The sequence below is a fragment of the Rousettus aegyptiacus genome, unplaced genomic scaffold (genome assembly GCF_014176215.1).
Source record: "Rousettus aegyptiacus isolate mRouAeg1 unplaced genomic scaffold, mRouAeg1.p scaffold_m13_p_14, whole genome shotgun sequence".
NCBI classification, from domain to species: domain Eukaryota; kingdom Metazoa; phylum Chordata; class Mammalia; order Chiroptera; family Pteropodidae; genus Rousettus; species Rousettus aegyptiacus.
The window spans coordinates 27023370-27166783 of NW_023416289.1; the positions used below are offsets into that span (position 1 = coordinate 27023370).

Below are 143414 nucleotides of genomic sequence, written 5' to 3' on the forward strand. Positions count from 1 at the left end.
CACTAAAGTGGTGGGCTTAGATGATGGCCTAGCGTCTTTTAATTGTGTGTCACGGAGGGCATCATAGCAGCGCTGGACGCCGCGCTCTAGTTGTGAAAAGGAAGCCTCCCTAGACAGAAGACATGGAGAGGAGAGACAGCGGACACACGCAGGGCCGGGCACCCCCGGGGGCTCTCGTGCCTCTGGTGCCCCAGCTGCCGGCCCCATGCAGACAGGTCATGGTAATGTCCCGGGATCGCCAGAGAAGCGGTGGTCCACGGTTGGAGCCTGTTTCCGGAGCTCAGCCTCTTACCGTCCGTGCCCCTCCCGTGTAGAGAGTTTACTTTCCTTTCAAGTTACAGCCCTGCCGCTGACCACTCTGCCTACGCATCCTGTTTTAACCGTACTCTGATTCGTGTGGCTGACTGACAAGTGTTACAGTTAACTTCTCATTAAAATTACGTACAATTCTTATGGAAGATGTGATGTTTAGAAGCCAACTTAACTTCGGGGGGAAGCAACTCACACCAGCAATAATCCAGCCGAAGATGAATTAAAACCCAGTTCTGAAGCGCTCATTGAGTTCTGGGTTGTCATACTGTGAGCCGACTCATGTCCCTTCTGTAGGAATGGCTTATCTGTCCTGAGTGTACACCCAGCCTCTATAACTGGTATTGGTCATTCTCCCCCAGCAGGATGAAGTGGCTCATTATTATTTGAAGTTATTAAAATGTCCCCTGTGAGTCAGATTGAGCAGCCGCTCAAGAGCAAGGCTCTGATCTGGGAATGCTTTTCACAGGAATCTGGAACAAGAGGCTGGGAAAGAACGCTGTGGCTGGGACATCACCCTGCTTCCACATCTTTTAAACCGTCTGTGTGTGTAGACGAGAAGTTTTCCCCTCAACTATTAGGGGTTTCTAAATGACTAAGTTGCTAAAGTATATATTTCATCAAGCCCAGAATACGTTGTGTCTCTCTCAGAAGTGATGAGACAAATTAAATCCAGTGAGACATTCCGGTGTCTTGGTGTGTACGGTGTAGTGATACTACACGCACTTGAGTGGCTGTCCACTGTAGTACACCTGGGATTTTTAATTCAGCTGCGTGGTAGCCAGCAAAGGGCCCCGTTATTACCCTGCATGTGAGTATGCTGTATGTTCGAAAGGCGAAAGCTAGCATTGTTTGAAAGGGAACCAGCATAACTCCATACCAACTAACAACTCTGTGTTTATGACAGATATAGCCTCCCAATTTTGCTTAAGCTGATGAGTACACCCGGTTGCAGACAGAAGAGCGAAACTCAGGAAGGAACAGAATATGTAGCGAGTAGATGCCAGCCTGGAATTCAGAACTATCTGCATTAGGTCCCTGCAGTGAATAACGGGCTCGTGGATAGATCAGATCATTGAGTAAATCCAGCATTTTCTAGGATTCCAGGTGAATGGTGAGCTTATCCATGTTACCTGTTCTTGAGATTTTGAAGTCAACATTTAGTATTTTGTGCTGCAACGTTTGGTTTTTGGGTAAGTTTCATAGGCTGTTTCTCTGGCTTTAGGTCATTTACACCTATAACTTTGCCCACTAACCTCTGTTTTGGGAGTACAAGCTTAGTGATTCTCCTTCATTACCATTTGATATATTTTTTTTTTTATTACAATTGACGTTCAATATTATATCAGTTTCAGGTGGCACTTGATATGTCTTTATGGGTGATCCAAACTGATGTGAATGCCGAGGTGTTGTTAGAAGTATATTACGGGGTAATTTTTCTTTCTTGTGTCAATTAGTACTAACAGGACGTGGAAGTTCTGTCACAGGGAAGAATGTAGTGAGGTTTACGTGGCCGGTATGTTGTTTGTCCAAAAGCTGAGAGAGTGCAGCACCACCGTGGGTTCCATTCGGGATCAAAAACGGCCCTTTCATCGTCCTCTCCGTGTAGCCGTCGCCAGCTGCCTGAGTGGCTCAGAGCAGCGTCTGCTTCCATTTCTCAGGGCAGTCACGGCCTGATGTGTGTGTGGGTGATGTGAGCAGGAACTTCGTAATCAGCAAATACATCATTTTGGTCTTTTTCTTGGTGAGAAAGCTCACAGGCTGCTTGACTTGAGCCGGGCAACCAGACCAGTTACAAGGCTGAGATTGCCGTCAAAGTCAGGTGCTTTGAACTAACCGAATCCACGAGTGAGTTTGGTATTGTACGGCTATCAGCTAACTCACATGAATCAATGATAGTTAGTTGTGCCAGCGTGGCTATGTCCGTCTGAAGGTTTGTTCCGTCCGTTAGGGGAGACCGAAGACCCAAGGCTTTCCCGTCTCTTTCTGGCCCAAGAAAGAAAATGATCTTGTGGGCCGACCATTTCCATCTTATTCCTACCTTTTGGAGAAAAAAATTGTTTGAAAAATGAATTTTACCTCATAGCCTCGTTTCACCTTGTTGTGATGTTTGTTCTTTCAAGGAATGAACAAATGAACTAGTGAACAAACGCTTGGTCCCCTTTTTTGATCTTTTTCTCTTTTTCCTTACCTCCTGCCCCACAAGAAAGGAAAGGGTATGTTGTTTTAGTTAGTGAGTGGGAGTTTCTTTAATGGGATTTAAATTGTAAATTTCTCGGTCATTCTGCATTCCGTTTCAGACAGGGTCATGCCTCCCACTGTACACTGATCATGATTAGGGATAATTTGCTGGTCTTTCCTTGGAAACAACTGGAAGTAAGCTCTTAAATCATTGTATTTTCATTAAAGGAAATTACCCAATCCTGGCTGCTGTGGTATTTGTGAAGTATTTTGTTTTGACTCTCTGATTTCACGCTAATATCATCTAAGATATTTTCATCTTTTTATAAATATTTCTAGGAGACTCCCATTTAAGTGCTTGCTCTTAGTCTTATCATTTATTAGGAAATCATTTAATGTTTGTTTTCTAACAAGTAAAATATTACAATAGTTTTGTTTATTCTACTTGTCAAACCAATAAAATATGTGTTTGTGCATTTGAAGAGTTTCCACATAGACGTTTTGCCCATTTGGGAACCGGATAAACCTCGACCGTATATTTCTGTTTTGTTGTGTTTTTTTTTTTTTTTTTTTTTTTTACATAGAAGTTTTTGTTTTGTTTTGTTTCTTTAATTATCTAAACCTGTCCAGAGTGTGTTTTGGTTTATGTTATTGGCCATCTTCCTGGTTTTCTGTGTCGGAGGTCACCCGGGGATTAACGGACTGGGTCTGGTGAACCTGACCTTGGGTTTCCCACCTGTTCTTCAGAGAAAGCAAGTCTCTTCACATGTTTTCTGAGTATTTGGGGATTCTCTGTATGATTTAAGAAAAAATTACTGCTTCGCTTTAATAAAAAGATTGAAAGTCTTGTGAGTAAGATGTGGATTTACTTCCTTATCTGAGAATTGACACTCCGTGCCCTGTTTTCATCCGTGGGGCCTGGCTCTGGACTCGGGGTGCCATCGGTCTTTGTGTCTGTCTTTGCATGGGCAACCACCTTTTTATTGCTGCTTAAATCGCTTCTGAGATCTGAGGGGCCGGCTTTGTGCTCCTGCTCATTTTATCACTTGCAGCCTAAAGCAGTGAACTCCTGTGTTTCTTAACTCTCCAGCAGATACCTGCCCTTCACAGCCAAGGTCAGCAAGTGGGTCCTCCTAGGGGGTGATGCAGTGACATGAAATATGTTGTAGTTTTGAAAGGGTATAATGTAACTTTGCAACGAATCACATTCACTTTCCAGGAAGACAGTCCCTATTTTCTGTGGCTGAAAGTGCTCCCTGCTGCAGCCAGGCCAGTCCTCCCAGTGAGAGAAGCAGACTCCAGTGGAGCACGTGGTACCAGTGGTAGGCTCGTAACCTGGAGCGTATCCGTGGGTGTTGGGACCAGTGACTCAGCAGAATCCCCCGTGGCCGCCCTTGGGGTGCTCCCGCGGGCTGCTCACTTCAGCGCCTCCTCCGGCTTCCCCACGTCGCCTCTCCTCCCTCTCCCGGTCATTGTTTCTCCTTTGGCTTAGCCTTTGGCACGATTCCTTTTTAAGACGTTCATAGTAGCTAAGACATAGGGCTTGCTGGAGACCCGGCCCCCTTCTGAGCTCTTTACAGACACTTGGCACTCTGACAGCCCTTAAGTCCTTCCACTGTGCAGTGCAGCTAGAGAACTGGCACCGGCTTCAGAGTCTGCCCAGGGCCTCAACACTGTTGCATGCGGGTGCTCACCCTGTACCCCTACAGCCTGCCTGCTTGCCGAGCTCAGTCACTGGTACTTGGGCGTAAACTGGAATGGCAGACAGAGAGGATGGTGGATATTGTGGAGAAATAGAAGGGAAAAATCTGGATGAACTCTTAATCCTTGGAGCATTAAAACAAAAACAGCAAAGTGATGAAATGATTAAAAACTTGGGTACAGAAGCCACACAGCCTGTGTTTTTGTCTGGTTGGAGCCCACTAGTGTAGAGAGATGTGTGCTACTGGCTGAAGTTCCCCTAAAATATAGACGTGTCTGTCGAGGACTGCCACTGAGAGCGATCCCGAAGAGCTCAGTAGGAAAGCCATCACTCCCACCATGTCCTTGGATTTAGATGCATAACCAAGACTTGGCTGCACACATATACCTTGTATTTTTCTGTTAACTACTCTTCTTTACAGCTATAATGGGACTTTTATTAAAAGCTAAAAATCACCAGTGCCCAGGAAAAATAAACCAAAGACTGGTCCAACCTAAGATCTGGAGCAACCTAAAATTTGTTTTCAAAGAAATAAAAATGTAAAAGTTCACCCATATTTACAACTAAGAAGAAAGCATGCCCTTTGTTTAATAAATACAGCCAACAACTTAAAATATGCTTTAGTCCTCTACCATGACCAGTTAAGAGCACAGAGGGGTGAGGCTGTGGGAAGGTCAAGGAGATGGAGAAGCCGTGGGAGGCGGCACAGAGGGTCATAGCCCAGGGGGCCGCCTTGGTCTAGCCTGTAGCCCAGGGGTCTAGCCTGATTCTCCCGTGGAGGCCGTGCTAACGGTGATAGGGCGTCACCGTACCAGGTTATTCTCGGTCACTACCGGCCACCAAACAACTTTTTTAACACTAACCCCCTAATCTCTTCTGGAAACAAAGTTTACTTTGAAATTCTATAGGTCACGGTGACTTTAACATGGTTTGCATTCTAGAAATTCGTTTTGGAAATTGGGAGGTGTCTGTCTGCATGGCCTGGATGACACCCTCAGGTGGGCGGCTTGCCTCACTGCTCGAGACATCAGCTTGTTTAAGAGCCCGTGGTTGAAGGTTGCACTGTAAACCCACATTTACCCTGACTTGGGAGTCTCGTTCTCCTGAAACCAAATCTATTTCAGTGTCTTGGTCCCGTTAGTCCTAATGACGACAGTATATAATAAGAATCAAAGGAAAAATAAAATTCACTGGGGAAAAAAAAATAGCATAAATGGGCGGACAGTTCTTCCACATGTGGGCTCACTCTTCCAGCAGCCGTAGCCACAGCAAGATATCCTTGCAGGGCCTGGCCAGAGCGTCACTCGAGCGCAGGCCTGCCCTGGACCGGATGGAATGAAGTCGTGGCCCAGAACTTGGGCATAAGCCAGCAGTCCGGCTCCTCAGAGCTGACCTCCTGGCCCACTTAGCAGGTCACCCACTGGGTCTTTGAACACCCGCTGACGCCGATACCCCTGAGCAGGTTTGAGGCTGATTGAGCAAGAAGGGATGGGCCAGGCCCTTCCCCCTTTTCACGGAAATGATGAGCTCTCCGAGTCGGTGGTGCCAGAGCAATAAAACCTGGGGGGTGGGGGAGGGTGGGGGTGTAAGCTCTAGATGCTGTGTGTGCTCGCTGCGACGGCGGTGGTTTGGAAAATATTGTGAAAGAACGAAGTGGCTACCATGAGTCTGCACATTCATATGGTTCATATTTGACTTGGAATACCTCAAAACCAAACCCTTTAATTTCCTTCGAGTAAAAGTGCTACATTGAGTAAAATGTCCCATCCTACTGAAGTGGGAGCAGCGGCGAGGACGATGATGTCAAGGGTGGAAGCCGGAGCCAGGGCCGTGCTGGAGCTTGGGGCCGGGCGTGGGCTCAGAGGTGGACGTGTGACTTACACAAATTGTACATGTTCAGCTCTATGGGGTTTTGCATATTTACACATCCATGTCAATGCATAGAGCATTTCCAGCACCCCAGGGTTTCTGAACTCCCCTCCCTGTCACCTAAGGGTGACTGGTACCTGGCTTCTCTTATACATCAGTTTCTCACCCTTAGCACTGTGGACATCTGGGGCCAATAACTCTATGTGGTGGCGGTTGTCCTGTGCATTGTAGAATGTTAGCAGCATCCTGGCCTTGACCCACCGGATGCCAGTAGCACTCCCTGTCCAGATGTGACAACCGAAAATGACTCCATACAGTGCCAAATGTCCCCTGAGAGACAAAATCACCGCTGGTTGAGAACCACTGCTATAGATTGTTTTGACTCTGAAACTGTCTATAAAAGGCATCATACAATACGCAGTCTTCATGTCTTTCAGTATTATTTTTTCTGCAGTTCACTCACATGGTGGTTTGTCTCAGTACATCCTTTTTCATTTCTGAGTAATATTCCATTATATGAATTGATAACGGTATTGATGCCTTCTATTCCTAATGAACAGTCTGTCATTTCCAGTCGGGGCTGTTATGAATAAAACCATGAAGGTTCTGCTTGTCTTTTGGGGCATATGGACGCTTGTTTCTGTTGGGCGCACACACGGGAGGTGAAGGGCAGGTCCAAGGGTAGGCGTACGAGTAGCATCAGTAGACACTGTCACGCAGTTTTCCAAAGCAGCTGTACCAGCTTCCGCTCCCCCCAGCCAGTGGGGAGGATGCCGGTCATGGGGCTCCGGTCAGGATTTTAAATGTGCTGCAGGATGAATGTGGCCCTTTGGATGTTCCAGAAGTGGCTCTGTGTTGAAATTCACGGTGGGAGTATTCAAGCTCACAGAAGTAAATCCAGAGTTTGCCAGTTTTAATAATACAGTGTATCCGCTAATGAATTATTCTCAAAATGATAAACTCATAGTTTAGATACCTATAAAACACTTTTCTTCCTGGTTACCATTTATGGAATGCTCACCAAGTAATCAAATGCCAGACTAAACAGGTGACATTGAGTCTTTTCACAGCATCTTCCTATTCCTCACCAGAATCTTAGGAGAGGGGTGGGATTATAAAAGCTTAACTAGTGGTGGTTTGCATAGTCACCACGTTTTACCCACCATGACATAACTCCTCTCTCCCCTAATTACCTCTGTGAGATGGCCAGAAACTGCTGTCCACATTTTCTGGAGCAAGTTCGCCTGAGTGACAGATGCCTCAGTGCAGGAATCCTGATCCTAGTCTCCGGACCCCGCCCTATGGCTTGCCACCTCCTCACCCTCTGCCCACCAGGAGGGCCACCCAGCCCACCTTGCGTGGGGCCTAAAGCTTCACTGGAGGGGCTAACCGCTGATTTATCACCCAGCTCCCCCTTTCATTTCAGTCATGTGTTTGGGAAGCCCAGGGCAGAAAAACTGGAAAGCAAATACCCTCACTCACAGCATCGCTGGGGGTTGTCCCCGTAGATTTTATTTAATTATTTTCAATCTTCCTATCTGTGTATTCTAATTTTTCTACAATGGTAGAAATTTTCTACTTTCTAAATTTAGAAACATATTCTTCTTTCTCTCTCCCCATTGGGTATTGCCAGCCCAGGGTAGCGGCTGGAGCCCCTCTTGCCCCCCACCCAGGGTTCCGAGTTCTTTAGGGCCCACCGTTTGGCCTTGTTGCAACCCAAGGAAGGGGCTTATCTGGATTCCAGTAATCGGGGTACACATCTGCCAAGCCTAGTCCCTCTTGTAATTCAAGCGCTGGTGTGAGATTGAGAACAAATGTGAGATTTGGTTGCATACACCCCAAACGCAAGTATCTAGTTTAATTCCACTTTTAAAATGCAGAGAGCGCAGGCCACCCCAGCATTGTGCGCCATTCCATCGGGATGAGTTCAGCACAGACAGATTCTAAACCTAAGGATTAAATTCTACTTTAAATACGTATGGGATTTCAACTTCTGGGAAAATATGCCTGGGAAAAATGTCTGGGGTTTCATCAAACACTTGGAAAATAATCTGAAAACATTTTTCCAAACCCTGAATGATTCCAGCCTGAATCCTAATTGATACTTAATAACTATGTATTCAGGGACTTTCTCAGTTTCTTTTTATTCCTGTAAACGGCTAAGGAGACCTCTGCGCTGAGAGATTTTACCAGTGCAAGTGGGGATCACCAGTGATACTATCTGGCCAGTTTCTCCCCACCATTTCAAAACAGCCTTTTCTTACAGAAATACTTGCCCCAAGTCCACTATTAACCTTTCTCAGAATCAGATCTTGGGTCGATTTCAAACATATTTATTCATCATGAACCTGTTATTGAGTGAGCATCAGCTCAGGGCCAGGTTTTGCTTGTAGTTGCAGGGAGATCCATAACGAAAGGAGGTGAGAATTTTTACAACTGCAGTCGAGTTCACTGTAGTGGGAGAAAGCAGGACCCAGGTACAGGAATAATACGGTGAGTGCTTGAGTTACAGAACGTCCAAAATGAAACATACAAATCATGCGCAACTTTTGTTAGATTCATACCTGAGAATTTCACTTGGGGAGAACAATTGTAACAGGTATTATTTGTAAATTTTCAGTTATCGATTGTTAATTTCTAGTATCTAGAAACATGATTGATTTTTGTATGTTGACCTTGTATCCTGAGACCTTGCCAAACTCATTATTTCTGTAAGCTTCTTTTATAGATTCCTTAAGATTTTCTACATAGGCAATGATAGATGCAAACAGGGACAGTTCAATTTCTTCTTTTCCAATCCAAATGTCTATAATTTATTTCTCTCGCAACATTTCACTAGCTGGGTCTTCCAATAAAATGTGGCAGAGGAATGGTAAGAATGTATATACTTGCCTTGTTTCTGATCCTAAGGGAAAGTTTTTCACCATGAAATAAAATGCAGACTGTAGGCTTTTTATTGATGTTCTTTACCAAATTAAGGAACTTTTACTCTCAGGTTTTTGAGTTTTAACATGAATGGATGTTGACTTTTGACAAATGTTTTTCTGCAACAATTTATATGATCATGTTTTTTTTTCCTCTTTAGTCTATTAATATGATAGATTATGTTGACTGATTTTTTAAAATATTCCCCCAGCCTTGCATTCCTGGGAAAAACTCCATTAGTCATGGTACAGTATAGTTTTTATATATTGCTGTATTCAGTTTGTTGACACTGATTGACACTTTGGTGTCTGTGTTTATGATGTACACTGGTCTGTATGCATTTCTTGTACCATCTTCATGTGGTTTGGGTCTCAGAATAATACTGACCTCGTGAAATGAATGGTAAGTATCCCCTTATCTTTTATTTTCAGAGAAATGCTGTGTAGGATTGGTGTTATTTCTTCTTAAATGTGTGGGAGAATTCACCAGTAAAACCATTTTGGCCTGAGGTTTTTTTTTTTTTTTTTTTTTTTTTTTATGGTTAACTGTAAGTTCAATTTCTTTAGATAAAGAGCTGTAGGGTAATCTGTTTCATCTTGCATGAGTTTTAGTCATCTGTGGCTTTTTGAGAATAGTTCTGATTCATCTAAGTTGTTGAATTTATGTACATAGAGGTACTCAAAATGTTCTGTCTTTATCCTTTGAATGTCTGTGTGGGCTGTCTCTGGTGATAGCACCCTTTTATTCCGGATATCCTGTCAGTCTTGCTAGAGGTTTGTCAAATTTTGTCTTTTTAAAATACCAGCTTCATTGGTTTCATCTATTTTCTCCACTTTTCTATTTTCAGTGTCATTGATTTTTGCCTTTCCTCTTAATTATTCCCTTCCTTCTGCTTGCTTTGGGTTTATTTTGCTCTTATTTTTTCAGTTTCTTAAGGCGGGAGCTAAAATTGTGGCTTAAGATTTAATTGGGGAGACCTTTATTTTTTTCTATTTTTTTTTAAGTGCTATATAAATTTCCCTCGGAGCATGGCATTGGCTGTATCTCACCAAAGTTGGTACTTTGTATTTTCATGTTTTATTCAAAACATTTTCCAATATCTCTTGAGATTTTCTTGCATGTGCAGCCCAGAGGTGAGCCTAGGAGTTCACATGCCACTTCATGGGGCCACCTCCTTCAGCTTGTCCCCTTCCCCATCTCCCCTAACAGGGGATCTCCTTACCCCTTCAGCGGCTAGAGAGTAGGGTCTTGGTTCCCTGACCTGCCATGTACTTCCTGCCACTCTCAGCCTCCACGACCAAGTGGCAGAGGACAGAATGAGGGAAAAGCTACACAGGGACCTCTATATTCTTGGGACCACAGTTTTTCTGATCAGAGAGGAGCCTTCTCACCTTGGAGTTTCAGGTGCCTGCTGGACTACCTCCCTGCTGCCGGCTGCCTGGGGCCAGCACAGGAGGCCCTAGTGAAAAAAGAAAACAGAACAAAGGGAAAATAACCCAGGGCGTTTCCGACTTTCTCTCTGACTCTTCAGTCGAGGAACCTCCCTTTGGTTTGCTTGGTCCAGACACCGAGGGGGTTCCCTTGAAGCTCTCTCTGCCTGGATTGGTGCGCACGCTGTTCGTGCCGGCTCCCTGTGAGCTCCGGCCTGAAGGTACTGGCGGGCAGGAGACGCGTGGGCGGGCCCTCCTCACCTCCACACCCCTACCCCAGGGGTGCTTCGACTTCTGGTTCCTACCTGTCTGTCTGCCTCCATGTGCTTCTCAGAGGTCCAGAAGTTGCTCCCTGTGTGCTTTAGGGGTTGTAGCTGCGTTTAGTGGGAGAGCCAGGAAGGACAGTGCTCATCCATCTTGAGGACCCAAACCACCACGGTTTTATTTTTGACAACAGTAACCTGTGGGAGCCAGTGGCAGCTGAGGATGGTGTGGATCTCAGCTCATCCTGGCATCTCAGGGACCCAGGAAGTCAATCACATTTAAACCGAGAAAGGCATTTTCCTTTACAATAGTATAAGTTTTGACTTTGACTTCGGTTTTCCTGGGCACACACGTGTCCCTCAGCTCGACTCCACATTTTGCACATGGAGCTGAATTTTGCTCTGCTCTTCACCAGAAAGGTAGAGAAGGTCAGAGTGGAAAGGTCCTTAGGGCGCCTCCAAGTGCTGTCATGTTACAAATGGAGAAACTGAGTTTCAAGGAGGAAAAGTGTGGAAGAGCTGAGAGTCCCACACTCTCCTGCCTCCCAGGGCTGTGCTGTCTGGCACTAGGCAGCGCTGTGGGTGAACTCAGGCTGGCCTGGAGGACGCTGCAAGGGGTGCCTGGGGTCTCGGCCAATGGCTAACAGAGCGTGACTTATCTAGGGAGCGAATGTGGTTGGGTCAAGTGCACGTAGCCCAGAATCTACATTTTAAACGTGGGCACCATTTCTTAAACCCTGACCGTTATACACTTCCAGTTCCTAAGCTCTTCATAAATCTCTCATTTACCGCCGCAGCAGCCCTATCAGATAGGTCATGCGTACTGTCCTCATTTACAGGTGAAAAGAGTGAGGCCCAGAGGAGAGAGGTGACTTTTCCAAGGGCACACGGCAAGGAAGTGCTATGGTCAGGATTCGAACCCAGACCCGTCTTGATGGTGTGTCCTAGGCAGGATGAATTAAAAAATAAAATTCTGAAGACACATCTTCCAAGTGAACACAGTGGGGCTAGCTTACCTTTCAATGATGCACTTCCAGAATTTCAGTCTTCTGCTGATCACACTTTTCCAGTGAATAATGAGCAGATCAGCCACTGTGTCAGCAAACGCTCTTCACAGAGACCTCATTAACAGGCTAAGCAGTCAGTGCTCTCTCAGATGACTCTAATTCATTGGTGGGAAATGTTAGCAAAGAACACTTGAAAAGTTTGTACTTTTATGGTGTTGTGTTTTGATGAAGAATTCTGGGAAGCCAGAGACGTCTTTCTGCGTAGAGAGCTGCCATTTCCCTGCCAAAGTTGGCGCCTTCTGCAGATGGAGCAAGATCACGTCACTCCGAGGGACTTTATGACCTTGTCTTCCACTGACCCATCCCAGCCTCTGTCAGCAAGACTGAGTCAGAGGTCCGAATTCTCACTTCTTCCTTAGGGCTTGTGAGAAGATGGAATCTCCCCAACTCTCCATCATTTTGATTAATCTGAGAAACAGGCCACAGTGGGGCGGGGGTGGGGGGGTGGTTGGGCGGCGGAGGGCGGGGAGGGCTACCCCCGGAATCCCATTCAGGCCTGGGTGCGCACCAAAAGCACTTCATCTCTGTCTGTTGCTGGCACTCTTGCACAGCTGCAAGAGGTAGCTTTTGTGGCTATTCTTAGTTATTAAATAGGTAGCAGCGCACTTCTGACCGCCCTCAGTTCTCAATGAGAACAGACCATTCAGCTACTGGTGTAGACTGTATTACAGGTATGGACGGTCCTTCTGCTCCAAGTTCCCAGGATGCCTTGGTTTTTCAAGTCACCTGACAATGCCTTAGAGGTTGGGGGAAAGGTGCTGGCTTGCAAATGCTCAGGCGATCCCTCTCTCTGTCAAGTGTTTTTATTTCCCTCCCTCATGTCTCCCTCCCTTCTTTCTTTTTTTTCCCCCGCTCTTCCCTACTTCTCACGTTTTTTTCATTTTCCCATTTTGCACATTTCCCCCTTAAGTAGTACATGCTCTTTCTAAACATTTTTGTTAAGCATGGAACGGGGGGGGGGGGGGGGGGCGGGCCCGGAGTGCAGCGGTGGGGGGGACAAACCTCCATAATCTCATCATTCACGTTCGTGGATATTTCTTTTGGGCCTTTTTATGTTCCTTTTTTTCTTTACATATTTAAGATTGTACCCTTGATATAATGCTGTTTACCCTAGTTTTTACTTATATCTACAGGCCACGGAAAATAGCATCCCTTCTAGTGGTTGTTCTAAGGATTTTGATGTGAATTTTTTAACTTCCCAAACTACTTAGAGTTAATCATAAGTTCAGGAATATAAAGGACCCTTGCGACAATGTATTTCCATTTACTCCTCCCCATGCTTAATGGTATTATAAATATCATTTGTATGTAATTGTAAATCCAGCAACTTGGTGTTATAATATTTGCTTTAAACAATCCAATTTATCAATTTGTTCTTTTATGGAGTTTATTTTTCACATTGTATCTAAGAAATCATTGCCTGTCCAAGGTTACAAAGAGTTTCTCTTATCTTTTCTTCTTTAAGTTTTATATTTTACATTTAGGTCTATGATTTGATTGAGTCGATTTTTGTATTAGGTTCGAGATATAGATCAAAGTTGATTTTTTGCATATGAGTATCTAGTTCTTCCAGCACCTTTTGTTGAAGATACTGTCCTTTCTCTATCAAATTTGCTTTTGTACCTTGCAAAAACAATTGACCATATATGTGTCGGTATTTTTCTAGACTCTCTATTCTGTTTTATTCGTCTATTTTTTCCCTTTTGGTACAAACACCACACTGTCTTGCTTACTGTTTTATAATAACAATCTTGAACAGGAATGTAAACCTTTTAACTTTTTTTTTGAAGTTGTTTTGACTATTTTATATTTTTTGAGTTTCCATGTATATTTTAGGATCTGCTGATTAATTTCTACCAAAAAAAAAAAAAAGATTGCTGGGATTTTGATTGGAATTGCATTTAATATATAGATCAATTTGGAGAGATCCTCAAATTCTGGTCCACAAACACAGTGTATTTCTCCATTTACTTAGGTCTTTAATTTCTCTTAGCAACATTTGTAGTTTTCAATGCATAGGTCTTGCTCATCTTTCGTCAGATTTAAGCCTAAGTATTTCACATTTTGTATATTATTATAAATGATATTTTAAAAATATCACTTTGAATTTTTTTTAGTATATAGAAACACAATTGATTTTTGTATATTGATCTATCTTGCGATCTTGCTATGCTTAGTTATTAGTTCTAGGAACTTTTTTTCTTTTTGTTTTTGTTTTTTGTATATTCTGTAAGATTTTCTATATAGGTGATCATGTCTGCAAAGAGTTCTACTTCTCCCTTTCCAGTCTGGATGCCTTCTACTCCTTTTTCTTGCCTTACTGCACTAGCTAGCACCTGTATTACAAGTAGTTGTGGTGAAGTGGCTATGGTAATCTGGTTCCAGATATTAGGTGAAAGTATTCAGTCTGTCACCACTAATTATGATGTTAGATGTAAACCTTTTAAGATATATAAGTACTCTTTATTATGCAGTTTCCTTGTATTCCTATTTTGCTGAGAGTGTTTATCATGATTGGATGTTGAATTTTGTTAAATGTTGAATCCATTGAAATGATTATCTGGTTTTTCTTTTTTTAGTCTGTTGATATCATGAATTATGTCAATTTCAACAAACTCTTTAACTTGGAATGATTTTAGATTTCACAAAAAAAGTTGTGAAGATAGTACAAAGAGTTCTCATATACTCATTGGATTATAATCCAATGGGACATAACTTTTTTTGTTTATATTTTTCCTGCTTTGGTCATTGGAAGTCTTTCAAGTTTCTCCTGTGTCCCTTGGACTTGCCCCTATCCTTTAAAAAACATTTCCATGATGCTGCAATATGCTCTAAGCTCATCTTGTATTTTCCCTGTCCCAGCCATAGAACCAACCATCGCTCCAAGGAATGGTTCCTTTTATTGGTAGGTAGTATATGGAAACCAAGCTCTGGGTGCTAGAAGAGCTCTTTTTCTATATTGCTGGATTCGACTTGCTAATATTCGTTAAAGATTTTCACACCAATTCTTGTGAGAGATTATGATCTGTAGTATTTTTTTTTCTTGTAATGCCTGTGTCTGGTTTTGGTATCAAGGTAACGCTGGCTTCATAAATGAGTTGAAAAGTGTTCCTTTGTCTTGTATCTTCTGAAAGAGTTAGTATTAGAATTGATATTATACCAGTGAGCCACATGAGCCATGAGTTGTTTTGTTTCACTTTGTTTTGTTTTTATAGGAAGGGTTTTAACTACAAACTCAATCGCCTTAACAGCTATGAGACTGTTAAAGTTATTGGCTTCTTCTTAAGTGAGCTTAGGTAGTTTGGTCTTTCAAGGAATTCATCCATCTCATCTATGCAATTAAATTTATTGGCATAAAATTGTTCACATTATTCTCTTATTATCCATTTAATGTTTTCAGGATCTGTAGTAATATTCTGTCTGTCTTTCTTTATATTGATCTGTCTTTTTACTTCTTATCTTTATTAGTCTGGATAGAAATGTGTCAACTTTATTGAGATTTTTCAAAGAACTAGCTTTTAACTTTAGTGATTTTCTCTTTTATAATTTTGTTTTCAAGTTCATGAATTTCTGCTTTTATCTTTATTATTTTCTGTCTTTTTCCAATTCTAGATTTAACTTGCTCTTTTTCTGGTTTCATAAGGTAGAAACTTAGATAATTGATTAAGAGCTTTATTTTTTTAAATATAAGCATTTAATGCTATTAATTTCTAGGTGCTGCTTTGCTTATATCTCACAAATTTTGATATGTTATATTTTAATTTTCATGCAGTTAAAATACTTTGTATTTTTCTTTATCATTTTTTCATTGACCCGTGGATTATTTAGAAGTATGTTGTTTAATGTCCAAGTATTCAGAGATTTTTCTGATATTTTTCTTTTATTGATTTTTTTGTTTTTAGTTTAATTCCATTGTGGCCAGAGAATGTATTTTGTAAGATTTCAATATTTTAAAATCTGTCGAGAATACAGTCTTTGACTCAGATTATAATCTCTCTTAGTAAATATTTTATATACTTAGAATGTATATCTGCTGTGCTTGGGTGGATTGTTCTATAAATGTTGATTAGATTGGTTAGTTGGTAACTAAGCTGTCTATAACCTTACTGATTTTTTGTCTACTTGTTCCATTAACTAGTGAAAAAGGAGTACTGAAATTTCTAATCGTGATTTATATTTGCCTATTTTTTTTTCAGTTCTACAAGTTTTTGATTTATGTATTTTAAAGCTCTATTATTAGGCACACACATATTTAGGAATTTTACATATTCTTGATGAATTGGCCTTTTTATCATTATAAGTTCCTCTTTATCTTTGGAAATATTTCTTGTTCTCCAGTCTTACTTTTTTTGATACCGACGTCATCAATATAGCTTTCTTTTGATTAGTGTGTGTTGGATGGCATACATTTTTCCATTCCTTTATTTTTAACCTATCTATATCTTTGTATCTAAGATGGTTGGAGCTTGCTTTTTTATACAATCTGACAAGCTGTGCATTTTAATTGGAGTATTTAGACCATTTACGTTTAATATAAATATCAATATAGCTGGGTTAAAACCTACCATTTTGCTATTGGTTTTCAATTTTTCTTATTTCTTAGTTATTGTTTCCCATTTTTCTTGTCTTCTTTTAGATTAATTGCATATCTTGTCTCATTCCAATTTATCTTTACTATTTGCTTGCTGATATTTAAAAAGTAAATATTTCATTAAGGATGTATAGAAAGTAGAGGTTTTCCCTAAAATAATGAGAGCAATCATGAGACAATTGGTTAAGGAAAAAGTCAAGAATAAGAATGTATATTTGGATTTACCTCTAGTTAACGACAGGAAACAGATAGATAAACCTACACCAGAAACTGAGTGTATTTTATTCCCTAATTTCACAATTGTGTTATCTATGATTTAAATCATAAAGGAGTTAAATGGAGAGTTCTGGAAGTTTGGGGGAAATGAGATAATGGGCTAAAAGCTCAGCCATTGGGAATTTCCTGCTCACCTCCACTCCCCTTTCCTGCGGGTCTCCTTTCTTCTCTCATACTAAGCCTCTCTCTGTGGAGCTGCATATCCCATGCTCCAAAATTTCCCCAGCCAAAGTACACCTCCCTTTAGCTAATGTTGTCTGGTTAAGTACAGTTCTTGGGTCAGTTTGAATGTCTCTCCAATATATCGATTTTAGGTAGTAATTTGGGGGACCAACAATGTTCCAGGCACTACATTCAGAGCTTTCCCTCCACTAGTTCATTTACTCCTCTCAACAGCACTGGGAGGTTCACACTATTATTAGCCGCACTTTGCGGCTGATGAAGCTGAGGCTCAGGCTCTTAAGAAAGCTGCCGGAATTCAAGCCTGGGCTATCCAGGCCTCAGAAGCCATGCTCTTACCCCTGAAGCTGCCCCAGGGAGGGCCTGTCATGCCTGGATCTCCTATTTTTGTCTTTTTTTCCCCATGACTGAAATGAATAACATGTTATTTCACAGGGCCTCTGAAGCATCTTCCCCTTCAATGATCAGCCCTGTGCTGGTTCCTGGGAGAAAGAGGGAGGGAGATGTGGTCTCTGTCTTAAGATGCTTGTCATAAAAAGTGGCAATGGAACCATCATAACAGTTAGCTATTGCCACAGTGATACTGAGTAACAAACCTCCCATAACTGACTCCCATGTCTGCAGGTCAACTGGGGGTGGGGGTTGGAGGGGGGTCACCTGATCCGTGCCAGGTGCAGCTGGACTTGCCTCCAAGCTGCAGGTCAGATCTAATTCTGCTCCCCGCACTTTCATTCTGTGCTCAGTCCTCCAAGTATGACCTGGGGTATGTTCTCTTTGTGGCCATGACAGAAGCCCATTGGTCAAAGTAAGTCATATGGCAGAGTTCAAAGTCAGGAGGTGGGAGGTACTCTGACAACTGTGAGGCCATGGCAAGCACCAAGGCCATGGGGGCATATAGCAGTCTTCTAGCAGAGTAAAGAATTGGAATCAGTAATTCAAATTACTTCATTATAATTTGAACGAAAAGTGCAAAAACAGAAAGCAAAAGATGCCGCTAAGGAAGACAGAGACATAAGCAACTACAGCCTGCCAGCATGTCTTCCCAGAGGAGGCAGCATTTGTCTGGGTCTTAAAAGATGGGGTAGAGTTCCCCAGGTGGAGGAGGTGGAGCATGTGCAAAGGCCCAGAGGCACAAAAGGCCTCTGTGGGCTCAGAGGGCAGGAGGAAGTTCGGTGAGGCTGCTGCAGCATTCTGTGGGTGCAGGCAGGGAGTCAGGGGCAGTAGAGGGAGATGACCCCAGAAAGCAGCCAGTAATGAAGCTAATTGAGGTGTTTAATGGAGTGTCTTGGTCAGACTTGAGTTTTCAGATGATAATTCTGGCTGCAAAGTGGAGAATAGAGATGGCATAATAATAATGACTATTATTTATAGGTTTTTAAATATGTGCCTGGCAATTTATATACCTAATCGCATTTGAGCCTCATAACAACCTAACAAAATAGGTATTATTTTTTTAACATGCAAATCAATGCATTTTTATTTATTTAACAATTTTTTCCTTGTTGGCCAAGCTTGAGGAGCTGGAGGCTGGAATGCGTTCACCTGCAGGGAAGGGAAATGGTCAAGAGCAACTCTTGACCCATTTATGTGACATTCCCAAGCAGGCAGAGCGTGGGGTGGAAGAGGCGGATGGGAGGCTCATGAGGGGTGAGGGTTCACCAGGGAGGGACAGGAGATGGCAGAAACTTCTATATTGTGATTGTAATTACGTGGCTGTAGACATTTGTCAGAACTCGTGGGGCTGTGTGTACTTTATTGTATGTTAAGTCCATCTTCTATAAGGTTGATTTAAAAGCACCTCTGAGGCCTCCTGCTGGTGGGATTGGGTCAATGCGGGTGCCGTTAGGCAATGGGAAAGGATCGTATTTTAACAGCACTTAGATGTGCTTTCCTCTTTTGTGTTTTGGGTATGTGACCTCTTACCTTCTCAGCTGAGGCTCTGATGTGCTACAGCGGGACTAGGAATGCTTAGCAGGAGCTAAGCAAGAAAGATGTCAGAGATTAACTTTTAGAATTCTTATTGAGATGATAGTCCAAAAGACAAAGGAGTTTTATAAATTCCTTCAGTCCCCGCTTATGCAACAAGAATCAGGCCTTTTGACCTTGACCTCCAAGCTGATTATCAGCCAGAAGGGAAATAAAACCCAGTGCTTCATGAAAGAGGCGTCCTCTGCTACGCAAGAAGGTGGGAAACCGTTCTCCCCTAGCTCCAGCTAGGTAAGGGGGGACATGAAAAAGAGGTGAGGAGGGTGACATGTCCTGAGCTGCCCCTCTGTGTCTGAACCCTGGAGGTGAGGGAGGGAGGGGAAGGCTGAAAGCAGAAGGGCCGAGAGCCACCCTGCCATGCGATACAGAGGGGAGCTCCCCAAGCGTGGTGGTCCAGCTCCAAGCTGGGAAGCACAGAAGTTCAGTCTGCTGCGGTGGCCTGGTTAGGAGAGAATGGCCAGTGTGAGCCTGAGCTTGCTGTAGGGGGCTGGATGGAGGCCGCTAAAAAGATATGTCCAAGTGCTGACCCCCAGAACCTACGAATGTGACCTTGTCTGAAAAAACAGTCAGAAGATGTGATCAGGTAGCAACTCTCAAGATGAGATCGTCCTGGATTGCCTGGATGGGCCCTAAATGCAATGACAAGCATTCGTATAAGAAGAGAAGGCCGTGTGAGGACAGAGGCAGCGATTGGGGTGCTGTGTCCACAGGGAACTCCTGGAGCCACCAGGAGTTGGCAGAGGCAGGAAAGATTCTCCCCTTGGAGGGAGCGTGACCCTGCCTGACACCTTGATTTTGGACTTCAGGCCTCTAGAAGTAGGGGAAAGTAAATTCCTGTTGTCTTAAGGCCCCAGTGTGGTCATTTGGTACGGCAGCCTTAGGAAACTACTTTTGGCTCGTGTGTCTTATAAAAGGATCTGGGGGTCGGGGTGGGCTCCCCTCCTCCAGCAAAACCAGCAAGGCGGCATCTGGGGAAGGGGAGAACAGAGGAAGACACAGACGTGAGAGGCTCCAGGAGGCACATCTGTGGACTAGGGACCTGAGATGTTTCACATGAACAGAGAAGATGTCAAGCGAGAAACTGGGACTCTGCTTATTGCCAAGCGAAGCACTTCGCTCCATACCACCCCAACCTCCCTCTTATAGAAATCAAACATCGACACCCCTGAGAACATGCGGGTACCAGTAGCTGCCATCCATGGAGATGAGAAATGCCAGGAGGAGGAGGACAGCTCGGGGAGACACTACGGACACATTGGGCTCTGTGCCCAGGGCCTCGGCTACTCTTCGAGTGCAGCCTGGTTAGAGCTCCTGCAGGTGTCTCTGGGCTCTGCGGATGGAGGCAGGACAGCTGCCGCCCACCAGGACGCTGCAGACTCTGACGGTACCGGGGGTGCCAGAACGGCCGCCCAGGTGGAAGGACCCACCTGAAGGGCGTGTGTAGACCCCCGGACCACGCAGAGTCTGAGACTGGCCACTGTCCAATTTGTGCATCTGGAAAGTATTACTTGATTGCTAGAAAAATAATCAAGGCGAATGCAGGGCATTTCTGGTAAAGAGACGCTACAGAGGCGCCTCTTGGAGCCAGATGACTCAGGGCCGCGCCGAGCGCTGTGTGGTCTGCGAGCCCGCAGCTGCCTGGAAGCAGTTCACGCACTGCGTCTGATTCACAGCGGTTTCCCCTTTGAGCTCATGGCCCAGCTCTGCAGCCACCCTGATGCTTTTTTGCAGACACGAGTAGTCATAGGTGCTGTAACAAGTGACTGCAACCTTAGTGGCTTAACGTAAGTTTCTGGAGGTCAGAAGTCTGAAATGTGTCTCACTGGGCTGAAATCAAGGTGTGGGCGGGGCTGGTTCCCTCTGCAAGCTCCAGGAAAGAGTCCATCTCTTGGCCTTTTCCAGCTCCTAAAGCTCGCCCGCGGGGCTTGGCTCGTGGGCCCTTCCTGCGTCTTCAGAGCGCATCGGTCCAGCCTCTGCTCCTGTCACCACACCACCTCTGCCGCTGACTCCCCTGCCGATCTCTTATAAGGACCCTTGTGATCCCATCGAACTCACTGCACAATTCAAGATAATGTCCTCATTTCAAGATCCTTGCCTTAATCACATTGGCAAAGTCCCTTTTATAATGCAAAGTGGGTTAAATAGTGTGCCCCCAAAATTCATGTCCACTTGGATCCTCGGAATGTGACCTCGTTTGGAAATAGGGTCTTTGCCGATATAATCAAGTTGATGTCATACTGGATTAGGGCGGACCCTATTCTAGTCACTGGTATCTTTGTAAGAAGAGGGAAATTTAGGCCCGGACACTGGGGGTAGATGGCCTTGTGAAGACAAAGGCAGAGATGGGATTAATGTGGCCACAAGCCAAGGAGCAGCCACCGAGGTTTGTGAGAGAGGCCTGGGACAGAGGTTTTCCTGGAGCCTTTGGAGGGAGCGAGGCCCTAATTACTCCTTGATTTTGGACTTCTGGCCTTCGGAATGGTGAGAGCATAAGTTTCTGTTGTGTTAAGCCCCCCATTTGTGGTCTTTTGTCACAGCAGCCCTTGGAGACTAACATACCACACAAAGTAAACTTCACAGGGTCCAGGCATTAGGATATAGACATCTTTGGTGACACAAGGTTATGCAGCTGAGCACAGAGACTTAGAGGCGGAGAAACCTTCCTGCCGGGAGGAACTGGAATGCTGGCGGCTGCAGGTGGGGTTTGGAATCCAGGTCCACCGCTTAGCCGTGTGAACCCAGGGAGATTGAGCAGCCCCTCTGGGCCTTCACCAATGAGAGAGGGAGAGAAATAACACACACCCCTACAGGAAGCACGAGGAATGGCTGGAGATCTGCCTGGTCCTCACACATGGTTAAGTTCTTATTCAGTAAGCGTTGAGTGAACAGCAGGAGGGTCACGTGGCCTTGGGGCTGGAGGCCCATTTGGGCCCTTGGAGAAAGGAAACCATTCCGTCTCCCGAGATGACAAAATAAGGGTTGAGCTAAGGTCAGTGCAAATTTCCAATTTCGGGGTGTAGAGGAGACGGCTGCCCCCAGCCTGAGGAAATTGCCACAAAAGTACCACAGATGGGAAGGCCGGAACAACAGAGGTATATTTTCCTCACAGTTCTAGAGGTCGCAAGCCCAAGATCAAAGTGTTAGCAGGGTTGGCTCGTTTGAGGCCTTTCTCCTTGGTTTATAGACAGCCTTTTCGTCCCTGTGTCTTCCCTCTGTGCATGTCTGTGTCTCAATCTTCTCTTCTTATAAGGACACCAGTCAGATTGGATTAGAACCCTCTCCAATGACCTCATGCTACCTTAATCACCTTTTAAAGACCGATCTCCAAATACATTCAGGGGTGCTGGGGGTTAGGAATTAAACTGGAATTTTGAAGAGGAGGGACACAAGTCAGCCCATGATAGAAATACTAAGTATTCCCTGAGATTTTTTCACCAGATGGTGGCTGTTTGGAGGGGAATGTATGGCTTTCAGAACATTCTCTCCTTGACAAGGTCTGTTGTTACATCATGTGATCTGTTAGCCTTTGTTGCGTAACAAAGCATCCAAAATTATAGGGGCTTCAAACAATGATAACATATTGTTCTTGTGTTCACTGACATGGCAATCTGGTGGTACCTCTGTGATCTCGCTGGGGCTCACCTGTGCAGCTGAGGGTGGCTGACAGCCGGACCAGGGCGGAGGGGCCAAAGCTGCTTGCTCATAGCCAGCAGTTGGTGCTGGCTGTCAGCTCAGGTGCCATTGCTTGGCTCCATGCGTCTTCTTGTCCTCCAGCAGGCTGGAGCATCTTGTCTCTGAGTCTAAAAAAGCAAGAGCAGAAACTGCAGACCTCTTTAGTCCTAAGTTTGGCACAGGTGCCCCATCCCTTCTGTCATAGTCTGTTGGCCCAAAGCAAATCATATGGCCAACCCAGGTACAAGGGGCCAGATAAATACCTCTACCTCATCTATGGCCATGCCACCCTGAACAAGCCTGATCCTGTCTGATCTTGGCTGCTAAGCAGGGTCGGGCCTGGTAAGTACTTGGATGGGAGACCACCTAGGAAGACCAGGTGCTGTAGGCGTAAAAAATAAAAAAATAAGGGATTGTAAGCTGACAAGGTCCTTGCAACCTGTGAGGTCAACCAAAGGTTGTCTCACCTTAAAAAAAAAACAATAGACTCCACCTCTTGATGATGAGATGAGCAACAAAGTCATATTCCAAAAGGTGAGGACGCAGGGAGGCAGGACTTATTGGGGGCCATTGTAATGAGTTACCACGTGGTCATTACTTTTTTGAAGAGACATTTTCAGCTTTGGCTTGGATTGAAAGCAAGACCCAGTGAGCAACGGACCCCAGTCATTCAACGGATGACAATGATCCAGAATGCACGCACACAGACAAAATCATTCTTGCATTGCCTCCCGATCAAAGCACTCGCTAAGAGTGGCACATCTCTGGGTCTCATGAATTCACTTCCTCACCCAGCCAATGACACCAGAAGGATTGTCTTCCATCAGGGGCCAGTATTGCCTATTTAACAGGAACATGGAAGCTACCCCATCATTCGGAAATAAGCATCTCAATTTATCTTGGTTTACTCAAGAAGGAAGACAGAGCCCCGGAATGTTCTATGTAAAAGATCGCTGGGTATGGGTATTAATGACTTCAGTTGTTGCCATTGTTGAGCAGTTTCTTGGGCATTGGAGATAATCGTCCAGTCAGTGAACATTTGGTGAGCACCTGCTGTGTGCCCAGGGCTGTGCTGTGAAAGCAAGTAGCTGATTGACCCTTCCCGTTCCTGGTATCTGTTGTTGCACAAGAAACCAACCTGAAATTTAGAACGACAGCAGTGGTTTATTTTGCTCATGTATCAGCTGGATCTAGAGGACCCATTCTGGATGGCGCACTCTCCATCATAACTGCAAGTTGGTGCCGGCTGCTGGCTCCTGTCCACATGGCAGCTGGGGCTTTCTCACTGTGTGGTGGCAGGCTTCCCAGAGCAAGTGTCCCAAGAGGGAGAAGTAGAAGCTGCCAGTTTCTTAAGGCCCAGCACAGCATCACTTCTGCCACATTCTTCGTCATGTAGTTCAGACTCCAGGGAATAGTGTCCTTTCAAAATTCGTGTCCACCTGGAACCTCTCACTATGACCTTATTTGGAAACAGGGTCTTGCAGATGTAAGCAGTTGAGATGTCATACTGAATCAGGGTGGCTCCTAATCCAACATGACTGGTGTCCTTACAAGGAGAGGAAGTAGGCACAGATCAGAAGCTAGAAGAGGCAGCAAGTATCCTCTTCTACAGGCTCCAGAGGGAGCATGGCACTGTTGACACCTTGATTTCAGACTGTGAGAGAACAAATTTCCATTGTGTTAGCCCTGGCCCTGCCCTCTAGTCCATGGTCATTTGTTTGGGCAGCCCTGGGGCACTAACGCCCAGCTTTCCAAACTTTGACAAATTATATTTACTTGATTGTTTTCTGGGTGGGGCTGAGTAGGGAGCCTGTCCCCAGGCAGTAATTATCAGGACAGTATTTATAGAAACAGGAGAGGTAACAACCTGGAGAACCAAGATGGAAGGGATGAGACTAAGAATTCTCACTGTAAAGTGGGTCTGTTATTATTCTAGCTTTACAGATGAAAGGACTGAGGGGCGGAGAGGTCAAGGTACTTGTCTAAGGTCTCAAGCCAGAAGGCAATGGAGCTTGAGATTAAGGCCCAACAGGAGATCTGGAAGCTGAGTGCCGAGGAGACGTGCGAGGGCCCCGCTCCTTCAGGAGTGGAGTGGGTGCTGTGATGCCCTTGCTGGGGGACAAAGGGGAGACCAGTTTCCGTTCTATCTGTACCCCACCTCCCCTGGGCTGGCGTGGAGGGGTCCAGCTCACATAAGGACCCAGCACACACCCTGGGGAACACCGCCACCAGTGGCAGAGACTTGGTCTCCTCCCAGGCTGACAGAAAGGTTTAGAGTCTTCTGGAAATGCCACACCCTGGGTGTGAAATCCAGGGTTCAGCCTCCTCTGGAAAGGCCTGATTGTCACCCTGGAAGAAAACAATCACCGTGGCAGTGTTTTCCAGAAGAGCTGAATTTTCTGAGAAATTCCCAGCCATGGTCCTCGGCGTTCTCTGGCTTGAACATCAGAGGCAGCAGAAACCCTGGTAATGGCAGGAATCCAGGCGTATTTCAGACATGGGTTTGGACTGTTTGGGGTTAATGATTTTAAAGCAGCATGAGCAAAAGAGTTCCTCATGAAATTGTGAAATAGAGTCTCCCCACTTTTGTAAAGATAGAATCATATTTCTATTTTGTTGTTTACCCCGAGGATGAAGAGGTGCCAGATGGATGATTCAAAGGAGTGAAAACTAAGAAACAATAACAACAAAAAAATACCCTTGTTCTAACAGTAGATCTATTTTCATTTTTAAACTAAGGATGTTATCAGGATTAGCTACTAGAAGGAATAAAGACCACACGCCTTTTCTCCCCACCTAAATAGGGACATAAATTTATTTATCTTTTATGTAAAAGAAGTTTGATGTAGGTAGTGGGAGTGATATAGAGACCTACAGTGTCAAGCCACCATTTATGGCTTCGGTTCCCAAGGCACCTCATGGTCCAAGATGGCTGCTGCACTCCAGCCATCATACTCATATTCCAGGCAGGAAGGCAAACCTCCCCTTTCCTTTAGGGGTTAGTTCCTTGAAGCCATACACAACTATTTCGTTCACTTTTCTTTGGCTAAAATGTAGTTCTCTGAACAGGAGAAGCCACAAGGCAGGCTGAGAAGTATCATTTTTTAGCTGACGACAATCTATTCAATTAGAAATCAAGACTCTTCCTGATTTAAGGGAAAAAAAAAGAGATTAGGTATCAGGAGGCAAATTGAGCAATTGTTGCTACTGCTGGGGAATTATGTAGCACTGAGATGGAGAACTGGGAGGTTGATATTGTTGTCCCAAGGTGGCCACAAACCATGTCACCCCAGGTATTGAATATTTGGCAATCTCATCACGTTTTATAAACTTTCCCTTGTCTGAAGAGGAAGGATTTGTAAGCATTCTCGGATATTGATTCTATTTCAAATGCTTCATAAATGCTCCCTCTCAAGTTCTGTGACAGCCAGTTCCCTGAATGTTCTAGCACTTTCCAAACAGGAATTTAATAGGATGCCCCCCTTCTGACCAGCTCATTGCCTTGACAGGTCTCCCTCACTAGCCAAAGCTCACAATTGGAACTTAGGGCTTGAATAGATTCAGAAGGAGAAAATGAGAAAAAGGAGGGACCTGCATCAGACCTATTAGTGATTAATGAACACAGCACAGAAATGTTCAAATCTCAGGTTTTAGAGGGTTCACACTCTCTAAACCTCTTGCTGTGAGATCCTAGGCAATTTATTTATGCACATGAACCTGTTTTCTTCTTGGTTTAATGGGGATGCTACAGATCCCACTTCACAGCATTGGTGTGAGGATGGAATGCAGGATTCATGTCAAGTACTTGACATGGACTATAGATGATGAACTTGGAGTTTCTAGTTCCCTCCTGTGAGCTCGGTGCTCACCTAGGTTCGCAGAGGAAGGGAGATGTTCTGCACGCTATGGGTGACCATCCTTTTTGGTGCCAGAAGCTTCCCCTAAAACATTCATTCCAGCTCCCCACCCCAGGCCACCCTCCCCACAGATGCCTCATGATCTGCCCAAAATGAAAGTCTTTCCTTTTGGGGACTCCCAGTTCTCTCCCTCCAGGTTAAAGTCTGCATTGCTTATCAGGCTTCACCGTACCCCCTCACCTTCCCACTATGATCTCTGCCTGCACGCACCAAGATTCGTGCCTCCAGGCTTTGCACACACTGCCCTCTTCCCAGAGAATATCTGACTTGTCTCCTGTTCCTCCTTCTAGATCCATCTGTCTTGGCCATTTCCCTGCCAGCCCAGCCTCTCTTCCCTCGACTCTGATCACAGAGTCCTGCTGCCCTGGCCACTAGGTGAGCCAGGGCAGTTGATCCTGAGGTCCCATCCCCCAGACACAGGTGTCTTACTTTGGATTCCCCCTCCTCCCCAAAGAAAGTCTGAGATGGGATGTGAGCACAAGTAGTGTTTTGTGGGGAGAGGATCCCAGGAAATACCAAGAGAAAGTGAGACAGGGGCAGGAAGGAGCCAATAACCAGTGGCCGTTGCACCAGCTGCCACTGTGGCCTCTGGAGCACAATCCCCTGGGGTCTCTGGGAGCCTGGGTAGTCCCACCTAAGTGTGAGGGAGCTGGGGTATCTGTCCTCTAGTCCTTATTAAATTATTGGTGGATGCTGCTCTGAGGGATATAATTCCATGTTGACTTTGACCTGGCATAGCGTGCCGTACCCAGAAAAAGCTCTGAGGCAAAGGAGTGCATGTGTTGGCAGTGGGGAGTCAGACTGGCATACACGATGGCCATCGGGCTTGTGGCCTGACCCAGGCCAATCGTGTCTTTCCCTGGGATTTTATTTCTCAATTTTCAGGCAGGTGGGAGGTGTTGGCCTGTTGGGTCACAGAGCTGGGCAGGGTTGAATTGTAGCTGCCAGTGGCCACCTTCTCTGCCTTGTGGAGTAATAGGCAGGAGCCAGGCAGAGCCCAGAGAGGAAGGGGGAGGTCAGGGTAGGAGAAGGAGGGAGATATGACCATCTTGTTTGAGGTCCTGGACCCAGGCGTGCCTGAAACCAGTTCCTCTCCTGGACTTCCCACTTACTGGAGTTGATACATTGCCTCTCTTCCTTCAGTCCAACCTGGTTACATTTCTGTAATGTGCAGAAAAAGAGTCCTGGTTAATGCTGGTCCTGCAGCTTGTCTGTGACACCTCAGTCCAGGCACCCGCCCTTTCCTGGGCTCCTTGGAACCCTCTAGATGCCTCTGTTATTGCACTTAGCACAGAAGACTGTATTGATTATTCACCTGGGGTCCCTCCATTGAAAGCCTTGTCTTATGTCTGCCTTATTCGTCTCTTTTTTTCCAGAATGCCTCATCCAAAGAAAGTCCTCAATAAATGTCATCAAAGAATAAAAAATGAACTCCAGCATTCATTTATTTTTAAAAATCTATTTATATTTTCTGCTTGTATTACTTCTTGTGGGGGACCTCGAGTTAGATAAATTTGCTATTCAATGTTGAATTAAGAATTCCTTTAATTCATACTAAACTACTTCTCTCAAACTTTAAGGGGATGCCCATCATATTCTGGGATTTGGTGTTCACTTTTCCTACATGAGTCATAGTTTTATATAGTTAAATAATCCCACAGCTAAGCTTCGGCTTTCCAAACTCTCCTTGTAAAAAGCCCTACTCTCTTTGGCTGTTTAGACTTTGTCAGTTCTTTCCTATTTTTCTCCTGTGCTTGTCAGTGTACTCCGTGGCATGTAGCAGATGCTCAACAAATATTCAATGGATAGATGAACGAATGCACAGGTATCCCAGGAGAATAGAATGACTCCTGGGTCCCTCTCACCAAACTTAAGGGACCTTGTCTTAGTTTGGGTTCCCAGGAGCAGACAGAGCCTGAGCTGAGGGTTTGAGGGCAGGCAGTATATTGGAGAGCGGCAAGGAAAAGAGAAAAGAGGTGGGTTAGTGATACGGGTTGGGGTAGAGCCTGGTAAAATGTGCATCATTAAGCCAGCCACCAGGTGGCCAACTAGAGAATCCTTCTGGAAAACACCTGCATTGGAAACATCCCAGCTAAGAGCACAAAATCTGAGTTATTTATCCCCTCATCTCTGATAGCCATTGTTAGCTGACGGCCCAGGGCATGTTAAATCCTAAGCATTTGGGGGCCACCATGCTCGTGGGCTGAGTGAGTTCTGACAGCCTAGGAGCAGCCCTCCACAGATGCAGGTATGACTGTTAAAGTCAAGAGTCAGAGTGGTGTGCATGGAAATGGTTGGGGCTTCTACGGACATGAGTGGGACATTGATAGAGTCTGCTTTAGGTAGAGTTCTTACCCCAAGATGCTGTCTCACTGAATCCTGTTTTGTTTTGTTTTTTTCCTTGCTGTATCCAGAGACCCTTGCTGTATCATCCCCACCTGTCTGACCTCTGGGTGTGTCCATGCAGCTCACAGTGCCTCACTGTCACCTTGACGTTGCCTGGCGATGTCCTCTTGGTCTCGTTTGATTGACCAGCGTTAGACATCTGTTCCAAGAGGGCCAATTAGATTCTCTTGTTAAGAAGTTAGAACTGGGAGATGCCTGGGCACAGCCTGAGCTGGTTCCTGAAACAAGGGAGAGGTGAACCCCCATGCTTGTGGGATGGCCATGTCCACAGGTTATGATAGGTGAGGCCTGTCTGTGGAAGGAGAAGGAAGGGACCCCTATACCGAGAGGAGGTAAATACACAGGAAGTACCTCCAGGATGCCTGACACCCTTCCAGGACCAATTCTAGTTCTTTGAGGGTCTTGACTCCACAATAACCCAGTTTTCTATCGAGAAGCCCCCTTCTCTGCTTATACCAACTTGAGTGCATTTCTGTTACTCACAACTTCAGTCCGTCAGGATCTTGTCTCAGATCTTCCCTCCAGCAGGGCCTTCACTTCCCCCAAAGAGTTGCCTGTCAATAGAAGATGCGGGACTCACCCTTGTACACTTCCTCTCCTACAAGTCAAGCGAATCCATCCCACTGAGATGCTGGAGGACCATACGACTGGCACCTGTTAATGCAGAAGTGTCACTATAAATCCTGTCCTTTTGGTTCCTCTTTCTAAGCCATGCACATCACGAAATGGTGCCCCCCTGTCTCCCTGACTCAAACTGTTAGTAGTATTTGATGCTAAATAGAGGCTCCGTGACATTCTACAGCTGCTGGATGGGTGTGTCAGGAACAAACGAGAGGCTGGAACTCCCTGGCCTTGGCTCTTGATGTCTAGTTCGAGAGACTCCAATGAAAATAACTGGTGAAGATGTTGGTGTGAGTTCAAGACCCATCAATCCTACGGCAACCATGCTGAGATAGGAAAGAAAGACCTTGATCTTCGCTTCGAATGATTAAACCTTCATTACTGCCTGGTGTGACCCCACCGTTCTGCACTCACATGTGTGGTCCTCCCATCAGCCCACTTTGGTTCCAAGAGAGCGAGTGGGCAGAGGGGCGGAACGTATTCAGGAAGCCATGGCCAGGCCTGCCTGTTCCTTTTTCTAGGTTGGGCTTCATTATGGTTCTTCAGGAGGACCTTTTCCTTTGTCTCAAACTCTCCATGACTTAACTTCTTCCTGGGTAGCAAACAGGACAATTCACTGGGTTTTCCGAGGATATCAATGGTCAGTCCCCTCCCAGGAAGACTCTTGGGTGCATCTTGGTCTTTTTCCATCCAGGACCTGCCAGGAGCACAAGTTGCCTATGACGTATAGTCTTATTCAAAGTCAAAAGTTAATTTTTGGAAATCGAAGATTACACAATGATGGAAAACATATCAAAATTAAAATTTTCTGTCTCTCTTTTTACTTTGTTGGTTCTATTAACAATAATCTTAACTAGTACTTGCTATGATCCAGGACCTGTTCTAATTAATTTCCATATATTAACCATTTAACATTTTAATGATGGCCCTGAGGGGGAAAGATGCCGCTATTATCACCCTCATTTTACAGATGGGGAGCTGAACATAAGGCTATCAGCTTGGAAAGCTGGGAGCCAGGATTGGAACCCAGACCACTGGTTCCAGACAATGGCACCAAGAAGCAGACTGTGGACTCAGTCTGCCCCTAGGGTGATCCAGCCTGGGAGGCAATTCTAACTCAGACAGGTTGGATCACTTGAACAAAGACACGCAGCTGGTGCTTGGTGGAATTAGGACCACCATCCGTCTAGATGCAAAGATGGTGCTCATGCCACTGGACTAACTTAGCCCCCTGTGAAGGATAAATTGTCTTTACTGAGTGCTTGGTGCCAGACACTGAGCTATTTGTCTGCAAATTCCTTGACATTCACATGTTGAAAAGTGTGCTCCATATCTTCTCTCCTTGACCCTAGGCAGATTCCTTGATGCAACCAAGAGTATTGCAGAGTAATGCTCTATGACTTCCGATGCTAGTCATAAAGGTCATGTACCTTCCTCCTGGTTCTCTTGGGAGACTTGCTCCTGGGAAAGTAAAAAGTCTGGCTGCCCTGAGTCTGCCTTCCCAGAAAGGCCACCTAGAGGCACTTCAGTCGACAGCTCCAGCTGAGCTCCCCGTGTGTGAGTGAACCAGCCTGGATGTCTAGCCCCATTGAGCCTTTGGATGTCTGCAGCCCCTGCCAATACCTGACTACGACCACATGAGAGGCCCCCACGGAGGAACCATCTTGGATTCCTGACCTACAAAATTATGAGCAAAATAGAATGGTTGTTTGAATCCTCTACTTTGGGGATAATTTGTTACGCAGCAGTAGTAACCATAACATCTCATTTGAGAAACGTCAGCCCAAATGGGCTATTAAAGAGAAATGAAATAGTTCCGAAATCCCCGACAGGTTCACACTGCAGCAAACTCAAACTCCCTAATTTCTTCAGGTCACCTGGTTTAGAGGCCAAGGTCATGGGGTCTGGTCCCAGACTGCCCGAGTTGGAGTCCTAACCCCACTATTCAATAACCAAGTGACCCTGGGCAAGTGCTTGTTTCCCTATCTATAAAACAAGGACAACAATAGCCCCTCCTCTCATTCAGTTGGGAGAGATTCATAGGGTGATGCGGGTGAAGGCCTGGGCACAGCACATGACACATGTAAGTGCTTGTTGAAAGTCAGCAAGTAGGGGTGGCCATGGTCAGATGCCAGGCAAGGAAGGCTCAGCAGGGCAGATGAGAAGCAGGAGGGCAGATGAGATCACCAAGAAAGAGGAAAGGAGAAACCGAAGGAGAGGAGGGTGTAAGGGCTTTGAAGGTTCTGTGGTGTGCAGGGTGCTGGGACAGTGGCTGCCAGGTCAGACAGGAGTTGGGAGCTGGGTACCTGAGAGGCATCTGTTAACAATGCAGGTCTTTTCTCTCTTTTTTCTCCCTTTGGGTTTGCTGTTTATCAAAGTGAGGACTGTTGTTTTGGAACAATTCGGTTCACCGCGGAATACTCCAATGCTTAGAACAGAGCCTGGCACATAGTAGGTGCTTAATAAGTATTGAATGAATGAATTTTGAGCTGAGAATGATGCTTCAAAAACTGAGAGAAGCAAGAAAAGTAAAAAAAAAGAAAAAAGAAAAAAGATAGCAGAGAACATCTACATTATTCTTTATCTGCATTTGAGCTATACCAAAATCTTAGTCAAGAGTTTTCTGGCTTTCTGAATCCATGTCCCATGTACCCTTCAAGTCACAGAGGGGTCCTCTTTCTTCACTCAGTTGCTCTCCATCTTTGTTTCCCTGTATACTCTGACCTGTCTGGGTACCCCAGACTCTCAGATCCCTAAAGGAGTTTTATCCCTTAGGGAGTTTTTGCCTATTCATCTGCTGCATAGCACAGAGGCTGGTGCAGAGTGACTCAGTGGGAGTGTGTGGGAGGAGTGAGTGATAAATGAGCTGACTCCAGGGTCTTCATACAGTATAAGGACAGTTTCTTCCTATGTGTGTGGGCACACAGTGAGTCCATACTACGTGACTGAGTGGGGAACCCAGGGAGTCTATTTATCTCCTCCAGCCTCGATTTCTTCACCTTTCAATAAGGGCCTTGGGATTACATATTTCAAAGGCAATTTCTTCTGGCTCTAAATTGATTTGTATATATACCTGCACAGGTTAATTTGCTAAATGCCCACGGGCAAAATGTCTTAAGAGCAAAGTTTGAACCTGTGCTGCCTCTCACTAGCTATAGGACTTGGAACACTCTTCTCTAGGCCTCAGTTGCCCAATCTGTGAAATGGATCATTTCTACCTCACTGGACTCCTGTGAACACGTATTGAAATAATGAAGATAAAGGCACTTAGCCTGGACGGCAGTTTTACTGCCATCATCCAGTGTCATCTCTTAGTCTTCGTTTCTTCATCTGCAAATTGAGAGTAGTGTGTGTGTGTGTGTGTGTGTGTGTGTGTGTGTGTGTGTGTGTGTGTGTGTGTGTGTGTCAGGGTGGCATGAGTGGAGTTTTCTACCCTTGTGTAGACCATGGGAATAAATTTAGCTAGTGTGTATTCTACGCCACAGTTTATGGAGCCCACGCCCGTCCCAATCCCAGGAGGTCGCCTCCTTATTCCCATTTTCCAGCTGAGTCGCAGAGAGATGGGATTTGGTAAATTTGCAAACCCCTATTTGGAAAGTGCTTGGCACCACGCGGGGTGCATAGTAAGCGCTCAAAGGAACTGATATTTTTATGGTCACTGTAAGGAAACTGAGCACGTCCTCTTCTCAAACCTATTCTTAAGATGTGGGTCTTCCTGGCCCTCCTCGTGTTGCCCCCCCAGACACCAGGCGCCCCTGCGTCCCCCGGCTCGGGGCTCACAGGGCGGGACGGGGGCGGGGCCGGAGGGGCGGAGCAGGACCGTGGCCCGCGACTGCGCGGCCCTATCAGCGTTACCGGCCTCTGGGGGGCGTGGCCTCCGGGCTCATAAAGAGGCAGCGCGCTGGCCCGGGAGATCCACTGCTTCCCTCCACTGGAGCATAGTAGGTGCTTGATAAGTGTCCTGTGTTCCTCGACCTTCCCGCTGTGCACACAGCCGCGCTGCCACCACCACCACCACCGCCGCCGCGGGAGAGACGCCGACGACCTGGTGATTGGAGCCCTGCGGAGGTAAGTGTGCCTTGGATTTCTTTACTCTCTGTGAGTTGCAGTCCACTCACTTAATCTCTGAGGAGCTGAAGTAATCAGAGCGAATGCCGACTCTTATGATTTACTGTGGACACCAAGGTGAGCGCGCCTACTGCATCGCAGAGCCAGGCTCAGCTGCATGCAGTTTCACAGAAGGAGAAACTGAGGCTCAGCGAGGGCAAGTCGGTCGCTCAAGACCACAGCCAGGACGGGAGGCAGCCGGCATTCAAAGCTGGTCTGAATTGCAGATCCGCGTTCTTGGAGACCGGGTGCCCTTACCTTCCTTGTGCAATTCGCTAGCATCTGTTGCCTTTCTGTGTATACAGCGGGCATCAATAAATGGAAAGCTGTTGGTGTGGATGTGGCAGGAGTTCGAATGTGTCTACCCACGTGTGGATGGCCAGGTGTGATACTAACAGCCTGTGCATTCTGCTCGCAGTTTCTAGGACCACACCCCTTTATGTTTCATTTTCAACGAAGCTAACTGCAAGGTAGCCTACATCTTCCCGTATTTTAATGAAGACAGTGGGGGTTAGAGAGGTGAAGAGAGTTGTCCAGGCAGAGCTGGGGCTGGAACCCAAGTCTGCCTCTAAAGCTCCAGATGGCTGTGGATGTGTCCAGGTATGGGGCATGTTACAGTTCCTGCAGGTTCAGAAACACATTTCTGGGCACCTTCAGCCAGAGTGGGCATCTATATAAACTTCTTGTGTGGGAAGAATTGTGCTGGGAGCTGAGGGCTTGGCTCTGCAGTCCTGAGTAGATAGGCTTCCCTAGATGGACAGAGCCAGGGCCAGTCCCTTGCCGAGGGCTGGGCTGGTGGACAAGCCAGAAAGGGCTTAGCTGATGCCTGCTGATCAAAGTCTAACTTGAATTGGGCATCTTTTAGCCAAAAGATAAGTTGATACTCTGGTAGTGAGAAGCAGCTGGGGGACTGTGCAAATGCCTAGCTTGCTTTGCACCAAGAATGGGTTTGGTGAGTTTCCACTTTGAGCATTTGGACCCCTTGTTCTGGCAGAATAGGGTGAGCCTACCTTTCCCATCTGGGTCAGGTCATCTAGGATCCAGAGTCTGAAAAGTGAGAGACTAAGGTCTTGCAGAACAAGATGAGGGGCAGAACCCCTTCCCCAAATAGACTGAGAGGGGACCTCCCAGGACTCTTTGTGTTTTGTGCACTTGATTTTCTGCTTCTGCCTCTGATCTGGCTGTTTCCACATGGGGGAAGAGCAGAAGGTGTGGGAGCTGTGTTGCTGGTGTGGCAGATATGAGGTCCTGTGCTATGCACCTTGCTTGCATTATCATCCCTGCAACATACCCAGGCATCAGGCCTCTTAATCCCCATTTCACAGATGAGAAAACCAAGGCTCAAAGAGGTGAAGTGCATGCCCAAGGTGCCCTAACTGGTATGCTATGCTGTCAGCCCCAGGCCTGTCTGGCTGTAGACCCTACACTCTTAACCACTGGGTCCTGCCTCCCTAGACAGTTTTAAGACAGTTTTTAGTCCAACCACTAACTCTACGTCTGGGCCTGACCTTCACACAAGGTGTAGTTTTGTCTGAGAGGGGCTCCAGGTAAAACAGCTGTCAGCAGAGTTGAGCTCAAGCCCCAAGTCTCCAACAATGCTCCATAGGAGGAGAATGAAAAGGGTCATTTTGATTCTTATAGAGTCTCTTAAGATATAGAGATAGGAATGGCGATGATACCATTTGTAATCATACCAGCTGCTGATATTTATCCAGCATTTACTATGGGCCAACCCTGCCCAGTGGATGATCTCACTGACTTCTTTATGAGGTGGGCACTGGCCCGTCCTTTTTACAAGGAGGAAATTGAGACTTGGAATGATGAAGGCATGTATCCAGCATGACACAGCCAGGGCAGGGGGAGCTGCCATCCTGGCTGGGCCCTGCTGCAGAGTCTGGAAGAAGGTGCTCATCTAATGGCAAGCCTCATGACTGTCACAGCAGAGCATGCTGCTAGTCAAGGCTTCTCATACCACATGGGATCTAGGTGCCTGGCCTGCGTTAGGGGTAGGGCTAGAGAGTGGATGCACTGACGAGAGCGCTTGGGCTCCTTTTGCCAACAGGCACTGGTATCCGTGCAGAGAGCCCTGCCTCAGTACCCAGGTCAGTACTGGCTCCCTCGGTACCCAGGTCGGTACTGGCTCCCAAAGTCCCGCTTCTGGACTGGAGAGGAGAGCTGGGTGGATGGGGGAGGGCCTGGAACCTCCGCAGAAGAGCATGGGGCCTCCGAGAGCCCCACATTTCGTTTCTCCCTCAAAGACCCAGAAAAGCTATTTGGGCTTCAGTCAGTTTCGTTTGAAACTTTTCAAGGCAAGACCCCCAACACTGACCTCTTTAGCCTTGAGGGAGCCGAAACATTTCTTTCCTCTGTCACCAGTGTAATTTACTATGTATGGGAGGTGCCTCTGTGTCTGCTTGCTCCCAACCTAGGAGGCTTTTTTTTTTTTTTTTTTTTTTGCAAACTCACTGGTTTTTGATCAGTCCCATATGTGCAAACCCAGCATCATTCAAAGGGGCTGATGGCTTGTCAAGAAAGGAAATTACAACACAAGCATCATTTCATTTCAGCTTCAGTTCATTGTGCTGCATAGATTTTTAGACTTTCATGGAGTGGGGATCCGGAACCCCTCATAAAGTCCTAAAGGGAGCTCACTCTGTTCTGGGACCGGGCAGATCCAGGTGGTGTTTGGTAGGGCCAGCCATCATGCCCTTTTTTCTTTTCTTATTTCCTTGATTAAAAAAAAAAAAAAAAAAGGTTTCATTGTGGCAAAATATGCATACACATAAGATTTACCATTTTAACACCATTTTAAAGTACACAGGTCAGTGGCATTTAGTACATTCACATTGTCGTGCAAACATCACCACTCTCTAATTCCAGAGCATTTTTATCATCCCAAAAGGAGACCCCATAGCCATGATTTAGCAGTCACTCCCCTTTCTCTCCTCCTTAGCCTCTGGCAACTACTAATCTACCTTCTGTCTCTATAGATTTACTATTCTGGTTATTTCATATAAATTGAATCATATCGTATATGGCCTTCTGTGTCTGGCTTCTTTCGCTTAGCATGTTTTCAGGGTCCATGTTATAATGTGTATCTGTGCTTCATTCCTTTTTATGGCTGAGTCATATTCCACTGTACGGTTAGACCACATTTCATTTACCCATTTTTCCAGTGGTAGAAGTTTGTGATATTTCTGCATTTTGGCTATTGTGAACAATGCTGCTATTAACATTTGTGTGCACGTTTTTGTTTAAACACCTGTTTTCAATTGTTTTGAGTCTACACCCAGGAGTGGAATTGCCAGGTCACGTGGTAACTTTATGTTTAACTTATTGAAGAACTGTGTTCTCTTTTCTTGACTTCCTTCTTAAAGAAGCATCAACTCATGTCATCTCGTTCCTGAATGGGTCAAGGCCCTCTGGCACGGGTGTGGGGAAATTTGGCATTCGGGTGTTTTGGGGAGGTATGGACATTCTTCCCAGTGTCACAGCAGCAGCTGGCAGAGAATCCTGTCTGAGACGCTGCCCAGGGGAAACTCTGCTCTATACTTCAGGCTGTGCAATTGTGGGCACTCACAGACAGACACCCCCTCTTCAAGGCTGTCAGGACGGTTTTTTGCGGTCCAGCCCAAGGGAGATATTTCTTCTTTGATTGTCTCAAGTGCTACATCAGCTTAGGCAGAAATCACAGATTTAGCAAAAAAAGAAGAGGATTACACAACTTCTGGACCATCATTGAAAAAACATTATGAATTTTGAAATCCCACATGTTCAACCCAAATTTCTAGATGTGTCCCATTGTGAGTGCAGAATGGCAATATCCTAGCAGGAAAAGAATGGAGCTTCAATTTTGCTTACAGTCAAGTGGTTCTGGAATTGGCCCCACCCTGAAGTTCTTTTAGATTGGTAAAAACCCACCAAGATCTCTCTAGGAGTGGGAGCTGGCATCCAGCTGGCGTTGCTGAGACTGACTTGATAAGAGCCTGAGAGACTGTTCATGTGCAATGGCCAGGACCTGGGAAGCTGCCTGGCACCCTTGGAGAAAGGCAAGAAGTTCCTGTGGCTGGAGTTTAAGGGTCAGGTTCAAGGCAGCGAGTGTCTGCCCTTGGGTGGGGTGAGATGTACTGTTCGGATTCCCTGCTGTGGGCTGCAGGGCATAGTAGTGTAACAAGGTGGCATTTTCACTTGAGAACAGATCACTATGGAGTGAGCAATGTCCCGCAAAGTGTGGAGACTCCATCTTTACTGGTCCCCAAGGTGACTGAGCAGGTGCACGGACCCAGCCGCAAAGCCCACCAATCCAGGAGCTGTTCTTTCAACTCTCTGGCTGACTTCCTCCTGCTCATGGCAAGGTGAACATCTCAGGTGGTGCCTTCTGTCCCTAAGGTCCGCCCCCACCCCCATCTCCCTTTTACAACAAAGAGAGCGCTCTCTACAACAAAGCCTCTGACCGGTATCAGCCGGGAGGTCCTCACTTTGTTTTGTTTTCCTGGTATTTGATTTTGCTCCTGCTTCTCTTCAAGGCAGACTTGATCAGATTCTTCACAAATGGTGGTGGTAGAAAGTTACCTTTGATAAGTAAATTTGTTTGAACCCTCAAAGCAGGTCGACTTGAATAAAAATACAAAATATGTACAGGTAGATGATAGGAAGTTGGACAAGCTTGGGAAGGGGTATGCCAAAGTTTGGAGTTTGGGAAACACTGGATTAAGGTGGGACGTGAGGAGATTCAAGAGGCCATTATAATCTGGAGGAGCGGTTCTCAAAGTAGGGTCCCAGTCAAAATTAGGGGAACTACACCTGCACCTGGGGACTCGATAGAAATGCAGATTCTCAGGGCCTGCCCCAGCCCTTCTGAGTCAAAACCTCTAGGGTTTGGGCCAGCAATCTGTGTTTTAAGGAGACTTCCAGCACTTTCTGTTACAGGCTCAAAAGTGAGACCCCTGCCCTCGAAAGCTGGTGATGACTTGCCCTGGGGCCTGGCACAAACATGGTGGGGGGCTGGCTAGTGGAGGTAGATGTGGAGCTGTGTGGAAGGTTCTGTTTATGGGTCTAGTGTGACCAGAGAGTAGTCGTGTGGCAAGAATGGAGTGGCTTGGAACAAAAATGACCACCTCGGTCCGGAGTCAAGAGGCCCCATTAGAACACGTTGTGGCATATCTAGAAGCCTTTCTTCCGGAAGAATGCTCAGCTCGTTGGCACTCATTGCCCTGGAGCCTGAGCAAGTGTCCCGAGGAGTCCAGCATCTCCCTTCAGAACACATTTAGTGCCCCAGTAAGCCCAGGAGCTGGCAAAGGACATCTATTTATAAGCCTGAAACGTCCCCTCTGAAAGAATGAGTTGTTTCCATGACAACATTTAAAATATATCAGTATATATGTGTATTATCTGCTGCCATCACCACTCTCCCTTCCTGCCCCAAACCAGCTCCCAACACAGCCAGTCTGTTCTCATGGGGAGAAGCACCCGCTGCTGAAAACACTGTTTATTCCCGGGAACCTTCAAGGCCCAGGCTTTACTGGGACTGGAGATATTTTCAGCTTTGGCATCACTGGACAAAGTGCCCTCTCAGAGGTGGGATGAACTGGGCCCTGTCTGGGAGAGTTGCTGTCTGTTCCAAGTGGGAGGCCCCAGCCAGCCACAGGGCTTTATCTGGGCTCCGACTCGTAAGTTCACTTTGAAAAGCTGTCAGAGACCAGGCTCCAGACTTGTCTCAGCTCTGAGACTCCAGGAGGGGTAAGGGTGGGGAACCCTTGAGGATTTTTGCTTGTGTAATGGTGTTCCCCTTGCAGCCACGCATGCTTCTCTTGGTCCATTCTTGAAACAGAAGCCAGAGTGATTTCAAAATTTTGAAAAAATTTTTTAGTTAAGTTTAACATACTGGAGAGGACTGCACATTCATTTGTATACTGGCAGGTGAATTTTCACAAAGTACACATGTGCACGCTAGGGCCCCAGATCAAGCTGCACGGCGTGACCAGCCCCCCTGGGCCCCCTCCTCTTCCCCCTTTCCCCATGGATACTGTTCCTGCCGCCTGGAGTTCCCATTCCTTGAGATCTCGGTGGGACCCCATTGTCCACACCGACCAGAGTTGCCCCTGCTCCAGCCTCTGCTCGATTTCCCCATCCATTCCCGGGGCTGCTTTCCTCAAGCCTTTTGTCTTCATCTAGTTGCTGCTCTGTCTCCTCCCCTTCCCGAGGGTGGACTGTCTTGTTCCATTACATAGCCCAAGGACTCCGTGGCCACCCGAAGGTTTGCCCGGCGATTTTCATCTGCAAAGCAGTGTGGAGATTCCATAGCCTGGCGCTACAGAATTCTTGAGCTCATGTCTTTGAGCTTGGTTCAAAACCAGCAGCCGTGACTCATCCTGGCAAATACCACCCCGTACTGATGAATCGTGCATTTCAGGCAGGAGGCCGGTCCAGGTACTGCCAGCCCTGAAGCGTGGAGCAGAAATTGATCTGGGGTACCTGAATTCACGCAGGAGGACAAGGGGAAGAGACAGTCATTAAACACCTCTAGGTCCCAGGACTCTGCTACTGGGCCCTTTAGAACCAGTAGTTTTGTAACCTTCATGCCCTCACTCCTCCAGTCCTGGGAGAAATTCAGGGCTTCATTGTGCCCCTGGAGAACTGGAGACACTGAGAGGCTGAGGGACCTTTCGGGCAGCTCTACGTGGTGGAGTCACGATTTGAATCCAGGTCTGACCCAACATCCACGCTTTTCCACACCGCCTTCTGGCAGTTCGTGGTGTCTTGTCCTTCGGAGATGGCAATTTTCTGCTGTTTATTTAAGGCTTTGCTGAAAGCTTCGTTCCTAAGGGAACACCCACACATCTATGAGAAAAGAGAGGGAGGACCCCAGGAGTTATGTGCTGGGTATTTTAAGATCATATTAATTTATTATCCAGTCACTTCAGAGTGGCTTCTTTTATATTCTCTCTTGGCTTGCACTGAATGCACCTGGCTTATAGTGCTTTTTTCTGCACTAAGGAGATTGTTTGTTGACTGACTTTTCTTCTCTTTTTGCTTAGAATTTTATGTATTTTCTGTGTAGTATTCAAAAAGTCAAATGTGTTTTAAATATTATACTTGTTCAATTAAGCACCCAGACATATCATCCCATATATCCTATAAGGACAGGAGGAAAGAAGGTGCCTGTGGGGCGGGTGTTTCTCTTAAGCTGAGCGAACTACTGGCCTTCTATCCTTGGTTGTGGGGAACTGGGGTGCCTGTTTCCTCCCCATGCAGCCACAGTCCTGTGGAGAAGAGTTTAAGGATGACCAGTGAGATCCTTTGCCACTCCCACCCCGGGGTGTCTGGTAGTGACCCAGACACTCTTCCGAGAGGTCCTGCCCAGTCCTGGGACCTGCCCGAGACACGGCCTGCCGTGTGTCCTCCTTCCTCCCAGCCGCCACTTCATTCCTGGACTTTCTGGGTGATTTGTGGGTACGCCTCTGATCTGTGCTTGGCCTCACTCACACGTCAAGTTCTCCTTTGTGCTTCTGAGGAAGAACAGAGCCTGGGGCAGCCCGGCCTTTGGGGTTAGCTCCTGTCCTGTGGGCAGGATGTTTCACTGAATGAGTCTGGCTGACATGGGGCCAGAGGTCAGAACTGCCGTGACATTTTGGGGAGCCAGAATGAGCAAGCAGACGGAGTGTAACAGATGCATCGGCACCGTCCACAGGCTTTCGGTGTGACCTCAGACAAGTTGCTTATCTGCTTTGAGCCTCAGTCTCCTCATCTATACCATAGGTCTAATAATCGCAGTGACCCCATCAACCTGTGGAGAAGATGAATGTGAGATGCTGGGAGCAGAGACCCCGGCAGACTATCTGCTGCTTCATCTGTACTCACCACACGTTGGCCAGATTATTGGGGATGACTGTTGAGCAGTGAACCTGTGCTGGGGTTTGCAGTTGAACAAGGCCCAGTGCCAGCCCGTGGTGTGCTGGGGGCAGCTCGTACTGGCTCGTGAGAGCCAATAGTTGAAGTTTCAGAAAGGTTGTGAGCCAGTTAAACAGATCCATCACTAAATGTTAAATCATATAAGCTTACGATTAAGTAAGTCATTTAAAATGAAGGTAATAAATACTCAACACTTACCGCATCCTGATTTTTTACTACACCTTACTATTATCTCTGTTGTTGAGGTTACTGATGTCTGACATATCCATGCGATGGAAAGACCGCATAGTGGTGTGTTAGCTTGAGCCTTCCAGGAGCTCCACGTTCAGCACCGCATGTTGTTTGCTTGAAATTGATCGTGGCGGGAGTATTTATACCCGGGCAGTCGGCAAACACTACAGAAAAGGGTGGTTTTTTGTTTTTGTTTTGTTTTGTTTTGTTTTGTCGAGTGCCAGTTGCTAAACGTTTACCAGCACACCATTTGTTTCGGCCCTCAAGAAGCTCATAGTCCAGCCGACAAGGCAAATAGTATGAACAGGTGCAACACGGGTGGTAAGGTCTAGGACACCCAGGGGCCAGTTCACTCAGCTAAGACCGAGCCCTGGAAGGAGACGGAGTCCCGTGGTGGTCGCGGCACCTGAGCTGGGTCCTCGTCAGTAGCGTGAATCACCTCGTACATTTGTATGGACGGTCCCTGGGCAGATGGTCAGCATTCACGCTCCAGACCTGATTTATGACATCTTGGTATCTGCTTCTCCAGAAGGTGGGGAAAAGTGGCCGTGGCTCGAGGCACATGCTGAGTAAAGTGTGTTTCAAATTTAGGGGAGGGTTAAGCATTAGATATTAAATAGGGTTTTTTAAAAACTCGATTTTGTCTCATGCCTGAGATGGGGCTTTGAAACAATATGGTAAAGAGAGAAGAGTTTTCTTCACTGCATTCCCCATTATTGATGCCAGCTCTCTAAGAGTCCCTTCAGACACCACGTCTGTGGGACACGGAGCAGCGGCATCATTAATTATAATAGTTGACACTTGGTTGTACACTACACAGCTAACATGGTCATGTTATAATACTCACGTTCATTCTCTCCCTCGTTCCTTGCCCCATAGTTCACCCCTGGACGACAACCTGCCTGCCTCTGGCCTAGGCCAGGCACATTAATCTCTGCTCCTCCTGAAGACTCAGCCGAAAAGTCACTGTCCTTCAGAAGCCTCTTGGAGCTTAATCAAGCCCTCAGACCCACTGGTCTTGTTCGCTGGTGAATTGCCAATGTCTGACAAGCCCTATAATTCCCCTCTACCTTAAAGATGTGGACAATGGGGCCCGGAGAAACTACATGCCATGTCCAAGGCCACACAGCTAGTGAGGGGCAGTATCAGGAAGCGAACCCAGGTCTTTGGTCTCCAAGAGCCGAATCTACGTGCAATAACGAAGAAGCCAACATCATGTGAACATGTAAGCATAGTCCTTATATAGCTTTACTGATCTTGGGAGGAGGAGAAGAGCCGCCCATTCATTCCACAAATATTTATTGAACATCAACTTGGCAGACATTGGCTATTCAGCAGTGAATGGGTCCGACAGGTCTGCAGGCATGATTAAGCAGTTGAGTCTTAAGTGAGGAACAGGAATTAATCTGCCCAGCCTGGGCCAGGGGAGGGGGCAGGTTGGGGTCATGGGATGAGCTGTGGGAACAGTGTGTGCGAAAGCAGAGAGCTTGGCACAGCCTCAGAGCTGACGGCTGACAGACTCAGTCCTGAGATTCATCTTTTTGGCAGACTTTCCTAAACACAGGCAAAGGCAGCCGGGCGAGATGACGCATCGAATTTAAACCAAGTTCCCTTTCTCTCGCTTGCTCCTACGAGTTGAGTTTGGTGGTGGCATCGCCCAGGAGGTGACCATCAAGGAGACACCTTGCTAGATTGGGAACACGAGGACCCGCTGAACACCTAGGTGTAATACTCATATTCCCCCACAGAGCCGTGGCCAGGGCAGAGGGGGCTGATAATACAGCAGCGGAAGTTCCCCAAGCTTTCTGAAAGTTAGATTTCAAGTCTTGGTTCCACTAGCTGCACAGCCTCACAAATATCAGGCAGTGTCTCCTGGACTCAGTTTTATTTTCTGTAAAATGGGGCTGAAAGCAGCCATCTCCCTGGCAGAGCCCAAATGCCTCTGAAAGCCCTGGGCCACGCTGCAGGAATCTGACTCCCGTGACTTTCATTCACCAGACTCGGGTCTCCCTGTTGACCCCTGGGACCTGAAAGCCTTGTTGGTCCCTCCGTGTCTCCCCAGTGGCCTGCTGTCTGCTACGTTCCCATGAGACCTTGGCACCTCATGGGTTTGGTTTCACAGCTACAGCAAAGGAGAACCAGACCTTGCAGAGAGCTCTTCTGCTGTAACGTGGAGTTTCAGGCTGTTGGTAAGACGCCAGGGATGACAGAGAGCTGAGGGGGCACCTCTAGAAAATGCCTTCGGGGATACCTGGCCCTCAAACCACTTTGGGAACTGAAGAGAACCGGGTGGTGCAAAAGTGCAAAGGCAAATAGTATGGGCCTCACTCTCTGGGTACCGATGTATGAGCTCCTCCAGGACATGAGGAAGATAACCAGGACCCTGCAGCAGCTGGTGAGCGCTCTGCAGAGAGCAGTCATCCGTGCTAGGGGTCAGAGGTCAGCTGGTCACATCTGAGCCAAAGGCACACTGGCAGATGGAGACCGAGGGGGTGCCAAGCCCGATGACGGGGGCGCGCTTTGGTGAAATGTCGCCATGATGTAAAGGTTTCACTGCCCTTTGGGGTGACACATTGGTGCCTTCTCATCAACAGAGCCACTGTCTGACCCGGGAGGCTGTTACTTCAGCTCTGCCGAGCCCGGTAGTCTGCCCAGGAGACAGAGAAAGGTGACAGAACTGTAGAGGGAGATGAGGCTACTGGTGGGGGCCCCTCCCCTGCATGGGTGGTGACGGGAAGTCCATAAGGAAGCCCACTCCTGGGGAGGGCAGGGTGGCAGCCAGAAAGGGCTCTGAGGTCAGATGGAGCTGTGTTCCAACCCTGGGTTTTCTACTGGCCAGTCGTATGACCTTGGGTGGGTTCTTTAAACCCCAGAGGCCTCACTCTCCTCCTCTGTAAAATGGGGTAGTGGACCCCAAACCGCTGGGTCCTTGGGAGGTGAGCTGAGAAATGAAGTAACTGGCGCACGGAGCTCTCCCTCGGCGTAAGCCCTTCGCCAGCTCCACTGCGGGGAGCATGTGAGCGTCATTGTCTCATTTGAAAAAAAGAGTTGTTTTCAATTGTAAGTGGAAAAGGGACTTAAGTGCTTTGGCCCTGAGTTCTGATTGCGTTGTTTGGGCAGAGGCTGAATGGTCAGCACAGGCCGATGGTGTTGGCATTGAACGTGAAGTGGGCCTCAGCCGGCGGGCTTGTTGCTTTCGCAGTTAGCACCAACTGTCGCTGCCAGCTTCCAGCTGGATCCTTGCCTCGGCCTCCTAATTTGCCTCTGTTCCCTTCTTGCCTTCTTCTATATAGTAGCCAATGAGATATTTGGATCATGATCCTGTTTATCCACTTATCTGATGCACGTATCAGTTTGCTCGGGCTGCCATAACCAGGGACCACAGACTGAGTGGCTTAAAGAACAGACTATTGCCTCACAGTTCTGGAGGCTGGAAGCCTGAGGTCGAGGCGTCGGTAGGGCTGGTTTCTTCTGAGCCTCTCTCCTTGGCGTGTAGACAGACATCTTCTCCCTGTGTCTTCACATAGTCTTGCTTTATGCATGTCTATGTCCCAATCTCTTCTCGTAAGGACACCAGTTATATTGGATTAGAGCTCACTGATGACTTAATTTAACTTTAGCACATTTATGAAGGCCCAGTCTCCAAATACAGTCACATTCTGAGGTGCTAGGGGCTTCAACATGTGAATCTGTGAGGCACGCAACCTGGCCCAGAACCCCTTGCGCCAGCACTGGTCTGACCCTGGGAATGCAGACACGTGTGAGATGCCAGCCCTGTCACACCACAATTCTGCTTAAATCTTCAGTGTTCTCTTGCAACCCAAACTTAGCAGGAGCCTCGAGAGCTGGGCCTTGCCCCTCCAGAGCCCCTGAGCTCCTGGCCCGAATCACTTTCAGAACCACCAGTGTACTGGACATGCCGCCCAGCGTGGTGCCACAAATGGCCAGTGACTGGCGCAGAGCAGAGAAGGCACTTGGAGACACCCCTCCTCGCCTCTCTTTTTGCTGTGTTTCCTTCCAGTGAGAGGGTTCCAGGAAACTGCATGGTTCTCCTGACTCTGAGGCGCCACCGAGACTTTATCGGTTCTCTTTGCGACCTTGGAGGGGAGGACCAGCCTACAGGTCCTGGAGTGCCGGAGACCCTTTCCCGCTCGCTGCGAGGTGGCTTGTTGAGTCTCTTGGAGTAAGGCCACAGTCGTTCAGGGGAACGTGCCAGAAGGATGCTCTTGGAACCGCAGTTGTTTCTTCGCCTTCCACGCTTTGGCATTTTGCTTTGTGTTATTAATTAAGACATATTTTTAAAAAATAGACAAGTCCAGAGGATAGTATGCTTACCACCGAGGTCTGGCCCTGGTAGTGATTACCTCGAAGTTCCTGCCATTTCAGCCTGTTCACTTAAAGTGAGCAGAGGTTGCACTTCTGTATTTACTTGAGATTTTAAAGTAGAAATAACATATGAAAGATGAAATCCCTCACATTCTTCTTCCCAGTTCCGTTACCTTCACCCTGGAGTCAACCACCGCCATGAACTTGGTCTGATTCAGTCCTGGTTTTATAATACAAACACACACCCCATATACATATATGTACACGAACAATCAGACATGTGTATATATGTGTAAATATACTTCTATGTGTATTTTATATATATACATATAATAGACATATACATGTATATCAAAAACTATGATTTGTATGTTTTAGAATTTACATAGTGCAATTAGCAAAACATTCTACAACTTGCTTTTTTAACCTAACATGCTATTTGAATTTTATTTATGCTGACACTCACATACCTCTAGTGTATTCCTTTTACCTGCTATATAATATTCCACCCCTGACTACTCCACAGTTTAATTACTGGTAACCCCTACTGGTAGCCAATTGAATTGTGCCCATTGGAAACTTAAACCAAATCCAGGTTTTTAGTCTAGTTGAGTCATATTAGCAATTTACTTTCTGTGTCTTTGGGGGTGCCCTGTCCCTCAAGTTACTTAAGCGTAGAGTAAAGAAAATCGAGTATTGTCATGACACCGGAGTGGACACTTAATGATGTCAGTCCCCGTTCTCGTTTCGTCTCGCATCTCCATCCAGCGTCAGTGTGTTTTGGCATCTCTTTCGGCCTGGCCTTCTGCAGCTGGGAAATGTTCATATATGGTGGCGTGACTAACCTGAGAGAGAGGTCGGGGGCCCCGAGAGATTCCGCGTTACTGGTTTGATGCCCAGTGAGACGGGTGAGCACGCAGAAGTCCTCCTTGCTGTCCCTGGGGCTGTGCCCCAAAGGGAACTCCTTAGGAGAGAGGCCGCATGTGGCCCACGCCAAAGAGAGCCAGGCCTCCCCTCTGGATGGCGGTTATTTTTATCGGCAGCGTAGACTCGGTCAGCACTCTGGAGAGTTTCCAGAGCTGTAGATGGGAACCGCCACGTTCCCATAGCTCCACTGCTCCGCTCTGCCTCCTGGGATTCCCGGCCCGTCGCCTCCCTGTCCCACTCTGCGTCTTGCCCCTGAGGTTGTCCTCGTCTGCTGCTGTCTTTCAGTCCCCACCAGGCCACTGGTGAGCGCCTGGTTATTGTTAGAGTGGGCGAGGACCAGAGGAGCCTTGTTGAAAGGACTGAGCCTCTCGGGGTTCCGGCGGGTCAGCGTCCAGGCGTGACTGCCTCTGTCCCCGCCCAGGGAGTCCCTCCTCCAGCTCCCTGTGCTGTCTTAAGTCTGTTGGCCTGTGGCTGTGGCTTTCCTCGCCTGTCGCTCCAGCCTGACAGTGGAGCTCCTTAAGGCCAGGGAGAGAGTCCTCTTCATCTTCATGTCCCAGGGTCCAGCACAAAATAGGTGTCTGATAAAGGTCATTGGGTGACTGAACAACTCTCCTTTGAGAGTAAAGCAGAGTTGAAAGATGTAAATGAACACTCAGTCAAGCTTTGCCTTGTCTTCTTGGACCAGGCGACAGCCCAGAGAAGGACCATAGTCTGTGTGGCCCTTGAGTGGAGGTGACGCCCCTGGCCACCAGGGAGAGAGGAGCCAGGGCAGCGTGATAGAAAATTCTGGACTCTCAGAGTCATCACACCTGGGTTCGAACCTCAGCGTCTCCACTTCCAGTACGGTGGCCGTGGGCTCGTCACGCCACCACTCTAGGCCTCAGCCTCCTCATCTGTGAAATGGGAGTGGGTTGTGTCCTGGGGTTGAAAACAACGTGAATGAAGTGACTGGCCCACACGCATGTTCAGGAAGGGTTTCCAGAAGGAACAAACGGCACAGCAGAAACTCACCCAATAACACCGGACCTTGGAATTTTAAAGTTAGTTAGGTGTACTCCAAGACTAACACAGCTCTTCCGAAGGTGCGTGCCAGGGAAGGCAGTGTAGTAAGAGAATTATCTAGGGAAAGAGCTTGTAGCCCTGCAGGCGAAGAAGGACCATTGAGATCCATGAGTAGTAAAAGTGAGGATGCTTTCATAACTACACTTGGCACTGTAGACCTCTGAGAGAGCTGAATCCCAACTGATGTGTTAGCGTTAGGGTTCCAGGAACTCTTTTTGAGAAGCACAGTCCCAACATGGGGCCGCAAAGTTCACCCTCTTCTTCTGTGCCCTGGACTCTGCTGTTGGTTATATCAACCAACAACAGGTAACCATCCTATTGTGTTCATTGGGTACTAACTTCGCAGCAAAAAGAGTAACACCAGCAGTGGCGGGGTCTGTAACAGGCTCCTTGTCAGGCAGAAGCTGGCTGGGGGCGGGGCGGGTGGGGCGGGGGTGCAGGGGCCACATGCTTTGTTGTTTAGCAGATTTGCCAGGCAGGTTTGGTGATGAGAGTGGGGTACACAGGCACCCCTTGGAGGTCCTTCCTCTTTCCACCGTCACTTCCTCCAAGGATCAGATTGACAAGTGACTTGTTTCTCACACATCTGAGTCCCTGGCTGGGGCTGGGTGACTGTGTCACAGTGTGCGATGATTATGTGGGTGGTGCCGGTGGAAGGACCATGATGACGAGAGCCGACAATGACAGGGCTGGGGATGCCTGTCAACCACTTTTGGTAGACCGAGCCTTACTTCACAGGGACCACAGAGTCTGCTGCCGACTGTGGTTCAGGGGAAGTCCTTTGGTGGTGTGAAATGGCTTTATCAATCTCTTTCAGGAGCAGGAGACAACTTAACTTAGGCAGTAGACCCACCTGAGTCCTGAATGAGGCGAAACGCTACCTAGAAATTAGAAAAGATGGTGACAAGGGAACTTGAAGCCAGGAGAGATTGTGCCTGGACGTCCTCCATGAAGTCTGGGCAGCTTACCTTGCTGGAAACCCTTCACTTGAATCCTAGCTCTAGCACTTCCTGTCTGTGGGTCCTTGGTTATTTAGCTCCTGTGAACCTCAGTTTTCACATCTGCAAAGTGGGGAGAATCCTACCTGCTTTGTTCACTGCTCAAGCCAATGCTGTAGCTGGTTTAACACTGACTACTTCTTCCTCCTCTGCCCTCTGCTTCCTTTCAGAGCTCTCGAGCGCCCAGCTGTGCCCCAGGAGACCAGCCTTCCCTGTCACCCCAGTTTTTGCTGCTGGAGAGGAGCCATGAGCTGCATCCTGAACGGCATCATCCCCCTGGGGCTGGTGCTGCTGGCCTGTGGAGCCCAAAGCCTTTTTGTCATTCTGCCCAACATCACACACTTTGAGAAGCTGCTCAACACATACCAGCAGGACGAGTCTCACTTGCGGGCCCGGAGGGCCATCCCCAGGTCGGACAAGGAAGAGATCCTCATGCTTCACAATAAACTGCGGGGCCAGGTGTACCCCCCAGCCTCCAACATGGAGTACATGGTGAGAGCTGCCACTCCCACCCAGGATCGGAGGCCAAAGGTGCCATCTGTTTTGTCCCCAGTCACTGAGTGTATGGCAGGCTTGAGGTCCCCAGGCAACAAACAGCAGGTGCCCGTCCTCTGTTCTTGACTCTCCACCAAAACAGCACCCGGAGGCTGCCTAGTTGCCAGCTCCTCGTGCCACCCCTGGAGCTCAGCCCACAGACCTGCCCTGACTCTTCCCACCGGGCCCTCCGGAAGATGGACCGGGGAGGGTCTCAGGGTCGGGCCCTGCTGGCTTCAGTCCCAGCTCTGCCACCTCCTAGCCGTGTGCCCTGAACATCCGCCCAGGCCGAGCCTCAGTTTCCGCTTTGGGGAGCTCATCCGCTCACGGTTCCTGTGACAGCCGTGCACAGACCTCACACATGGGGCCGTGGTGTCACTGCTGGGCAGTGCCGGCTTCGTCTTCATGCAGCCAGCCCTGTAACTCACCTTCTATGTCTGAGAAGCGAGCAGGGCTAAGTCTGCGAGATGTGTTGTTTATCAGAAAAGAGAGCGGAGAGAAGGGACGGGGTCCGCCCTAAATCTTAGGAACAGAAAGGGTGACCGGCTCTCCCCCGTCCAGACCTCCTGCCCTGCCTCCATTCCTGCATCTCTGTCTGTGCCATTTCCCATTCCCCCAGTCCTGGGAAAGGGCTCATTTTAGAGATGAGGAAGCTGAGTCCCAAGGTCACACAGCCGGTAGTGGCAGAGCCAGATTCGAACCTGAGTCCAGCTGACTCCACAACCTGTGCCCTCGGCCAGCACTGTGTCCTCGTTTACGCCCGACATTTACCACGACCCTCTCCAGCGTTTTCCTCCTTCTCGTCCCAACCCGTTCCAGTCTCACTGTGATTAGTGGGACAGCCTCGGCCCCGAGGGGGTTTCGCCTCCCATCTTGTCCTCTTCCAGCCCATTCTGAATCCTGCCATCATTTATGCTTCTTAAATCTTCACTTTCTCCCAGCTGTCCTCCTTCTCAGGGGCCTCCAGGGCCCTCTGTGCCCGGGACAGAGCCCAGATGCTTCTTGCCTGGCATCCGAACTTCTAGCAGGAGCCCTGTCTGTCCCGATGACTTGTTTCCCTCCCTCCCCTTTGGCCAGAGAGGTCTGCTGGGTGTCCTCTGAAGATGCCGCATGTGTGACAGCCACCACCCTCCCTCCCCGGAGCACTTTCTCATTATCACTCTCTTCATCCAACTTTCATCCCAGGACACGCTCCCCTCCTTCCCCTGGACTCAGCTAACGCTTTCATGTTGCCTTGCGCCCTGACATCAGTAGTGCCCCTGGTCAGGGACCGTCCTATGTGCCTGCACAAGGTGGCCCGTCACCAGCGATAGGGCAGATGAATGGGTTTCCCATTCGGGCAGAACTACACCCCACCCCACCCTGCCCCCGCCCGACCCCGCGCCACCCCGCCCCGAGCAAGGCTGTCCTTTAGGAACTCCTTATGAAACATTTCTTTTTTCCCTCAAGAAAATCATCCAGGCATTTATTCCAAAGAGGCTGTGCTAATTTTAGGAGGAAGAGTGGGCACCCTTTCAAAATGCATGCATGGGGCAGCTCGTGCAGACCTTTTCGAGGTTAAAGATATAAAAAATTAGGGTAGATTTTTTGGGGGCTTTGAGTGTGGACCCTTCCCCCATCCTTCTCAGGACCTGGTCATGTGGCCTCAATCCCCATGGGGAAAAGACTCTCTGTACCTCTCTCTGGACAGATCATCCTGCATCATGTGGCCTTCCCACCCCAAGGGCTTTCATGGTACCCATGAGGGAGCTGGCATTTTCCTTGGCCTGAAGCTTACTGAGCCACAACCCCCTGGGATCCTGGCTGCCTCCTGCCTCTGTTGGAATAGGCTGAGTTTCTGCTGATCTTTTTCTGGTGGCACTATGATTGTCTAGTGGTTGTGTGGAAGATTTGGGGCAAGTGAAGGGAGCTTAGTATGTAGCGGGCAAGGTCGGGCTGCCTGGACAGCCTATAACGAGCCTGCTATGTTTTCTTCTTTGTTTATTTTGTGACGTTTCAGGGTTAGAGTTGGGATCTGGGTCCTTAGGTCTAAATAGCCCACTTTTTAGGCAAACTTAGTCTTCAGGTGCATTGTAGCATCTGCCCCCCAGCAGGGGTCAGGGGGTGGGAAAGGCAGTCAGGGCCCAGCCCCTCAACCCCAGCATCTGAGAGCCAGTGCTGCCCATCTGCTCCTGTTTCTACCCAAACAAGTGGTATTGATTTGAGAGTGTCTTAAAAATGTAGCTTCCTGCTCAGCCCTGCCTACTGGGGCTTCGAGCCACAGTCCTTTGAAACAGCCTCAGCACCAAAGGAAGGATTTAAAACTCCAGAGAATTAAGATACTTATTTTGAGGTTTTATAAGTGGACAGGCTGTGGAGCCAGGCTGCCTGAGTTTAGGTAGCTGCCACTTGTCAGTTGTGTGACTTCAGGCAGATTTACTTAGCCTCTCTGTGTTTATGATTCCTTATTGGCACAATGGCGGTAATAAAAGTACCTTTCTTGTACAGTTGTTTGGAGGAGTCAGTGAGATAATACGTCATAAGTACTAAATAAATGTTAACTATATTGTTGCTGTTATTATTTTAGTGGAGTGGGACCAGCACTTGGTGATAGCATGCAGACAGGATGACACCCCTTAGGAGCCAGATAAGGCTGGGTTGTTAAAGATCTAACTTCCCGCTATGTGGCTGTGTGGTCTTAGGCAAGTTACTTAACCTCTCTTAGCCTTGAGGGGTTTCGTTTGTTTGCTTATTTGTTTGTTTTGTCTGCAACAATGGAAAAATAAAATGTACCTCAAGGGCTCATTGTGGGTATTACATAAGAAAGGGATGCTGATGTTCTTTGGCAAGTGCCAGGTGTTCAGATGATAGTGGCTTCAGAGGTACAGGGTTTAGCACTGCCCCTGGCTCATGGCAGGTGCCTGAGAAAGCTGATATCTGTGCTGTTCCGAGGGCTACTTTGAACCTCACCTGGAGGCTTGATGCCTGCTCTCATTCCGCCTTCCCCCAAGTCCTAGTCCAGCAGGTGTCATTTAGCGATAGAGACACAAAGGCACGGAGAGTCGAAGCCACTTGCCTTAAGTCACAGAGCCAGCAAGGGACAGAGCCTGGCGTCATACACAAGTTCACCTGACATCACTGCCCTGTTCTCCCCTTCTCCTTCCTCTAGTCGTCCCTTTGCGGGATAAGAATGTCCGCCTATGCTTTTCCTTCAGAGTAGTTGGAGGGCAGGTGTCGAGCTGGGAAAGCACAGGCTGAGCGGTAGATGAGGGGGCAGGTCGGGGGTGGGGGACTGGAGGAGGTCAGCGAGGGCCGGCACGAGCCGGAGAGCTGGGCTTCATCGCGCATGCATTCACTCATGCGTGCATGTATTCTTCCGGGGGACAGTCAAGACTTAACACACCGTGGAAACAACACTGATCAATAGAGTGTGTGTTTGCTGTAAACAGCTCATCCCACAGCCAGACCCATGACTGCCAGCCCTGTACCTCTTTGTTTGGGGAACATTGTTTTGAGGACCTACTATGTGGCAGGCATATTTGCAGACAAAAAGAGGGTTGGAAGAGAAGGTGGGCCAGGATGAGGATGCGCAGCCTCGAATGGAGGGAAGGGAAAGCCGAGTTCTCATTTGGCTGTGTCCTACTGCAGACCAGATGTTATGTCTGCCCATCTCCAGCCAGAATTTCAAAAGCCTTTAACCCTCAGAGATCCCGCAGGCATGTCTTTCTCTCCCCGACTCGACCTTCGCCCTCCCTGCTCCCCTCCCCTCTGAGCTGTAGGAAGTTTGATGGACTCAGACCAATGGCAAGCACAGTTCACATTGTTTTTGCACCACGCAACAGAATAGTGAGCTTCTGAGGAGCCAGTGACCCTCGGGGTGGGGCCGGCGCCTGCCAGGTCTGCCTTGGCTCCCTGGATACCAGAAAGGGCCTCAGCTGGCCACTTCCAGTGGGATCTTGGTATATGTGCAAGCTGTCCCTGTCCCCACTGCCCACCTGCCTGGAGAGAAACTCACCGACTTAATGCAGGTGATCTGTTTGTGGGGTGATCCATGAGGCCAGAAGTCAGGAAGAAAGAAGTCTAATTTCGGGGTACACTATAGGGGTCTCACGGTAGGACTGGGATCTGCTGGCATCTGCCAGTGAAAGGAGCGGCAAGAGGCTCAACCTCCTAAAGACGGGAGGAGGTGCATTTAGCCACAGGCCTGTCCCCCGTTAGCTGAGGGTAGCCTCCAGGAATGCTATCCCTCCCCACCCCGTTTCAGGCTTCATTTGCACATTGGAGAAGGATCTCAGGTATGTGTCTCAGAGTGTGTGTGTGTGTTGGGGGTGGGGGGGTAGGCACTGAGAGTAGGGTGCTGTCAGCAAGACATGAGTCTGAGCGTACCCGGAATGTCCACTGCAGCTGCGATGACAGCGGATCAGGGTTGTGACCCGGATCCCCAGAGGCATCTGCATCTAGGCCAGGACTTGCTCCCGGATTTGAGGAGGCTCAGTTATCTTGGCAGGAAGGAGATGTCAGGACAGAAGGAGAGGGAAGCGGGGAGCTTCATGACACCCCATACTGGGGTCCCGCTGTTGGCTTAGCCAGCCCCCTATTCCTGGACATGTCCCAGAGCTCTTCCCAGACAGTCTTTCAGTGAGCACCTACTGTGTGCTGGGAGCCGGGGCTGCCCAGAACAGGGGACAGCCCCTGCCTGCCTGGGAGCTGAGCATCTGCCCGACGGCCCTGGGAGGAAGTGTCACAGCAACTGGCTCGCAGTCACCCCGAGGGTCGCTTGGCGTCTGTTCCGCCTCAGAAGAGAAACGATCCCTCTTGTTGCCATGTTCTTTCTTCAGGAGTTATGTGTGTCCCCTGGGCCAGCTGGGAGGCAGGATCAGCTGTAGACCTTGTCTTCAGATTCCTTGGCCTAGAGCCCTGCCCGAGCCTTGCTGATTCAAGGTGGGCCATGCTGGAGGTTGAGAGGGGCTGGGCAAGCCGAAGGCTTGCTACTATTTTCTTGCTGCTTTTTTCAACACAATGGTAAAATATACATAATATAAAATTTACCATCTTAATCATTTTTAAATGTACGGTTCAGTGGCATTAAGTACTTTAACACTGTTATACAGTCACCGGCACCATCTATTTCCAGGACTTATTCATCTTCCCATTGCACAGGTGAGAAGACTCAGGCCGGGAGGAGAAGGGACTTACCCAAGGTCACTGGCAAGTTAGAGGTGGAGCAGGGGCTCTGAGGACAGACAGCCTTGGGTCCAGGCTCCTCTGAATCCTTTGCTGACTTGCCACTTCCCACTAGCTGAGTGAGGAACCCAACCGAGATACGCTCAGAACCCAGTGTTACAGAAGCTAAAACCGGCCAGTGGGTTCAGCTGGGATGTTGCTCCATTTCTGGTTCTTATACCCACTCCTGACGCTGAAGATGCATGTTTCTCCTTACCCTGCAGACCTGGGATGAAGAGCTGGCGAAGTCGGCGGCCGCGTGGGCTCACGAGTGCATCTGGGAGCACGGGCCCACCAGTCTGCTGGTGTCCATTGGGCAGAACCTGGCCGTCCACTGGGGCAGGTAAGAGCCACAGAGTTGCCCCACCTCCTTACTTGTAAACTGGCCACCATGGCTGAGCGCCTACTGTATACCTAGCTTGGTGCTTACTGTCCATGATAGCATTTAGCCTTTGTGGTCACCTCCTAAGAGGGAGAAAGCACCAACCCATATCATTTACACATGGGGAAACTGAGGCTCAACACCAAGGGAGGGGCTGGAAAAAACTGCTGTGAGCCCGGTCGCTGACCCCAGACACTGATCGTCGGCCTCGGGGTTTCCGGAGCACGGGTTTTCCCTTCCATCCCCTCGAAAGGGTTCTTGAGGCTGGGCAAGCAGGGAAGATGGGGACGTTCGCTCCTTCAGTGGCGGGTCAGTACTGTCTTCCCTGCCCCAGTGTGTCTGGATTCCACCCACGTTTTAAGGCCCACCCAGGCTCCATCCACCTCAAGGGTATCGCTCGCTTCTCTTCCTCGTCAGGCCATGGAGAGGGCTCGTTCACGCCTCCGAACCTCGGAAGCCCCCTGGCCTGGCAGCACCTTTGTCCCCTGGCCCACAGCACTTGACAATGATCAGTCAAAGGTCATCCGCTGGTCTTGCCCAAAGTCAGCTGGGCCACATACCTGTTCACCCAGCCTGGCCGAAAGTCCCCTCCAGGCTGGGGCTGGTTTCATTAGAGGAAGTGGAGAAAATGTCTTTGGGCCAATTAAGGCTTCCTGATCAACAGTCAACGTGCCGTGCCCACATGTCCCCTGAATCTGGTGGCCAGGCTCTCATGGTTCACTTTCATTTTGCTCTATTCATCGAAAAATTGGACTGAATTTGAAATACTCCCTCAAAATACAGATCAGGGCTTGCATGACTTTAACACAGATATTTCCCAGCTCTTCAAGCTCTGGAGTTTAATTTGGCTGCGAGTGGCAACACTTTCCTTTAGGGCTGTGCCTGGGCAGGCGCCATGACGGACCCAGAGACACGGCTTCGTGGAAGCGAGTCAACGTGGTATTTTTTCCTCTGGTGAATTCTGCTTTTTATAAAATCAGTCTTAACGATAGCATTAAAAGAAAACGACTAGTCTACAGCCATGCCACCCTGAACAAGCCCGATCTCATCGGATCTTGGAAGCTGAGCAGGGTCGGGCCTGGTTAGTATTTGGATGGGAGACCACCTAGGAAGACCAGGTACTATAGGTGTTAAAATGGAAGGAAGGAAGGAAGGAAGGAAGGAAGGAAGGAAGGAAGGAAGGAAAGTAGGAAGGAAGGTTCCGGTCCTTTCATTTTCTGGGCTTCTGTGTAGCGTTTGACTGTAGGTCGGCATATATTTAGGTAGTTGTAACTATGGCCCAGACAGCTTTTAATTCTCTCTCGTTTTTTCCTTCTCATACAGTATCAATGTCACTATTACATAGCTGTCATGGTTGTCATCGAGTAAAGGCTGCCTATGGGCCATCAAGTTGACAGGCCAACATTTAGCCATTCCGTTCTTGCAGCTTGCTTTTTATGTCGTTGTTGACTCACTTGAATTATTTCATTGGGATAACTCTGAAGAGTAGGATAGATAGGTCGAAGAGCACAGAGCTTTTCCCCCTTCCGTGTAGATACTGCTAACTTGCTTTCCCAAAGAGTCCCTCCTTTGTGAGGCCCCAGGGCACCCTCCTGGCCTGAGGCTCTGGAGAAGTGGACAGGGCGGTGGGTGTCCTTCCGCTCCGTAGCTCGGAGGCTCTGTGTGTTTCTTTCCCCAAGCTGGCCCCAGGGAAGCAGGCCGTTTCTCGGGCCGTGTCACTGGCCGCCACCATTCGCTCTGGTTTCTGACAGTAATTGTTACAAGACCTCTAACTGCCCATCTCACCACAGCGCTCTTAGAAACGGCCAGTCGCCCTCGCCGCCTTTCTCTTCCTTGCAACCGCTTTGTTTACACTTGCTGGTGATGGTGACCGGGGATTCGCATCCAGTTTATTTTCTTTGCTGGTAAAAAAAAATAACTGGTGCCAGCCTGGCGGACGGGGCTGAAGCACGGGGCAGTGGCCACCAACGATGATGACCCCAGGCCCCCCTCATGGCTGGGGCAAGAGAGGTTCAGTAAGAAATCCTAAATAGGAAGTTTTCAAAAAGGTTTGCACACCTGACCGCAGAGGTCTATGTACCTGCGGGTTTCTATGCCCCGAACGAGTTTCCTGCTTTGTTTTTGAATCCTTGGGGCCCCCAGCAGCTGATGAACAAAGCTGGTCGTGACAATGATGGGGATCTTTTCTGCCTGGTCCCCCATAGCCAGCTACTTGCCAACTTTCAGACCCTCCCCTGCCGTGGCGGGTGTCCCATCTGTGCAGCACTTGTTCGATTATTGACTAAATATTTTTCTCTGCATTGACTTTAAATATATTCATATCTTAAATTAAATTTCATCTTAAGCAATAATATCTGTGAAACATGGAGTTCATGGGCTCCATGTATTTTCCCAAATGGACATGAAAATAAATACATGATCGTTAACATAAAAAATGATTCCCTGGGGCAAGTGAAAGTTTCCTGCACACACTGGTGGTATGTGGGCCACCCGAAAGACACTCCAGGAATCGAGAGGGACTCCGGGGACACCCAGGTGAGCTCCTTGCTGATTTGGATTTTAGGAACTTTTAACAGGCTCTGGGATTTGGAGCTATTGGCCCTGAGGGAGCCCCGCCTTCGGCCTGCCCATGGGCGGTGGTGCTGCCAGCTGTGGCCTCTGTCGTTCGGTGTGTGGTGGCCAGGACATAACAAGCTGATCTGTCTCTGCAGGTATCGCTCTCCTGGGTTCCACGTGCAGTCCTGGTACGACGAGGTGAAGGACTACACCTACCCCTATCCCCATGAGTGCAACCCCTGGTGTCCGGAGAGGTGCTCCGGGGCCATGTGTACCCACTACACACAGGTAAAACTGGAGGAACAGGCCATGACCTCAGCCTAGCGCCCAAATCTGGTCACTTACCTGGCCCTGCAGAATTGTTGCCCAGTTGGAAAACCTCTGCTGTCACTGCCTTTTTTTTTTTTTCTTTAATTTTGTGCTACTCAAAGTATAGCGGGAGGACTGAACAGTTTGTGACCAGTTCGCAAGTACAGAAATTGAGAGTAAGCACTAGAAACTTCTATGGCACTTTTACATGCTGGAGCATTTTCCTTGTGTGTGATTTGTTTGTTTTGTTTTACTTATTTTTAAACAAATGTATAGATCTTCAGTGGTCTAGGGGGGAAATCTGGTCCTTCACCCCTTCACCACATACTCCTTTAGTACCAGCACCCTATAGATCCAGGCCAGATTATGTCATCCTGCTATGCCTTGTCCCTTAAATTCTGATGCATGGTTGTCATCATTTCAGATAGTTTGGGCCACCACCAATAAGGTTGGCTGTGCCGTGAACACCTGCCGAAGGATGAACGTCTGGGGAGATGTTTGGGAGAATGCCGTCTACCTCGTCTGCAATTACTCTCCAAAGTAAGAACAAGTTGACATGGTTGTATGAGTTAAGATATGTTTGCCTGCTGCACAGGACCCAACTAAAATTGGTTTAAACAAGGAGTCTAGAGGTTGGTACTTCCAGGTTAGCTTAATAGCTCAGGAATATCAACCAGGACTCTTTCTGTCTTTCTGCTGTACTGTCTTCTCTTCATGGTCCCGAGATGGCTGCAAAGCACCAGGCATCTCATCTTCCCAAGCAGAAGGGAATCATAGAAAGGGCTCTCTTCTTTCTCACTCCTGGACTACTTTCTCCTTAGTTCATTGGCCAGAACTAGACCACTCACAGACAATGAGCGTCAACCAATGAGCTTGCCCTAACTGACTTCAACCAATGAAATTGCCCCAATTGACTTTGCAGATCTCCTCTGTGGACTGCCTGAAGAAGTCAGAAGCAGGAATAGCTTTTGGCTGGGCAATAGTAGGGTCTGCCATAGTGATCTTACTTTCATTTTTTCTCGAAAATATGCAACAGATCACACTCTAGGAAACAGGAATTCAGACTAGACCTAGTTTCTGCATTTTCCCTCCCAGGAGGGACTGTGTCAAGTCTTTATTTCATAACCCCTCTTTCTCCTTACACATCCTGATGTCATCAGTGTATCGTTTATCCTTTTACTCATTCACCTTCATTGCTCATCAGACGAATATGTGCTGGTTCTCAGAGAACTGTTTGCCACATTCACAGCCTGCGGTTTTCACGCTGGCTACTGAGCTGGCCGCTATCCTAGCACTGCCCTGCACACAGTGGGCCTGCGAGGACTATTTGCTCAGTGACTGAATAAAACGGGAATGACCTCATTTGTTTGGTTTGGGTTAGGAGTAGCTGTGAAAAGGTGGGATGAAGAGGGGCTCGCTGAGGTTGGTGGGAAAATAGAACTTTCCATCAAATATCTGGAATGCCTGTAGCAGCGGTGCCTCAGCGGCCCACAGGGATAAGGGCGGGGGAGTTATGACATTGATGAGGAGGGGCACAAGCCCATGGAAGAGCAATAAACCGGTCCACGGTAGTGGAATTCCTGGCAGAGAGGCAGATGGGTAATGAGGAATGATTCAATTTGGCTCTATATAAAAAAATACACTAGAAGACGCCATCAGGAATACATTCTTCCTTTCTTTAACCCCCCTCCTTTTCTTGAAAAAGAAATGATCTATGACAGTAAAATACACTCATCTGAAATGTGCAGCCTGATAACTTTTCACACATTTACACATATATTATTAGTCCGCTTGGGCTTCGGTAACAAAATACCAGGAACCGGGCGCCTACACAACAGACGTTTATTTCTCACAGTTTTGGAGGCTGGGAATCCCAGATCAAGGTCCAGTAGGGTCAGTTCCTGGTGAGGTCGCTCTCGTCTTATAGACTGCCGCCTTTTCCTTGTGTCCTTGCAGGTATGGTGTGTGCACGAGAGAGACAGACAGACAGACAGACATAGAGACAGAGACAAAGACAGACAGAGAGTATTCTCTGGTCTCTCTTCTTAGAAGGACACTAATCCCATCCAGGGCCCCACTCTTGTGACCTCATTTGACCTTAATTATGCCCTGGGAGGTCCCATCTCCACATATAGCCACACAGAGGAGGGACACACACAATTTGGTCCACACAGAACATATAATATGCCCGTGTAATTCCCACCCAGGTCCAGATAGAGAATATTCTCTGTGCCCAGGATGCTGCCCAGAGTGGCCACCATTCTGACATCTCTTCCCATGGGCCAGTCTGTCTGGCTTGGACCCTCATACGAAGGGACGTGGTAGATATGCCCTCTGTGCCCAACATCTTCCTCTCGACACCGTGTCTACAGGATTTGTCCATAGTGTTGTGTGCTCAGCAGGCCTTTCTTTCTGATTGCCGCATGGTGTTCCATGGTGTCCACAGCCTCTTCTGGCCTTGCAGCAGGAAGTGGCCCAGAGGGTACGCCCAGGGATGGTGTCTGGGCCCAGATCCCTTTGGGCAGAGGTGGGGGGGTCTTGTACCTTGACAGCCTTGTGCACAACGGGAGGATGCCTACCTCACAGGGGTGTTGGAAGAGTAAGGAGACTGTCTGCCTTCAGGACACTGGTACAGAGCCTGGTGCCCAGCCAGCTCTCCATGACCTGTAACCTGAGCATTATTACTCCTGAAGCATCAGAGGTGTAGTTTGCCTTTGAGGAAACATGAAACCCCAGCTTGGCCTTATCATCTGGGGGAGAAGGATGAACCCAGCCGGGGGCCCAAATAGTCCAAAAACACCTGCCGAGCCTCACCAGGCAACAGGACAAGGCTCTGAGGCCTTCTCGGTCCACTTGGCAATGGTCCATTTGGGAAAGTCATCCCTATGGCCCTGTGAGTCCCTTGCCGGCCTGCACATCCATGCAGAGGTGGCCAGCTGAGTGGGGTCTGTGGCGCGGTGTAGGACACTAGCATTTGCCATTCATGATGTGTGAGTGTCAAAGTAGTGAGCATGTTATAATGGGACCCCTGCCCTCCATCCCCAGGCCTGATGCCCATGTGGCCCTGGGTGATGCCATCCCACTATTCTGAGCCACTGGAGGTTAAACAGAGAGCATGTTTTCTGCAGTTTGTCTTCTGGCCAACCCTAGCATGGCCCCTCCCTGGCCTCCCTGGAAAGCCGTCAGAATCCTCACCCAGACGAGCTTGTTGGATTAGAAAATGCTCAAGAGCATGTAGCCTTCACCTTGAGCTGGACCCTGGTCTGAGGGCACCCACACAGTCACTTGCTTTATCCTCATGATGGCCTCCTGGCCATTACCCCCATTATGGAGAAGGAGATGGGTTCAGGGCTGGGGAAAGTTGGGGTTCAACCGAGGGCATCTGCTCTTTACTGCTCTGCTGGAGGACGCCGAGGCCAAGTGTGGCCTAGCAGTGGGCTTGGATCCCTTTCCCAAGGGAACAAATGGATGATGGGCAGCCATGAAGGAATTTTCTAGAACAAATCACAGTGACTGGTCCCTGGTCATTCACGGCTCGAGACTGTGTTGCCCAAGCCCCAGGCACTGTGAGAAGGGCTTGGGAACTCCACTCGCCACCTGCTCCCTGGCCCTTGGAGGAAGCTTACTGAGTGGCCTCCAGTTTTCCCACCCCGGGAACTTCAGAGGAAGGCGAGTGGTGCCCCAGATGCTCATGGGGGCCTTAGTCCCAGCCCCAGAGTGTGGTCGAAGGCTCTGAGCCCCTCAGCCTGGGTTCAGCTCTCATTATGTGACCTCAGACAAGTCGCTGAACTTCCCTGAGCCTCAGTTCCCTTGTGCAAAAGGGTTGAATTCTGGCACATCGCTCCTAGGGTGTGGGAAGGCTGGAGTGATCTGGGCTGCGTAATGGTAAGAACTCGGTAAACACAGCTATGCCTCAAACACTCTGACTTTTACTCATTTGAGAAATGGCTTAAAAGGGGCATCCCGGCAGCTTTCCCGTGCACAGGCATCGGGGCTGGGTGGGGGACGGACAGTGTTCAGAGTTGTGTGAGGGAAGCAACGGGGTTAGATGGGGACCCAGTGCAGTGTTGGCACACACGCTAATGTGATGTGTCGTAGCTCTGGGCTGGGTTTTTTGAGAGAATTCTGTAGACTCTCAGTGCATAGGAGGAGCCCAGGGCAGCTCGCTTTTCCCTTTACATGGTACACGCCTTCCTCCCTCCCTGACTGCGTTCGTTCGGCCCGAAGCGGGCCCAGGAAAGAAGAAAGGAGGTGTTCCCCGGGCCCTCATGTGGTGGCCCCTCCTGACGGTGTTTCTTGTCTGTCTTTAGGGGGAACTGGATTGGAGAGGCCCCCTACAGGACTGGCCGGCCCTGCTCTGAGTGTCCGCCCAGCTACGGAGGTGGCTGCAAGAACAACTTGTGTTACCGAGGTAGGAAATGCCTTCAAAACCGTGAGTCACAGAACAGCTTACGTAAAACGGGAGAAGTGAACAATAGAGTCCCAAACGCCCCCTCCCTGGCCATGTTGCAGTCACCCTCAGCACGCCCCTCATTTCTCTCTCCCTTTCTCTGCCTCGTGCATGTGAGCACTTGGGGTTTAGCCCCCAGCTCCCTGGGGACCCACGATGCCTTGGTGTGTCCGCACAGTGAGCAGATCACACGGCCAGACTCAGCCGACACATCCCTGCCCTGTTTGTTGGTGTTCACAGTTTGGTATAAAACAGACAACAAACGAGGAATTAAAAACGACCAACTAAACAAGCTCTAGGCTAGGAAGGGTGGTCCCTCAGGGATATCCTTCCTGTCCTTGTCCCCCTCCCGCTACCCACCCACGTTCCCATCTTGCTCATCCTTCACCGGATTTGTCATAAACGTTTGCATTTTCCTTCTTCTCACATCTCAGGCAAAACTAGAACTTTCAAAGGCTGTGTAATTTCCTGCTCTTCCACTATTTGTTTATTGTCACCACTCAATGTTTCTACTCACCTCGCTCCTAAAAATATTTTTAGTGCCTAACGCCTTTCTCATATTTTGGGATATTTTCTTCAGCTCTGTCCCAGAAGGGGCGTAGCTGGGCCAAAGGGGCTGACCGTGTTTTTGTGGTTAAGATCGTATTTTCCACGTGGCTCCATCCATAGGCCTCGTGATGGCTCAGAGGGTCCTTTCGGGGAGGGGGGGGGCTGGGTGCACAGGAGAGAGTGACCCTCTGTGCTGGGCCTTCCCTGCCAGAGCAGACATGGAGTCGGTCTGTGGGCTCTAGAGTGAAGAAACAGGTGGGCTAAGGCAGCGGTCCCAGACCTGCTCAGGGACCCGGGCACTCTGCTGTCCTGGTTAGCTGTTCACTGATAAATCTGCCCATTGGGGAAGGCAAGGAGGAGACAGGAGAAGCAAGGATCTGGACTTCTGACAAACCGGGTTTGAGACTGACACTCCAACCATTCATCACTCTACCCGTCAGCAAAATAGGTGTGGTAACACCAGTCTTTCGCACCGTGTCCCAAGCTCAGATGAGAGTCCATGCACTTGCTGTGTGCCAGAATGTTGCTGGGTGTTATCAGTGGGGCAACTATGGGGACCAGACAGTTATGGACCCGCCGTCATGAAACTGAGGTCCAGCGGGGTCACAGCCACAAGGAGTGGTGTGTGTAACTGGGTGCCACGGAGTTTATAGCAGGTACATCGGTTCTTGTCTAGCAGGGTTAGGGAGCGCTTCCCTAAGCAAGCGTCCTTGAGAAGGAAGACGTAGCCTAGTAAGGAGAGGAAGGAGAGGTGCTTCTGGCAGGGGGAACAGCATGTGCAGAGGCCTGGAGGCACGAGGCGGCATGGTCATGAGAGGGAGCCTGAAGCCCCTCGTGCATGTGCGGACCCCGCAGCGCCTGCCGTGCGGTAGGGCCTCCGTGAGTGTTTGTTAAACGGAATGTCTCCCCCTTCTCCGTTTCCTCTCAGGTCACACCTCTTCACTGTCTTCTAGGTGGGGCTCCTCACGCCTGTCTTTAGTGAATTGTTCCCCATAGTCCACCTGTGATTCCTGGATTTGAGGAACGGCATGGGTTTTGGAGGCGAGCACACCTGCTTCGAGAATAGCAACCCCACCACATTTCAGCTGTGGGACCCTGGGAGGGTCACTTCATCTCTCTGAGCCTCGGTCTTCCCACCTGAAAATGGATTGTGTCAACTCCTATGGGTGTGGGGGTGGGGCTAAGAAGAAGTAGGTCAAGGTTAAGCTCTTGTCCCCATTTTCCTATTTAGGCAGGTCCTGTGGCTGCTGTCCAGTCACCCAGAGGGGCCAAGTCCCCATCAGATTTGGGGACCTTGAGGGAAGGATGCCCATCGGGTTTCCTCTTGCATCTCCCATCGTGAGGGGTCTCTGTGTGTGTCGGGCCAGAACTGTCTAGATTAAGGACAGATGGAGCGGGGTTGTCTCCACCATTACTGGCTGTGTGTACTTAGGCATACCACTTGCCTTCTTTGAGCCTCAGTTTCCCCATTGGTAACAGTGATGACATGGTCTTTCTGTAGAAGATTTGCTGGGAAGATACAGCGAGGGGGATGTGAGTTTCTAGCACAGCCAGCCACACATAGTCAGTGCTTTAAAAACACAGTGTTTAGCTCTTTGGAGAAGTACGAGGTAGGGCTGCCCACATGGGGTCCTTTATCACCTGGCGGGCAATGTTGGCCTTCTCTCATCCATCTCTGGAACCTGGCAGATGCTTTCTCCTCCTTGGAAACACAGCTCTGGTATCACACCTCCTCCAGGAGCCTTTCCTGACTGCATAACACACCTGCCTTCCTGTTCTTACTGCACCCAGACTCTCCTTAAAGCTCGATCACCTATAGTTAAACTGCTGGTTCACTCCAGGGCCTCTAAGGTCATTGGAACAGGTGTGTTCTGCATGTTGTCTGAATACACATACCCCTCATACCCACAGAGGGTCATTTTCCAAGAGCAAATACACACAAAGATACCTTAGATGCTGGTTTACTCACCCAACGAAACCTCTGTACTTGTTTTTTTATTTTTGGTGGAAAATATCCAACTTCATTTGGTGGGCGTTCCAATTTTCTTAGCTAACCGTGCAGAAAATCTCCTGTAAAGTGGCTTACCTGCATAAGCTCCTTAATCAGCATTCACTGAGGATGCCTGGCAGGGCCTTGACCTATCATGGAGATGGAGCGGGGATAAGGATAGACCGGAAGAGAGGTTTCCATCCCTCAGGCCTTGCTAGATGTGGCAATAAAGGGCTTGGGCTTCCAGGAAAGGTGGTTTGACCATCAGCTATGTGAGCTATGGCAGGTCGCTTAGCCTCTCTGGGCTTCAGTCTGCCTGTCTGTGAAATGGGGCTTTATCATGCCTTCTAGGACAATGAGAAAATGTCATAAGAGCCAAGTGGCAGGCCAGTCCTATGGTCCACATTCGGTAAACATTAGCTGTGAATTTGTCACCACTTATGGAACCAGGTGAGAATCTGCAGACTGGCATAAGCAATGCTATGTGTCCCAAGACCCCTGGTCCAGGGCAGCACGGTGCTCACGGTAGCCTTGCTGTGAACTCGGCATGGAATTTCCCCAGGCCTGCACCGGTCCACACAGGGTCACTTAATTAGGATGTACTCAAATACAGCCGGTTTTCTGGGCAAGCATTCCACTTTTCATGTGTGTGTCTGAGGGCGAAAACTGTCTGCCCATTTTCTTAAATAGTGAGCCCTCAAATGCTTTAGACTGCTTTACCAAACTATATTCAGCTAAATAAAGCCACGATTATGAGGTATAAAAATCCTAAAGGCCAATGGAAGAAAACCCGGCTTATTCCAGAGACAGCTCCGGCTTTCAATGAAGGGCAAACCTGAGTGGTCACATTGACGGGAAAGCCAACCAAAGACGGCTGATTGTGCCAAACAGCATTGCAAACTCGGTGTCTTCGTAAAGATTTCACCTAATAGTTTTTGGCTACAAATGATTCTTTTAGAATTCCCTTCCTGAATGTCTTTAAACTTCAGTGGGAATATCTTTCATTCAAAGGAATTCGAAGACAGAGTTCTTTGAGGTTTCAATTATCCTTTTTTTAGCGAATTTTGTTGAGCAGCTACTATGTGCTGGGATTTGGGTGTCCAGTGGGCTGTGAAACAGGCCGGTTCCTGGCCTCAGGGATTTACAGTGGGTGGGAAAGGCAGGTGGTGGTGAAATCACAGCTGTGAGCGAGCTGCCCAGGAGCGGCCCTGCATGTCCATGAGCTCCAACAGAATGCACTTGGGGCTCAAGGTCGCAGTTCATCTCCCGGCTTAAATCCCGTCCGTTCTCCCCTCGGCACTGGGTTCACCTGGGGTGCTGGTTATATGGTAGGAAATTGGCTGGTAAAATAGATACAGAATACTCCAGCCTTGAAAAGCATTGGAGAACCACTTGTCTGTCCTTCATGTGGATGTTTGTCCGGTATAGACACGAAACCCTTCGTCCACCCTTCGGAGAAGGGAAGTCATCACTCTTAAGGAGAAGCGGGGCTGAGGCTGAGGGACCGACGAACACTTACTTGATCACTTGATGGGAACTGAAGTTTAATCCAGTGACACAAAGCCTGCGGGGTGCTTCCTTTCTCCTTGAAATCGTCCTTACCCAAACTCGTCTATGTATCTGTCTCTTTCATTGGGGGCGGGGCGCGGGGAGGCTCAGAGGGCAGGGGTTTCCAACTCTGATCCACATGAGGGGGAGGAGGATACAAGCTCTAAAGGTACAACAGGGCCCCCCAGCAGAGATGTGTATCAATTCATCTTTGAGAAGGCCACTCGAGCAGACGAAAATCACAATTCTTTGCTTTGCTTTGGCTGAAATTTACAGTCTGGTATCCTGGTGGCCTGATTACAGATTCTGGTCAACAGTTAATAGTTGTCTTTCAGGATGAAAATTGGAATATAAATAAACTGATGCTTAGAAGAAATGACTTTTATTTTCAGTTAATTAAAATGTCTTGAAACATGGGGATCATGAACCTGGTTAGAGAAATAATATTTGGGTAGGGAAAAATTGGGATCCAACCAACTAACTTTTTTTTTAAATCAGGAATTGGGTCTCTGGCTTGTTTTACATGATGGATCCAATGTTATTGGGCAGAGGAATCTCAGTGAGGAAAGGAGCCGTTTCATTAAGTGAACTCGACTCATGGGTAGATAAGGCTGTAAGATATGCTAGTGATGAGGAGGGCCATGGGGCCCAAGACCATCGACGTGGGTCTTTATATACCACGATGTGCTTGTAAATGAGGAAGACCCCTCCCCTAATGAAAACCTACAGCCAGAGGGACCTTAGGGGAAGCAGCTATGTTTTGGGGTCAGAGGATGTGCTTCCTTCAGCAAATGATGGTGCAGGAGGAGGTGGAACAAGAAACCTTTATTATAATCCAGGTGTGGGCGCTGGGGCCTTCTCACCTCTGGTCGGCCCAGCTTCTCTTGGTCCAAACCATACACAGCAAGCAGATTCTGTCCAACTCACCTTGGCAGGTAGAATTCCACGTGGCCAGGTCTGTTCTGAAATGCAACTTTCTCTTTGCCGCTGAAATGAATCTTTGTCAAATGAAACCTCAAACAAGTTGGGTTTCCAATTTTTTTTTTTCCTAAGTGCATTTTTGCTGAATCCTAGCATTTATTTTTTCCCTCTGTCTCCACTATGAAGAAGAGACTTACGACCAAAAACCTGAAACGGACGAGATGAACGAGGTAGAGACAGCTCCCGTTCCTGAAGAGAAGCACGTCTGGGTCCAGCCGAGGGTGATCAGACCCGCCAAGCCCAAGAAAACGTCCGCCTTGAATTACATGAGTGAGTCAGGCTCCCTCTCTGCCTTCTGTCACCCTGCGAGTCACCTGTGAAAGGGGGCAGTTTTCTTTAGGGTGGGTGGAGGAGGGGAGCCGGTGGGTTGAGAGGTCTCCAAGTCCGCAAACATCAGGAGCAGGATGGGGTGCAGCTTGCAAAAGCACGACCCTAAGACATTTCTAAAAAAATGATATTTTTAAGTCATTTCAAAAGTGAGCTTGATGGGAACTGTGCTTGAGTGGCGCTTCCCCGCCCCCCACCCCCAGGCAGATATTTGAAGGTTAGGCCTTGTCCTTTCAAAGGGGACCTGGGCAGAAATTGGGTTCATCTTGGGAATGCCGGTCCCCCTAAGGGAGAACGCAGAGCGTGCGGGGACGGGAGGCCAGCCCTGGGGGCTCCGATCGGTCCTTCTTCACCAGGTACTGGCTCTGTGGCTCAGACCTTCACGCCACTCTCTGAGACCTGATTTCCTCATCCATAGAATGAAGCAATGATGTCCATGTGGGTTGCCGTGAGGATTATCTGTGCTAACGTGGGTCCCCCATGTCAGCAGAGATCTCCCTGTATCTCGAGGTCATCATCAAGTTGCCTCCAACAGCCCCGTTGGGTGGGAGGTTGAATGTTTTCCCTGAGACTTCTGGAAATCCCCAGAATGCTCTTATGCTCACCTCTGCCTCGACTTCCCCTCCCCTGGACCCTAGTGCCCCTCACCTCCCCAGGCATCTTTCTGTCCTGTCTGCCTGGGCTAGAACTCAGCATTTTAACCGCTATGACACTGCTGTCGGGCACCTGGGTAGGTGGCGCCTTTGCTGAAAGTGTGGAGCCCTCGAAGGGCACTTTCTGACAGACAGGGCAGCAGGCACAGGCTGTCTTGCCCGCAGTTCTGATTCCTCTGATCTTAAGCCTCCAACAGCATAAAACCAGACTTGTCCCGAGTAGGACCCCACCTCGTGCCCATCTTTCTCAGAAACCCTCCCCCATCTTTGACTCTTCTCTCCCCCTTCTCCACCAGTCTCTCTGTCCTCTTGGGCCTTGAAGTGTCTTCTCCCCAGACTTTCTGCCCATTTAATCATCCCGAAGCATCGTTTACCAGGAAATAGGCTGATGCTCTTGTCTGTCCGGAAGTTTAAACTATTCTATTCTTTTTTTTTAAATAATGTAAAATTTAAAAATAACATATATCTTTTTATCCAGCTATAACTCTCTCTACTTCAAGATTCTAATCTGTCCCTTATAAAATAAACAAAAAAGAATGCTTGGCAAAGTCATCTTAGCTGTGAGGGAGACGACATGGGTGGGAATGGCTGGCTCCCCACCCGCCGGGCTGGGTAAGGGCTGTGAGTTCCACCCTCCAGAGCTCTGAAGGCGCTACAGGCTCTCTTCCAAGGCTGCCTTTCCTTTCTCATTTAACGCTCACAGAAACACTACCCACCATACTTATCCCCATGATTTACAAGTGGAAAATGAACCTCAGAGAGGGCAAGTGATGTCCAATGCTACATGACTACTATAAAGTGGTGGGTCTGAGATTCGAACCTTAACCATTGAAGCCTGCAGCCCTTGGGTAATGCTCCTACCGTCATTATAGCATAGATTCCAGAATGTTCCAGAAAGTTCCTCGGAGCAGGGGAGGTAGGGTCTTCTAACTCAGACTCGTTGTCTCGATTCTTGCTGTGATATACATTTCTGCATTTCTCTCCTAGCCCAAGTTGTGAGGTGTGACACCAAGCTGAAGGACAAGTGCAAAGGTTCTACCTGCAACAGGTAAAGTCTGGATCCCCTCTCACCGCTCGCTCCCTACAGCGCTTTGCAGCACCTGCTGTGGGTGATGGCTCGCATTATGATCAGTCAGTTGATGGCCATTCAAACCAAGTCGGGTGGAAACTCACAGAAAAATGACATTCTCCACTTTTAGCACCAAAGGTGTGCCACATTGAATAAAGCATAACTCAGCTTTGTGCCATGAATTAGAGTGACCGTGACATCCTAGAGTCCCCTCTGACTGCCACCATTCGTTAAGAGCTTGGCACACAAAGAGAAACCTAGACGCGAGTCTCTCAACCTTGGCACTGCTGACAGTTAGGGCCGGATAATCCTTGGTGGTGGAGGCTGTTCTGTGCACTGTCCGCTGTCAAGCAGCATCCTTGGCCTGGACCCACCAGGTGCCAGGAGCACCTCCTCTCCAGCTGTGATCACCAGAAATGTCTCCAGGAATTGCCAATTGTCCCCTGAGGGGTAAGATCACCCCTAGATGACAACCTTTGGCCTAGAGGGTTGGCCCAAGCTCTGGGTCTCCTCCTGCCTGGATGCATATTAGTAGGAAGGAGGCATCCAAACTACAGATGCTCTGGGTTATTAGTTCAAAAGTAATTTCCAAACTGTAGAAATGCCAGATGTGCATGTGGCAGATGTGCTATAAACATGAGACAATCTTGACTAATGCTTTTGTGCAGCTGTGGGCTCCATTCCACCTCTCTGTGTGAGGGGGTCGCAGGGTGGCCCAGAGTTCTGTTCAGGGCACATGTGAGCCAACGGTGCCTTGGCTGTTGACAGACCCAGCAGGCCTGCTGCACAATCTGAGTAGGCCTGCTTCCTGGGCCACTCCCGGAGGAGGAGCTGCCAGTGTAGCCTCAGGTAGTTGAATGAACTCATCTAGCTGTTGGAGTCATTGAGTATTGTCCGCTTGGATGTCGAAGAATGCCTGCCAAGAAGAATGAGTTTGGTTTTGGCAGTGCAGCTGCTGGGCTGCTCTTTCTGGCAGCGAATGGCCAACAGGTGCAGCAGCCTCATACAGAACCTCAAGTACATGGTTGGAAAACCATGTCATTGGTAGAGGGGTCCTTACTTATCTTCCTATAGACTCTGGTATTCATTCACCTAAAGCCGAATCACTTCATTTAAAGTATGCTAAACAGAGTAGGTAGCAGGTCCTCTTTTATACCATGGGAATTTGGGATTTGGCATGTCAGAACACTTGACTCAGCCTTTGGCAGGAGTGTTATGAAATAGACTTTGAGCAACACAGGATGAGGTCGTTCAAGAGGCTCATACATGGTCCCATGAGCAGCTGGCAACAGGCCAGCAAGTACTGCAAAAGTAAACAGTCCATTTGTCGGTGAGATGAACAAGATGTGGCAATGGTGGCTGATGCAATAACTGTTCCCGTGCACAGTGCTGGGGACATTTGCACATCTCTGTGTGTGCTAGTAAAACTGGGCAGAAAGAAGACAGCATCTGGAGGGGTATCCACTCCACAAACTCGTGGATCCAGGATTTGTGGAACGCTCCTGAGTTGTTTCTTTGTGATGGTGTGACTCTCTAGCCCGCAAGTTTTTTATGAGAGCATCACGCCTGAGTACTCAAAAGAAAAAAATTACAAGATTTGGAGAACATCTCTTGTTAGACAGCTTCGAAAGAGTTCCAGAGTCAGGGGCAGATGGGACCCTTCTCAGGTGGGGAGAAGGCAGGGGTCCGTCCACACGAAGACTGATAGAGGCTTCCTGTCAAGAAATATAACTCATTCTCGCTTGCAAACATGAGACCATCTACAATCTCTTGCCTAAACCCTTCCCACCACCTGGCACATCAGTTTTCTATACCCAGTACTTTTACAAAAATAATATTTCCTGGGCTTATTTTCTGACTTTAAAAGGTATTCTCGTTCATTGTAATTCAGAAAAACAACCATGACAAAAAAAAAAAAGTATAATGAAAAAAAAGTCCAGAATCTTCTCAATATCGGTAGCAATTTGCTGTCATCCCTCCCAAACTTTTTTTCTTTGCATTGATTAGGATACTGCTTATCTAATCTCTTGTGTTAGTTGTCACTTAAGATTTCCCAAAGTCCCTAAGCAGTCCTGAAAATGTAGTCCTATAACACTTTGACATGAGGCTACACAAAAATGTTCGACCATTCCTTTGACACCTGTTGGCTTACTTCCAGTTTTTCACAGTTGGAATAACCTGTGGGTCTGACTTTCTGGTTTTTATCTTGGGATACAGACTTATAAGGAAAGTTCAAGAATCAATGAATTTAAGGCTTTCCGGAAAGACTAACTTATACTTTCCATGAACAGGAACACCATCATTGAGCTGTATTCTATTTTTAAAAAACCTTGCAATTTGGCACTTGGAAAACCGCACTTCCTTTCAATTTGTACCTCTTTGATGACTGACGTTTGAGGATTTGTGCGTGTGTGTGTGTGCGCACACGCACACACCTTTTATGCCTCTTGTCTTTGTCTGTGAACTGCCCATGTAATCACAGCTCTGCCTTAAACACAAGTCTTATGCACATGAAAATAGTCCTTAAGAAGGTCAAATTGAATCTGTGATTGTGTCCATGCGACTATCATCTTCAGCCTGGGTAAATTGTGATTTGTTTGAAAAAGGACGGATTCTACATCACGGAATCTTTTCTATATGTAATAATAGAGCCACTGAAGAAAAAAGTAAGTGAGCTTTAATCAACATATTTACCTCTGAAAATCATTTTCTTTCTTCTCCATCAGGTACCAGTGCCCAGCAGGCTGCCTGAATAACAAGGCAAAGATTTTTGGAACTCTCTTCTATGAAAGTGTGAGTGTGGCCAATATTTCTTTAAATGGCTTGTGTTTCGAATGCTGTCATATGTTGTTCAAGAAGGGTGGTGGTTTTTATGTAAGATTTTCTTTTTCCTTCTTCATCCAACCTTGCATTTGTAGAGCTGATCCTCTGATCGGTGCGTATTTATGGGCTCACAAACTTGTGAAGCCACCTTTGGGTACTGGGGCCAACCCCCGTGAAGATCAGTCTCCATTTTAGACAGAGCGTTAACATGCTCCAGTGCATGGGGAGAAAGAGCCGTTTGTCGCTGTTCTTAGTTTGTTAAACACCTCGGATGAGTTTTTAAGATAAGCAACCCCAGGAACAAAGACATGTTCTAGAGAGAAGCAAGAGTCAGAGACGGCGAGAGCTTTGGCCCGACTTTTTGGCTTTTTGTGGGTTGAAGACAAGCATCTTGGGTATTTCTGACAAAGATTGCTGACAAAGATGACTTCAAATGTACTTATGGTCTTCCCCCCGCTTCTCCCCACAGTCATCCAGCATATGCAGGGCTGCCATTCACTATGGGATCCTAGATGACAGAGGAGGCCTGGTGGACATCACTAGGAACGGGAAGGTCCCTTTTTTCGTCAAGTCTGAGAGAAATGGTGTGGAGTCTTTGAGGTAACTATTCCATGATCAGTGTTCCTTATAACTTCTTTTCTGGTTATAAAAGTATTGTCAAAACTTCAAAAAGTAGTGAACAATATAAAGAATCAGTAAAAAAAAAAAAACAGAGATGACTTTAAACCCATAACTCAGAAATCACCTCATAGGCCATTTAACACCGTTCATTCCAGTGGGCGTGTGTGTGTGTGTGTGTGTGTGTGTGTGTGTGTGTGTGTTTAATGTGGTTGGGTTTTGACTCTTGCTTTTTCTTCCTTCCTAAGTCCCCAAGAACTCCTCAGGCACCTCACCATTAACAGTTGGTGTCTTTGCCTTCCTAAGCTAATTCTGGATTAGCACTTCTTACTTCCTAAAAATGAGGCTTTTCATTTTTAAACAATACTTACTTCTTTTGCAAAATAATGTTTTTCACGTAAGTTCTGAAAACGCTTTTGATGAGTCAGACCATCCTGACTTTTTGGGGAGCAGTGGGGAGGCAATGAGGAGCAGCAGGAAGTCACATCTTGATCTGTCTGTGGAATCAGAGGCTAAAGTGACCCCAGAGTGTGGAGCCTGACAGACATCATGGGGTCAAACAGACCTGGCTCTGCCTCATCCCCGTGCATGACCTCGGGCCTGTTTCTTCATCCCTTCTGGGTGGCAGCACCCTCACTTGTAAATGAGGGCCATAGTCGGCCCCAGGACTCATACCCAGCTAATCCACTGCAGGACAGCATGTCAGGGGTCCCCCATGTCAGGGCCCATTCCAAGGTCTGTGGCAAGCAAAGCGCTGAGCAAAGGCTTCCACGATTGTTCCAAGGCAGCATGTCCCATCTGAATTGTGAGGCCACTCAGAACATTTCAAAAACGACGTGAGTCAACCCCCTTTGAAAAGTCCGAGTCTTCAGGTGGTGTTGGAGTATCCCCCTTCTGTCTTAGTTAGGGACTTGGGGGTTATGTAAACAGCAACCGAAAAAAAGGGCAAGGAAGTCTAAATGAAAGCAAAGAAGATGCTCGCAGAGATGTCAGTTGGATGACCTCAGCACTGGCCGTGACAAAGCTCAGCTGTCAGGCTGGGCAAGGTTCAGGTCTTTTGTTGCCTGGGATACTTGTCCTGGAGCCATTTCTGGTCTAAAGTGGGTTCTTCACATTTTGGAATTCAGAGAGTCTGCAAACATCAATGCAAAGCAAATTAAAGTTTTATTTTCACTAACGTCTAATCGAAATGTCGCATTTCCTTCCGTTACGAATGTTGGCTCCAAACCAGAGCAGCATCAGCGGGTCTGGTGACTCTCTCCCTGGTAGAAATCCACTTGCTGCAGACATCTCTGGAACCTCAAATGACAGTAGTCAGAAGGCCCGCCTCTAGATTCTGTTTTTTAATGCATTAATAAAAAAGTGTAGCTATTACTCGAACACAAATTTGTTTTAATACTTTGTTAATGACATTAATAATAACTGACTTCCCTTTCATCTTTTAAACTTATCATATGCATTTTTAAATCGTTACTCTGAGAAGGGGTTCGTAGGCTTCATCAGGCTGCCAGAGGGATCCTTGGGACAAAGAAGTTAACGAGCCATGTTCTAGAAAGTTCTCATTCTAGATCGCACTCTAGAATGTTCTTAGGGCTTTCGGGCTGATGGAAAACAAGTTGGATAATGTAATGTTGAGCATGTAAATAAAATGAGCACAGGAGCAAGCATGCACTTACAGAAGCCGTTCTGTTCGCATTTACCTAATGTTTTCTTTTACAGCAAATACAAAGCTTCCAGCTCGTTCACAGTGTCAAAAGTAAAAGGTAAGCTGGCAGTCTTTTTTTAACCATAATACACAGGTTATTTGGGTTTCCCTGGAAATTTTATTCCACTTAGTTGTCGATTTAACGTATAGCATGCCTGTTAACATTGCTGTTCTCAGCACTGTAAAGGCTTTTAAAAGTGTTTCCTGAGGAGGTTGGTTCTTTAACTAGTTTCTAAACGTATCTGAACTTGGCATTGGCCCTAGAGTGCTGAACCAGAAACACTGGCCTAGGGTTCCAGCTGAATGTCACAGAAATAACAGCTCCTGGGTCTCGAGAGTAGCTAATAGGTTGCATAGGGGGTGTTGATTTCTACTGATTGATAGCGGCTTCCTGGAAATTGTGTTGAAAAGGAGTCTGAGGCCTCATTCTGGACTCAGCAGAATACAGAGCTTGATAGATTAGTAATGTCTTCCAGAGATATGAGAGGGAAACATGGCATATGTTTATGTGGCAGGGCGGGATGCATCCATGGGAGAACATGCTATAGTCACTACCTCCCTTATGCCAGGCCCTACCTATGGCTATTTTTGTAAATAAAGTTTTATTGGGACATAACCATGCCCATTCATTTATGCATCATCTGTGGCTGGTTTCTGCTACAAAAGGTATTGCATATATAGGAAGCTAGAAATATTTGCTCTCTGTTTCTTTAAGAAAAAGTTTGCCCAGCCCTGGATTAGCTGAGGGCATGCTGTCAGACACCACAGGTGGCCAGCATTAGAATCGTTTTCTTACATCTGTTGTTGAAACACAACATGTGACTTTGAAGGAAAATGTCACCAGTCCTCTTGGAAAGAGATGGGAAATAGAAACCTGTGTTCTCACCCATGCCCTGTGAGGTCTCAGCTTTTCTGAGCCTCAGTTTCCTCATTTGTATAATTAGAATAATACCTGCCGTGAGGATCCAAGGTGATAAGTCAGGGAAAGGCTTCAAATGGAACAGCACTATGCAAATGAAAAGTATTGTTGATCCATAAAGAAACTACTGCAGATGGTAATGCCCTTGACCAGTAAACACACTTGGGCCATAGGTTTTGTCTCGTCCCTTGAGTGGCCTTAGGTGAAGAGCCAGGAGCACTGGGACTTGACACCTGCTGGGTTCTCATCCCAGCTCTATTTGAGGACCAAGTGAACCCCTAGAACCCAAGTGTCTAGCGACTCATTTTATGAACCAGTAGCCTATAGCCCAGGCTTGCCGGTGACCTGACCCTTCTCCACTGTTGCTGTCCACAGTGCAGGACCTGGACTGCTACACCACTGTCGCTCAGCTCTGCCCATTCCAGAAGCCAGGGACCCACTGCCCAAGGTAAGGCGCCCTGGCATCTGGTTTACAAACACAGGGGCTGAGAGAAGAAGGTGCCGTGCTGGGCTAGGGGTCATCTGCTGCCAGCGAAGCACAGCGGAGTTCCAGCTGTGGCCCTTGGATGTGCACACGCAGGAAATCAGTCGATTCATGCTCAAAGTCAAGGGCCCACTGGACCTTCCCTGAGACCTCTGGTTCTCAACCCTGGCTGCACATTGGAGTAGCTTGAGGGGCATTAAGAGCACAAATTCCCAGGGCCCTTGCCCTGACCACTGAAATCTAAATCTCTGGGAGCGACCCCCGCAGGCCACTGGCCTCTCTAGGAGCTTCTGGTGAGCCCTGTGGGGAACCAGTCCCCAGGGCCCTGCTCTAGGGAACTTAACTGAGAAAACGACTGTGCCCCACGCAACGTTGCCTGCACTCACCAGGCAGAGTATTGACACTTGTAGAAATGACTTCATTTGCCACCCAGCTCTTCCCGAGCCCCCTCAGGCAGACCTTGAGATTTGTCATTTGGTCCCTTAGACCAGTCCAGAACACCGGAAGCTGGGAGCTGCTTATCCCCTTTAAATCAGCTCATTGATTTTCCTTCTTGATCTGCAGTATTTTCCATGGATCACTTTAGAAACAGCTCATTACAACCTAGCTCTTTGAGATATACTTTGCACACAATAAAATTCGCCCATTATGAGTATACAGTCCAACATATTTTGACAAATGAGCACAACCATGCAGCCACAGCCACAATCAAGATAGCATTTGCATCACCCCAGAAAAGTCCCTTGCAGTCAGTCTCTCTCCCGCCACCTCCTACCCACATCCCTGCCAACCACTGATCTACTCTCTGCCGTTCTAATTTTGCCTTTCCTAGAATTTCATATAAATGGAACTGGCAGAGTATGAAGACTTTTGTGTCGAGCTTCTTTCTCTCCGCATAATGCTTTTGAGATTCATCTGCATCGTTGAGCGTATAGGGTTTATTTTTTCCACGTTGCTGTGTGGTGTTCCATTCTGTAGATGTGCAACAATTTGTTTGTCGAAGGACTAGGTTTTACATGCGTCTGCCCAAGCCTTCACTGGCTGAGTTTTAGAGAATGAGGCATCATAACATAAAATAAAGAGTGTCCTCATAGTATTTGTCTCTGAAGTACCCATTAGGTCCTCTCAAAAGTTGGGTGATGTAGTATCCTGTGAACCCTCATCCTGGGCCTGGAAGCTTGTGGATTCTTGAAGGGAAAGATTGACCTAAAAACTAATCGGTGGAAACCCATGAAGTGTGAGCATTAAAAAGCCCTGGGAAGGTGCCAGTGACGGAGAGGAGACTGGACGGGGTCCCCGAGCCCCCCCTTTGCTACTTGCCTTCATCAGGAAGCTTTCTCACTGCTCCCACTGCCACTGCCACCACCACCATGCCGACCCCTCCTTGAATGTTCAAGTGGCGATAACGACCTTTTAGCAGATTCCCCCAAATACTAAAGAAAAGCAGAAGAAAAAATTTCAGCAAAAATAAACAAAAACTTGACATAGTATGAGTATCCAAAATATGGGTTTCTGACCTGCTATTCTAGAAGATGTGGGAAAGAACAGTGTTACCTACATTTCTTTTCTTTTCTTAAATCTAACACACACACACACACACACACATCTTTCTCTCCTCCCCTCTCCCGCCTCCTTCCCTCACAGGATCATTCCAACTTCTCAATCCCTTTGCCTGGCTCTCTTCCCTCCCAGAATCTTGCCTGTCTTGGGGCCAAATGGCTTCCGGGCACCATTTTGGTTTCTTGGTCCCTGGGCCACAGCCCAGGGTGTACTGTTCCAAATAAAGACAAAAGACCTTTTCTTAAGTGAAGTTCATGCTTTTTCCTGGTTTGCGTCTGTCAAACCACCTGAGGTCCACCCATTTCTAGTTCGAGGCGCTCTCCTCATCCTGTGTGCGGATGGCAAGGATGTGGTGACTGACACAGCAGTGATCTAACCCCCTTTCCGCCTCAGGTTATCAGCGCCCCCTCCCTGGAATATTCTGTGACTCACTGAGGTGAGGTCCCTCCGCCCTTTCCTCCTCACTCAGGGAAGTGGCCTTTTGAAAAGTCTATTGATTAAAATCTCTATAATGTACCCACAGTATGAACTGGCCAACACCCAAGATCGGGAGATACACCCTCTTACAGTCCCACGCTCGGTATCTATTCCCTTTCACCATGTTTGTGTGTGTCTTTTTTTTGTTTGGGGTTTTAAAAATCTATATGAACTGTTTAAGAAGAGGAAAAATATCTTCACCACTGTCAGGGTGGGAGAAGTATGTATTTTTTTTTTTTTTAAAGACTAAACAATATGGTTGTTTCCTTTCATCTAAGAACTTAAATCTTGAAATTCAAATAAAGAGGGCCAGCCGTTTCTCAAGAAGTTTTGTTTTCTGCTCATCATAAGCATCACACAAATGTCTCTTGGTTTCCAGAGTTCATTGTCCAGCACACTGCAAAGATGAGCCGTCCTACTGGGCTCCTGTGTTTGGGACCAACATCTACTCAGACGTGAGTATGCTGGCGTTTTCGGTGACTACCTCTCAAAGCCTCAGAAACCACTTTCCAAGGTCTGGATACTGGAAACCAGAGATCTCATTTCTGTGCCTGTAGCTAAATTTAGACCACTCATTTCTGCAGCCATTGCCCTAGTTTCCCATTTATAGAGATATTGGTACTTACGTCTGTGTGTGCTTATGGATACAGATGCAGGTGTCCCTCATCTTACACAAACATTTTCATAGTGCGGTCGATCGAATCCCGCTTCCTCGCCGATGTGCATTTTTAATGTGAAGACTTTCATGCATCACATGCTCCATTTCTCTAGATATCTAGTAATCTTTTCCAGCTCTCCTGATGTATTTATAGATACTGGCCCACTCTACTCACGATACTTCTTTTCGGCTATGTATGTATACACTTAACTAAAAGCACACAGAAGAAAATGCAAATCGTACTAATTTACTTCTTGTTAATAACCATTCTTATGACATCAGAGCCTGTCCGTCCACATTTCCCTCCTAACTTTAGCAAAAAAGCTTTAGCCTGATTTTTCTTAAATGAATCCTCTGGAACACAGTTGGGTTCCTCTAGCTGCCCAGGGTTTAGGGACACGGTGACTCAGAAGACGTGACTATGGTCACCGCTCTGCCCAACGAGCTGTGTGATCTTCTTGCCAAGCCATTGGCTTCACTGTCGAAGGAGCCAGCTGGGATTTTCTAGTCCAGGGACTCTTTTAGAGCTAAATTTCCACGATTGGAGCGGCGTCATCTATCCCCAGCTGGCATTTTTACTCTGCTTTTTCTCACTCTTACGGTTCTCTGTCACCCGCCACCATCACCTTTGCCTCCGTCTGCCTTCGTTTGTTCCAGATTATACCCTAGATGAGAGCACACTGAGTTCTGTGGAGTCAAGGCAGCCTCATGGCCAACCGTTTTTCCCCATCCTTTTTCTTTCTTCTGTAAATGAGTCTTTTTTGTTTCCTTCTCGAAAGTTGTTCAGCCAAAATTGAGTTCTAACAATTTAATGAAGGAGTAAAATAATGTATATCAATTGTTATACTAAACGTCTGAACCAAAGTCTGCTACTGAAAGACGGACTGTGTGAGAGCAGCAAGAGTGACAGGCCATAGAGGGCAGTGACCCCACGGGCACCTTGGGGAGACAGCTTTTTCTGATCTCCAAAGAAGCACTGGCAACCCATCTGAGAGACACACACACACACACACACACACACACACACACACAAAGAAGAGAGACAGAGATTTTGATTTTAAAATGATTTAAAAAATAGAGGGATGGCCCAAGTGATTCCAGCCAAATAGAAAGAAACAAACAAGCTAACTTGTACTGGCAATACAGTATTCTATCTGATAAAGTAGAATTTAAAGTTACACATACTGATTAGTATAACGCAATTAATTATGCAGTAACACAAAAAGTACAATCTATGAAGATATGCAAATCGAATCTATATGCACCAAGCAACATAACATCTAAACATATAAAACAAAACCAAAAAAAAAAAAAAAAGGTCAGAATGCAAGCAGAACTTGATGAAAATTCAGTAATAACATAAAGGTGACTTTTACTATGTTTTAGGTTCTTTAGAAACACCATCTCTAGGTTTTGTTATCCCCACCTTACAGAGGAGGAAAGTGAGGCTCCAAATAACCTGCCCCAAATCACACGAGCTAGTACATGACAAAGATGAGATGCTATGAAGGTGTGTCTTGCCTTAGGCTCTGTTCTTTCCCCACTCTATTCTGCTTTGCGTGAATGTACCTGTACTCATCATGACACTGATGTGAACAGGCAAGTGAGTGAAAACCTGTATTCGGTCTTTAACTAACTTGTTCTCTACAGTTTTGAGCTTTTGGAACCACGGCGCTCATGACAAGGCTTGGCACACAATGCATGTTCAATTAACATTTGTTGAAAGAAAAAATAAATGAAGATACTACAATATTCAATGCTTAAACAGTTTTTCAGAAAGTGAAAGAAGGAAGGAAGGGAGAACAAAGAAGAAAAGGAGAGGAGGAAACAGAGAAGGGAGGAGGGAAGAAAGACAGCTACCTCCGTTTCAGAGGCTCTTTTCTGGCCTCGGTTTCTAGGTCACTCTGTATTCTGGGAAATGATGATGCCTTTTGGAAAATGTCTGTTTAGCTAAGAGATTTATTTTGGGAGAGTTGTCTCCAGATCTTCGAAGGGCCTAATAGCGCTGCAGTGCCTGCCTGCTCACCCGAGTGCATTACTTGGCAGACCCCTCGCTTTGTGGTCAGCTGCAGGCCGAAGCATCAGGGTGTAGCCTCAAGAGCAAAGTCTGGGTCAGAAAATGCAAATTTAAGTCCCATCTGTGCCATTTACCCATTGTGAGATGGGGGGACAAGCCTCTTTACCACCCCCCTTCCCCCGGCCCTGAACCTCACTTTTCTTATCTGTCCTCCTTGTCTCTCTGGGTGGCTGGCTGACTTCTCATACTCTGGCATTCATTAGAATCCCCCAGAGGGCTTGTTCAAACAGATTTCTGGGCCCCAACCCCAGCATTTCTGACTCAGTGGATCTGGGGTAGAGGCAGAGAATCTGGATTTCTAACAAGTTCCCCAGTGATACTCATGCTGCTGGCCTGGGACTGTACTTCAAGTACCACTGGGCTAGAGATGACAGTCCCTTGAGAATTTCAAAAATGATGATAGTGACAGTGGTGATTATGGTGGTGATATCTGGTTTATTAACTAGCATCTATTGAGTGCTTACTGTGTGCAAGCCTGCAATCAGCCCTTGATCTTACTGAATCCTCATAATAGCCCTCTTAGGCTATTACTGTCCCCTACAGAACAGTGTACAGCTTGCTGGCTCTGAGTGGAGGTCCAGACTCTGCCGTTTGCCAGCTGAGTAAGTTTGGGCAGGCCGTGTGACCTCCCTGAACCTCAGCCTGCCATCTGTTAAAAGGGAACAAGAATAAAACCTACCTTGTAGGGTTATTGGAAGATACTATATCAATACGTATGAAACTTAGAACAAGGCCTGCCTTGGTAATGCTCAAAAATGTTAGCTACGATGCTCCCCACTTTATATTGAGAAATTAGAGATTCTGAGGATTTAAATCATTATCCAAGGCCACAAAGGCAACAAGTGGTGGAAACAAGATTGGTTTCTAGCTACAGCGAGACTAGATCTCGCTGCTAAAACTGTTAATAAATATTCAGATATTCCTGTCACGTGGGGCCCTGAGAAGAGAAAGTGGATGACCTGTATCTTTACGGAAATTCAATGAGAGGAGAGGCGTGGGAGGACGGAGGGGAGAAAAGGAAGGAAACGTGTTTGCAGGACATGGGGGGTTGGAGATGCGTGTATTGATAACAGACGGTACCAGGCCTATTGCGTGAGAAATATCTGGCCATGGGTGTGAGGTTTGCGTACTCCTGGTCCATGGATTGATGGTATCACAAAAAATTCCTATGCCACTGGTATCCAGAAATCCTCCAGGGATAGGAGGTAAAGGACTGTCACGGAGGGCGCAGAAGCAAAGGACACCGCCTCTTGGCAGCATTTAGTCAAGAGGATGCCACTCCCCAGTGAGGGCCTGCAGGAGGGCGAGTTTGGGACACAGAGGGATTAGTCCCTTCTGGAGCTCCAGCAGGAAATAGCCCCGGGCCTCACTTCTGGTAACTCCCTTAGCAGAGTGAGCAAGAGGCAGGAAAAAATGTCAGTTCTGCCAGCCAGTAAAAACAGTAGGGTGCTAGCGCTCACTGACAAAGCTCACCCCGCTAACGGTGAGAACTTAGAGGAATTCTAAAATGAGCATTCCACTTCAAAAGTCTCCCGCTTCTCTTTGGGATGACTGCACATTGATTGCTTCTTAATCTTTGGGGAGCATAACACTTTTTGAGGACCGGAAAGTTAGAGATCCCTTCTCCAGGAAAAAAAGAGGGGCTCCCTGGTGCATAAAGGGTGACCAACCATCCTAGTTTGCCACTGAGCAGTTTCTCTGGGCTAAGCGCTGAACACAGGAAGGTTCTTGCTGACCCTACTGTAACCCCTGGGTCTTGCAGACTCCCAGGAGGCCGCTTCGGGCTATGGAACCCTGTCCTCATTCATTTATATTAAAGAAGACAAGATGCGTTGATTTGGGGTTAAAAAAAAAAAACCCAACAGACAAATAAATAAACAAACAAAAAACTGGCCTTCAATTGCCCAGGGAAATCAGTCGTGGAAATCATGAAATCCAGTTCTCCAGTCTTCAGTATGAATGGATGTGTTGGCTCTGAGGCCCTCCGCCTTTCCAATGGCAATAGTAACAGGCGGGGAGGGGCCTTCTGCTGTGAAGCCATTTTCTTCTGATACAAAACCATCAGCTTCTCTGGAATGACCTGGGTTTTGAAGGAAACGGCAGTCACTGACATCTGAGGGGCGGATCCCTTGAGAGGGGGTGTTGCAGTTTCTGAGCGCTGCCCTTAGCTGGTCAGTTCACAAGCGCCCGCCCCGGTGATGGTTCAGATTTTCAAAGAGCCCATTTTAATTCATTCTCTCATGTCTGGTGTTAGGAACCTGCTAGATAGGTTGCTTGTCCCATTCAAAAGGCAGTTCAGGGGGACATCTTCCAAACGCAGATGGGCCAGGGACAGCGGCGAGGATGAGGGGACAAAAGAACTCGGGGACAGAGGCTGGGCTGAGCACCCTCCGGGTGCACAGACGACCTCTAGAAAACATTCTCCTTCGGGTCAGGGGATTAGTGTTCTCTCCCTTTCTCTTCCTCTCTCTTTATCTCTTTCTCTAATTGTGGTAAAATGTATACAACGTAAAAGTTTCCCTCTTAACCATGTTTAAATGTGCTGTTTAGTAGCGTTGAGTATATTCACGTTGTTGGGTAACAGATCTCCAGTTTTTCATCTTGCAAATCCGAAACCCAACAGCAACTGCTCATTCCCCTCCCCCAGCCCCTGGGAACTGCCATTCCGCTTTCTGTTTCTGTGAAGTTGACGCCTTTTTATACCTGTGTAAGTCGAATCATACAGGATTTGTATTCTTCATTTTCTTGCTCTTTTCATGAAAGGGATGCTGGCTTCTTTAACCAGTGGTTGGAAGCTTAGTCACTCCACAGGTGATGACTGGGTCCCAGGTACTGTGCAGGGGCGTAGCACGGAGAGAAAGCCCAGACCCACCGTCCTGCTGAGTGACCACCGCCTTGGCCGTGTTTAAGTTTTCAACTTAGGACATGATTAGAAGAGGTCGGTGTCCCCCACTTCTTGTACCACACAGGGATGGCATAAAGCACAACCAGACCCTGTCCACCCCTTCCACCCTTGATACACATGGAGTCCACAGGCTAAGCCCTCTGTGATGGCCACGGCCACAAGTCACTAGGTCATGGGTGAGGCAGGACTGCAGTTCGTCTTCCTGCCCTGTAGATACCGGGTCTGACTTTTTATCTTTAAGCTGGTTTAGTTGCCGAGCTGGACTGAGCAGTCGACTCCATCAGTCCGGTTGAACATGTCACCAGATGTCCCTGGGACCATTCTGTGGGTAACTCTATTTTCTATATATAGGTATCCCCCGCTTTCCAAAAGTTCACGTAACGTGGATATACTCTTCACTTTCTGCCATTTCAGCTATGGAAGTTTTCATAGGAACCCTCTACTTTCAGATAGACAGGGGAAACTTGTAATTGGAAGTCATCGAGCTCAAGGGACCTAATAAGTGGGACATTTTTGTTGTAAGACAGTGATTAGAAGCAGTATCAGTTGCTGTAAGGAATGACCACAAACTTAGTGGCCTAAAACAACACAAATTTATTCTCTGATGGTTCTGGAGGTCAGAAGTCCAACACAGGTCTCACTGGGCTAATGTCAAGGTATCAGCAGAGCTTTTTTCTGGAGGCTCCAGGGGAAAATCAATGTTCTTGTTTTTTCTTGCTTCTAGAGCTGCCCCTACTTTTTGACTTGTGGCCCCTCCCCAGCTCTGTAAAGCCAGTGCTGGCGGCCAGGTCCTTCTCATGCTGCCTCTCTCTGCCTCTCACCCTCCCGCCTCCCTCTTATAAGGCCCTTTGTGATTCCACTGGGGCCGCCCGGATCGTCCAGGACACTCCGCATCTCGAGGTCTCCTTAACTTAATCACAAATGCAAAAGTTTTGTTTGTTTGTTTGTTTTGTTTTGTTTCGTTTTGTTGTTTTTGTTTTTGTTTTTTTGCCACATGAGGTCACATAGTCACAGGTTTCTCAGACTTAGGACATGGGTGTTTTGGGGACCATTATTCTACTGATCATAGAAGCACAGACTTTACACTCAGCCAGACCTCAGTCAGTATCTCTACTAAACCATTAACTGTCTCTATGGCCTTTGCAAAATTGTTGAATCTTGCTAAACCCATGCTTTCTGACCTGTAAAGTGGGAATAACAGTAGTTGCTCATCTCACTGGAAGATTAAATAGCAAGCAAAAGGCCATCAGCCCGGGCCTGGTATTAACACGCTCAGTGTCAGCGTTGGCTCTGTTTACCATTAGGGAGGCCAGTCACGCCACAAACGGGTTAACTCAGCCCATCCGCGCAGCTCTTGCTGCACCTGACAATCTCCCGATGCGTGTTTAAAGTACTGAGACTTGGGCTTCACTCCACAGCAACTGAATCTGATGGGCGCGGGAGGGGTTGGGGATCTGGGCCTGTCATTGTGATAAGATGCTGTGGGTGGCTCTGAATTGCTGTGAAGACTGAGATCACTGCCAAGGCCATTGTCAGATTTTAGCACAGGCCAGATGAAAGGATCACAGAAGAGTTAGGAAGGTGTTACCTACCTGGTTCTTAACCTTGAGTGTGCGTCAGAATCACTAGGCCCTCGTCTGGGGAGATTCTGAATCTGTGGGTCAGGGTGACACCCAGGAGTTTGCATCTTTTAGCAAGTACCAGCCAGTCCACCCTGAATGAATTTGATTCCTTAGTCTCAGACGACCTGATCTGAGGACCATTTTTCTGTTGGATAAGTTAAGGCCCTAATGAAAGTTTAACTCAAGGATTTTATTATGCAGGGACTGGACTACGTGTTGCCTTTAGAAAACAACACACCCTGACCCTGCTTGAAACCCAGCAGCTCCCTTGGCACCTCGAGTAAACGCAGACTCCCACTGTGGTCCTCACGGGCCCACTCGATTGGCCCCTGCCCACCTCTCACCTCCCCCACCACATTTTGCCTGACTCACTATATTTCAGCCACTCAAGGCCTCTCTCTGTTCCTTGGACAGGACCCCAAAGCCTTAGCTCAGGCTGCTCCCTCTGCCTCGGATGCTGTGCCCAGAGAGATCCCCATGGCTATGGCCAGTTCCTTTTTGTCACTCAGATCTAAGCTCTAATGTCATATCAAGAGCAGTCTTCCCTGATTAACTGTTCTATAATTGTCCCCCTCCTGGTCATTTTATCTCATGATCTGGTTTTATTTTCTTCATCGCTTGAGTTACTTGCTTGGGTATTTGTTTACTTGTCTCCCTCTATTCTATGAAGGCAGGGTCTGTATTTTGTTTTCTGAGGAATCACCCTGCATTTAGGACAGAACCTGGCCATAGTAGATGCTCAGAAAATATTTGTCAAGCAAATGAACAAAGGAATGAATGAATGAGTGACGCCAGGTCTCTCTGGAAAGGCCACTGAAGAATCAAGGTGGTGACGGTCATTGCCTTGGGGTTGACATGGCCCACACTCCACTAAGCAGGCCGCCGAGCAATGGCTGATCCCCAGCAGGGCGTCACCCGTGAGCCCACCCTCCTGGATGCTGATCACTGTTCTTCCTGTGCTTTCAGACTTCGAGCATCTGTAAGACAGCCGTGCACGCAGGAGTCATCGGGAACGAAAGTGGGGGCTACGTGGACGTGATGCCTGTTGATAAAAAGAAGACATACGTGGGCTCGCTCAGGAATGGGGTCCAGTCTGAAAGGTAGGGCTGCATTCTCCGACTCTCAACACCCAAAGCCAGCGGGGGGAGCTCCCTGGGGGTCCTGGCAGGAGGGCCTAAGACAGTGCCCTTTAGAATAAAACTTGGGCAGACTTGCATTAGTTCTCACCAGAGCACCCAGGACAAGCCTGTTCCCTTCTCTTCCTTTCTTTTTTCAAAATAAGAACTTTTTTCTTTCTACTACCAAAGCATGATTTTGTAGAAAATTTAGAAACCTCAGATAAGCCCATAGAGAAAAAATTGTTCATAACCTGTCAACCGGGGGAGTTACTGTTAGATTTTTGGTGCATATCCTTCTGGTCATGTGTGTGTGCATCCTCCCTCCCCGCCCCCCACAAAACAATGGGATCAAATTATAATTACATAGTGGTTATATATGGCTGCATAATAACATAGTAACATATCATTATGTAAGTAAGAGCAGAGAGTCTGGAGTCCAAAAGACCCGCGCTCTGCATCTTACCAGCTTCATGACCTTGAGCTCACCGCCTAATTTCTTTGTCTCAGTTTTTTCACCTGTGATATGGGGATAACAGTAGTCTCTACTTCCTTGTTGGAAGGATTCACTGAGATGATGCCCAGCTCCTTCTGTAAGGATGTCAGCCATGTAGGATAGGAGCCCACCCTGAGGACCTCGTTTTAATTTAATTACCTTTTTCGAGGCCCAATCTCCAAGTACAGTCACATTCTGAGGCTACTGGGGGTTGGGACTTCAATCTGTGAATTTGGAGGGGATCACGGTTTAGCCCATAACAGAGAAGAATGCTAAAGACTTTAAATTTAAGGAGCCCTCTTTAGAAAAGATTTATAAAATCGAGAACACAAATGTGCCAAGGACCTTTGAAGCTTAAGCTTTCAGGGCTCCACAGAGCTTGGCACCTGGCCCCATCCTCCCATCCTCCTGGGGCGCTTTTGAGCCTCAGGATGGTGCTATGTGTGAAGACAATGTGAAATCAAGTCACGGTATCACACACAGTTCTCCCCAGGGGTCCCTGCACGGTCCCTGCCATCAGCCCCAAACAGCTAGAGTTAACAGCTTTTGCAATTTCTCCCTCAACATTTGCAACCTTTGTTTGGGAAAAGCTTAATGAAGGGAAATTCCACTGGTTTAATGGGAGGGAAATGAAGCAGCTGATGAGGTGGAATTTCCTGGCCGCGCTGGAAAGAAATCCCAAGACACCAATCCGTTGTGCTCTTTGGACCCCTTTAAGAGAAACAGTTGTTCCGGCAGGTCTGCCTTTGTTCTCTGCCTGTATTATCTTAGAGGACGTCACAGCAGTTCCCCGAGGGCTGCGACCAGGGCTTACTGTGCGGCCCCAAAAGTGGGAGTCAGGGGAGGGCAGGAGACCAACGAGGGGTCCCAGAATTGACACTTTCCCCTACTGTCATCCCCTTCACTCCTCCACTCTGGGGAGGCCCATCGTTCTTTCCCTCTTCCGAGGGACCCACCTGAATTGCCACTGTCATTACGAGTATCTTCCAGGCAGCCTTTCCCAGGCCCAAAGTATCTGACGCCCACTGCGCTATTACCCCCTGAGTGGTGGTACATGAGGCGCGGCGTCTCAGAGTGGGCTCCCTAGGAAAGCAGGCTCTCGGGCTCACCTCAGACCTGCTCAATCAGAAATTCTGGGAGTGGGCTCAGCAGGCTGTGTGTGTGACATGCCTCCCAGGAGTCCTGAAGCACACTGGAGGATGATGGCAATGGCTCCTGTAAGGATGATGGAAGGTGACCATGCCTCTGGCACGTGCAGTCAGCGCTGTACGTGATTCTGATATTTCGCCATTAAGAGTCATTCCCTTACTACGTACTCACAGTGCACCAGGACCTGCTGGGATCCAGGGCACCAAGATGACAGAGTCCACCTTGCACATACAGAGGGAAGAGGCTAGGCCTGGAGGGCATGTAGGGTCTGATGGCATTTGAGACCTTGCTGCACTGTGTGTCCTTGGGTGGGCAGTCTCCCTGAGCCTGAGTCCCTCCTCTGTCAGATGGCTGCCGGGAGGATGAAATGGACAGCGTGTGCCGAGCGCTTACTGGTGGTTCATAGTAAGTGTCTGATAAATCCTGTGGCCCTTGTAGCTGTGACATAACTTCTGAGGTCAAACCTCAGGACACTATGGCTCTTTTCACATAGGGTCGTAAAACTATAAGAAGTGGCCCACATGGATTATCTTTGAGAACAAAGGGGAGAGCCTCTCATAGGAATTCGTTCTTTCCTCCTTGTGTCTATCCTTCTGCCATGCTCTCACCTACCAGGTGTCTTACGCTTGGTGAGCCCTTCAGATGTCCCAGGCACTGGGACCCAGCAGGGAACACATGGCCTGTCCTCTGCCCTCGTGGGACTTGTCATCTCATAGGGGGGCAGATGATGCAGAAACAAGGACGTTAGTAGAAAAGCACAGGTGGTTGGTGTCTAGGGAGGGAGGTGCAGGGGGCTGAGCACAACAGGCAAGACACCTTCTTACTGTTCAGAGGCACCTCCTGGTGACATGGCTCCAGCAGATATATGGACATCTCTGGCGTGGCCACGTCCCGACCTCTCTTTGTTTAGATGGGACCTCGGCAACCCTCTACACAGAGCCCAGGGCTAAGAAATTTCCCCAGAGCCTGTTCCCATCAGGAATTGTGAGAATCAACCTCGGGCTGCAGGATAGCACTGTCCCCAACAGCTGCTGGGACCCTCGAGTGGTCACAGTTGGTCCCAAGGGAGATGTGGGCACTGGCCATACTGTAACTCGTTCACAGCAAAATATGTTCTAAATTTATGGAATCCTTCAGTCAATCAAACAAACCAGCACAACTCTTCTGAACGGAGCTCTCAGCACAGGGGCCGAAAGTTGGTTCTGCTTCAAAGTAGCCCTGGTTGAGCAATGACCTTTTTCTAGAAGAGGATTTCCTGAACGTTTTGAAAGGCGGCCATGCAGAATTGGGACAACATAAGAAGACAGGCACCTTCTCTCTCACACACATGCCACAAAGGAGAGGCGAGGAAGGAAAAGGTGTCAGGAGGAGCTTGTGATGTTGGGACCGGGGTTTGTCTGTGTATTCTCAGGAAGAAGCTGGACATCTGGATGAATATCAGTTCAGGATTTTTTCTTAGACCAAGACCATTTTTAAAAATCTATTTCACAAGAAGATTGGGAAATACACCCACAGTGACATCGACAATTCCTTGGTCCCTTCCAGGTCACCCTGCTCCTAGAACTGCCAGCTGTCCTTTTTTTTTAAATCCAGTCTGCGTCATGTGGTGCTAAATGGTGACCACTTCCTCCCTGAGTAATTCTCACTGGGACATAGTCCTATCTTTGCAGCTCCTCATGGCCCTGCAGGCACCTGCCTCCTGAGGGACTCCTAGCATTTGAGCCCTACCTTGCAATCTGGGGTTAGCCAATGTCATCTTTGAGGATGGCATGGCCACAGCCCATTCATTTAGGATAATGATTAGAAAGGGGTCCCAGAGTCTTGACAGACTTGGGTCCACATCCCAGCTATGACTGGAATAGGTGTTTCATTTGGGACAAATTGTATCGCTGCTCAGAGCCTCGGTTCCTTTCTGTAAGAGGGAAGAACCTGAGAGATGTCGTGGGGTTACTGCAAGGAATGGATGGGTAAGACGACGTCTTAAAAAACTGAGGCAGCGTCTGCCGCGTAGTATGTGCGTATGTTTGGCAGAGCTGCTGGCATAGAGCAGTGTCAGCCCCAGGGGCAGGGCGAGTGGCTGGGAATCCTTAAGCAGGACAGAGGTGGTGACATCATCTGAGATTACAGACATAACATATCCCAGAGCACCCTTATCACAGCTCATCAAGTCGATCAGTGGTTCCTCACGAACTGAGTCAGCTGAAGGGAACTTCCCAGAATCTTCTCAGACTAATTCGGGTTCTTCCCCAGTTCTACAGAGAAATTTTGCATTGGTTTTCCCTTCCTCCCTCCCTCCCTCCCTCCCTCCCTCCCTCCCTCCCTCCCTTCCTTCCTTCCTTCCATCCTTCCTTCCTTCCTTCCTTCCTTCCTTCCTTCCTTCCTTCCTTCCTTCTTCCCTCCCTCCCTCCCTCTCCTTTCCTCTCCTCTCCCCTCCTCTCTCTTTCTTCCTTTCTTTTTTCCCTTTTTTGAAAATAAGATTAGAGAAACTTGAAGAAATGGTGAAACCGATTTTAAGAAATTACTATCACTAAAATTTCACACCCAGATAGGACCACTATACACTATCTGATTCCCTCCAGATTTTTCCTGTTTACACACAAACACCTTATTTTTTATTTTTTTTTATGACAATGGGATCGTACTATCTGTATCATTCTATTAATCATCTCTTTTTGGTCAGCAACGGGTTGCAAGTGTTTTTCCCAGTCAGTCCGATGTAGCCGCACCATCATCTAGTGGCTGCACACCGTTCCCTTGTGTGGCTAGCCCATCATTTCTTTACCCAGTTGATGGACATCTGTGTTGTTTCCTTTTTTTCTTTTACTGTAATAAACAACACTGCAAAGAACATCTTTGCACAAGCCCGAGTACTCTCCTGACACCTTTTTTTGAGGTAACTTCCTCTTAGTAGAATAGCCGCAGCTGCCAAATCGATCTCCTTATGTAACGCACAGTATGACTCTCTCCTGTCTAAACCTTGCCCCCAGTGGCTTTCCGTTGCCACGAGAATAAGACTCCCTCACCTTACAGTGCGAGGTCACACCCGATCCAGCACTGCCCACTTTTCCATCCTCCCTTGGCACTGCTCATCCTCATCGTAGCATTTGACCTCACTAGCCTTCTCTGTGTTCCTTGAACATGCCAAGATCATTCTCACCTCAGGGCCTTTGCACCTACTTTAAATGACCCTGGACCCTCCCAGCTCCTATGTAGTCCTGTGGCTTGGTCCCCCTTGTCATTCAGACCTACACACAAATGCCACCTCTCTGAGGAAGCATTCTCCTACTGCCGAGTCTGCGGCTGCCCTCCTTCCCTTCCCAGACCTAGTCTGACCCTATGGCCCCGGATTTTATTTTCCTCCCAGGAACCGCCACTCTCTGAAATTATTGCTTAGACATATTTATCTGTTTATTTCCCACCCCCAGACTATAAGCTAAAGAAGGCAAGAACCCCATCGGTTTTGGTAACCGCATGTCCCTAACACCCAACCCAGTGCCTGGCACGTAGTAGATGCTCAGTAAACATAGGCTAAATGACAGATTGTTGAGTTCGGCAATTTGTTCAGAACTGGCTGAGGGATTTTTAAGACCCTTTATGAAAATTGCCCAGAAATGTTGTGCCAATTTCCACTCCCTTTGTATATGTATGGGAGTTACAAGCTAACCCAAAAACAGAATCAGAGGGCAAGACTTAGAAAAGTAGGTTATTTTCCAATTTACCAAATTCACACTCATTTTTCATCAAACATGCAGAGCTGTCAACTTAACGCAGTAGAACTGGTGCTTAGTAAATGCTCGGGGTATGAACAAATGGGGACCCACCGAAGGCTTTTTGAGCAGCCCAAACCTGGGACTGACATCTGGGGTTGGCGCATCCACCCCCTCAGAGTCATCAGCACACTGTCTGGTATGTTAAGAGGCACATACTGAGTCCAGTGGGCCTCCTCTTGCCTCCGAGGTGGACAAGTTGTTCAGTGGGGATGCTTGGTAGGTCCAGGCAAGGTGTCCAGGTACCTTGGGGTACCTATGTGGACAAAAGCCTGAACAGCCTCCTGTCCCTGGGAGAACCCACTGCCCCATCCATAGAATTTCCAGCAGTAAGTCAGAGGAGACATAAACCCTGGTAATTTTCCCCAGTGTGGCTTGCCCACCACATGGAAGAGCCAAGTGCCTTGTGGCTCTGGGTGGTTCTCCCAGACTATTCATTTGGGCAGAGAATCCAGGGAAACCTTGCAGCCCAGAGGCCTGAGGAAGGCTCTGGAATCGGAGCCTCCCGGAAACCAGCAGGGCAACCGAGGTAACCCCAGCCCTGCACGGCCACTTTCTTCCTCCATGCGGTCCAGTGGGGACAGCTGGCATGGAGGCCACCTCGGCTGAGCATGCTGCTCCGTCTGGGCTCTTGGCTTTTCCTCACAGCCCCATCTCGCCAAGGGCTCCTATGTGATCCATGTTTCAAAAGTTCGATCGCAGGGTAGCCAAAAGCATGTAGCTGTCATGGGAAAATAGGGGAAAAAATAGGAATTCCCAGCAGCCTGTTCTCTGAGGATTGCTAGCCTTACTAAGCAGTGTGAGAGGGCAAAGGCCATTTGTCTAGTCCAGCAGTTTTCAGTCTGGGTCCCTCTCGTCTGGAGGAGGAACTCTAAGGAGATCGCGCTTAAATCATGGCTGGGTTGTTCCTCTTATGCTTAAACTCATTCATAATGAGTGAAATGCATGTGAAAACTATATTTGGATGCCATTCCCTTGTTTAGATTGGCTGAGACATTAAGCTAAAAGACAAAAAGCCAAATGACATGCTGTGCTGGCAAGCATGAGGGTTAAATAGGCTGCTTCATGCACAGTTGATGGAGTTGTCAATTGGCACAACTTTTATGGAGGGCAATTTGGCAAGCTGGCCAAATTACAAATGCACACACATCCTTTGATCCAGCAATTCCGCCCCTAGGCGCTTGTCCACAGGCACTCTCATGCATATGCAAAAAGTTGGGGACAAGGTTGTTCTCTTTAGCAGCATAGTTTGCAAAAGCAAAAGATTAGAAACAACTAAATATCTATTTAAAAGGACCAGTTAGCTATATTATAATACTTTAATAAAAAGAACTACTATGCAGTTGCATAAAAAGCATACAAAAGCTCTCTATGTACAGAAAGCCACTAAAACAGACAATAAGAAATGTTGGTCCCACTGGGACCCCTCATGAATTGCTGGTGGGAATATAAAATGGTGTAGCCGCTGTGGAAAACATCATGGTGGTTTTTAAAAAAGTTGAACATGCAATTAACATACAACCCAGCAATTCTGCTCCTAGGTATTCATCCCAAAGAATTGAAAATGTATGTCTACACAAACACTTGTGCATAGATGTTCATGGCAGCGTTATTTACAATAGCCAAAGTGGAAAGACTCTAAATGTTCATCAACTGAGGAATGGATAAATAAAATGTGGTCCCTCCGAATATTACTGGCAATAAAAAGGAATGAAATATTGATTGATGCTACAACATGGATGAACCTTAAAAACAATATGCTAAGTGAAAGAAACCAGTCATAAAAGGCCACCTACATCGTTGATTCCATTTATATGAAATGTCCAGAATTGACCAATCCATAGAGACAGAAATTGCCAGAGCCTGGGAGAAGGGGGAATTGATTATAAATAGTCATGAAAGCACTTTTGGGTTGATTATAATGATCTGTGATTGGATTGTGGAGCCGATTGCACAATTCTATAAATAGGTAAAAATCACTGAATTGAACATTTAAAAAGGGTAAATTTCATGGCTCTTTCTACTTCAATAAAGCTGTTAAAAAAAGAACAACAGCACTCTTTGGTTAGCTGAAAGAATTAATTCCTATCATGAGAGGATAGTTTTTCCTAGCTGTATGACCTTGGGTAAGTCACTTAGTTTCTCCTTACCTCTGTTTCTTCACTTGCAAACTAGGGATACTAATGACACCTACCTGAGGAAGAAGGTAAAGAGTGTATATACAAAGTACTTTGCAGCGCTCAGTGCAAAATCTGAACACAATTGGTGTGCCATTTAAATAACATCAACACATGCTTTATTGTCATAATACCAGCCTATTAATCTGTCAACCAGATGGCTGCTATTTTGGTTGACAGGTGGCAGCAAAATCCAGGCAGAAGTCTCAGAGGGTGAGTTCAATTCAGACAGACTGGGGCCAATAAATCCCGGAGTTAAAAGAAAATAACTTAACAACCCTGACCTAGATTCAGACCCAGGCCCGTTTGCAAAGAGAATGGAATTTGCCAGCTGTACCTGGCTGGGGCAGACTGTTTCCAGCAGCTGTGGGGAAGTGTCTCTTGGCCATGGTTTTTCCACCACTGGGACACGAGGGGCACTCGGCTCCCCCTTCCCAGCTTGAGTCCCTGCAGAAAGTCTTCCCTCTATAGATAACATGCCTTCTCCCTTCTTTTTCAGCTTGAAGACCCCTCAAGATGGAAAGGCCTTCCGGATCTTCGCTGTCAGGCAGTGAACTTCTGGTGCTGGGGAGCAGGGGATCTTCTAGAAGGCTTTGGGTTCTTGCTTTTTATTTTTATTTTATCCTTTTGGGGTGGGTGGGGATATGGAGAGGCAGGAAACTTCCTTTGAGCGATTTTCAATGTCACATCCTTCATGCCTTTGTTTCAGCATCCTGGCAGGATGACTGACGGGTCCTGCTGAGGCCCGGGGGTCCATCTGGGTGCCCTCTCTATACAGGCAGTCACTCGAGATGGTTCTTCTCATGTGTTCTTTTGAGTGGGGCGGAGAGAGCACAGGATTTGGCGCTCACGGGGCGAGGCGTTCAGGGGCGTGGGAAGAGGCATTCTGAGCATGTGCAGGGGGAGTTTCAGGAATGGGGTAGAAGGTAGTTATTTAAAAAATTAAAAAACACTGTCCGTCCCTACCAATGGAGAAAAATGAGTTTAATGTTTGCTGGTCAGACAAATGGGCCGGAACAGGGGGCTGGGGAAGTGAGACTCAGGCTCTTCCCTGGCCACCCTCCTTGCTAGCATCCTGCTGCGAGCAGGCTGGTTCTCTATACAGCAGTGCTGGTTTATTTAGAGTTCACCAATAACTCCAGAGATTTATCTTGTTTTTGTCCTTTCCTTCGTCCACGTGGCCCGTCTGTTTGCTGCCGTGACCTTTGGTCTCATTGAAGACTAATGAACCAGGTTCCTTACTTCACCCCCTACCCACTGTGGCTCACGCGCCCGCCAGACTAGTTTACGTGTCGTATTCCACACCAGGGTCTTTGCTTTTGCAAGCAATTCTGTTCGAAGCCCACTTTAAAAAAAAAACAAAAAACAAAAAAACTCCTAGTCTCTGTTGGTTCCACTGAGATGTCTAAGAACAGCCAAAGAAGGGCTATTTGCCGCTTTTTAAAAAATGACCATTAAACATGCAGATTCCTCTTTCGTCGGATGACCTATTTTTTTTTTTTAGCAGTGGGAGGAACGGATTCCTTAGTACCTTCCTCGCCGAGGTTAGCAGCTCTGGGGAGAGGAACAGTCTGTGGTTATGAAACCGTCCTGCGGCATAGTAACAACAAGAGAGGGTAACACTCTAGAAGGATTTCTCTTCCTGTTTTTGTGGAACAGCGCTTGCCAAATGTTCCTGAGGCTCCGAGGAGTATGGTGCTCTCTGGCTTCCATCACTTTATAAAAGTTCTTCATAAGCCCAGACCAAAAACCCACAGTGAAATAAAATACCCTTTTGTAAATAGCGTTTCTTTACAGAAGGTAAAATTCCACCCTCCAGCACCGGGCTGGCCAATGCATCACTTTTGTGAATGCCAGTTACAAATCTGATTTCACTCTCCATCGAAATATTTCACAGGCAAAGGAATCAGCAGAAAAAGAAAAAGCGGTACATGGTTGAGTGCATTCCTAATTAATGCAAAAAAAAAACAAAAACAAAAAATAAAGGTAAATAGCTTCTGCTCTCCTCCCTTTAAGGAGTTTGTATAAACAATGAAGCTCTTAGCTGAAACTAGCAGGACTATGTTTTTTCTGTGTGCATTGTGGGCTTGTAGTAATTCATAGGTTCTGACTATTCAACCCCAAATGTCAGAGTGAAAGAACTTGGTCAGCCCGTCAGAAATTGTGTCTGGTTACCACCAAAGATCTGAGTACTTGGAAACTTCTGGATACTGCGAGTTGTGCTGCTGGACTTCGGCTTGTCACCAGCCTTTTGTGGCTGCGACTGTGGCTATGTCGAGCCTGCCAGGTTGGGGTTTTAGAACTAGCGACAGTCCAGGGGACTTTCAGTGGGTTTGCTTTTGAAGCCGCCTGCTCGAGGCAGAATCTGGAACTTTTGGAGTGAGTCGACCCCATCATTTTAAGTTACGGTCCCAGGTTCCTGAACACTTCATAAAGCGAACCCATCAAACAGCATAGAAAGTCCTCGCCCCCAGCCAGATCCTGTGCCTTTTTCATTCTCATGAACATTTTGAAACTGGAACCATTTTTCTTCTGAAAATGGAAACTAAGACTAGTAATTATTAGCCCTTGTAATCAGGGACCACCTCTAATTTTGTGTTTAACAGGGTCCATTGTGCCATTAGCACTTAACCCATAAAAAAAATGGTAAATCAGCCCAACGGTGTTTCTGGATCTACTGTCCCCAAAATGAAAAGTTTCGATTTCCTTCAGATTTTTGTCCCATCGTGTCCTGAGATTTCATATTGTCTGTAGGCTCACTCAGCCCGCAGCTTATGTGTGTGCTTTTTTTTCTATGAAAAATGATGTATTTACTACTTCCTATGTACAAACGTTTGCTGTAAAAAAATTTTATGCTTTGCATGAACAGGGACCACATTGCTGTTGTTTCAATAAAACTGGTTTGATTTCTAAAACGTTTCTATTACATATATTTTATGGACAAATCCGAACAGTTTGTGAAATAAACCATTTGAAAGCTCCTCTCAGGCTGTTTGCTATTTTGTTTACGCCAATTCTACGAGAATGGAGAATGGAACGTAGCACACAGGCACAGAGCTGCTAATTACTGTGGTATTTTCGGAGCCTTGAGGAGCCTCTACCTAATAAATAGGAAGTGATGTCACTTTAAAGTGTGCGAATCATGTTGGGGGGTGGCGGGCACCTTTCGAAATGCAGATTCAGGTCCAGCAACTCTGGGGCAGGGCCCGAGAGTCTACATTCCTCAGGAGCTCCCAGTGACACTGCTGGTCCCCACATCACAGTCTTTGAGTGGTGAGTGGTCACAGGCTCAACTTCGTTCTGTCACTGTCATAGTCAGCTAGAGCTGCCACAACAAATACTACAGACCCAGAGGCTTAAATGACAGAATTTTATTTCTCCCAGTTCCAGAGGCCGAAAGGCCAAGACCAAGGTGCCAGCACGGCGGGGACCCCTGAGGCCTCTCTCCTTGGCCTGTGGACGGCCACCTCCTCTCTGTGTCCTTTCCTCTGTGCTCCTGGTGTTTCTTCTTCCAAGGACACCAGTCCTAATGGATCGGGGCCCCACCCTTATGACCCCATTTAATCTTAATTACCTTTTGAACGGCCCCATCTGCAAATTCAGCCACATTAACAATTAGGGCCTCAATATAAGAATTTGGGGCAAGGAGACACAATCCAGTCCATAACAGTCATCCTCTTCCCAGACATCAGCCCCTTGTCATCTGAGTGCAGCCACGTGTCCGCATGAGGCCACAAGCGATTTCAGGGGCGCCCGGCTGGCGTTTTTCATCTCACCATCAATCCTTCTGCCTTTGCTTTCATTGCCCCTCTGTTTAAGACAAGTGCTGCTATTGTCCATTGAGAGTGGGGATAGCCTTCCTCTTTGATAAAAATGGCTAAGGAGTTTTAGATGGTAATCTTAAAATATTAAGGAAGCAATTGCGCAGATGGATTGCCAAAATCACGGAGACTGGATAATAATGACTGATGTTTGGGAAACACTGGTTTCTGACAAAAGCGTTGTCAGTCCATAGAAACGCCACACCCCTCCAGGGCACCGGGAAGCCGCCCTTCTAGGCCTTCCCACCTCAGAACCTGCAGCCTTCCTCGGCCTCTCCATGTTCTGATATCCCAGGATGCCGCCATCCTGTGCCCCAGCTTCTTGTCCCCAAACCTTCAGCATGTAAAATTTGTAGTGGCTGCTGGGGGAGGCTGTGGTGAGAAGAGGGCCTGGTGCTTCCTTTTTGCAGAATTCGTCTGAGATGAGCAAAGATCTGTGAGACTTGTGTAACTTCAGGTCGCGTGCTATGGTGTCTTGAGCCCAAGAGGCGTGGCTTGGGCTCCCTCTGACAGAAGGTGCTCCAACACGAGGGGACACAGGGACAGAGAGCGTGGACCTGGGAGTCCCCTTACCAGCTGCGGGACCTCGAACGAGTTGCTTTGCCTCTTCGAGCCCCAGGTGCTCATCTTTAAAATGGAATTTTATTACAACCACTTCATAACTGTGTAAAGATGAATTCCAGTGACCTATAGATAAAAAAAAAAAATGTTTTCAATGAGAGCGACCTGACCAGGTAATGGTAACTATTTGTACTGGTTGGAATACTTTTTGGCTGAAGATAACAGAAACCCCATCTAATGGCCCTAGGACCTGTTAGAAATGCAGATTCTCAGGCCCAAGCCCAGACTCACCCAGTCAGAATCTCTGGGGGTGGCCCAGCACCCTGGGTGCTAACAAGCCTCTGGTGGGATTCTAGCGCTTGTTTCAGTGGGAGAGTCGTCACTGTAAAGACATCCAGATGTCTCGGGGAAGAAGTCAGGGAGACATGATTCAGGGGTATCGGCTCAGTGATGTCAGGACACCTGGTCAACATGTCTACAAACCTCTCCCCCCTCTCTGTGGTCACAGTGGTGCCACACCACGAGCTGTCCCCACACTGAGTCTGGGACAGGAAGAAGGATGGGAGTGGAAGAACCTTCTTCCCACAGTGTTCTTTCTTTCATCAGGGAAAAAATCTTTTCTGGAGTCGCCCGGTGGGCCTGTTTTTAAGTTCCTTTTATCATAACCTGGCCACACGTCCATTCCCAGATCTATCACAAGCGATTGTTTAAAGAATAGCAAAGTTTAGAGTGCAGAGAGGAAGACCAGGGGCCATGAGCGCTATTTTTTAATACATAAAGATTTGTTCTCGTAGCAGGTGGCATGAAGTAAGGGTCAAGAGCTGGGACTCAGACATGCCTGAGTTTAAATCCCAGCTCAGTTCTTTATCAGCTGTGTGACGTTGGGCAAGTTGCTGCACCTCTCTGAGCACCAGCGGCCTCCTCCATACGTGGGTGATAATAATAGTGTCTACGCCACAGGGAGGTTATGTGGACTAAATGAGGTCAAACTCGAGACATGCTCAGCACTGGTATGCACACACGGCTGCCGCAGATAGTTATTCTCGTTGCTTTGCAGTGTGGAACTGATGCCAATGGGTGCATGTCACAGGAAGACAGATTTCTACCAGATACAATAAAGGACATTCTAATTGACAGAACTCTCCAGAGATGAAATGGTCCATGTGAAGAGAGAGTGAGCTCCCCATCTGTGGAAGAATACAAGCAGAAGGTGGAAGTCTCTTGGACAAGATCATCTTTAAGGCTTTCCCTCATCAGTCCTGCCCGGAAGAGCCTGGGAATCCAGGGAAGGGGTGGTGTGTAGCTATTCAATCCTGGATCCTCAAGGCATGGCAACTTCATTCTAAAAAAGAAAAAATAACGGAACCCCTGCAGCTATGTAGGTGGTCCCTTCCAACTTTTTAAAATCAAGCCAAAACCTGTCCTAGACTGCTCCTGGGGCTTAAAAAAACTCTTTTAGACCCTTAAAAAAATAAATTTGGTGCCGAAGCACAGGTTTTGAAAACCTCACGACATTCCTTTCACTCTTTCATCCTGGCCAGTTGAACTGGTAGCAACCTTCAGCCAAGAACCAGGGAGACGGGCCCTTAAACCGATTCCCTCTGTCAGCACCTGGCCTGGCTCCGAGGCGGGCAGGAGGCCTCCCAGTGTGCCCCAGCTGCCACCGCACTGGACGGGAATGGGCTGGCTTGCCAGCAGGCAGGCTCCCGGCTCACCTGCTTTCACCTTCTTTCACCAATCGTGGCTGCGGTCCCAAAGACGTTTCCTTTCCGTGCCATTGTCACCAGCCTAGACACGCTGCCCCCTCCCTCCTTGCCTGACACAGGAAGTTGGCAAAGAAATCCACCTGTGCCAAGTGCCTACTATGTGCCAGATTGAGCATCAAGCATATGCTATCTCATTTAATAAGCACATATCTCTTTCTAGGGTGTACTTGAAAGAGAGAATAATATTGGATTATATATAATGATATTTGATTACATTTGACGAATATAATTCAGGTGCTGCTTAATTTTTTTTTTTTCATTAAAGTGTCAGTTAGAAATGTATTTGGCTGCAGGTAACAGAGACTCAACCACCATAGAAGGTGGAAGGTCCAGGGGGACAGTGCTGGGGGAGACCCAACGACCAGGTCCCTTCCCACTTCTTGCTCTGCCATCCTCCACACGGCATGTGTCCTCGTGGTTAAAGATGACTGCGTCACCTCCAGCCTGTCACAGACGTTCTGAGAAAGAAGAGGGACGATGGCGAGAGAACTATGGCAACTGACTCTGCCCCTTCTAGTTTGGACAATTGTATTTTTCAATTCTAGAATGTCCATTTGGTTCTTTTTCTAATTCTCTACTTCTCTGCAGTTTCTCATTTTTTCGTTTATTTTGAAGATACTTTCCTTTATGACTTCAGCATAGATAGATATCACCTTATTTCTATGTCTGGATCATCGTGGGGTCAGTCACCATTGATTGTCTTTTCTCTTGAGTTGGCAAAATTTTTCCCCTCTCCACGTTGGAGTTGGGTCCAGAACCCCTTAGTGCCTTATCCTATTTCTCCTTTCAGTCCGTCACATTTCGAACCTTTGAAATCTTCCTAATGTGACACCGTTGAGGGGGCAGGAGAGGAACCTGGAGCCAGCTCTACCACTTATGATCTGGGAGACCCTGGACAGGTTCCTCCACCTTTTTGCGCCTCAGTTTCCTTATATATAAAATGGGCATAATCATAGCAGTTATTTATAGGGTTGTTATGAGGCTCGAACAAGTTAGTTTTTTAAAAAGCATTTGGAAGCCTGCCACATAATAAATACTATATATGTGGTAGTTGTTACAGCTACAAATACTGTTATTTAACAAACATGGTGTGCGTTCCTGGGATTTTTTTTTCCTCTAAAACCCTGCTCTGGGCTTTCGGCAGCAGCCTCGGGCTGTTGGGGCTTCTCCCCCAGAGCAAGGAGATCAGAACGGAACAGCAAGAACAAAGGGATCAGTGTCAGCTTTTGAGTTTCTAAACAGACTTTTTTGTTTGTTTTTTAACTTTTTATTCTGACATAATTTTAGACTTGCAGAAAAGTTGCAAGGTTAGTATAAAGAAATCCCACATATCCTTCCTTCAGATTCCCCGGACATCAACATTTCCTGCCTTTAGTGCGCATTTTCTTTCTCTTTTCTAAATCATTTAAGAGGAAGTCACAGTTATGAGACCCCCCTTTATCTCTAAATACTTTAGGGTACATTTTCCTAAGAACAAGGACATTCTCTTACTACGGAGACATTTTCTTACATAACCCGGGATAATTATCTAAATCAGGGAGCTAACATGGAAGCATTACATGATCTAAGCTACAGACCTTAATCAGATTTCACTGATTGTCCTAATAATGTCTGTTCCGGCAAAAGAAAATCTCAGATTATGAATCGCGTTCAGTTTTCATGTCTCTTTAGTGTCCTCGAATCTGGACGAGCTCCTCCCTTTATGTTCTTATTTTATGATGTTGGCATTTTAAAGAGATTACGGGACCAGTATTTTGTAGTGTGTCCCGCAAGTTGAGTTTGTCCAGTATGTCTTCATTAGTAGATTGGGGTTCCACGTTTTCGGCAGGAACCTCCCGGAAGTGGTCCTGTGCCCTCAGTTCACCGTAGCGGGAGGCACGTGTCTATTTGCCCTGTGGCTGTCAGTGTCAATTCTGACCGCTTGTTAAGGTGGCATCTGCCACATTTCTCTGCTGCGATGACATTCTTATTATTTTTTTTGCAATAAATAATTATCTTATGGAGAGATATGTTGAGACTAGGTAAATATCCCATACCCCACAAAATCTTCGCTCACAAGTTTTAGCAACTATTTACGATTCTTGCCAAGTGGTGACTTTTCTCACTGCACTATGACTCCCGCATTTATGAGTCACTGTCCTATAAGGAAAAGCTTTTCCTTCTCCCCATTCTTTTATTTATTCACACACACATGTGTTTTACTTTATGCTTTATAAATACATATTTATATATACTTCAGACATTATATTGCTTATATTACGTACATACATATATATCCACACATACATATTGGCGCGGGCTCGTTAATCCTCGTTTTATGCCGTGTATTACAATGCTTCCCTATCGTTTTTTAGTTTGAAGATCACATCACCCCAGGTTTGAACAGCGGGAGAGCTTTCTCCAGCTGCCTTCTGTGTGCTTTTGACACGGCCCCGCCAGTTTCGGCACGACCTGCCAGCACAACAAGATGTTCCCGGCTCATCTTGTACTTTCCTTGTCCCAGTCTTGGAATCAGCCATTTCTCCAAAGAGCCCTAGCTCCTTTTAATGGAAATTGTATCTAAATAGACATAATATTGTCTGGCGGAGAAAATAGGTTGAGGGAAAGGATGCCCGTATCTCAAAAACCAAATCTCATGGAACACAGAGCAGATTTTGGAAGAGTCTGGTTCTTCACTCTGCCCAGACTCTCTGGACGATAGGAGAGCAGGAGCCTAAAACCAGGTGCTGTCAACGCTCTGAGGAGCACCTCAGTGTCACGAGGTGGAGACCCCTCCTAGTGTAAAAGCTTGGAGTGTCTGACACTCGCTTTCCCAGACTCCTTTGCAGCTAGTGTGCATGCCTGTGACATGTTCCTATGATGTTAAATTGGGAGCCCCTGATGCAAGGAAGCTTATATCCAGAGGATTCTCTTGGAGGAGCAGCAGGGGCTTTAGAGCTAGCAAGTAGGGGTACCAGATTTAGACAAAATAGAATAATAACAATAAAATACAGTGTGGAACATACTTTTACTAAAATACTATTCATTGTTTATCTGCAATTCGAATCGAACTGGGTCTCCTGTGTTTTATCTGGCAACCCCAGGTGTGGGATAACCAGGAGGGTCCGGAGTCCCTCCCCAGCTTGCTGCATTGCCCAGGGCTCAGCTACCCAGCAGGTGGGTCCCACCAGACCATTCTGTGGTGTGATCTTGGGCGTCGTTTCTGGCTGCAGAACCTTCTTGCCTGGTCCTCCAGCCCTCCCTAGGATTCCGTGGGAACCTCAGTGTCCTTGTAATAAATCCTTTTTCTGATTAAATGAGCACAGGATGTTAGGAAGGGCTGCCTGTGTCTGCCTCTCATCCCTCTCATCAGGCTGAAGTCAGGCGGGGACAAAGGGAGAAAGCCCCCAGATAGGTTCTGGGAAAGTGGAGAGTAGAAGGGACTTATTTCCCACTTCCTTCCAGAACTTGCAGATCAAAGCCATCTTCCCATCTATCCATCCATCCGTCTGTCCTTCATCCATCCATCATCCATCTACCCATTCTTCATCCATTCATCCATCTTACATTAACTGAGCACCTACTGAAAAAAACAGACACAAACGTGTCTCCTCCCACGTGAAGCTTGCATTCATGTGGGGAGAAGTGCTCTTGAGAAGAAGAAACCAGAAAAAGGTTGTAAGTGCCAGAAGCTGAGGTTGCTGGTATTTTAAATTAGGTGGTCACAGAAAGTGAGGTGGGGGGTCGCTGAGAAGATAATGTTTGAAAAAGAGGAGATGGAGGTAAGGGAAGAGCCAGGTGGGTATCAGAGGGAGGGGAGTTCCAGGTGAAGGAAGCAGTGAGCTCTAAGGTGTGAGTAGTCCAAGGGACTCCAAGGAGGTCTGTGTGAAAGAGGGAGCAGGGGAGAGATGAGACCTGAGGGCAGAGTGCTGGCGATCAGTTCAGAGATGGCCATTGAGCTGTGGGAAGAACTTGGGCATTGACTCCGGAGAACTGGGGAGCGATGGGAGGATTCTGAGCCGAGGAGACTTTCATTTTTAAAGGAATGCCACCTCAAAGACGGGGAGATGGAGAGCCCACTGAATTAACTAATTTAAACTTGAAATGATAAAAACCAGGATGCTTTTTTTCCGAATGGCTACTTTTATTCTACCAAGTTCGTTAGAAATGGAGAAGAGGGCAGGAATTGAGATTTGAAGGTCAGGTTCATTATAGAAAAATAAAGATGCACCTTTTCTTGCACACCTGAGTGTGCGGCTTGAAAATTAACAGTGCCTCACATGCGTCCTCTTAATTTTCACTACAAGCCCACGAGGTAGGTGTTGATATCCTCATTTACAGATGAGAAACTGAGGTCCAATGAGGCCAAGCACCTCGCCCGGGTCCCCAGGCCTCTCTGACCACGAGCTGACTCCCAGATCTGCCTTCGCCACGGAGCACCCTCGCGGTCCAGCTTCCCTCCAGCTCCGGTCACCTCTGGCTTGCCTCTGCATTCTGTGGGACTTTGAAAATCAAGACGGAAATTACCAAAAGCCCAGCCGGCATTTCATCTGCCTGCACCACCCCACCCTCCCTGTTGGGGTTGGCCTGGATGGCCTGCCCTGGCCAAATGGGTCGATTGAGACGGAAGTATGTGCCGATGGGTATGGAAACATACGAATTGATTTTGCCCCTAAAATAAGATGGCTTTGTCATATAGGCGTGGGCGGGTATAGGCACAAGTTTGCAAGAACAGTTTAAATGTCCCAGAGAGGCCCCTGGGCAGGGTCTGCGAGGACTGTCTTTCTTCCCTGGCTGGCCTGGTGGCCTGTGCAGGTGTGGAGGGGGGCGTGATGTCCAAAACTACCTTCCTCAGCTCCCAAGGTCACTGGAGTGACATAGCCACTTCTGGAGGAGGCTGGCAGAGTCATGAGATGTCTAATCCCAAAGGGAAAATGGAAACCACGCTTCTCTGTCACCGCAGCCATTTGTCACTGGACGAGGATGCGTATAGACAGTTTAATTCGAACCGTACTGCCGCTCTTTCCCTCCGTTCTTTCCTGGGGCCTCCGCCAGCTTGTTTAGGAAGGTAACACACAACATCCAAGGTCAAAATGAAGGGCCCATGTGATACGGGACATCACCTGTAAAATTCTTAATCTTTTACTAGGAAACGATAAGGGACATCTCTTGCAGAGTTCTTAATCTTTATAGTAAACCTAGTTAAGTTTTATTCCCTCCTTTCTTTGGGGGAAAAAGGCCCTCTCCCTCAAATCCTGATAATTGCCCTGAAACTGGTGACTCAGATCCTTTGGCTATCGATAAGGGTCATCGGCCCTTTGTTAGCAGAAATGGTGTTAGGCCAGACAGGGCCCTTAGAGTCTGAGAGAGAAGGAGACTTTAGGCCAAAGGTCTTTTTTTTACTCTTTAAGAAATATATCAATCAAGCCCGTTTCCTTTTACCCACTTAACAGGCAAGTCAATAATAGAAATGAATAGATATATGATTTAAATAATAAGTTTATATCTTCTTTTCCTTGTCTAGGGACTGAGGTGGCACTTCAGCAGGAAACCCAAGAGCCCGCCCTAAGGCAGAAAGGGAAAGGGCTCCATGAAACCCCTATAGGCAGGGACTACGGTCATTCTCAGCAGGAAGCAGATACAGAAGAAGAGACCTCCCTTCCCTCACATCCATGTTAATAATAAGGGGGTTCATGGCTCTTAGAAAAGAGTGAGGCAGGAAAGTTAGTTACAGGGTTTCGGGTCTGCCTGCAAAGACACTGTTGTCATCCTATCCTAGAAGGGGTCCCCCCTAACCCACCCACAATTAAGCAAGCCAGAAGACATTTTTAGGCTAAAAGTAACTTCCACAACGAAACAAGTAAGCAGATAATTAGGTACCAGTTTAAACCAGTTACTTGCACCTATGCAATGAAGAACCCAACGACCTTCGACTCACCTGAGCCTCATTTTACCATTGTTATAATAGGATGCACGTGCCTAGTAGTTCATTAATGTCATTATAACAGATTGAATTCTGGCAACGAACATGCGCGGAAAGCAAATGATGAATCACTGAGTCCTGACAATCTTAATTGTCAATCAAGGAAGCCCACCCCTCTAAGAAGAGTAACCATCCACAGCACATAGAGATAAAACCCTCAAAGACTTTGTCACCTGGCCTTTTGAGCCATCCTTCTCTTGCTCAGGCCCGCTTCCACGTCTGGAAGTGGACTTTCCCTTCTAATAAAGCTTTTCTTTTCTACTGTATTTTGGTGTCTTGCTCAATTCTTTGTTCGAGACATCAAGAACCTGGACAACGCGCCAGGAGAGGACCCCACTCTCCGGTGACACATTTGCTACTCCTGATTGAGCTGAGCCTGCTAAAACAATGTGTCTTCTTTTCACAACAACCTCATAACATAACAATAATCATTGTGACCGTCTGTCAGATGAGGAAACTGAGGCTTGACCTAAAGTATTTGGCCTAGGTAATACAGACAAGAGGCAGAATGAAATCCTGGCCAAGGCTTCTCATAGACCCAGCTGCCTATTATGAACTTGGCAGTTATGCTGGGGACAAACAGCCGTAGCTTGCACAGCACCCAGATGCACAGCAAGAACCGGAAACCTGTGCTGTCGCCCAGCTTCACCCCTGACGTACTGAGTGTAGTCTGTCGTGAGTTCCCTCACTGAGCCACAAAGGAGGACCTACCTACCTCATTGACTTGTCACACGGCTGCTAGATGCCTGAGCTGGGCTTTCCTCCCGGACAGTGGTTGTCTCACAAATCTCCGCACTGCCGCCTTCCTAGCATGTCATGCCCCAGATCCTTAAGTTTCACCATCGGCCCCACCCTGGACTCTTTTTTTATTCCCAACATCGTCCCTGACGGCCCACAGGTTAGAATCCCACTCAGCATGGTCCCTTCTAGCTGTGTGACCTTAACCATTCTGTGCTTCCATTTCTTTATCTGTACAAGGGGAACAATTATAAATCATGCCTATCTCATGGAGTGGTTATGAGAAGAAGTCAATGAGATAGTGTGTGTAAGGGGCTTAAAATAGCACTCGGACCGCTAAATAAACCTAATTAATAATAACAAAGAAAGCACTGCAAATGTGTTGGCTAATATCACAATAATAGCCAAACGGTTATAAAAATAGCTGAGCGACAGCAACACGTGTACCAGTAGCATTCGGGTGAATGAATAAGCGAATGAACACGAGGCTGACTGGACTAACCCTGGAGACATGCGTGCGGAAGCGGCTCTCGTTTCCAGTGTTGGGGCCCTGGGTTGCAGACCAGGATGCGTGCGATTGTGCACCCAGGCCCGCACCGATGGGAGGGAGTGCGGTGTGATTTTTCCGGGGCAGAAAACCTGAGAGCCAGCGCGACGGGCAGCTTCCTGCTCTACGTTCTCAGCCCTGTGAGAAGAGGATTTATTTCTGCGACTTCCCTCTTCCACTCTGGCACCCCGTTGTTCAATGATGGGAGCTAAAATAGGGAAGGAAGTCAATGCGGGATCATTTTTCCCGGCGACGAAGTCCCTTACCTGGCATTCTGAGCTTAGGAAACCAGGGGAGAAAAGGAGCTCTTATGTTTCCGTGTGTGTGTGTGTGTGTGTGTGTGTGTGTGTGTGTGTGTGTGTAAAGGGAAAGGAACAGGGATTCGAGGTGGGAGAAACATGTGTACATTTTACATGACAAAGCCACTGTGTCAGAATTAGTGTGCTGCAAGTTGCAACTTAAGATTGTGCGATTGAAACCAGACGGCCACCGTACTCCAAAAACGCTTCCCATTTTACATTTGCCAGGCACTTTTCTCAGCTCTTTATAAATATTAACCTATTAATCCTCATAACAACCCCATTGGGTAGGTGCCATTATTATCCCATTTCACAGATGAGGCGATAGGCACAGAGAGGGTAAGCGACTTACCCAAGGTCACACAGGCTGGAAGGAACAGAGCCAGGTTTGAGCCTGAGCAGTCAGGTCAGACTGCACGCTCCTAACCACTAGCCCACGCTACCCTCAGAGGGAGTCCCCAATGTAGAAGAAAAGTGTGGGTCACAGCCACGTTTTGAGGCCACGTGACAGAATGCGATCACATGTGGGAGCACCCATTTCGTAACACATATAATTCTCTAAACTTGGCTCCGAGTGGCTTTCACAGTTCCCAACTTGTGGGTCAAAATAAGAAGCAGATTCTTCAAAAACAAGTCAAGAAAGACAAAGAAAGGCTGAGAAATCTTTCCAAATGAGAAGAGACGAAAGGGACATGGTAACTACACGTAGCTGATCCTGGACCTGGTGAACCCGCAGACGTGGGATGGGAATTAGGCGAGGAGGGCCTGAGGGAGAGAAGAAAGGTGCTAAGGGAACACACCTGGTCTGGGCAAGGTGGAAGGTGGGAAGGGAACCAGGTGGAAACAGTTTATGACAAGACCCGAAAAAAGAGGAGAAACCCTAGAGGAAGAGAAAAAGGGGCAAAATGGTTTCTGCGAATCTGTGAGTTAGATAGTATTAGCTCATTTTATAGGTGAGAAAACTAGGACTCCACATGTGTAATCAACTTCTCAGTCTTCTGCCTGCCGGAGCGGCCTGCCGTCCATGTGCAGATAAGGAATCTGGGTGTGGGTCAGGCCCCGCTCTGCTATTCAAGGGTCCGGTGACCTTCAGTCTAAACCTCCATATTCTTGTCTCTAAAACACAGACACAAATGGTGCCCAAGACATTGGCTTGATGCCGGACAAACTTTATAACGACTGCGGTGATGCTGATCAGAATGACGATCATTTTGAGGCTAAAACACTTTGTCATTCTCTCCGTTTGTGGCCCAGCTGCTAAGGAACTGGGTCCAAATCTTACTATTTGGCAAACTCCTTTCCTACCAGACTGTGGGTTTGTTTCTCCTCTTGTTGCTTTGCTAAAAGCAGGAGTGACAAACCCCACCACCTGCCCCACTGAGTAAAAGAATTACTATTTTAACCAAAAGGATACCGATTGTCTGTAGCAGGAAAGCCCGGAGGTGTCAGCAGTGATGGGTCTCTATCTGGGGTGACCTCAGACTCTTCACATTTTACCCCACAATGACCCCTTCCTGTGTCCTTTCTGCATTGGCCCCAGGAGCTTAGTGACCTAACCCTAAAGTACAGTCCAGGAGAGGGAGCTTAGAGGTTGGCACCGGGAAGATCCCAACAGCATCTTTGTTTGGGCTGCGCCTGTGGCCTCAGCTTACTGTGCAGCTGTCTTTCCAAATGGCCCCAGGAGGCTGACTTACTGACAACAGCAGGCAGTGTTTAGGGTAGTTATGTGGCAACTGCATCCCCAAACTTCAAGGAGCAAGGAGAGGGGGGACATCTGGAGTTGGGTCTTCCACTCCCAGGAGGCCAGGAGTACAGATAAGCCAACAGTATTTTCAGGGGAACGCTGTCTCCAATCTCCACTTTTTGCTGAGCAATTTTCCAGAAATTCTTTGGACTAAGAACTAGATCTTTTTCCCCTGAAAACAAAATTGTGGTGATCTTGCCACTGTCAGCATGAGGATGGTGGATGCCAGAATGTTGTGGGTATATAGACATGCATCGTACTGGGTGATCACACATCCTAAATTCCAACAAAAAGGCGAGGATTAAGAGAACAGTGGTGGCTCCACAATGTGAATTACACTGTGACTCTAATGCTATGTTTATGACTGTGCGGTGAGAGCGTTCTCATTCATTCATTCCATCCACAAATGCGGTTTCAGATTGCATCTCTCAGTTGAACACCTCGTAGAATGGTTCCCAGAGAGGCTGTGATTCAGGGGAGGACAGACAGTGGGCCCCTGAGCACCTGCGAGAACTGTGGGCAGTGGGATGTGGTGCCGTGAAGTGGGGGGTTCACGTGTGCAGTCAGGGAGGCTTCCTGGAGGAAGAATCTGGTCTTTAAGTGATGTAATCAGACTTGCATTTTGAAAAGTGTGAAAAGCAGTGTGAAAGGTGGACAGGAGGGGTCCAGAGTGGAAGCTGGAAACCAGGGCATCGTATCCCAATCCTGTGAGAGGCCAGAAGCCAATTATATCCCTAAAGCGCTTCCCTCTGCCTCTGAGCCGGTCTGCAGCTTGGGGTGGTGGCCATGGGAATGGAGAGGAGTAGGTGAACTGAGAGGTATTGAGGCAGCACCACTGACAGGATTTGGGGGTACATGGGTTTTGGGGAGAGGGAGAAGACAGGGTCAGAGTCGCCTCCAGGGTGACTGGCTGAGAGAAACTGGACTAGGTGGTGTTTGTCCGTCCAAGTAACTCTCGGTCATAGTGAGTTAAAAAATGTAAAATGTAACCTACAGTATGATATTATCCGTGTTTTAAAGTGCACAGAAAAAACCTAAAAGGAAATTCACTAAAGGCTAACAGAGGTTCTCTCTGAACACAGGATTTTCCTTCTTTTACTTTTTTCCATTTCCCAAATGTTCATTAATGATCGTGTACTAATATTACGGTTAGGGAAAACCGCACTTGAAAAAATACATACGTTTGATCAAATCCATGCCTCTTGTGGAGGTAATTTTTCAGTTTTTTTTTTCTTTTTTTTTTTTCGGAGAGTAATTCCAGCTGGTCAGAGCAGGGAGAGGGAACTCCTGGCACTGGGTCTCTGTGGCCCTTGGTTCAACCCCACCCGTTTCCACTCGATTCGCAAGCCAGGCTCAGCCCTCACCATCGGAAGCCACCTCTCTGAGGGAGATTTTTGCCCCATTTATTAAATCTGGGTTTGCAAATTACGTCTCAAATTCTAAAAGTTCACGATAAATTTCTTTCATAAAGTTCTACATTATATTTTCCTTCCTTTCTCCTAAAGAAACTTGCAGAGCAAACCACAGCTCGACGCGGTTGACATTTTCCTGCAGCACTCCGGCCTTTCAGAAAAGAAGAGGCATTGCCTTCCCTGGCTTCGAAAGCTGAGAGAGACGCTCTGTTTTGTTTTCCTTCCTGGCCCAGAGAAGATAGGATTTGGGTAGAGAAGAACTACTTTGAAGAAACCTCCACCGTAAATCCCGTCTGTTTGCTTGGGCAGGACAAAAGCTTGGCTGAGATCCTTTCAAAACGTGAGCCTGAGAGAATGGGCATGGCACGGTGGCCCCCTGACATGCTGGAACCCTCTAGGGGGAACTCAGCTGCATCCCACGGGAGATAAACATCGCCGCTCCCAGTGTGGGGCAGAGGAGCTGCAGCGAGCCGTCTGGGCTTTGCAGCTCCCAGCCCGGGGTTTCTGAAGGGCCTCCCTCTGCCTTGGAGCAGGGTCTGCAGCGCTGGGGGCAGGGAGGGCTCTGACCCCTGCGGGGTCGCAGCCCTGCAAAGTGTAGGACTTTTAGTTGGATTCCTGTTCCCCCAGCCCAGAATTTATTCAGCAGGCATGAGAGGTGACTGTCCCTCCTTGAAAAAACTTGGAGGACAAAGTCCTTCTGCCTTGACAAAATAGTAACGGTTGTAATAATGTAGTAGTAACACTAACAATAATAGTAATACTGATAGCAATTATAGTAATAGTAAAACAGCAATAGCAATAATAATAATATTAGTAGTAGTAGTAATAATAGTAGAAGTAATAATAGTAATAGCAGCAGTAAGCACAGTGATAATGGTGATAGTATTAACGGTGGTAATAACAGGAGCAATAGTAGCAGCACTGATAATCACAGTGATGATGGTAGTAACATTAATAGTAGTAGTAATAATAGTAGCAGTAGTAATCATAGCAGTAATGATAAAAGTGTTAGTAGTAATGGTAGTAATAGCACTAGTAACGATGGTGGCAATAGTGATAATGCTAGTGGTAGTAATAATCATAATAGTAATATTTGTCATGGTAGGAATGATACTAATAGTAATAGTGTATTACTACTACCAGTAACAGCAGCTCCCATTTATTATTCACTGTTTTACAAATTGTCATCGGCACTTTAGAGAAATGAACACGCGAATCCCCACGACATCTATAAGGCAGGTATTGTTATTACCACCTTTCGTTTGCAGATGAAGAAACTGAGGCACAGGGCTTTTAAGTGACTGTCCCAAAGTCACCCAGCTATTAAAAGACAGGCCCAGGATTTGAATGCAAACCCATGTCACCTCACATATCCTGTGTGCCCCTTTCATCGAAACCAGCGGTCCTCTATCCAGCTGCCCAAGAGAATCTCCAGAAACATCTAAATGCCTGCCCACCTGCAGGGACTCAGCTCCGTTCAGTCTGAAGTGAGCATGGGTTTGATTTGCTTTGGTCTTATGCTTTGGGCTCCAAGGCTGATTCAAACACACAGCCAGGGCTAAAGATCATGTACCACACAGGAGCCTGCGCATCTGAGGGGCACCAGAGCCTACAGCTCACCACCCACCCCAGAGTGTCTGATTCAGGAGGTCAGCTGGGGCCCACGAAGCTGCACTTCTGCCAGGTTCCCAGGTGATGCTGATGCTGCTGGTCCAAGGAGCCCAGGTTGAGCCTCCTGCTCTGTACAGACCCTTCCTCTGGGAAGAAACCCATTCGCCCATGAGTTCATTCGACAAACATCTACTGAGCACCTACTATGTGCTAAGACCTGGTCCGGGCACTGGGTAACAAAGCAAACAGACAGCCGTGTCCTCCTAGAGCTTATATTCCCCTCCTTTGCTCTTCCAGCCTTGACAACACTTTGGGCAATTCGGAGGGACGTGAGGAATAAGAGAAGGTCCTTGTTGCCAGGATTGGCCTGGAGGTGTCACCCAGGCCCCTCCCCACCCCCCACTCCCCGCCCTAGCCAGTGTGGAACTCTCAGTTTGTCCTTGGCCCCGAGCTAATCCATCGTCCAAACTTCCCCTCTAAAACAGTTACATAAGTGTTCCTTGAGGCCCGGAAACTTCCAGATGGCCCTGCGGCCCACCCCACCAGCTGTTCCTAGGATGTCAGCCCCAGCCACTTTCCTGGGCCCCGGAATTCCCGGAGCAGCCCAACACGGAGCAGCTGCTGGAAACTGCCGGAAAGCCAAGCGTGCAAGTACAAACGTCAGCCCAACAACAGGCTTTGTGTACTTCTGGCTCTCCCGCAGAGCAGCTGTGCCCGGGGCAGCGCTGGGTCCCTGTGACCCCAAACATCTGGCCCACAGCACAGACCAGGCCCGAGGAAGGCAAATTCAGGACCTCCCCTCAGCCTGCTCTGCGATGAGTCTGCTCCCGCCCTACCTCAGGCCATCCTCACGGTCATGTCCAGACACCGCTGGGGGTCCAGACCTCCGAGTCAGTCAGAATCATCTGAAAAGCAGGTTTTAAAATGCCTGTTCAGGGACCCCACCCAGAGTGTCAAAGCCCATAGTAGACCACAGGGTCTTTATTTTTGACAAGGTCCCCAGGCAGTTTCGATGCAGGGGTTCCTCGAACCACACTTTGAGAAACATGGAGACAGATGGTGTAGTCTCATTTTATATGACATATGATATGTACATAAGAGAAGATATCTGTTTTATATCTATATATGTTTGGACAGATGTCTTTACGTAGATAGATACACTGATATATAGTGTATGAGTTTTCTAAGGCTGCAACAAATTACCACAAACTAGGTGGCTTAAAACAACATGGGTGTATCCTCCCAAAGCGTGAAGGATCCTGACCGTCTAGCGCCTAGTGGCCCCAGGTGTTCCTTGGTTTGTGGCTGCATCACTCTACTCTCTGCCTCTGTTGTCACATGGCCTCTGTGTGTCTTCTCCTCGTCTGTCTCTTATAAGCAGATGTGTCCTTCAATTTAGGGCCCACCTGAATGATCCAGGGTGATCTCATCCAGAGATCCTTAACTTAATTACATCTGCATGTTATATATATATATATATATATATATATATATATATATATATATATATACATATATACATATATACCCTTGCAAATTGGCCTTCAAGCAAAAGCTCAGGGAAGGTACCTGAGTTCAATTCCACCCCAGGGATGAAGCCTTGGGCTATGTGTCCCTAGGCATCTCTTCAAAGCAGATAGTCTTTGCACTGCAGCCAGCAAAGTGGTTCATCAAATGGATTTTTCTTAGAAACCACATACTTCCAGTTGGCGTCTTCCTGTCAGCACCTACAGTCTGCATCCCTCAGTCTCCTTCCCTCCTGGTCTCTCCTCCTGGCTTCTTTCCTGTCCCCTCTGACAGCTGACTCTGAGTTTCCTTCCTCCTCATTAGACCCACCCTCCCTAGGAGAGCCCACACCATCCCTGGCTTTAAGTGCATCGACGTGCAGTAACCGCAGAAACCCATCTCCAGTTCTGGCCTCTTCTGAGTTCCAGGTTCATGGCCCAAATGTCCATTAGCCTCTCTGCTTGACATCTAGTCACTTCAGCTTACTGGCTGTGGAGGTAGTGAGCCTTTAGCCTGTCTGAGCCTATTGCCTTGTCTGTAAGATGAGGATAATGATAACTGTGACCCTGGAGGGCTGCTACAAGCGTGCAGGAAGCTATAGCACTAAAGCTTAGCACAGGGTAAGTGCTCAGAGTCAGAGGTGAGTGTCTTACGGTGGGCACGCACTGCACATCCCGCCCCTCCTGGTAGTGCACCCGGGGCCAGAAGCAGGCCCTTGGCCAGGTTCTCCCATATTCCAGGTCAGGGGAGACAGTTGCTCTCCAGGGCTCCTGGAAGGACACACAACCCCTTCTTCTCTGGCATATAAAACTTAAAGCCAAGGACAAAATCTTCCAACCCTTTAGTGACGAGCTTTGGGATTTAAGTGGAAATCTTCCTGCAGAGGAGAATCAAGGACTTGAACTTACTCTTGCTAAGATACAAATGACTGATAGCAGACTAGTTCCCAAGGCAAAATATGAAGAGCCTGGCCTTGGGATCTGGGGTTTAGTGCCCCCAACCTCAGGCGGCAATCAAGGGAAGCCCCTCCCAAAAGAGGTGGTGGAGAATTGCCCGCCACTAGGGGGCAGCAGAGCACCAGGGATCAACTTATAAATGGGGAGGGGGAGTCTAAATTTATACCTTGATGAAGTTTGTAAACTCCTCCCCTACCCCTCTAGGTAGCCCCTCTTCTTCCTTCCTATTGGATGCGTGCTCCATCTGTGCATCCTACATAGAATGCCAGGAGGAGGTCCCAAAAGGTCCCACGGGAAGCGGGAATCATTTCTTAGATGGTAGAGACTTAGATGGTAGCACTTCACATGTTATTTAGGAAGGGTCCTGTAGACCAGCCCCGATACTACACACTTCTTGGTGAACCTTGAGAACCTTACGCTGAGGAACACAAGCCAGTCGCAAAGACTTCACAGTGTAGGATTCCACGTATATGGAATACCCGGAAGAGTACGTCCATAGAGACAGGAAGCGGATTAGTGGTCATGGGGGCAGGGCTAAGGGTGCAGGCTTTCTGTGGAGGGCAATGAAATGTTCTAAAATTGATTGTATTGATGGCTGCATGATTCTGAATGTGCTTAAAAAAAAAAAAAAACATTGAATTGTGCACTTCAACGGGTTAATCGTATGATATGTGAATTGGACCTCAACAGAGCTGCTAAAAAAAGAGACATGTTTGCCCATGAGATGCTCTAAAGTTTTTTTTATTGTTAACGGGGGAAAAGGGATTACTGATGAGCATTTAAACTTTTCTGAAGTTGACCCTTAAGCAAAAAAGATCAGAAAAGATACTTGAGTTTAATTCCATCTCCAAGTTAGAGGCCCTGTGATAGGGTCCCATGTTCAAGGCCAGGTCTTTGTAACAGCAAAACAAAGCGGCCCATCAAATTGTGGTGCATTTTTTGTTTTGTTTTGTTTTGTTTTTTGTTTTGTTTTGTTTTGTGTGTGTGCGTGTGCGTGTGCATGCGTGTGCGTGTGCATGTGTATGTGTGTGCGTGTGTGTGTGTGTGTGTGTGTGTGTGTTTTAAGGCTGCAGAATTTCCAGTTGGATTTTGTTTGTAACACCACCTGAACTTTGAGGTGGGTTAAGCCCCTAAGACCTTCGGGAGCTTGGGGCTAACTTACTGTCAGAAATATTCCACCACCTCCTGCCCAGAGCCAGGCTCTGAATTCATAGCCACCTTCGAAGGTGGCAGCTGGGAGGCCTGCCCGGGCCTGATCTCCAGGAGGAGAGGTCCCCACTCTGCTCCAAATGTTTGCTCAGACAAAAAGGGCCCCGGCTAAGTTTCAAGGAGCCAGGCGGCCTCATGTCCCCAACCAGAAAGAAAGCTACAATCCCCTCTTTGGTGAAAGAGAGTCACTCAAGAATGAACTGGCTCATAGGCTTCCCAAGGGGCTGACAGATTCTACCTCCTCCGCGGCTCAGACCTCCCCACATCTTCTCATCATCTTCACATGGCCTTTGGGCTTGGGGGTGCAGGTAGGGGGGACCCCTGGCTACCTGTACAGACTCATCAGCCCTGCCACTTCTCCAAGTCCCTCACACCCCTGGGCCTTTGCACAGGCTGTCATTGGAAGATTCCACCAGGTCCTGGCTGCACGCCCTTGGGCAAGTCACTCCCCCCAGGGCCTGTAATCCTCACTTGCAGTTTAGGCGCCCTCTGGGCTGTTTGTGAGGCTCATGAGATAAAGCACCCCCAGACCAGAATCCCCGATCTGGAGTGAGCCAGTATTCCCCTTGACACCCACTCCCGGATCCCTCCTCCAGAACTAGCCTGCTAACCGCCCACTCATCCTTCCAGCTATAGCTCCTCTCCTGTCCTGCCCCGGGAACCTTCCAGAATGCCCAGGTACTCTAAGGATCCGGGGCTATGGTGGCCCGTTTGCTTCCTGGCCACACCAACGAGCCCAGGAGGATCAGGCTCACATTCCAGTCCCCTCTGCATGCCCATCCCCAGCCCGGCCTGTTGCAGGCTCTCTGCCAAAGTGTTTAATGGAGTGAGTTAGTTTCTAAAATGCTTTCTCTTCCATTATCTCATTGGAGGCAAGAAACGGTTATTGTTCCATTTTGTGGATGAGAAACAGCCTCAGAGGACCAGGCTCAAGGCTGGCCTCCTCTTCCTCAGCTTCCTGGGGTTTCTGAGATGGTGGGGCCCACTGGACAGGGGTGAAATACGGTGCTGTCCACGGCCCCTCAGTAGCCAGCACAACTCCTGGAAAGGATGCCATTTAAACAGAGCCTTCCGGTCTGGCCAGGACTAGAGTTCACATTTTTTTTGGCCGCAGAGAAACTGTCTCCTGGGCTCCAGCGGCCGTGCACTTGCTGATTCATCAGCCTTGGCCCCAGAGCTGGGCGGCCCTCCTGAGTGGGAAGAGCCTCTGGCCCAGCCTCAGACCCCCAGCTCTGGCTCCATTTTATCTTCTCAGGAAAAGAGGACATGGCACTTGGGGACCCTGAAGGCCGTCCTTCTGGAAGCATACATGGACAAGCTGTTCGGACTGTCGAGAGGACATGGTTCTTTGTAGCCAGTTCCTGCAACCACCCAGATGCAGGCAACGGAGCAGTCTAGAGACTGTGACCACGCCAGACCTGGGGTCACGCTCTGGCCCCTGCCTCCCAGCAAGGTGACCTTGGGGAAGCACCGAACCTCTCATAGGAGCCAGGGGTGCATAGCGCATCCCTATTCTGAAGAGGGGTCATGGAGTCTAAAGGTCACATGTGTCGGGAAGTGCCGAGCTCAGTGCGGGACACAGAAATCCTTAGTTAATGTTCCTTATTGATAAATAGATTCCTGATTTGTAGAATTCATCAGAGATTCTCAGAGGCAGAATGAGAGAAGAGTGCATTTTAGGAGTCAGGAGGATGGAGAGTCTCTCTGTGAGGGAGGAGGAGCTTCGGACAGGGCTGGGTGCTGCCGGCTGGGGGCATGGAGCCTGGCATGGGGGCAGGGAGAGAGGTTTTGGGGTCAGGGGTGTCAATAAGAAGAGCAGGAGGGAGAAAGGGATGAGTCACACTGTTGTGATGACCAACAGATTGGGTCCATGTCAAAAAGTTCAAAAGTTCTCCCAAATTTTCTTGGTAGTGGCAAGACAAAGACTGTGTTTCTTTGGGGACTGCGGCCTGCTGGGCCCCTCGGGCCCTGGCATTTATCTGGGTCACATGTTACTGTTATGAGCTGACCATAGGGAAAGCCAAGTCTGTTTGGTGAAGGGTGGCTCCCAAAAGAGGTGTTTTCAGACCACAGAAGGCCTAGTGGAAGTCAGGGCTCAGCCCCCACACTCAGAGCAGGACCCGGGGTGCCGTGAAGCTGCTTTCAAATGAGAAGAACCCAAATAAGCTCAATGGAGTGTTTATTCCTGAGCAGAGAAGTATTAGCTTCCCCTGGCTGCTGTAGCAAACGGTCACAAACTTAACAGTTTAAAACAACATAAATTCATTCTCTTACAGTTCCAGAGGCCAAAAGTCCAAAACGAATGTTACAGGCTAAAGTCAAGGTGCTGACAGGGCCGCGTTCCTCCCGGAGGCTCTCCGGGCGAAGCTGCTCCCTCGCCCGCTCCCATTTCCAGAGGCCACACCTGCTTTCCTTGGCCCGTGGCCCCGTCCTCTGTCTTCCGTTGAGCAGCACTCCGGCTCTGCTTCTGCCCTCACATCTCCTCTGACACCCTCCTGCGTCCTTTTAAGGACTCTCGTGACTCCATTGGGCCCACCCGGATAATCCAGAATAACCTCCCCATCTCAAGGTTTTGAACTGCGTGACATCTGCAAAGTCCCTTTTGTTAGGTAAGGTCACATAGTCACACGTTCTGGGGATTAGGACCGTGAGCACCTTTAGGGGCCATTATTTCACCTACCACATAGTCTATACCTACATACCTGTCTAATAAAGTTGTTGGAATATTATTCATACAAATTTAATTTTTAATTCTAGAGTTTTAATACAGGAACTTCTCTTCCTATAGATATCCATCCCCACTTCTTCCTTTAATGAGAGACTGCCTAGGTTTCATAGGGCATAAAACTCGTTTTCCAGCTTCCTTTGCAGCTGGAAATGACCTCACGGCTGTGTCTGGGCAATGAAGGATGTGCAGAAGCCACTGCTAGACTATGCTCTTTAAAAGAATGAGCATGAGTGCCCTTCGCCTTTTCTCCCTCCCACTATGTGGGATGTAGAACCCGATGGCAGGAGCTGTAGCAACCACTTTGAATCCAGAGACGAAAAGCATGTGTTGAAGTTAGCAAAGCTGTGTTACTGATAGTCACCTCCCTCTGGACTGTGAGAGAGATAAATGTCTATCTTGTTTAAGCCAGTACATTAGGGAGCCTCTTTGCCAGAGCAGCACACACAGTACCCCAACTCAGACACATAGACCTATGTATCTGAGAGGCTACCTCATCCCTCACACTGCTGGTGACCCCAAGGGCTTCTGCTTCTTCTCTCCTACATGTCACCACCACTGAACCTGTGAAAACTGCAGGCAGGATGATCAAATTCTTCCTGACTCAGGCAGAAAGGAAAGACCTTCCCAAATGCACGTGCTCAAAGCCCTGGCCACAGACCTTCGGGCATCACCTGGAGCTTGTTAGAAATGCAGAGGATCTGGCTCTAGTTCAAACCTTCGAGTTCAAACTCTGCATTTAACGAGCCCCGTGGCTGATTGGTGCACATGTTGCTGTTTGAGGAGCTCTGGTCTCAGCGATTCAGAGCTTCGTATCTGCCCCTATGCTAAGCTGCCTCTGAATCCCCAGGTTGCCCTTTGGGCCCTGAATGAGGGAAACAAGGAGCAGACAGGTCTAGACTCCCCACCCCTGCTTTAATGAAAGCAAAACCACATTTTTGGTTTTATTTTATGGGGCTCTGCATAGATTGATTTGTAAAGCAGAGAAGTCCTGGCCGTGGGCCATGTCTCCCCTAATGACGACTTGGGGGGTCGCAGGAGACCCCCAGGGCATGAAGCAGCAGAGGAGGCCACCAGAGGTAAGAGTCCGAAGGCCTGGCTCTCTCCCAGGTGTCCATATTTGATGATTCCCTGATTTCCTTTGGACAAAGCAATGTCCATATTCGGAAAATCCTGGAGTCTCATCTCCAGATGTGTTTGTGACCATCGTTTCTACTTACACGGTTTTAAGGTCGTTTCATCCATTTATTTAGTGGATGTTTACTGTGTTCCAGGGACTCTTCTGTGCGTTGGGAACGCTGCACTGATCATGCCCAACAAACTTCACTCACAAAGGTTACAGTTTACCATGGGCGTGTCTAGGGAAGAGAGTTCCGGGCAAGGCGAACAGCCAGTGCTAAGGCCCTGAGGTCGGAGGAGCCGGCAGGGAGTGTTTGTGGAGTGTCGTGGCTGGTGAATGAGAGGCGGCAGCAGGAACGCTACTGGGAACTGAGACAGTCACAAGTTTATGGGGGCGGCTGGGCTGGTGTGGCGGATGCTGCTGGATGCCCCTTGCCCATACCTCCTCTGAACTTGCCATTGTGGTTCATGTCAATGCATTGTCGCCTGCAGTGCCCTGTCCGAGAGTGTTCTCTGGCCACAGGAGCAAGCTCAGCATGTGTCAGGGGCCCTCAGGAGGACCAGAGAGCAGGGCGACTAACTCGTGCCAGTTTGCTCAGGACATTCCTGACTTTAGCACTGTAAGTCCCAGAGCCCAGAAAACCCCTCAGTGCCATGCAGACTGGGATGCTTGGTCACTCCGTGGAGGAGTCACATCTTGGGAGCACCCCCTTCAAAAACTATTTCAACCAAATCCTTATCTCAAGCTCTATGTCTGGAGAACCCAACCTAAAACACAAGGCAGACGAGCTAATGAATATTGGGGTGGGGGAGGGCAGGCAGTGGGGGAGGTGGGATTAAGCCACCCTTCTAAGCTGCCCCTGATTTTCTGGGAAGGTTCTTGGAATTTGAGGGGGTGTCCCCACCCTGAGGTTCCTCTGACCTGTGCTAAGCCTGGCCTTGAGTCAGAGCACGCATTAGAGCTGAGAAGCTGGAGCCATGGGGTGCCTCCCCAGACACTTAGATCATCCCAGCTGCTCTGCCATCACGGCCTCCCCCTCTACCCCTCCATCTGCCCCCTCTCTAATAGGACACAACCATGGTCATAGCCAAGGGTGAGCTGTCTGTGTCCTCAGGCAGCAGCCTGGGTCGCTGCTGGGAACCCCTAGGCTGGGAGGCAGCTCCCTGGCCTCTGCCAGGCTCTCCGAGGCCTGGTCAGCATCGCTGTGCTGACTCTGGCCTGCCTGCTCTGCCGTGGCTTGGTTGGGAGCCCAGGGCTGACACTGGCCTGCTGACCTGGCCTGCACTTGCTCCCTCTCTCCTTCGCTTGGCTCTGCCGATGCTGACCTCAAATCGCTTTCTTGGCCTCCAGCCGCTGGCCTCTCTCTTCCTATTGCCACGGGGTGCCCAGATGTGCTAATGAACTTACCAGGGCAGCAGCTACCCTCCCTTGTGCTCTGACCTGCAGGGGCCTTGACTGAGCTGGCAGATTTGGGCCAGTGGGGACTTATCAGGCCAGCCCGGTGGTCCCAGCTCCTCTGGGCTAAGGCGGGGGAGCTCTTCTTGCATCGGACCCCACAGAAATGGTGGCCACTGAAGCCCAGCTCCACTGAACACTGTCAACGAGCCATCTGGAGATGTACGAGCAGCAAGCAATCTGCCCTCCTGCACCGCCCCCCCCCCCCACTGGCCCCTATTCATGGCGAAACACAAGCCACCTTCCACTCCGCCCCAGACCCCGGCCTCCCTGCAAGAAAACCAGCCCTTTTCTAACTGACGAGCTTTCCAGAAACCCCTTTCCCAACACCTGAATTTCATCCTGCCTCAACATCAGCTCGTGGAATGTTCTTTTTTTCTCTAACTAGCTTCATAGAATTGGCTGGTAAAAAAAAAATTTTTTTTTTTTCTTTTGGCATGGCCATAAAAGAATGACTCGATTGTGAGGTTTGCAAATCTCTTCTTTCAGAAGGTCCCCCTTCTCGTTCAGGTGAAAACACTCTTTGATTTAAAAGACAACTTTGGTGCACTGTGAGCCCTTGAACAAACGGACCCTTCATGCATTCTTGAACCTCACTTGTGTCCTCTGTAATAAGTCACTTCCATGTCCCACACTTGGATCCAAGTGTTATCGGTTCTCTTTGGAGCCCTTGCAGGATGAACCGATGTATTAAGGAAAATGAGGGAGAGTCCTTTGTGCTTCAAAATGTTCCCGTTCCATAAGAATACTAACTACTGCCATCTTTTACACGTTCCCGAAATGCCGTGGCCAATCTCAGTTAATGCCCGCAAACTCCCTGCAAGGTGGCCCAACTTCTGTCACCGTTTTGAGATGAGGAAACAGAGGCTCAGAATGGGCAAGTAATTTGCCCAAGGACACACCCCAGGACGCAAGCCTAGCTCTCTCAGAGGCCCAGAGGTGCCCCGGGTGACTCATCCCGTAGTGTCTGAAGATTCCTCTGCAATCAGCATTTGTTTTACTCTTCTGTCTTCTTGTGGGTTTTGTTTTTCCAAATCAAACCCAATTGTTGTTGTTTTTGATTTCGCTGGGTCGTAGTCAGACCTCCCCAGAGCAGAAGATGGCTTTCCAGAATAAACGGGAACCATTTACACAACAGTCGTCAAATGCTTTAGCAAGAAATAAATCATATAGAGTAACACTTGAAAAGCTGAAATGAATCTGTGTGGGCAACTGGGTTTAACCCCAAAATTGATTCCAGCCTTTTAAAAACATTTCCCTCTTTTTCTTATTTGTTTGTTTCAACTTATTTTTTTTCTTGGTAAATGTTGCAAATCTGGCTCCCTGAGAGGCTGTTGATGATTCAAACCATTCTGTGTACCTAAATATTGAAAAGAGCCACCTCGCTTCTTAGTTTTCTTCATTTAGGCACAGTCACCAGAGTGGGGGGCTTGTCTCAATGTGTTGTAGTTCATTGGAGTACCCCACCCCAGAACTCTAGATTTGGGGATCCTCCCATAGAGAGGCCACAGGTCATTCCTTCAGCCTGAGCTTCTCCAAGTCCCCCTGCGTCCCCGTCAGGGGTCCCAACTCAGACCTCTGATTCAGCGGTGCCCAGGAATCTGCATTTTAATGCACACTTGACACCCCGCTCTCTTGAAGAAAACTTAGCCAGACCATCTTGTACCACAGTTCCTAGAGCACGAGTAGGAACTTGAGGCCTCAGCTTAAATTCACTCACCTGAGGAAAGAGTTCTTCAGAATGGTGCAGTATTCTAGCAACCACCGCCCAAGCCCGGCCCAGCGGGCAGCTATGCCCACCCCAGGGTGCAGACCTCTGAAGCTTTAAGAGTGACTGAAGAGCTGCAAAAAATGCCTCGCTGCCACTTGCATAGTTCCTTCAACTTCGACAAATAGCTTTTGCTTGTTTCTACTGGCTCTTTTCAATATTTAGGTAAACAGAATGGTTCCTTCAAAACATAGAAAATATATCTCAGGGAAGTTAGGAATTCTGTCATCCATGTGTTCCTAATGCATTTATAACAGGAGAAACAATTGGAGTTGAGAAAAACCTTTTATCTGCAGTTTCCAATGGTCCATCCGTTTATTCAATAATTTTTTTTCACTGAGTTTCCACCATGTACGAGGCACAGATGCAGCCGTGAGCCAGACAGACAGACACTCCCTGCCTGCCCTGGGCTGATAGCTGGGGAGACAGACCATGTGATTAATTATTTAATCAGGGGCTCCAAGAGCCCACAATGGGCTCAAACCCAGTTTTGGAAGACGGGAATGTTTTCATGAGAGCTGAGGGGGCAGGGGCCGTGGAGAGGAGAGGGGGCCGGGAGAGCGTTCCAGACAGAAGCAGCAGCCCGGGGAAGTCCCCACGGTGGGTAAGGGCTTGGCGTGTACTAGGAAATGAACCGTGTATTAGGAAATGAAATGAGGCCTTGTGCACCACACAGAAGGTTCCAGAAGCCATGTTTGGCTTCACGTGGAACAGAACCCAAGCAAGATTTCCCTCTCAGCTGTCCCTCTGGCCGTCAAATGTGACATTCCTGGGGTGCTCTGGTCCCTGTCGGCTAGCCCTGTAGGAAAGGCCTCTCCTCCAGACACTGGCCTGTTCCCCATCAGCCTGGGGCAGCGGTCCCACAACCCCGAGGGCAGTCGGAGAAGATTAGGAAACAGGGTAGTATTTTCCAGATGTCCATGGCAAATCCAGGCCTGATTTCTAAGAGGGACTGTTTGTCTGGCTTTCTGAGGTTTACAAACGGCAGGATAAGGTTCTCCCCCTGGCAAGGACATGTGCTTGAGGAGGCTGGGGATGCCCACCAGCCTCACCTGCTGTCCACGTGGCAGACCCCAGGGCTCTGACGTGGGCCCTTCCTGGCCTGTGCACACTGGCCTTTGAGGACACAGGGTTAGTTTGACAGCTGCCACCACTCATCTAAATCCACCTCTACCCTCTGCATCCTGGGGTCTGGCTATAGAGCCCAGCTGCCCTCAGGCCCTGGTACTGCCCTGACCGGCCCGGGAAGCAGCCTGCCCGCTTTCCCTGCCCACACCTGGGCACACAGATGATTCTCCATCCGTTATCCCAATGCAGCATGCCTGTGGCCTGCTCTGCCCGGTCCCCCCGTCCTGATACGTGGCTTTCCTGTGACCCTGGCAAGATTCCGAAGCAAACAGGTCTTATTTCACGGCCACCCTGGGTCCAGCCGGAGCCTGTGCGGTGAGCTGTGCTCAGCCGAGGCTTGGCTCTGTCGGTGTCCAAACCCTGGTGCCGTTTCAAGATGCGAACCTTCTAAACGTATTTTCAAATGGTACCTACATAGGTTCACAAAGTAAAGAAAAGTGTGTAGATTGTGAAATCAGGCAGATGCGACCCACCCCTCATTATGCCTGAACGAAATTTCTCTTTCTTTACCTAATAAAATGGGGAGAATTGTCATTACCCCAGATGTTTGTTGGGAGGGAGGGGGATTTGGTAAAGCTGGGTCCGACACCTCAGGCGCATCCCGATAATGTGAGCTCACTAGTAATCGCTGCTGTCACGCACACGGGACCCCGTGCGTCACAGGCAGGGACCGCTATTGCTTCCTCCCGTGGAAGAGGAAGTGGGAGCACAGAGGTCAGGCGCTCGCGAGTGGCACAGCTAGCCACGACCCCGAGTCCCTCTGAACCTTCGCCCAAGTTCACAACCCCGCAATATGCCCTGAAATGTGCCACCGTGATTACCACGGTGCCCTCGCCCACCTTCTTAAACAGGGGTTCGCATAATAATAAATGCCACTTGGGCTGGGAGCATCCTGGGAGCTCGGTGTTGAAAATGCCATCTGCTCTGATTCCCAACGTTCTCGCTAACTCCTGGATATCTCCCGGAGCAGGAATGTGCCCTGTCAGACACCCAAATGGCCAGATTCCAGCCCCCAAAAAGAAATGGACAGAGCCAAATTCAACAAACTCGAGGGAGGCGGCCCTTCAGTTCGAGCAAGCACAGAGGATTTGGAGGCATGCTTGTGACATGAGCATAGCTCTCCTCTACCCACGAGACCCCCACCCCCAATGGCCCTGCACCCCCGCACAAACACATTCACGAGTCTGCCGCCAGGCCAGGCTAAGGCGCCAGCCGCACTGACATTGGGGATCAGCCCCCGGAATGTGGCGGGAGGGATGGTTTCGGATGACAGGACACGTTGTCTGTTTTTCCAGATAGATGTTAGCATGCCCTCCCTCTGACTCACTTGGTGGAAGATGCTCACATGAACAGCCCCCAGGAGGCCCTCGGCACCGCAAACCCACAACACAAACAGCTTATCACTCTTCTTCCAGAAGCTGCTGGGGGCTTTTGTGCTCCAGATCCTGATGAGGCCCATCTTCCCCCCGGTCCTCCAAAAGCTGGTGTGTGTCTATCCTTTCCTCTCCTGCTGCCCCACCATTCACGCAGTTCCACCCATCCGAAGTCTCTCTGCACACCTGAAGCTCCTCTCTAGCCTCCTCCGTCCGCTTGCGTCTCTTCTCCTCTGGCTGACTTCAGCAGCTCCAACTGGTCTCTCAGAGTTCAGTGTCGCCCACTGTGGTATTTCTTTTTCCCTTTTTTCTTTTTAAATTATTAAAAATAAACATAAAATTAACCATTTTGAAGTCATTTAGTATATTCACGGTGCTGTTCAACCACCACCTCTGTCTGGCCCCCAAAACATTTCGATCACCTCAAAGTGAAATGGTACCCAGAAAACAGTTACTCCCTATTTCCACCTCCCCCAATCTGGGCAACCATCAACCTACTCTCTGTCTCTACGGATTTTTCTATTCTTGATATTTCAAGTAAATGAAGTCACACAATATGTGGCCTTTGGTGTTTGGTTTCTTTCACTTAGCACAAGGTTTTGCAGGTTAATCCGCGTGGTAGCACGTATCAGCGCTTCATTCCTTTTTATGAGCAAATAATATTCGGCTGTGTGCATGGACCGTATTTGCGTTATCCATTCATTGGTCGATGGACACCTGGGCCGTTTCCCCGTCTCGCTATTGTGTATGCCGCCATGCACATGCGTGCACAAGTGCTCGTTTGAGTCCCTGCTTTCAACTCTCTGGGTTGACACCTAGGAGGAGGATATCTGGGTTCTGAAGTGATTCTGTGTTTAACTTGCTGAGGAACTCACAAATGCCTGCACGTTCTTTGACCTCCTCCCCTTAAAACGTGGATGCTAATTCCTCCCCGCTTCAGCGTGGCCCAGGCTCATTAAGTCTCGCTCCTAATCAACAGAAGGCGGTAGAAGAGGTGGTGTGCGGCCTCCGAGGGCAGGCTCCGGGGAGGCCAGCCCTGGCCCGGGTCTCCCTCTCTAGGACCGCTCTCTCTGGGGGAGCCAGCTGCCGTGCTGCGAGGACACTCCAGCAGCCTGTGCAGAAGGACTAAGGCCAGCACCAACATGGCAGCCACGTGAGTAGACCTTTTATCTGAAATCAAGCCTTCAGGCCTGTGTTTTGACCCCAAGAAACTCCAAATTAGAACTGTCCCACGGAGCCATTCTCAAATGCCTGGTCCACAGAGACCATGAGAGATAATAAACATTTGCAAATAAGGATTGAGGTGATTTGTTACACAACAATAATCGACTAATACACCTACCACCCACCTCCATTCGCTCTCCCCACAGCAGCTGGAATGATCCTTTCATGGATGAAACACTCACGCCGTGCTGACGGAAATAAATGAACGAATAAATAAACAAATGAGAGAGAAGACAAAGCTCTCTTTGAAAGAAAGCTTCTCTCTGCCAACTATCTATCTGCCAACAAATCTATTTGCCAGCTAACAAATATGTTAGGAATGGCGGAGTTAGATCATCAATGGAGGCTGAAAACAAGTGAGTGATGAGTTTTGAAGAAACGGGATATCTATGGTCTCAACGTATTTCCTCACAAATTGTTTATCATGGACAAGGGAGAAAACAGTAACTTCTCAGTGATCAAAAGTAACATCGACAACTCCACAGCCATCCTCTTCAGCCCCTGCCACCTCCAGCATATATGGTCCAACCACCCCTCCACCCCGCAACAGTGACACCAGCTAGGTCTCCTCAGAGAGCTCGCCCAGCAAAGCAGGGGCGGCCCCCTGAGGAGGAGGACAATTGCCAGCATGGGCCAAGAAGCGCGGGCTGTGTGATGATTTCGGCAGGCCCTCGGGAGACATGGCCGTTCTACAAGAAGATTCACCTGGGCTCAAGGTGGACCTGTTCCAGCACTGGCCGCGAGTCTTCTGCTCATCGCATCTGTATTTCTGTTGCACATTTGGGGCAAGCGTGCTTGTTCATAGATGTGGCTACACCCATCCATCTGTCATCTGTAGAAGCAGGAAAAAATCCAACATATCTTGGACCGAAAGCATTGTGATTTTCTGTTCATGAGAGAGAAATTTTCTGTACATGTAATTACCATTTTACAGGGACCTTAACAAGAACCGATTTTGAGGAATCGATTTTTTCCCCTAGAGCTAAATAAACTTTTGAATTCGTTTTTAAAAACCATTAACATCATCCGTATTGGAACAAACCGACGTCACGTGTCTCCAGATAAGATGGAAAGACACAACATCACTTCTGTGCTGTTCCCTCCCCCAAAACAGAAACGAGGTATAACTGTGAGACAGACTCAGATGGAGGGGCAGTCTACAAAGTAAGTGACCTATATACCTCCTCAAAGATGTCAACGTCATGGAACAAAAAAGAAAAGAAAAAAAGGCAGCCACTCCAATGAATGGAGACAAAAGAGACATGACTAATGCAGTGTCCAGTCCTGGGTCAGATTTTTGATTAGGAAAAGACATTATTGGGTTCGTTGATGAAATCTGGATATGAACTAGATTAAATCGTAAACTAGCACTAGAATGGATTAGATCCTAAAATTGTATCGGTGTTAGTATCCTGAGTTTGCTCTTTTCACTGTGGTCATGTAAGAAAATATCCTTGTTCTCAGGATTTGTGCCCCACGGTATTTTTTCAGGTGAGATTAAGGTGTGATTGACATTCGAAACTGTACAAGTTTAATGTACACAGCTCGGTGAGTTCGAAGGTCTGCGCACATTCATGAAACCATCACCACAATCTATGCTACAAACGTATCCATCACTTCCAAAAGTTTTCTCCTGCTCTCTTTATTTCTCTTTTAATTTTTTGTGATAAGAACACCTAACCTAATATCTATCCTCTTAGCCAAATAAGTACGTAATGCAGCATTGTTAACCATAGGCATAGTAACTATATGCCCTTCGACTACTCTCTGCTTCTGAGTTTGACTGTCTGGGATCATCATGCAAGTGGCATGCAGCATTTGTCTTTCTGGATCTGGCTTATTTCACTTAGCATAATGTCCTTCGGGTTCATCCATGCTGTTGCAATTGCAAGATTTTCTTCTTTCTTTATTTTATTTTACTTCCTTCTTTCTTAAGGCTGAATAATAGTCCACTGTGTGGGTAGATAGACCACAGTTTCTGTATCCATTCGTCCATCCGTGGACGCTTAGGTTGCATCCATCACACCAAAGTACTCGTGGGTGAAGGGGTCTGGTGCTCTGACTCACTCTCAAACGGTGCAGAGAAGATGCTTGCATATAAATCTGCACAGAGAGAGAGAGACAACGCGGACGATGAAGTAAGCGCATGGGGCAAAAGCTGAACAACTGGCGAGTCTGTGTAAAGGATATCTTCTTTCAACTTTTCTGTGAGTTTGAAATTCTATCGAAATTTAAAGTGTCCAATGAAAAGAAAACATTCAGTGCTGGCTGAACCGAACGTTTAGTCCAGGTGGGCCCGCGAGCTACCAGTTTTCAATGTCTGGACTAGACTGTGACCTCCACAAGGTCAGACCCTGCATCAGTTTCCCCACCCAGGTTCCCAGCACGAAGCACAGAATCCATCCGGCATCAAGTGGATGCTTGTAACCCATCCTTGGTTCAGAGAGAGAGAACCTGCAAGCAGGTGAGACAAAGAAGAGGCTTCTGCAACAGCCCAGAAAAAGGAGTTGGGTAAGTTCGAGTCTCCTCAGCAGTCCTCGCACACGCCAGGCACAGTGCTGCCCCAGGCCCTTTGCTCCTCCTTCTTTCCGGGCAAGCCCTGCCCCAGCGGTTACTTCCTCGCAAACTGAACCATGAGTTCTGCAGTGCTTCCCCCCTTGCTTACTTATTCGTTCTCTTCTGTATATTTTAAAATTTATTTGTATTTATTTCGGTTATTGCCCATCTCTCCCATTCAAATGTAAGCTCTATAAGGAAAGATTTTGTTGTTATTGTTCTTTTTATTCACTGCTAAATCCACAGTGCCTAGCAGAGTATCTGGGACATAATAGACATTTAATAAATATTTAGCAAAAGGAAAAAAAAACAGCAAAAGAGGGAGGGAGGAAGAGAGAAGGAGAGAGGGGAAGGAAGGAAGGAAAGAAGGAAGGAAGGAAGGAAGGAAGGAAGGAAGGAAGGAAGGAAGGAAGGAAGGAAGGAAGGAAGGAAGGAAGGAAGGAATCACACAGCTCCTCCTAGGCCAAAGCTTCTTCAACCCTATTTGGAGGTGTTCAAGCCTCCCCGACTTCCTACTGCCACGTAGGAGACAGTCTCCGATTTGGGTCAGCTAGTGCAGAGCCCGAGGCTGTTGGCCTGGGAAAGACTTGGTTTCTCTCCAAGGAGTGAGTCGTCTTCTCAACGTCCATTAACATTTCCACTTAGAAAGACACTGTCCAGCCCGAAGAGCCCAGAGCAAGCTTCCTGCCTGATGCTTGCTCAGCTGTGGCCTGGGCTGGGCCAGCTCCGGCTTTTCATCCTACGTGAGCGTTTAAATGACCTCCTGCTCTGGCCCATTTTTAGCTGCTTTTGGCCCACCTTCCATCTGCAAGGCACTTCCTGCCTGCGGCCCGCCGCTCACCTCTCATTAACGAGAACCAGATAGATAGGGAGGCCAGGCTGTAAGGCAGATCCTCGGTGGGAACGGCAGGGCTGGGCGCAGTAGATGGGCTCTGCCAGAGGCTGGCACTTTGTCTCGATCATATTTTAGTCCCACCTTATCTTGGTCAGAAAAGAATGTGGTTAGCTTAACCAACTGGAAAGAAGCTGCATACCATGGCAGCCTCGGGTGCCAGGCAAGGACTGATGATAACGGCTAAAGATTTGCACGCACTCTTGTCCACTTGAGGCTCACGGCAGGCCTTGCGGGCCAGGCCACTGGGTCATCACACAGTCATAAAGGGGAAACTGAGGCTTCCAGGACTCTTGCCCGATACTAACGGATGCGGTCAGGTAATTCCCTTTCCCTTCTCCTTCCATATGCAGGACAAACTTGCTAAGATGGTTTTCCCACCCAAATCATTCATCTGTGTATCACATGTGTATCTTGCATGTAACAGATAACACAGGGGCAGGCCGAGGCTGGGACGGAGGCTGAAATCACACCCTCGCAGGCTTCACCCCATCCTGCCCCGCTCCCCCAGTCCAGGCCCGTGGCCCCAAGAGCACTTCTATATATTAATGCACACAAATCTTCACCTGGGGGTTCTCCTGGGGGCTCTGACCTAAGACACTGTTTTGAGGGGTTTCCCTCCAGCCTTTAGCATATGAGCACATGATTGATTTAGTGAATTATTCATTTATTGATTTATTAATTTACTAAATAGATATTTACTGAGTACCACCTGTGAGCCAGTCACTATTTTAGGTACTAGGAATGTCCATGCACATGTATCTATGTGTCTCTGTGTATCTGTGTGTCTGTGTGACTGTGTGTGTGTGTCTGTGTGTGTGTGACTGTGTGTGTGTGTGTCTGTGTGTGTGTGTGTCTGTGTGTGTGTGTGTGCACTTGATATGCTTCTGTGTGAGGAGCAGGTGGTGGGTCACATGGGTTGTAAGTGGCAGGACTGGGTTCTAAGCCTGGGTGGGCCTGACCCACTTTCCTCGCCACCAGGCAGCTAAAGCAAGGTGAGCTGTAGCCTGGGTGGACTGTGTCCCCAGATCGTCCCCCAGAACAAGCCGCTTCAAAGGGCAAGCCCTGCTCACAGCAGCCTCAACCCTGAAAGATGAATGGGTGTCAGAGTGCTGGGGCAAGCCAGAGAGTTGTCACTAAAACACACTCCAGAACAATGTGCTTTGTGCAAAGCGCAGCTGCCAGGAGCAGCCCCACACTTGGGAAGAGCCTAGGGAAGGCGGAGGATCTGTGAGACCGAATTCTCATGAATTTCGGGGTTGGGGTAGGGCTTGAGAGCAGGGACTGGGGGACAAGGAGGCTGTTTCCAGCTCCGCTCTGCTTTTCACTCACACAGGGGCCTGGGACACCTTCGAGAATCTTCTGAAGCCGCTGAGAAATGGAGATATTGTACTCGCAGCATTCAGACAGCGCTCTCAATACAGGTGAAGAACCATGTAAGTGTGGGACGCCCTCATGCCAGGGGCGTGGTCGGCCTGTGCCTTTGAGAAATCACAAATGCATCGTCCCTAGGACATGGTGCTTGCTTACTATTTAGTTTTTATTTGATATTTACCAAAAGAGTTCTTTTCGACTCATTTCCACATAGATTCTGATTGTATAACACTGGGGTGAACACACACAAAAAAAGAAGTTATAAGCGAAACAAACAGGTCCTGGAATATCCTAAATGTCTTCGCTTGCAGAGACCGGCTGTTCCAAATCCCTGCTGGTCTCAGTGTGATTGAGGTCTCTGTTTTTCCTGTGTCACCAAGAGCACAGGTGGCCAAAGCCATAGGTTCTTAAATCTGCTTCACCGTTACCGCATTTCATCAAATACGAGGGATCATTGCATGTAAGATGTACCCTGCCGTCAAAATGCGGAGGAGTTTGGGACACGTTTCTTAGTCTTGATGAAAAAAGAGAGAAAGAGGCCTACGTCACTTCTGACTCTTGCATCCGACTCATGGCTTCCTTCAGCCCCTCTGCAGAAGCGTTTGATTTTGTTCTCAGCTATTTGCACCTGTGCTAGGAGCTCTGATGCTGGCGCTTTGGATGTTTGCCCAGTACAGGCCATGACAACGATGTCACGACTGCCACCCGTGGTACAGTCATGTAAAATTTGCAAACCGATTCGTAGACACGCAGGAACCCCAGCTAAAGGAGCAGCTGCCATCTCAACGATTGCGAGGCACCATGCCCGAAGGTGTTCATGGGCAATTAAAGGCTCTAGCCTCACAGCTCATCTGCTGGCTGTGTGTAGGAGAAGGAATGCCATGTCCCCACCACCGGGGAGCAGAAAGCGCAATCCTACGGGTGCTTAGAGAGTGAGATCCAGAAATATTCGGTGACAGGCACTAACGTCTACAATAGGCAGCCTTCTAGTCGCAGTCAACGCAGTACGGGCATCGTGTGGGCCTGGGGAGTCAGCAGTGAACAAGGTAGACTCAGAGAGCACCGACTTGGGGAGTCAGCAGTGAACAAGGTAGGCCTGGGGAGTCAGCAGTGAACAAGGTAGACTCAGAGAGCACCGACGGTCTAGTTGAGGAGACAGACAGTGGACAAGCCATGCCGGTTAATGATTTAATTGCATCTGTGGCAAGCACTGCAAAGGAGATGTGCAGGGTGTCAAACGGGGTGACGTAACCTCATCAGGGGTGTTTTGAAGGCCTCCCTTTGACACTAGGCTAAGGTTTAAGACAAAACCTAAAGGATGACCAGCAGCTCTCTAGATAAATGAGTGATGAGTGGACCGGCCTTCTGAGGAGTGGCAGAGTGTTTCCGAAAGCCCTGTGGCCACAGGAAGTGCCATCTTTTCGAGGAACTGTGAAAAAACCATCATTGCTAGACAGAGAGCATGGTGAGTGAGACGAAGCTGGAAAGGTCAGGTCGTTCATGGCCTTGTAAGACGGGTTTATGACTCTGGCCCTTATCCTAAGCGCCAGTGGGAGCCATGGATGGTTTTCAGAATGGAGTGCTGATGTAATGTTGGACAGCGCCCTCTGGTGGCTGTGTGAGTAGCACCTTCATGTTGTGGGCAGGACAGGGCTGTAGAAACTGGCCAGGACCCATCCTGAGCTTGATTCTAAGCCTTCCTATACATACAGTCCTTCTGAGACTGCCTGCCCCACTGGTGCCGGAGGACACAGCTCTCAGGGACCAGCCTTCCAGTTGGCATACCACCAAGCCACACTCTCCAGGTGACAGCAGAGGACAAGCCAACGCTGCATGGAGCAGACCCAGAGAGCGAAAGGGCTAGCTGGCTTGAGTTTTCTCCAAGGGGTGCCCGGTTTCGGTCTGACTTCAGACATTGAGCATAGGGAGGGGAGAGATCCGATCGCCTTCCCTTAACCATGCTGGAGGGGCCTTTAATCTCAGACCTTAGATGAGCGTGTGGACAGTGTTATCCATCATTCAGACAGACAGACAGCCAACGAACAGAGATGGATGATGGCAACTCGAATTCTCCACGTTACTAATGGCAGATAAACCCCAAGCAGCCAGGAGAAAGGGCTCTGATAGTGGCTGCCGGGACCCTCCCTCACATGCCTGTGGCCTGTTTCTGCTTGAAACTGCAAATACTCATCACGAATCGCCTGTGAGGAATTAGCCATAACTTGGGTACTTCCTCAAAGTACAGCCTTGAGCAAGAGACTTTTATCATCTGTGTTTCTTCTTTATTTTCTTCTCCATTTCAGATAGGATGCAGAGCCAACTGAACTTTTTGGAAAGAGAGATGTTTTTCTCCTTTGTTTTCAGAAAGTAAGACACGTGCCAGTGCTGAACGGGTGGTCAGAGTCTCACATCTTCCTCTCTCTCCTGAACCCCCATTTTCCTTCCCAGTCACCAGTCTCCTTTTTTAACAAAAGTTTTGCTCCCATGAACATGCCATTCTTTGCCGGCTACTGGCTTTGCTTCTAGAGGGGAAGTAATTTCCTTTGGGGGTGCCCCCCACCAGCACCCCTTCTGCTATCACAACCAGGTCATGAAATGTGGCTTCATGTCAAGGGAGGAGAAAAACAGATACAAAAGGGTAAACACGCAGCTTTGAGGCTCGAAATAGCTCTTTGACATTTTTAAGTCCCTGGTGAGACAGTGGTCTTGAAAGCCAGGCTTTCGAGCGTGAGTAAACGCTCCTGGAATTCCCAGAGCTGGGCGTTCTCTCCTGAAGAGACACACATGGAGACTGACCTAGGCATGAATCAGAGAGAAGATCCAAGATGCAGCCGGAGAAGGAGAACAGCACATGGAGGCAGATGTCAGAAGTATGTTGGAGGGAGGGATCTCCCCGGATCTCTCTCCTTGAAATAACAATAAGCCAAGCATCTAAAACTCAAAAATAACACCTACCCTACACAAAGCATGTCTGAGTGAGTGAGCCGTGCCTAAGAAAATGGCACCCCAAGAGGAAGAGCTTCTGAGAGGGACAAGGGTGAGAGATGAGACCCTGGCTGCAGCCCTCTGGGTAGAGAGATAGAGACTTGCGTGGCCTTTCCCCACTCCCCAGAGTGGGCTTGAAAAGATGGCCCATGGCAGAGAACCTCACTGTGGGCCCATGTAGCAATCAGGTCTCTGTTTTTCCTGTGTCACACCCCTCTGAGCATTTCTACGAGGGATGAAGGCAGGAAATGGGTTATGCTGGTGACAGAATGGCTGAGAAGCCAAACAGAGCTGTGAAGTGACCTCGAGTTCGGTTGCCACAGGAAGCTGCCTCCAATTCTGGAACAGGAGGGACAGGAGGAAGCAGAGGGGCCGGGGTCGGGGAGGAAGCGAGAACACAGAGGCCTAGCCGGGGGAAGCGGGAGCCGTGGAGTAGACGGCAGCGCCACCTGAGAGGTGGCCGGAAGGGGAGGAGGGAGCACCCTCCTCTAGATGCAACAGGTTCCACACCTCCAATAATATAATGCAAGTGACAGGTGGCAATGTGGCTCTCAGAGTGAAAAGGCCCCGATGTGAAAGCCTGAACACAGTTTGGTTAGAATGATTTTGTGAAATGGCAGAGTAGAAATGAGCAGTATTTCTAAAGAAATTACGAATATGGTTTTAAGTATATATATATGTAAATTAATAAATTAAATATATATTTTTTAAAAAAAACAAGAGTAGAGAATGATTCTCTGCTCATTTTTGCACATCTTGAACCGAAGGACAAACAAGCCCCGGAACCTGGTGCTGCCTGCCTCATTCTGTCAAAGATGGACACAGGAGTTGGACTAAATAGAATGAGCATTTACTGAAGAATTGCAATTCCCTGAGATACAGTTGAGCTAGGCTCAAAGGCCTATCCCCTGCCCCCTAGTATCTCGGAAGCAAAGATTATACAGAGAAATATCATTCCTTATGGAAACTAAGGAAGTTGGTGTCTTGGGTGTTACTGACTGACGATTACAAGATGAGGTAATTGATCATTGTGTCAGGTTCTGGAATGAGCCATGGTGCCACACAGTCTGGTCCGTGACCTTGTTCCTTGGCTGGTAGGGCTATAGTTTTGCCTTGATGGGCCTGGACAGAAAAACATCTAAAGCCAAGATGTTATCCTTTGTCTAAAGTCCAACCAAAACCTATTGTCTTCATGATTATAGACTTGAGGCTCAGTTCGTCTTTTGTCCTAAGGCTTAATGATTAAAGGAGCAGGCAGATAGAGGATGAGGGTGGGGTGGGAGTGGGGGAGGTTTAAAGGCAAATGAGTCGCAATGCCATTTGGGCAAAACCAGCCTGAATCAGAGGGGGGAAAATACTGCATTAAAGAAATTAAGTTTGTGTGTGGTTACAAGCTATAGTGTAAGAAGAGGTAAGGCCAGGGACATTCTGAAGCTCATAATACAGGGGTCCTTGTATCAGATCCTTCTTCAGTCTGAGTCACTGTCTGTGATTTCTACAATCCCACTATTGATGCCATAGTTACACATTATTCAGTGGTCCCTTTGGCAGCTGTGTTTTTTCTGCAAACTCAGCATCCTCGTCATCATTCTTATATTTTAAGACTTTTTTTTGTGGGGAAGGAATTATTTCTTACTCAGAGTGAAGTTGAAACCTGATCCCCTAGTTTGCAGAAATATGGTGTACTAGTTAAGGGCATGCTAGCTGCTGTAACAAGCAAATCTCCACCTTTCAGTGACTTAACACAGTTGAAATTTGTTTTCCATACAATAATGCAAAACAGGTGTTAAATGAGTAGCTTTTCCAGTGAGCAATTTAGAGACCAGGCTCCTCCTATCTGTGGCTCTGCCAATCCCCAGGACCCTGTTAAGAGAAGCACAGAACTACCAGTCAGATTCCACTGGCCAGAATTCAATCACATGGCCACACTTAACTGCAAGGGATGCTGGGAAATGTAGTCCAGCTGTGTGCCTAGGCCGAAGAGGAAGTAGGGAGGGTGAACAGCCAGCCAATCTTCCCACAGCAAACCATAGGCAATAGCCTCTGTGACTCCATTAAACACCCCTCAGCAGATGGAGCTCTTTGAAAGCCTACCCATTAGAACTCAGTTCTGTGTGGGCTGCAAAGCAAATCTCACTTCAGTGCTCCCTGTACCTGGAGCAGGAGGACTGGCTTGGAAGCCCACTTATTCATTTACTTAGCAAACAACTGCAGTGATGCATAAGACATGCTTCCCATTCTCTGGGGGCTTTCTCTGTTTCTGGAGCTAGCAGACTCAGGAGGAGAACTGCTGAACAGGGGGATGACGCCAGAAGCCCACTCCAGGCACCTGTGGAGCAGGAGGTTGCCTCGGAGTTTCAGCTAAAGACCCACAGCTGAGATCAGCTCACAAAAAGCCTCTTCATGTTCTCAGCAGCGCACTCTGCCTTTTCTCTCCAGGGCTCACCGAGTAAAGGCCAGACCTCTGACCCCTACCACCTTTAACCCATCCCACTCCTCCAAGCAGCAGCCAGGCTCTGAGAGCTGGAGCTTATGCACAGGTGAGTTATTTCTGTTATTGATGCATGCGGCCATGAGCTATTAGCATACTGTAGGGTTTCTCAACCTCAGTCCTTTTGACCACCAGGGCTGGATAACGCCTTGCTGTGTGTGGCGGGGTTGGGGGCAGCCATCTGCACTGTAGGATACTTTGCAGCATCCTGACTTCTAACCACTAGATACTGTTAGTGTTGCAGGGAGTGACACCCGACAGAGGAGATTGGACACTCAGACAACTTTGTTAGAGGAAGGAGGATTTATTGGCCGGTGGAGTGCATGGGGTTAACGACACCATGCACGCTCTCCCCTTGGTTAGAGTTCTTACAGCTCACATACCCTTGCAGTGTCCACGCAAGGGACGCGTAATTCCTTTGAGGTTCCACATGTGCTTCATGACTCAGGATGGGAGGGGGAGCTTTGGGTGGGGGGCTGCAAGGGAGGAGGAATTTCCAGGCCGCTGGTCTTATCTATTTACAGGTCATTTTGCCTTGTAGAACCTGCAACCTTGGCGTTATCAGCACTGTTATAGAATTCTTGGAGAGACAGGACACCGAGTCTATAAGCAGAAAGTAGCACTTACTGATGCCGGCACTGGCTCAGCGGATTCCTATCCAAAGTCTGAGCCGGTAACATAGCAAGCAGTTTTACGCAGTCTTGTTATTCCTACACAGCTACAGAGATAAGGAGGGATATTAGTTGGAAAGCAAGCTATGAATCAACAGATGTGAACTGGAGAGTCCTGGAGGTGGGGGAGAAGCCAGGAATGGACTTTACCCGGCTGAGTCGGTCATTTCTGCAAGCCCTTTCCTTTCCACTTTTCACATGCCTCCTCTCCTCTCTCATTACCCCTTTGAGACTCCAGACATTCTATTTTTATGCTCACATTTTCCATCTAAACCATCCTGGGGGATCTCCTGAGAGTGGCAAGTAAAGTATATGTGGGCTGCAGCTTGCTACTGTACTATGGCTTCTACTATGCCTTTTAAGCTTTTTATCAGCAGAGGCAGCAGAGGCCCTATCAGGCAGATTCCTAGGAATAGTAAAACTGCGCCTATTAAGGTTTTAAACCCATCAAAGGCTGAAAACCATCCCCGCCAAAAGGCTACTGGGGTGTCCTACAATTTGATTCTATCTGACACTAACTACTCAGCACAGAGCCCACAAGTTAAGGGCTCCGTCCCACAAGACAACCCTCCGTTTAGATGCTAGTCACAATTAGTGGGTCCCCAGGTTACCCACACTTCTGTCTGATTTGGCTATAAATCTGAGGTTCCCACGACCCCTCCTCAGGTTCAATAATTTGCTATAACAGCTGACAGAACTCACGGAAACCGCTTCCTTACTTTACTGGCTCGTTATAAACTTTATGAAGGATACAAAAAAGCCAGATGAGAGGTACATAGGGTGAGGTCTAGAAGGATGCTGAGTACAGAAATTGCTGTCCCTGTAGAGTTTGGGGTGTGCCATCCTCCTGGTACGTGGCTATGTTCACTACAGAAGCTTTCAACTCCTCTACTTAGCTTTTTATGGAGGTCCCATTACATAGACATGATCGATTAGATCACTGACCATTTCCAGCTCCTCTTCCTTCCACCTGGAGGTCGAGGATGGGGCTGCCAGTTCTAACCCTCTGGTCGCATGGTTGGCTCCTCTGGCAATCAGTCCCCTTGCTGAAACTAAGGGTCCATCAAGTCACCTCATTAGCATAAATTCAGGTGTGGCTGAAAGGGGCATGTGAAGAATAACCAAAAATGCTCCTCTTACCCCTATCAGGAAATTGTAAGTTTTAGAAGCTCTTTTGCCAAGAAAAAAAACCCAAACATATATATTTCTTATTCTAGCACAACTTCACGGTAGAGAATGAGTGTGGCCACAGTAAACTGGAATGATTAAAGTCAGGAGACCCTGCTTCGAACCCCAGCCATGTCACGGTCGGCTGAGCGACCGTGACCAAGTCCCCTCGTCCCACCCTGTTTCCTCATCGGGAAAGTGGGACTGCTGCTATTGGTCAGAGAGTTCACGAGACGCCATCTGTCCTTGTAAAGCTGGTTGAAATCCAAAACAAATGCGCTTCTTGCACGCAAAAGCATCTGACACTGAGTCTGTTTGTGAACAGTGATTTTCTGGATGAATCAAATAAGGTCAAAAGATGCTGGGTGTTAGGTAAGTGGGCTTTATGTGCCTGCCTCAGGGCTGACACGACATATGCTCCCGGTAAATGCGCAGAGCCTGCCAAAGAGCTCGGTGCTACGTGGAGGCACCGAGGAGAGACCCCCGTGGGATTTAAATAAGGGCGGTGGCGTGACAGCTTAGGCCTCTTTAAGGATAAGTGTAAAATCCAGTCCTAAACCGATAATGGTGTCCTGAGCCAGGTTCACTTTGCCTACGTAACAGTACCCTAGTGCTATTTAGTTTTACAGGGAAAAACACACAAAAGAAAATAAACACCAAAACAACGACAAAAACCCCATTCTCGGGAGAGCGTGAAGCCCGACGGCCTTTCTGTGAGAAGCCCTGCTTGGTTTTGGAGTTCAAGCAGGTTTGTGAGGGAAGCAAAGGGCCTGGTCCCGTGGAAATTTCCTAGTAGGATTTATTTTGAAGCAAAGGTTTGGCAGCCCTGGCTCAGTCTCTTTGGCTAGACAGTGCCTCTTTGAAGAGAGTCAAAAACAGCAGAAGGATGGGAAATGGTCCTTGAATGAGCTGGTTTTAGCGGAACCCTCTTCTTCCAAAAACTGCCGAAAACCAGCCCAGGCATCCCTTGCTTTATGGAATTCAACTCGACTCACCTGTGGTCAGCAGGCTACCGTCCACCCCTCCCCGCAAGATGTCCTTGCTCTAATTCCCGGAACCTGTGCGTGTGTGACCTGACATGGCAAAAGGGAGTGTGAAGATGAGATTGAGTTAAGGACTTTGTGAGGTGGAGATGATCCTGGGTTATCCAGGTGGGCCCAGTGCCATTGCATGGGTCTTTAAAATCAGACCCTTTCCCAGCTGTGTGCAGAGAACGGCATGACGAGGGAAGAAGAGAGGCAAAGTTGCAGGCTTTGAAGATGGAGGACGGGGCCACGAGCCAAAGAATATGAGCCGCTAGTAGGAGCTGGAGAGGACAAGGAATAGGTCGTGCCCTGGAACCTCCGGAAGGAGGGCTGTCCTGCCAGTGCCTTGATTTAGCCCAGTGAGACACACGTTGGACTTCTGCCCTGCAGACTATAGGATAATGCGTGTTGTTTAAGCTGCAAAGTTTGTGGAAATTTATTACAGCAGCAATAGAAAACCAATACATAATCTTTCTCGAGCACCTACTATGTGCACATTCCTGGGGTAGAATCCCTAATCCTCATGACCACCTGTGATGCTGAGCTTGTGATCTCATGTTACAGATGAGGAAACTGAGGGTCAATGTGCTGGACTGACATCTGAGAGGCCCTGAGCAAGGACGGGTGACTCCAGGCTGCCCTGAGCCTCTGGCTGCTCACAGGTAAGATGGGTGTGTGACTACTCTGTGTGTCAGGTGAGGACTGGATGTGAGTGTGTGTGCAGTGCATGGCAGGTATTTAGTCAATAATACTTCGCTCACCCCTTTTCCCAAACGCCAGATATCCCAACAGGCCTGGCTGTTAAGCAGATGATATTTTCTTCCCAAATGTCACTACAAAATCATTACAAAATCACCTCTGGTTTCCTTTGGGCATAAACCTCCTCCAATGAATGTCATTTTGGTGAGGAAATGGCTACAAGGGTCTCATTGGCAGAACTGAGAGGCAGAGCCCCTGGATTCTTACCTGGGCCCTGTCGATTGCTATGTGACCTTGGGCTGTCACCCCACCTCTCTGCGAAGTGTGTTGTTTGGGTTCGCAGTGTTCTCAAGGCCCCCTACAGTGCCAGCCTTCAGGGAGCCCGTGCGCTGACCCTGTTCCCTATCCAGAGTACTGACCAGGCTGGCGGATGCTGTGGTATCTGTACACATGGCCTGAGAGGTCACACACAGGCTCTCACATCAAGGTCAAATGCATGTATCCAAAAGGCAAAGGAGAGGATGCCTCTCTGCTGTGACTCCTTGTTCTTTCTCACTGCTCCTCCTCGGCTTGGCCTGGTTCCTGGCCCAGGGCTGTGATGAGGGAACCCCGGGTCATGGTCCAGCCTTGGCCCAGCACTGGAGTCCTGTGTTCCGGCCTGGTTTTGCCAGGGGGCAGCTGGCTGACCTCAGGCTGGCTGTTCCTTAAAAGGAAGCATGTGAAACTTACAGCTGTGAGGGAAGATGGGATTGCCCAGGGGTCCCCAGTTCTTCCTGGAAGTCCCCTCCTTCCCCCGAAAAAAGCCAAAGGGAATCGTCCCTAGGCTCGGCCTTTCTCACATTTTGCTGTCGACATGGGAAGGATGGGGTGGGGGTGCTCCCATAATGCTGCTCACTCTACCCAGTTGAATCATGTCCCTCAGCAAGATAGATTCAAGGCCTAACCCCCCAAACCAGTGAATATGAGTGTTTGCAGCTGTAATTATGTGAGGTCACGCTGGATTAGGGTAGCCCTGCATTCAGCGACTGGGGCCCTTATAAGAAGAAAGGAATTTAGACACTGGCACACAGGGAGAAGGTCACATCGTGATGGAGGCAGATGCTGGAGTAATATGTCTACAATCCAAGGAATGCCAAAGATTGCTGGCAACGCCGGGAAGAAGCTGAGAGGGTAAGAGAGGATCCCGCCCGAGAGCCTTCAGAGAGAGCACAGCCCTGCTGACACCTTGAACTTAGACTTCTGGCCTCCAGAACCACAAGTTTCTACTGTTTGAAGACCCCCAGTTTGGTTACGGCAGCCCCAGGACCCTCACGCACTTGCTGGCTGCTGTCACACATTTCTCAGGAGTCAACGTTTTGAGGAAACACAAGAAAATCAGCAGATGTGCCTCCACGCTGAACATATCCAAGATCAAGGACTGGCCTTTATTCATGGCGTTTGTCTTTCCTTCATTGCTTGCGATTAAGCCATCCTTCTATAAAGGGATGGTGGTCAATGACGTTCCATTTTACAGATGGGAAAACCGGGACTGGGCTGTACACCTTGCCCAAGCGAGTCCTCGGCGATCACAGCCACATCTCCTGCCGCCAGGTCTAGCCAGTTCCGAGGAAGCAGAGCAGCCTCCTTTTCGCCCAGATGTTGGACCAAGTCCTTTGAATTCCCGGCAAGAGGGAGAGGTCCATGAGAAATTTCAGAGCTCAAATTAGGGCAGTTGACTGTGGCTCTGTGACCTGCTTTGTGGCAAGCCCGAGAAGTGACTGTGGTGCCGCAGGCTGGTGAGCCGTCCCGCCCGGGCCGCACAGCTCTTTTTCATGAGCATAAACGGTCCTCGGCCCTATTGAAACAAATGGGCTCCGGGCCCGAGGTTGTGGCTGCAGGAGTCTCCCCACCCAGTGACCTCTCCTGCACTGTGCAGACCCTGTTGTCTGCTGGCAGCACCCACAGCAGTGTCCCCTTCCGGGGAGGGGTCAGACTGGGCATGTCCAAACCACCCCTCCCTAGAACACCCCAGGCACACACCAGCTGCCGGGAAGGCCAGGGTCACCCGTGCACAGCCGCAGGGGCCCAGTGAGCACCCGCAAACAGCACCACCTTTGAGGCTGGAACCCAGTATTTCAGAAGAGGACACCGAGGCCCCGAGAGGAGTGACTTGTTTAAGTCCCAATATTTACAGCCTCCCATGTTGACAGAGAGGCAGGTGTGCCCTACGGGGTGTGAATGGAGTGTTGGGAGATGGCTTGGGGCGGAGAGGGTTGAGGCCGGGGTATAGAGGGCGTCCAGGACCATTCTAGGAGTTAGAACTTCTGGAAATATAAGAGGACTGTAGCTGGGGTGTGAGGGGGTCAGCTCACTATTTAGGTCCGAGTTACATTAGAGGATCAATTTCTCCATTGATCCTCTAGTCCAGGGGTCCCCAACCTGGGCTATGGACCGGTACCGGTCCGTGGCCTTGTTAGAAACTGGGCCACAGAGCAGGAGGTGAGTGGTGAGAGAGTGAGCGAAGCTCCATCTGTGTTTGCAGCCGCTCCCCAGGGCCAACATCACCGCCTCAGCTCCAGCTCAGATCGTCA

The 143414-nt window shown here is 48.2% G+C and overlaps 1 protein-coding gene and 2 pseudogenes across 1 annotated transcript; all 3 read left to right on the forward strand.

Moving 5' to 3' along the window:
- The first annotated feature begins 22723 nt into the window (after window positions 1-22723).
- On the forward strand, window positions 22724-22842 carry LOC118611675 (annotated as a pseudogene).
- Window positions 22843-33322: 10480 nt separating this feature from the next.
- Window positions 33323-96027, forward strand: CRISPLD2 (cysteine rich secretory protein LCCL domain containing 2). The gene is made up of 15 exons (XM_016165937.2): window positions 33323-33463; window positions 49128-49449; window positions 54918-55036; window positions 57787-57919; window positions 58365-58480; window positions 62251-62351; window positions 67585-67728; window positions 69426-69486; window positions 72234-72300; window positions 72800-72930; window positions 74668-74711; window positions 75948-76020; window positions 78473-78548; window positions 86322-86455; window positions 94559-96027. The coding sequence occupies exons 2-15, from the start codon at window positions 49204-49206 to the stop codon at window positions 94611-94613; spliced, it is 1500 nt and encodes a 499-aa protein (XP_016021423.2). The 5' UTR covers window positions 33323-33463; window positions 49128-49203; the 3' UTR covers window positions 94614-96027.
- LOC118611711 lies at window positions 56087-56205 on the forward strand (annotated as a pseudogene).
- Window positions 96028-143414: the final 47387 nt, after the last annotated feature.

Excerpts from the sequence above, each read along its gene's own strand:
- CRISPLD2 (XM_016165937.2), top strand. The coding sequence starts at position 49,204 with ATGAGCTGCATCCTGAACGGCATCATCCCCCTGGGGCTGGTGCTGCTG. Across the intron at positions 78,549-86,321 it reads GGACCAACATCTACTCAGAC|ACTTCGAGCATCTGTAAGAC; the intron begins GTGAGTATGCTG and ends CTGTGCTTTCAG. Across the intron at positions 86,456-94,558 it reads AATGGGGTCCAGTCTGAAAG|CTTGAAGACCCCTCAAGATG; the intron begins GTAGGGCTGCAT and ends CTTCTTTTTCAG.